The sequence below is a fragment of the Neolamprologus multifasciatus genome, chromosome 7, assembly GCF_963576455.1.
Source record: "Neolamprologus multifasciatus chromosome 7, fNeoMul1.2, whole genome shotgun sequence".
NCBI classification, from domain to species: domain Eukaryota; kingdom Metazoa; phylum Chordata; class Actinopteri; order Cichliformes; family Cichlidae; genus Neolamprologus; species Neolamprologus multifasciatus.
The window spans coordinates 51,774,104-51,876,777 of record NC_140445.1 but is presented as its reverse complement, the minus strand read 5'-3'; the positions used below and the strand labels follow the sequence as shown (position 1 = coordinate 51,876,777).

Below are 102,674 nucleotides of genomic sequence, written 5' to 3'. Positions count from 1 at the left end.
CAAGGACTCTACGTATAATTTAATCTGCTATAAATCTGAGCCCACTGTGGGAGCCTCTATGCTGAACCTTTACCAGAAATAATGTTACAGATTCAAGAGAACTTCAAGAGAAAGTGCAAAGACAAAAGAGGATGTGCGCATTAGAGAACAAAGCTGGAGAGAGAGAGAAATGGGGAAGCGGGGCGCCGAGTGTGAAATCCAGGCGGCACAGAAGCCAATAAAATATAGATCTTATGCACATTGAAGTGACAGGGTGACCTTGTAGCCAGGGAATGCAATTTATCAACACAGAATGAAAAGGCAAATACAGTAAGATTAGACTGTGTTCATTTAAAGTAAGCCTTTTTTACTCTTCCTGCTTTTCAGCTCTGTTTCCACATGGCCAGAGAACAAGATCTATATTTTAAATTTAAGAGTAGTGTGAGCAACATTTATCAGTTTTCAGTGTAAAAAAAAGAAAAGAAAAACACATGGGTATTGTTGTTCTTTTATTGACCTTTATTTATTACCTATTTTTGCAATCAATGAGAAGACTGATGCCATATAGTCTGCACCTTAAACAAGTTCCAGCAACCAGTTTGCTTAGCTTAGCGTAAATTCTCAAAGCCGTGGAAAAAAAGTTAGCCTGGTCCTGTCAGATACATCTGCCAATAAATGCCTCTAAATGTACAACACATCACATTTTGTTTATTTGAAGTGTAAGAGCAACATAACGATTTACACCACGAGACTTCAGAGACTTTTGTTGTCAGGCTAGCTGTATCTGCAGTCCTAATGCTAAGCTAGGCTAACCATCTTGATGCTCTAGATCCATGTTCATTGGACATTAGAGTGGATCCAACCTTTTCTTTACATGTTGTACTGTTGCTCAAAAAATATGAGAGAAAGCTTGGTCACAGTCCTAGCAGATTAACCAATCCCATGGCTACCCATCTGAAACCCATACATGCATCCAACTGCCAGATGGATTGGCAAATACAAGCAACAATTGCTCCACATTTGCAAGCCACCTCAACCCCAGCTCCAACCAGTGCCCTGTCTGTTGTCACATATGCCCGCTGTTTAGCAGAGGAGGTGTTGCTGTGTGTCTCCATGACTGCAGCTTTCCACCAATGCACGTGGAAGGTTGTGGAGGTCTGACAACAAAACTAAATTTTCAAATGCTTTTTTTTTTTTTATCTCACTTTAATAAACCCTAAAAACCTGCTTAAAGATAGTCAGTATTTATTCAAATATTTAGTATTTTTTCATGCATGTTTTTCTCAGTTTATATTGATAAAAACTCTTGGTTTATATTTACGTGTAGACGGTAGACAGGACTATCAGAATCAGCATACTTTATTAATCCCTAAGGAAATTAGGGATGTTTACTCTCACCCAGTGTGCATTGTGGTTAACTGGCTGTTAGTCATTGTCATCTGTATGTTTTTCAGTTCCTCCAGAGAGTATGAAGGATATAAGTAAGTTGTGAATGCAAGTGACCCAAACCCTAGCACTGCTTGGTGCAGATAGCGCCCGTCTGTGTGAATCCACTTAGAAGTAGAGAAATTAGGCTTACTTGTTACATTTGGGATGCATAATTCATGCTTTGTGAATTTATCTGGGTTAGCTAAGCATTTGCTCAATACAGGCGCTAATGTGCAGGTAGACTGTGTGGTGATAAATCAGCAACATTTTTTTCTTGCATGAATTCATTTTATACAACAAACTGAAACCGCTTCTGTTTCTTGATTTTGTGAGGGGTCTCTTGGGGAGATGCTGCTCACATGACCCATTCACTGCATGTAAGTATGCAGGTGGAACATGAATTAAGACGGCAAAGTGTGTTTGTGAGTTCATATATTCTGTTGGGCTGGATTGGAGTCTTTGCCGGGTTGATTCAGTCTCCCTGGCCTTATATTTAACACCCCTGATGTAGGTTAACGCAAACAGACAAACCTACACCTTCGTGAGATTATTATTAGTTAGTTAAAGTTCAACACCATCTTTATTATGTCCCACACTGATCATACCCCCTGCCCAGCCCATTGCTTAACCTGATATAAAACAGAAGAAACAACAGAGAGTCTGGATTCTGTAACTTGTCAGTATTCTGTTGTATAAATTGCCAAATCAATTAACTAACTGCTGTTTTTTTTTCTTTGCTCACTGCAGTCAAAGAATACTGTGAACGCTTCATTACCACGGCTCTGCAGCAGAGATTAACTGTTCAAATACAGAGCACGACTGAAGATATTCAAATGTATGTTAAGCACAATGAGTGCTTAATTTGCATGTTATAAAACCCAGCATCATTATTCTTATACAGTATGGTGCTGAGCAATGCACTTGCGACTCCACACATGGGCACACCGACACAAATGTCTGACACGGACCACCTCATCAGCTCATGTCTTTGCTCGCCACAGGCCACTGGCTCTCCTCCACCGTGAAAATATCTTCCAAACCGTATAAATATTTATGTCCATTAATAGTAAAGAGGCAGTACGCGTAGATGCATAATGCTGTGTGCTGGTCTTATTTTCGAAGGAGATGCACTCCAACTGCCACGACGTCTCCGTCGCCATGACAACAGAGTTTAGTGTTGCGAGCCGAGCAGGACGTGGCCCCGTCAGTCTGCTCGCACAGAAGCAGCACGACTGTCATGGAGAGGTGAAACAATGTGCGCGTTAAGTGTTCTCCGGCGACAAAATGCATGTTAATGTTCACTTGAAGCTACTTAAACTGAAGACATTCATCTCAGAAGTAGAGTTTGAACAGCACACTTCAGTGCCGCCTCTAAACAGGCTGCGCCGCTCCGTCAGCATGTGGACATGGACGTGATTAGATGATCTCAGGCCATTTCTAAATGTTGTTACTGAGTAGCAGGAGCCACACGGAATAGTTTGACCATATAAAGATGTGGATACTCATGAGAAAAGCAGATGTGAGAAATTACAAGCTCTCACATTTAAATTCCACAGACCATAGTGCACCAGAGTCCGAGTCCAAAACATTATCTTAGGAAGGAGACAAAGATTTATTGTCCTCTTGCAGTCAGAAGGGTCGATTGGAGGGATTTAAAGTAGTCACATCAGACTGCACGTATGAACGCACTCGGTCTCATTAACAAACAAATAATTTCCCCATTGCTTTACTTTTGCTCTCTCCCACACACATATACATGTGATTGCTGTTGCCTTGGACTTTTATCATGTCAGTGTTGACGTTTTGTGAACGTGGAGACCGTTTCTCTTTGCACTGATATCTGTCTTGGGAACAACAACATTACTGGGATGTGAGGCAGAGGAGAACGAAGCGGGATTCTTTCCAGGTCTAGCCAGTGGATGAGGCACAAATGAAAGACAGGAAGCACCAACAAAGCTGAGGCGCGCGTGAGAAAAACAGGAGCAGAGGGTTATTAGAGTGCACGTTGAACACAGCACACTCCACGAGAGATTAGAAGGCCGAGCAGCAGGAGCGCTTTGCCCCAGAGAGTAGAGCGTACAGACTTTCAAGGTAACACGTCTTTCACTTCCAGACTCAGCAAGCACGCACGCATCAGCTCAAAGTGCCTCTTGCAAGATTAACAAGAAAGTTTGCTCGTTGTGTGAAGAAAAGACATGTCTTTCATCAGAAGGAAAGTTGTGTTTCTTAACTGTCTGGCTCTTGCTGTACTCAAAGATCTGACCCTGAGAGAGAAGCCCAATTGAATCAAGTTTATTCTTTGTTTAGCACCATTACCGATGATGTTGCATAACAGCCACGTTTTTTCCTGCTTCAAACTTGAAGTTGAATAGCTGGATACTTCCAGGAGACAGTAAATGACATGCAAATACACGGGGTCAAGTATCTAACTGAGCAGATTTATAAAGAGACATATAAATCAGTAGCAACACTTAATAAACAACTGTAAATATTTAGAGCAGGGCTTGTCAATCTTTTTAGAGCTAGGACCAACGTTTTTAAGTCAGCAGAAGGTAGTCTATGTCTTTAGTAGTAGTCGTTTATAGTCAAATGCTTGTTATGCTTGCATAGATTTATACACCAAGAACACATGGGTCAGGTTTAGGAAAAGATTAATATTTGGGTTAATGTAGGTTAGGAATTTTCACTATGTTTTTCTGAATTCATTTCCATCAATTTTGAGAAGATTCCCAACATCATTGGTTGAAATCCAGTCCCAAACCATGACAGAGCCTCACACTCACTGTTGCACCTCACTCCTGACCCCCACCAAAATGTTCACATTAGGATTCAACACTCCATAAGACCTGTTAGCACTGATTTTCAGTCCAGTTCTTGTGTAATTTGGCAAACTTCAGCCTTTTCTACCCTGTTTTCCTTCCTAAAAAAAGGCTTCTCGACAGCAACCCTTCCACAGAGACTATTTCTGATGAGGCTTCAATGAACAGTAGACGGATCATCTAAAAGCAAAAGTGCATCTTTCAGGTTCAGATTGTGCTTGATTTCTTTTTCTATTTATTAAAGACATGACCTTCAGATACTGTTCATCTGCTGCCAATTCTTCATTTGTCCTCCACTTGTGCAGTTCCCTCAAATTTTTTAGTGACGCACTGCAGACTGTGCTGAGATATACAAGGTTGTCTGTTAATAGCTCCTTGGGAATCACCTTGATGACATAAAAATACTATTTTATGTCGGTTAAACTGTTTTACCTTTGGCATTTTTTATAGACTGTTCTGAAGAAAATGTAACAAATGATGTGTTTCAGCAACAAGCTGCTGGTAACAAAGTGCTAAAAGATACAATTAAAATTCATTCTTTGCTTTATATACCAGAGTGATTCATAAGTAGGTTTTAAGCTTTTTAGCAAACAAAGAAGAAAAACATTCCTCTGAAGATGATCCGGTACATTGACTGGATTGAAAAAAAAAATGTAGAAAGTCAGGCTCCTTGGAAACAAAATATAAAGAAAAGAGCGGTTTCACTATTGTCATAACTCAGTGTGTCAGCCAAAGACCCCAAAGGACAATAAATAAGAATGAGCTACCTTTGTCTTTGCCAAAAAAACAAACAAAAAAACTATGGAAGGGGGCAGTGGAGACATCATGTAAGTTTGTTGGCGTAAATGGTCTCTATCTGCCAATGTACACTTTTTAATATCGCAACTTTATAATCCTCTAGGAGTTCCCCACATCCACTGATTTAGGTTTGATTATAGCAAGATTGCACCGAACAGATTAGCTAATCGTGGGATGTGATGACTTCACTTAAAACGGTCAGACTGGAAAACAATCAGTCTGAAATGATTTGTAAATATAGAAAAATGTGAACAGTAACATCGTCTCACACCCTGTAAATCTTTGTCACAGCTCATAGACTGACATCGTGCTACAGCTATGGGTTGGCTCCCATATAAACTGTTCACAAGGGTTTCATTCAGGTTCTAGGTATTACTGAAAAAATTAATGCATTCCACATTACTCTGGAAAATTGCTTATCTACTTCCTTCCTTTTTACATGTTACATTGCTGTTGTACAATCCCACAGCATATATTCCCACCTAATTACCAGAAACGTGTATACACTAATGCTGCTGGCTGCTTATTGTTACTTTTCTTACCTGCTGAATATTGAGCTCGGGCTGCTTAGCTTAAATCCACATACACACAGCTTGAACATCACTCTGACTCTCAGGTTCCACACTAGTAGCTTTGTGTTAGCATGCTGTATTTCCAAACAGGACACGGTTTGTGCTTTAGTCTGCCATTCTTGTCCTTGTGCAAAACATAAGAAAAAGAAAAAAAAGTGCTGTGCTAAACAAATAAAGACCACTGCCATTTTTTTCTTCCTGCACAGGAATTGGTCAGATGATTCCAGGAAAAGGGCTCTCTCTCTCTCTCTCTTTGCGTATCCTGCAGCTAATCAAAGAAATGATGCAAGTAACAACACAGTTGTTACCAACTTGTTACCAAATGCACTGTGATTACAGTTACACAAAGGGTTTAATGTGAGATTTGGCAGGTAGGTAAATCCTATGATCAGGTGCAGCATGGGGCAAAGAATCACTTAGATATAAGTCACATCGATTATAAAGCAGATTTCATTCTGTGTGCAGGCTGTCATCGTGTGACCTGCTCTGCTGCTCTTTGGGGATGTGTTTCTGCTTTTATCTTCTTGGATTCCCACCCTTAGACAATATGGCGCAAGTACAAAAGGTAAAATCATGAATCATGAATGAATCTAACCAGGATCCTTACTTTAAATCTAAATTAGCTAATTTAGCCTAGCATTTACCATGAACACTACAACCTATTCTGCACCAGTGTTGTTGTAATTATTATTGTAAACTTCACTACAGAGCTGCAGACTACCAAAGTGGTTAGTACAGTATACTTGTGCAAAATTTGGATAACACAAGAAGAGCACACTTAAGTTTGTTTTGCAAGAAATTCAGAAGAACAAAATTTAGCAACACATTATGTACAAAGACAAAAAAATCTGATAGTCTTTAACTAATTCCTTTTCCTCACCCCCTTGTTTCGCTCTTATTTTTGCCCACAAGTGACAGTATCAAACATTGATGTGTTTTTAAAAAGTTTTCAGCAAACATGAAGCATTTCATGTTTGTTGATTGAAAAGTTGCACCTTAAATTGCCAGCCGCTTCATAAAGCTGTCCCTTTTATGCTTACTCCTCTACGGTTGTGCTAACTAGATGCTGAAGCACCACAAACGTAACTTTGACATCTGCACCATGAACCCATCACAGGGACGAGAAGGAAAAAGTGATGAGCTGAAGGTGTAAGCAGATGGTGGGACGCCATTATTTTATTACTGAGCAAGTATCTCAATGCCGTCAGCTGGAAACAACACCAGGAAAAATGAACTCTCTAACTGTATTATGTATTAGCCTTCATACAAGATTCAATTGCTCGTTTATTGAAGGTGGCCGAACGCTGTTCCAGATTGTTCCAGCCCACTTAAACCCCTGGTTACACATTAATGTGGAGCATATCAGATCCAACACTGACCCCCAAATAAAATAGTTTAGATCAGATGGTTTAGGGTTCTCAAACTGGCAGCGCTTTGGTGCAGATCAGTAACATTTGATGCTGAATGAAAGCACAGTGAAGAAAGAATGTCGAGCGATTTGAGAAAGAAATGGTAATTTGTCTCGTTACTTTCAACTGCAGCCAACATAAAGAGTAAACCTTCCTAACACTGACAAGTATACTTCTGTCAATGGGGTTTAAAAAAATGTATACACATGAAGGAGCCCTGACATTTTGATTATAGCACAAGCCAGACACATTACCGGCAGTAAAACTGTTTGATGTGTGCATTTCTTCAGCGCCGGCCTCAATTATACGCTCACTCACTAAGTTGGCTTTGAGTCGTTAAAAGTTTGAGAACTCTTGTTTTAGTTTTAGATAATTGGGCGTAACTTTTGGCTTGCTTAAAACTGTTTGACTGAGTAACCCCACCCACCCTTTTTAAAAATTATTCAAGGAGACATTTGTATTGTAGCAATGCTCATATTCACTCTTCAGTCTCTACACATGATCACAGCAGTATGATAAGGTGGCCGATTAAGCATTTGAGATTAAAATTCTTGCACCTGCATCTGTTTCACATGGATGGGAGAAATCAAGATTTAGTGCAAATGTCTTGGCATCAAAGCAGTGACCCTGTTGTTATATTTCCCTCACCTTTAGGACAGGCTTGTGGTGAACGTAAAAACTAACAGCTAGTTGAAATAATGACTGCACCTACACAACAGCAGCCAGTATATTCGCATTTCCCTGGTTCTTGTTAGAACACTGCTTTGTACTCTCTGCTCATTAGAGGGGATGCTGTTTGTTCAGACTGCAACCCCTCCCAACATCCCCCACGGCAGCTCGGGAGGGAAACCGACCCCATGTAGAGACAAAATAAGTAAGAGCGTGAACGAAGGCTGGCCAGTCTGGAGTGACAGCGTGATACACCCCACACTCTCTCTCTCACACACACACACCAACCCTCTGTGTCATCCCTGGTAGCCCAAAAATTAGCAGGAACCCCAGGGAACAAGAAAGGGTGGAGGATCAGAGGGTGGTGTTCTGTGATCGGCTGTATCTTTGTATGGGTAGAGCTCTAGACTGCGCCTGAGGACAGTGAGACAGCAAAAACCAGGACAGTAATGCACACATAAATACACACACACACACGCATGCACATGCACATGCTGCTCACTGTTATTAATACAGGTTGTCAATTAGGAATGACCCAGAAAGCCTGTCTGCACGCAGGGTGCACAACAAGCTGAGACAGACTGACGGGCTCAAAACACTCAAAATCCCTCCACTCAGCTCGCTGTCTAGGAGACTGGATTAACTGACAACAACAAAAAAAAAGGGTACAAGCATTTACGACACAAAATCCATACAGACAGAAAAGGCCAGTTAACTTAAAATAAATCTCTTGAGCCACAAAGCAGATTTGCAGATGCACCTACTGCAAGACAAGAAACAGATATGGGTGGAGCTGACGTAATTAAGGCATTGTGAAACGGTGCTGTTGTCAGCAGAAGAAATAATTAGTTCCAGCATGTGTATGACTTGTTTCGGAGACTCTGCAGGTGCACAACAGCAACAACACAAAGCTGCTGAACCATGTACTCTAACCTGCACTGAGTGATATGGATGCCCTGCCTACTATTTTTTTTGTTCCTGTGTTTTGCTTTTTTCTTCTGGAGTGTAGGGAGCGACTGTCAGCTAAGTGAGAGTATTAGCAAAGGCGGGGGACGGATGTGGAGGCAGAAGGATGTTCTGAAGGTGAAAAGGGTGAAAGTTGCCCTCCCGTAATGGGGGTGCGCTCTTTAGTTAGCGCGCAAGGACATGCCAGGGGCAACCAGTGGTGTTTGGCTCTGTTCCTTGCCTCTCAGTTTTCATTCACGGCCTGGTCTTAAAAGCTTTCCCCCTCCTTCATTGTTTCACAAGGCCTATCTAAAGGGTTTATGCCTCTGACTTGAGCTAAGCACTTTGGGTGACACTGCTCATCACAAATCCTAAAAACCTCTGCAAATGCTTTTTTTTCACCCCTCCTTCCTCCCTGCTCTCTATATTATTGTTTTCACTCCCTCCCACCGCCCAGACCCGTCCCTTAGTCCCCTCCCTCCTCACTCTGTGCTCTCTTCATCTCTTAATGCCTCTATCTCCCTTCCACTCTCACTATGACAGTGGAGTGCAGGCGTGCTCTAATCTAAGCCAGATGAACTAGAAAAACACAGGCTTCCAACGCCAGTTGCTTTCGCCATCAACCAAGAGGCCCATCATTTCTCTCTCCAATCACAAAGTAGACTTCTGGGGTTTACCAGCACAACTACATATGCACAAAACCAGACAAGCCAGTAAAACTCATCTATAAGTGATTTATAATGACACTTGGACGGCTTTGCTGCTGCCATCGTCTGTCTCGCCATCACAGACGATTTGGCTGTGGCTTTGAGCCAGTCTCGTAGCACCTGTTGAGACGACTGTGCTGTCAAAGCCGTTTTACATGATTCTCTCTTTTTATGGATGGATTTCCAACATATTTCAGATCCCAAAGGTATTTTTTTCAGATCATATGGGTGCAGTGTTGCATGTAAACGTGTGGCCTCTGACCACAGCGAGAGTCCAGTCACCTTCAGGGTTGAGCTGAGGCGCTGTCCTCTCTGTCACGATGAGTTTGGGCTGAGCATTTCATTTAGGATTCGCTGAGTCTCGCTCACTGCTGAGGCAGAAGGACGTCAGGTCCCTCTGGGGACATTGCTGTCCCACCCTGTCACTTCCACTCTTGTATCCACAGACCACAAAGCACATGGTGCACAAGTCCAGACTGCAGCAAAGCAGAGGAGGAAGGAAGAAACCAACTGGACTCCTGGCACAGGGACAGAGAATTGAAGGAATAACTTGCATGAATTTTTATATGGCATTTATCTGACTTACAAAAATAGTTTTGCTTTTCCACTTTCCTGTGCGTGTCAGAAAGACTGATTCTACTCTTGTGTCGTATGGTAAATGTGAATCACCAGCAGCTGATTAGCATGATTCAGCACCCAGACCTGAACCAGTATTAACCCAGTAAATATAAGCCTCTTTAAGTAACACACTATATGTTGTTATTTAAACTATAGAAAAACAAAAGTGCCAAAACGTCAAAGACCATGTCTGGAACTGGCCAATCACGTTTTTGTAATGTGACAACATTACAAAAGTCATGGAAAAAAGACTACACCAGAAGGCCTTCAGTGCACTCTCAACAAGCAAGCACCAAGACCTTTTCAATAGATAATTAATGTTGTGAAGCATCCATTTTAATTGAAACCATTATCTTTTCCTTAAGATAACTGAGGGTTTTTTTTTCTGTTACACATAACCAATGTGCGACTGAAAACTGCTTTAAGTAGTGCCATGTTTACTTTTGGTTTCAGACAAAGCCCTGCTTTTGATCCTTTTTTTTGGGGGGGGGGGGGGGGTAGTAGTAGTATTTTATCCATCACAACCTTAAAGAGAAGTAGTAGGCCTAAGAAAATAAGCCAATCTGGAATTGCCAAAAACTGCAGTTTCCCTAATGGTTACTTGGAGCTGATCAATTGAATGAGTCCTAAAGACTGATCTAGTCATAAGGGGAAAAAAATTGTATTCCTTGACCAGTTGGTGAGCGGTTGCTGGAGCTTGATGGCAGTTGCAGGAAAAATGATGCTAAAGCCTCAGTCATGCAGGCAAGAGTACAGACGGGTTCAGTGCCCCCCTGTTAACCACTGGTCACTTGGGAAAAATCTGTATTCCCCAAACCTGTTGGTAAAGACTTGTGATTGCTTTGCTAGCTAGCATATTGCTGCAGTTGCAGACTGAAGAAAGGTGGTAGAGCTGTCTGCAAACACTGTCCAGCCACTCTCCAAGCTTTAGTGAAACTGTGGAAAGCGTGAAACAAGGAAATGGAAACTGTTTACTGTTGAATTAAAAGTGGCACCTTTTGAAACATGTTACCTGCAGAGCTAAAACACAACTTTTACTTTGAAGGTGAACCTTCTCCATTTCCAGTTTGTATCACATTTTTTTCACTGGTTGGCCACTAGTTTGCAAGTGTTTAAAGACAAACTGATGGCTACCAATGCTGACCCCAAGACTCCTAGTAGATCTATGGTGTCTATTTCTATGGTGTCTTTGTCATCTTGTTCTCAAGTTATTGCATACACAAATTTGGGCGTTCACGCCACCCACGGTAGGTGGGTGACCTGGACAACAATACGCCATGACCCTTTTATGACTGAGGGGTAAAAAATACCGTGGCAATCTGTTTGCAAGCAAAAAAAATGCTGTTTTTTTTTTGCTGCAGCACCTTCTTTCAACCAATTTTGCCCAGCAACCTCCAGGAACCACTGCCAACCAATCAGTGAATAAACATTTTTCCCAATCAACTGGTGACTGTATCACAGCCAGTATGACAGACCACTACTGAGCAATGTGCACATGATGTCACATGATTAAAATGCCCAATTTCAGCTGTGAAAACATGTTTCTTTTGGTACATAAACACTTTCGTCTGGATGATGGTTCTCCTTTTATAACATAATATGCATGACAATTTGTAGAAGTTCATTTGGATACTGTAGAGGTCTGACAGGAAGGGACTTGGCAGCTTTGATTAGCAGATGTCTCGACACTAGCCGCTGTAGCCAGTAGCTGTCTCCAAGGCCTCATCTCCGCTAATTGGTGACACTGAACTGGACCTTTTTACCATGTTGGAGCCTTTTCATGGAATTATCTGAACTATTATGTCAAATGTAGTAGAACCCACCTGCACCCATACATTTTATGAATGTTGCTTTGTATCAAGGCTTGATAGCATTAGCTGATAACACGTCAACCTCAGGCCACAGTGGCTACATCCATCTTTATAGAATTTCTATGGCCATGTGCCAGTCTCTTTTCTTTAAGTTAGAACTATGGATTCCCAACCAGCATGACTGGCCAGCTGCAATGATGGTCCAGGATCAAAGTGCTTATATTGAAGGGACAACACTAACAGTAATTCCTGAAAAGAAAGCAAATATACTAATTTTACCACAATGTCAAAGCAATCTGCACATGAAACAGGCTCAGAATGCTGTCATGGGATGCCAGTGGTTCTGTCATGTGAAAAAAATACCACTGGTAATCCAACAGAATCAAGAATTATTCATCAGATCTTTTGTGAACAGTTTGTTTCAGTTTCCCATGTGGGTGACAGAGATCTTATGGCTGCAGAAAAAGGGAGAGGTAAAAAAAAAAAAGAGGCTGTTACATCATGCACTGTTAACTGCTTTGTCTCCTGTACCTTCTCCTCCACACTCTTTCTTCTTCCCCTTGTGTCTCTCTTGTCATCCACCTACCTTCAGCTCACAGCAGAGGGTACAATATGTAAAGACTTCAAGGCTTCAATCAGCAGCAAGTTTCAGGGAGTAGAAAAAAGAAAAAATTCTCTATCAATTTATCATTTTCCAAGTCTTCCCGTGGCTACTCGTCTCTTACAGAACACATCTAAGATGCTAAGTTAATAAAACCAGACGACAGCATGGTGAGCCAGGAGAATAGGCTCAGGATTGCACAATAACACACTCGGCAGTGAGCCCCACATGAATCAAAATGACAAAGCCAATCTGGCGACAAATTCTCTCTTGCTGGCTGTAAACTGCTCAGCTCTCGGGAAGACCGGATACAGGAGTACAAGCTGGGGAAATTTAAAAAGTGAAATTCAGTTAGATGTACCGTCTATATTACCCCCCCCCCCCCCCCCACCCCACCAATTCCCTGTGGAGGAGTTAATCAAATCCTGGTTTACTAGACTAGTCTTCTTCCCAGTCCTTTCACTTTATGTGAGGGCACACATGTATCGTAAAGACCAAGAAACAGAGACGAGGAAGATCTCTAAAACTCGAGTGTGTTCGTTTATCGCTGCAGATGCCTGAAGAGTTCAATCTAATGAGAACCTCAAGTGTACACAGCATGCTCTATGCAGAGCTATTTCTCAATTTTACTGTTTGTGCTGCAACTAGAAAAAAACAACAAAATAAAACTATGCATGTGGTCCATAGGTCATCTGACAAGATGAACTGATTGTGTCTCGCTTCAGATACACCACATAGTTACTGGTGTTTTCTCAGGTTACTTCAGCTACGTTAAGGTTCATGCTCTGAGGAGGGAAATCCCAGAGTTTAAAACACATTGTTTTTCACTGTGTGTGGGTTTTTTTTCCACAATGTATGCTATTTCCTCAGTGGCACTGTGTTTGAGATCATTGAGATGCTGTTGTCAATCAGACGCTTTCCAGATGGTGTTGCATGATGTATGAAAATCAGATGGTGCTTTCCTGCATTCATAATCCATCAGTTTTACAAAGATCCCCAACACCACTGACGTATATGCAGCCCCAAAACAGGACTAAGCCTCCATCATGTTTTAGAGATGGCTGCAGACACGCACCGTTGTACCTCTCTCCTAACCAACTCCATATATACAACCAAAAATTTCTAATTAGGATTCATCACACCACAAGACCCACTGACACAGATTTTCAGTGCAGTTCTTGTGTAATGTGGCATACCTCTGCCTTTTCTACCGTTTCCCTTTGTAAATATGGCTTCTTGACAGCCACCCTTCCAATGAGCCCATTTCTGATGAGGCTTCAGTGAACAGTCGATGGATCAGCTGAAGGGTCAGATTAATTTCTTAGGTTCTTTGTCAAGCCTTTGGTGGATTGTTTCCTATTTCTTAAGAACATGACTGTGTGAATAGAAAGTGCAAAAAGAAAGTATATTGATGATGTCCAGCCAATAGCTTATCCGTATAAATCGTTTTTTTTGTTTTTACTTTTTTGAATATCCTTTACTAAATTGATGTAAACATACCTTTAGTAGTTTCTATTTGCAGTGTACTTGTGAATGTAATCTCTGAATTACAATAATTTTAAGAAATACATGTCAAGCTATGAGTCTTATCTCTGATTTCTGAGCAAATACTTTGCACAAAGGTAATTAGATATAAAGGTATTTAGATATAACTATGAAGACTTGTTTCTCATGTCTCTATGTTCAGTTTAGACTGAGTTATGACTGAGATGGAGAATTGATTCTGACACAGTTGCAAACTGGGAAAACAATCTATAAGGGCTGAAATGAAAACATGAAGCATCAGGACAACCAGAGCAAGGAGACCAGGGGTTAAGCTTCTTTCTCTAGCTGAGCCCAGGTGCAGCGGGCTTCACCCACAGGTTGTGAGAGAGTGCGCATGCCGAGCTCTTTAATAACCTTGAGATGGAAGCGCACTATCCCCCAGTAGCCCTTAAAAGACAGCGTTTCTCCATCCCATTCCCCCCGCCTGTCTGGTAGGGCCTCGTAAAAGAGTTAACTGGTCTCACATGACCCCCCCTGTCCACTGGTGCAGTGATTGGCTGAAACCTTAAAAACAAGGGGTGTGATTTGTTGGTTTTTGAAGTGGTTCACAGCCTCACAGATGAGCTCATCCTGTCCTCCTTCCTGGTCATCAGAGATCAAAGAAAAAACATTAGGGAAATATTGTTCACGGTCTCAAAGAATTGTGATGCCACAAGAAAGTTGCAAAAGAGCCAGTCATACCCAATCAAACTGCAGCCAAGTCTTTTTGTAGCATTTTCCATGTGTTTAGTTTTTTTCCCATGTGTTTAGTTTAGTGTTTAGTTTTTGGTATTCTTGCAGTTTTTATATTTGGAGCATATTTTCCTTGGTGTTTGTATGGGTTTTTTTTTTTTGACATTCTCTTGCATTTCCACTTTGGTCAATTGTGTCTACTTTACAGCTTGTCCTTGACCAAAGAGGGATATTTAGCTTACAGGACAGCAAAACAGGCATATCTAAATAGACATCAAGCACTGGGCACAATAAAATCGATCATAACTTACAAAAAAGTTCACACATAGACTGTCCTGATGATAATGTATGTGTGTGGTTTGCTGAAAAAAGGTGAATTGAGGAGAACTCTAGTGAGAGATCAAAGTGAATCAGCTGTGTATGACCAAGCATTCCCCCACCCCCACCCCCCAGAGCTGAACAGTGTGTCAAAAACTGCAGTTCCTGTCGTGCCAGTGAGGCAGACTCAAGAAGCAAGTCAGTTCCCATGAAGTTCCACGTTAGAGTGCCTAACTTAACTTCGTTTAAAAAGGATGCCAAGGCTTGTGGATGGATTTTGCTGTCATATCCGAAACTGTTATGGCCTCTTGTTTGGTACAGCTCAGTCAGGTTTGTGCTCCAGATTTGATGAATGAAACTTACACCCTCTTGTGTAAATATGGTCGTTTGTGGCTCCTAAAAAAAGAAAAAAGACAACATAACGGGGGCCAAAAATGCTAATGCTGAGGGGTCAAAATTCAGAGACTATAGTCATTGTGACTGTGTCCGTCTTTTATATACAGGCATTGAGGTTGACCACAGACTCTGCAGCAGTACAGTGTGTGTGTGTGTGTGTGTGTGTGTGTGTGTGTGTGTGGTGGGGGGGTCTTTGGGTGTTTGCTTGTGGTTTAGAGAATTTGTTTTTCCTCAGCTGGGGGAAGGTAAGCGATGCGACCAGAGGGCACTCGCACCCTGCGAGCCATCCCTCCATCTGACCTCTGCTAAATTCTCTCCCTGTTTGTCACAACACTGAGGCTGCAGCTGCTGGGTCAACAGAAAAGGGGGATCGTGAGATGCGAGGAAGGCCATTAACTCCAGCTTGACTTTTTTTGTAGTGAAAGCTGTTAGCCCGCGCACACAGACACGCTTCTGCTTAATAGGGAACACTTTTGTCTGGCACAATCGCACTCTCAACTATTTCCTTAAGACCCCGTTTCACCCTCTCTATCGGACTCTCTCACACACAGCCACAGGCATTACCAACGCATTTGTGTCTGTTTCCACATCTGGCTTATTATTTTTGTTTTGAAGTATCGTTATGGCAAAATGGCAATTAGATCACAGTTTATTGGACCCAAAGCACCTGAACAATAGTTTCAACTTCAGTGTTCACTGTACACATATGCACACAAAATGTCTGGATTAAGACTTTCTTCGGAGGTCAACAGAGCTGAAAGCCTCAGATGTTCTCCCCATGAACTCATCTTTCAGCTTACTGAGCTAAAACAGCTGGCTCTCCCTCCTCCTCTGCACAGTTTTCCACTGAGCCCTGAGATGGACCTCTTAGCATGTGGCTGCATATGAAGTGCACACAAGCACATACATCTAAAAGACACATACTGGGTTACTCCTTTGAGTGACAGTACCTGAGAGCTTCGGTTTACTGCTTATATATGAGAAAACCAACAGCAATCGCCCGTTTGTCATTACTCCTGCTAATGTGACCCAGCTGCCTTCTGCCTGCCTTTCATATGGCTCCACCCGTACCCATCCCAAGGTGCTTTGTGCGTAAGTGTGCATGTGTGTGTGTGGTGGGCTGCTAAGAACAGTCTTCCTGTCTCTCCTTCCTAAAGAAGACAGGAGGACTGTGAGAATCGTGTGCTGTTAAAGGTAGAACTCCTCAACTGGGATCATTAAAGAACTTGGTGGTAAACAGACGGATCCCCTGCTGTCCCAGTCCAGTGAAAACACGATTCCCTCTGTGAGGACGTGACAAGCAAAGAGGAAGAAACTGAGAAAAAGAGCAAAATACGAGCCGAAGATTGGGACTGAGAGAAAGGGACGACACAGACAGCCGCAGTAGGGGGCATGCTGTTCTCCGTATTAGTCTGTCAGTGAATCTCATTAACAGGGCTTCTTTAATCAGCAGCCGAGAATATTCCACTGAAGGCCATCCGCTCTGCTCCCCACCTCCTTCCTCTCATTTTGATTACTCTGATGCATAAATTTACCATTACCTTTTTCTTCTTTTTTAAAAAAAAATAAAGGGTTCTAATTTAAACTCCTCGAGAAAGCGGCGTCTGTTCTCAGCTTCAATTATGTCCAGCGTGGGCTCCGTCTTTTTTACATGTTAAACACAGCGGGCTGCCGTGTTAAAGATATCCACTTTGCCCTCGTCACATTAAGAGAGGCTTGCTTTCCAGTACTTTTTGCTCCACTCGGGAAGCAGTGGAAATAAATGAGCACTTGTGCTGAAAATGTGTATTTTCCAAATGACAGCTTGCCGGGCAAATACAGCCAAATAACTTCAAAAAGGTACTCGTGTCACTGCTGACAATTTGAAACGTGTGAATTCATTTGTAAGTGATTGTGGGTTCTGTTACATCTCGATGATCCGCTTATAGATGAAAAGCAAAAGAACGGCAGGATATTTATGCCAGTTTAACTGCGGGGAGTCAAAGGACAAAAAGAACACACACACACAAAAAAACCAAGACAGGGACCCCAACAGGAAGCTGAATGGTTGTTAAACAGGAAGGTCCGAGTCAAAGCAGGGGTGTTCCTCTTTTTTTATTATCCCTGTGCTTTTCCTTAATGAGCGCAGCTGGTATCCAACGCAAACAAACTCAGGCTATTGTCCAGAGACATTAACAGTTCAAGCAATGTTTGATTGTCCTTGGAGAAATGAGCGTGGCATAAGATGAAACAGAGGAGATTAGAGGTTGGAAGCAAAGAGTCATGCCAGAGACATTCCCAGCACCACACATGCTCATTCTTTAATCATGATCAAGTCCTGCCAATATTGGGAAATCTGAATTCCAAAGGACGCTCGGCATCAAAAGGCACCAGTGCAGCCTCCGCTGTCTCTCTAGCCTATGACTGTGCCTTATGGGAGCCGCTGAAGCTCCTCTTTGCCGAAAAGACCCAAACCTAAACATTCTCAACAAATTCACAGACTGAGAATCTCCATTTATGTCCTTGTGAAACAGCCGCGACTCAACACGCAACGGTTCTGACACACGTCTTTACTGATTTACAGCCTGTCCTCTGAAGTCCTTCCTTTCTCGACACTCCCCAGCAGCTCGAGAGAGTGTGTTCACGCAGCCCTGCGAGCTCTCTGGGCGTGTTCCTGGCTCTAACTAAATGTGCAGATATGATAAATAAATCACACACAGGCCCTCTGGAGAAAAGAGAAACCGAGTGGAACGGGCTACAGGGAATAAAGAAGACATCTGGTGGAGGAACTGGAGCCTGTCTGCTGAGGAGAAAATGACTTATAGAGACACATTATTATAAGACACTGACTACTGGAGAGGATTGTGCCAGCTCGCCTTGAGTTCGGACGTAATGGAAGTGCTAATTAAAACAATATTTACACATCACAAAATTAACACAAGCCGCATCGTGGGTAGAGATGTTGTTTACCAAGTGTCAGGTGCACATAGCTAACTTGTGTGTGAAAATGATAATATACGGTAAGCACATCTGACCCAATATAAAACTGTATATGTTTAACATTTTGGCATTTTTATGAATTTTTGAAAGTTGTACAAGATTTCTGATGTTCACCCCTCAAAGGAGCAACCTTTGCAGGCCTGTGTTGACTTCATGTTGATTGCTACATGTGTATACATATGTCTCTGTGTACCCTATCGCCTCCTTAACAGGTGGGACAATCTGAACAAAACTTTGCATGAACATCACACATACAGTGATTCTTAACATTGATATGTTTTTGAAGAAGACTTATTATAAATCACAACTCTTTTAATTTTCATACCTATTTTATGTTCATTTCATCATCCCTTTAATGTAACGTTCTCATTTTTCATTTACTTCAGTTCAGCGTGTCATCCGTATGTGGTTTAGTGGTCACAAAAATCTGTATGTGTGAAAGAACTTTATTCAAGTCACCACTAAATACAAAATGAAGACTTTAAACAAACCACGTGTGGGGTGGGTTTTTTGCTAGCCTACGTAAAAGATATACTTTGCCACTGATTCATCACCTTCCAGTTCATCAAGTGCCGTCTTTAGGACTTTGAATTTTGCCTTATCGCTGTTGCTATCATATTCCAGAGTCTGTCTTTTGATGAGACAGGTGGACCACTATCAGGTAAGGGTAGCAAACATGAATGCTAGCAAATGACTTGAAATCAAACCATATTATTTATCAGGTTTGTTTCTTAAGTGGTCGCCACAGTGAATGGGGGCACATACTTGATCAGACAGATTTTACACTACATGCTCTTTCTGATGCACCCCTCCTGTTTATCCATGTTTAGGGCCAGCACTATGAGTACATTAGCTTGTGACCCTGTTATGCTAGATTTGTGTCTCAGGGTATTTTTGTGTGTAAGCTGAATGTGTTGACCACTGCACCTTAAGCTACTTTTATTTGGCAGGTAATTGCGTCAGAAATGCTTAAATATCCCAACACCACAGATGCACTTGATAGGTTCAGTTCAGTGACCTGAATTAGCTGAGGAGGAGCCTAGCTAGGGCAGCTAGCAGCCTAGCTGGGACCTACCTTTTCTTAAAACACCTGATTTTAAACCTTTAAAAAATGTAAATAAGTCAGTTATATATACAGTGCTTGACACATTTATTAAATCACCTGTCATAAAAACTAGTAAACAAAAATATTTCAGAAATTAGAGGTGTGTCGATCAATCAATAGTATCGATAGCAATCCTGGTATTGGTATCAGCTTAATACTAGCGTGATAGGACTGATAGTTTGATTCTATCTTCCAAGCTCAGTACATAGACTATTGAAATGTGTTAAATGAATTATTATTATTATTTATTTTTTTAATGAAAAAGTATATCTCAAGCAAAACCTTAACCCTATCATGACACAATAAATTAGGTACAGAGACTTCTTTTTTGTTGTTAGTTTCTTGCCTTTGTAGTCAGAACTGTAGTTATTTGTTACTCCAAACTTACCACTTATTTGTAGACTTTAGATACAAATTTGGATTAAAATGTACATCGCTGACATAACCAAATGTGTTTGAATTGAAAGAAAAGTTGTCTCATTCAGAGTTCAAATTCACCAGAAGGAGAGATCACGTCTCTACCAGCCAGAAAATAAGTCAACTCGGATGGCTTATGTTGTGTGAAAGCACATACTGCTGCACATACTTGCTGCCACATTTGTAGTCCATACACAAGCGCAGTCTCGAAAGCTGGAACGGTTGATCTCGTATCAGCCCCTGTCCCGATAGGTTAGTGAGCACAGATCCTATTAAATACTGTAGCTGCTGCTCTATTCAGTAGAGAAGGGGAGGGTGCTAACCTCCATCTGCTGTGGTCAATTTTGGCAAGGAGTCAACAAGGCTCTCCAAAGGCAGAGCTTACTTTGTGTGTGTGTTAACATGAATGTAGAAGAAAGTGAGAAAGAAAGGACAGGCACAAGGAGATGGATGAAGCAGGGAGGGAAACCGGGCAAAGAAACAAAAAAAAAAAAAGGGGGGGGGGGGCTGAAGAAGAAGAAGCGAGAACAGTCATGCTGCAAGGCTTTTGTATCAGGGTGACAGGTGCATTATCATAGGTTAATGAGAAGTCTAGTGCTGCCTGTAGCTGCAATCAGGGGGAGTGCTGCCTCAACTGCAGCCTCCATCAATCAGATCAGACGTGAACTCCCACTCAAGCGCCAAATACTCACGCACACAGACACACACTCACAAATACATAGATGTTTAAAGTATACCAACACATCAGGCACGTACACAAACACCCTCAAACATTCAATTCAGAGTTATCTCATTACAGCTGGAGGGAAACAGTGATGAAGAATGCAATCTGATGCAGAAGATTGCAGTGTTATTATGAGGTATTTATGGACACAATGAACAATAATTAGTACCTCAAGCACAACTGTCAGGTGTGATCATGAAGATGTGTTAGCTACAGGTGCTACCACGGTCTGCAGTTTCTTTGTAGATGATAGATTCAACATTCAGATCCTCCAATTACATTTTCTTGCACAATCAAATTTTGATAATGAGTTAGAGCGATTGCATTAATGTAGTGTAATATTCTCTTTCAGTTTTTGCACTGGCCCTCCAGGGTATCGCACAGACAACTATGCAGTCTATTTAGAATCACCATTTAACCTAACATGTGTGTCTTTGGACTGTCGGAGGAAGCCAGAGTCCCCAGAGAGAAACTGGACAGAAAGGCCTGAGGATTTAAACTTTCGCTGAGGATTTGTACCTTCTTGCTGGGACAGTGACAGTGTTAACCACCATACTTCCTAATCCTAAGTGCCAGAGCTGATGTTGCATGAGACATGGCACTCCGAGTGAAAATACATAAACAGTATGTAAAAGATGGTTGTTTCAGGGCATGGGGAGAGACAAGCGAACACCTCATCTGTGACATCTGGTTTCCAAAACCAAACTCAAGATTTCACAATGGGACATCGCAAACCCAACAAGCGATGTCACTGTGGCTACATCTAGCTTTTATATAAAGTTACTGTCAACCACATGTGCACGGTTAGCACATTTATACTAGCTTTCAAATAGGAAGATGCAAGCTATCTTGATTATTTCTCTAGAACCCTACAAAATCGTGTTTCAAAGCAGTCAAAGCTTTGCATGAAACCTAATTAATAAGGAGTGTGTTGGTGGTCTCAGACGAAAATAAGTCACCATCTGATTCTAAATTATTGCTGACTCAGGTTGGATGAGAGCATATTTTTTAAACCAGCGCCTCTAGCTAATGCTGTAGCCATGGTAAAAAAAGAAAATGGACCCTCTATTAGTTCCAAAGTTTGTATTTATTGTACATGTATCATGTGTAATAAATATAACACGGTCATTAATAGGCCTTAAAATCAGGCAAATACAACCTCAAATTAACAACCACACATGACTGAATACACCGTGTAATTATTGTTATTTTTTTAACAAAACTAAGAAAAAATGCAGAGGAAGTGTACAGAAAAACTAAGTACAGTGTTACTGCTTCTATAGGAAGAAAGAGGGTAGAAAGAGGGTAGTGGTGGGGTATCCCCCAACTACCCTCGGCCTCTGGGCCTGGGGCTCGGTCACTCTGGCACAGCTGGCTGCCAGCGGAGCTTATGGGCACATCACTGCAACCCCCCCTGGCTTCTGCTCCACAGCTGCTGAGTGACCCCTCATCTGGGACTCTCCTCAGCTCTTTCCGGGAGAGTGGCATAGTTGCCCCTCCGTTGGTCTTCCTTGGTCTCTTCTGCTCTGAGGGTCTCTGGATGTCTGGAGCCTGGATCTCCTCTATACCTGCTTCATGCCCTGGAGGACGGGGCTGTGGCTCCCCACACCCTCTAACAGATCATTACATGAAGGAACCTTTTAAATACAAGCGCGCTCACGATCACAGGTGTACACACGGGTGCTCACACACACAAACTGCACCCTTTTTGGCTCCTACCTCAAAGCACACTGTGCGCTGACGTGCTGCACAATAATATTAAATATATATTAAAAAAATAGGGTAACAAGGAACCAGGAGCTACTGGTCAAACGCATCAGCACTGACGAGTGGGAGAACTTTCAAAGTAGTTTTGCAGTTTTCTGGTCTGAAACATTCAGATGGGTTAATGAAGATGAAAGGCATCAGCACTGATCTTCCCATCAGTCTGGAAAGGGTTTTAAAGACATTTCCAAACAATTTGAAAACCATCCTTCTACGGTGAGAAGGATGATAAAAACCATCTTTCTACAGGTGAAACACTTTCAAGAGAGTTACCAATCTTCCCAGGAGTGGACGTCCCAGCAAACTGACTCAAGGTCAGACCATGCAAAAAAACAAACACGGCATATGAGTAAAAACACCTCATACCAGCCATAAAACACAATGACTGAGGGCCACAGGACCTGGGTATCTTGCAATCATTGAGTCGATGACTCAGTGACTCTGTATACGAAAGCAGCCTTAAGTCAAATGTGAGGCCATCTGCCTGACGGCTAATGCTTGGCCCAAATTAGGTCATGCAAAAGAACAAATATCCCAAGCACAGCATTAAATCTACATCAGAGTGAAAATAATCAAAGTGTTGCAATGGTCCAAAGTCCGGACCTCAACACCAGTGAAGTTCTGTGGTGAAGAGTGGGCCAAAATTCCTCCACAGCGATGTAAAAGACTGATAAAGTCATACAGAAAACAATTACTCCAAGTTAATTCTGATACACGTGGTTCTACAATCTGCTAAATCACAGGGTTTATTTAATGTTTCACACTTTTAGGTAAGATTTAGGTTTTGGGTGAGGTCATTTCAGCATGTGATCTCACCAGCAAGCTAGTTTTGATTTAAAGGACAAAATCTCAAAGTCATCAAGACAAAATGCTACACCCAGTGGATATGAAGCAATTTGCCAGCTGTCATAGGGTCCTCCCTGGACAATTTGCCAGTCTATCATAGACTAACACAGAGAGACAGACAGTCACTGACACCTGCTGCCAATTAAGAATCACCACTTAACCTAAAGTCCATTTTCTAGACTGTCAGAGGCAGAATAACCCAGCCTGTGAGGATTTTCTTGCAGGATTTTGTTGCAGTGAACTGATAATCTTTCAAAAATTGGGGACAAAAACAAAATGCATTCACAGTGGCATAATTCTTAATATATATATATAAATTTCACATTTATTATATTATCCAGGCGTATGCTCAATATATAAAGTAACAGATCTAACATAGCATCAACTCCCAACATCTGTTTAATCTCTTTTTGAACATCTTATCAGTAAATGAGGCTAATCGCAAATTCCTGATATAGCCACAACCTCTCCAACAAAGTTCAGATGAGTTATTATATTTTGAAGTAATAATTGGTATGTCTCTTTTTGATTTTGATTTTCCATCTTGGGCTATTTGGTAATTTACGTCCACCTTTAGATGTTTCCTCCCATTTTTCATCTGCTATAATTGGCTTAAATCAGGTTTCCATTTAACTTTAACCCTTTTTTTTGTTCACATCAACATGAAATGTAGAGAATAAGATTTTTTTTAAGTACTTATGGACAGGCTGCTGCTTCACAGCTAAACAATTCTGGGCTCGAGCCATCTGGTCAGCTGAGGCCTTTCTCTGTGGTTTTTATATCTGCTTGTTTCTGCATGGGGGATTTTTCCCCTCCAAAGTCCAAAGAAATGCTTGTTAGGCTCAGTGGTTGTGAGAGTGTGCTGTTATCTGTCTCTGGTTGTTTGCCCTGTGATGGGCTGGCAACCTGTCCGCTGTACACCCTCTATCTCACCCTGTGTCAGCTGGTAATCCCCTCAAATGTAGTGGTTTAAAATATAAAGTGTCAGGTAAAAATAAGTGCTTAAGAGTTGTACTTTTTCAAATATTTCACCAGCGGAAGTAAAGTTTATGTGGCGCTTTTCTGGAAAATATTAGACAGGGCAGCTGACCACAGAGTCCAGCTGTAGTTTCTTATTTCTCTCTCTTCCTCCACACTTGGTGCCAAGATTTTTCCCTCCGTGCCAGTTTCCCTTTCCTCTATCTCACTGGACTTTAATAAGTTTTCACAGGCTCCCGATGGTTAGCGGAGTGCCAGAGTGATTTCAGCAGTTTTAACTCTCCACAGGCCAAAGAGGCCACATGAAGAGGAGAGCTTGCCCTTATCATGCTGGATTTGCCCGCAGAGGTGGGGGAGAGACAGAGGTATAAAGAGCTGAGGAGAGAGGAAGGAAGGTGGCTCAGAGTGTGAGTCAGAGTATCATTCTTCTGGTTTCTGCCAAGCTGCTGGGCAGGAAATGAGGCAGAGGACACCCGCTGACCTGCCGCCACTTGCCGCCTATCAGCCTATCACAGAAACAATTTAAACAGCTAATGGAACCGGGCCGAACCTCTTTCGATCTCATACAGGGGGCACCGTGACTCATGCTCCTCATTTCTGATTAGAGCTCCTCGGGCTTCAAGCGCTCTGCACCAGACAGGGGATGGACCCAGCTAGTTATTTTATTAAACATATCTTTCAGGCGGACGTGTGCAACAGACTGAGTGCACACAGTTTGTTTACGTATGATCGCTTAAAGAGATTAAAAACAGGAAGGACAGTCACGGCCTGTGCAGGAGGAAGGGAGTTGGCGAGGGGGGTCAGTGTGCAGGTGGAGGTGGGGTCCGGCGACGGGTGACTAAGGGGCGATTAGGGATTTTTGCCTGAGCATGTCCCTGACCCAGTCAGAACAGGATGAGGGGGAAACAGGCAGAGGGGCGGCTGCAGAGAGACCCCAGCAATTGTTCCCTTTTCAGACCTTGTGTGTGTTGACTGCAGAGAACACACATTTGATATGACAAATATATTGAATCATCTTTTTATATGTAAATATATTTAACATCATGTGGAATGAATGAAGTTGCAAGATTTTACAAAAGTGGGTATTCACTAAAATGCCTCCTAATCAAACATTCTCAACAAAGAGATGGATTTAAAGTCCTTCATCAGTCTCTTCATCAATCATTCTTTCATTTCATGCAGTCTCAGTGGGATCATCAGCTTTCCTACTTCCTTTGACCTCCGCTTGCTGATTGACAGCTATGTGGAAAAAAACAGAGGAACGCTTCCTTCCTCGTTGTGTTCGACCAGAACAATGCGAGTGTGGGTGTGTGATCTGATGAACCAGCAGCAGCAGTAGCGCACCACCCTGCTCTACAGGGGTCTGTAGACCTGTTTTTCACAGCCTATAGCAGAGAAAATGAAATGTATGTAACTGTACATGTGAATAACATGTAGGGCTTCTGTCAGTAGTTGTTTACTTTATAGAATTGTGTGGGAATAGATGTGCCTGGAATAATCAGTTTGTTATTTGGTGTATTAGATAACGGTGAAAAGCACCTTCATGTTAAAGAGTTTAAATGACTTGTGAAATAATTATGAAATAGTTACTAAATATTTGTCGCAGCACTATAATCAACAAAAAAACGATTTAAGAAGAATGGGATCATCACCTCGTCAGATTGTACCAGCGATCCAGTCTGCTAGGTAAACCCAGTTCCTCATAACTTTTATCATTTTATGCCGACATAAAACAGCAAAATGATGAAATTCCTCAGCCTCTGAAAGCTGCAAACATTTAAATATATGATAAACGTGCTGGATAGATTGCTTTCTGATTTATGATCTTCTGCGATGCAAAACTGTTAATGTTAGAACAAATGTAATTATATGACTTTCAAGCAAAAAAAAGTAGTATTTTGTTTCAAGCTGAACGACTCAGTCGGTGTGACTAATTGTCAGCATGGTTATCGTTTTGTTCCTTTGTGATTTCTCTGCCTTTCTTGTAACTACACTCATATCTGAACACACCTGACGGGCTCATATTATATATGTTTTTTTTACCGTGATTTAATAGTGTTGCCCAAATGATGTAATCAGCTTTACACCTACACCTATTAACCCCTTCAACGGTTACACCTTGCTTAAACTCCTTTTTTGCCTTCAGAACTGCCATAATTCTTCATAGTACAGCTTCAACAAGGAGCTGGAAACATCCGCCACATCACAAAGGATCTTTACTGGATTGAGATCTGGTGACTGTGGATGCCATTTGAGTACAGTGAATAGTGTTGAGTAAATGTTTAAGAAAGCAGTTTGAAATTATTTGAGCTTTGTAACATGATGTGAAATCCTGCTGGAAGCAGCAATCAGAAGATGGGTACACTGATGGTTATAGATGGATGGACATGGCTGTGGGGTTTCATCAAGCCTAATTACACTTAATTATCGTATTATACCACCACCAGCAGCACGAAGGATTAATAGAAGGCAGGACAGATCCATGCTTTCTTGCCTCAATCTCAAATCCTACCATTGGGATGCTGAGGCAGAAATCAAGACTTAACAGACCAGGCAACATTTTTCCAGTCTTCCGTTTGAATTGTGGTCTCAGATTCCTGTTTTCAGCTGACAGGAGTGGCACCCGGTGTGATCAGCAGTTTCTGAAATACTCAGACCAACCATGCCACATTCAAAGTCCCTTTTCTTCTCAGTTCTGATGCTCAGTTTGCACTTCAGCAGGTCATCTTGTCCATGTCTTTATGTCTAAATGCATGGAGTTGTTGCCATGACATTCGCTGATTAGATATTTGCAGTTGAACAGGCGTACCTAACAAACTAGGTTGAGTGTGAGTTTTTGCCAGCATGAAAATCTTAGAAAAGTTTTGCAAGTTTTAATTCTCGCTCCTTTTGGACTGCCCTCTCAGCAGCCACAGTTGTTTAAGTTCAGTGTTGTGCTTTAAATGATAAGTTGATGTTTGCCTCTTGAAGCTCACTGATGAGATGTAAAAGCAGCCTCCTGAGAGGACACTAAGCTGTACTCATTACACAGAGGTTAAGTGCCTTAGACAATAGTGGATTAGAGCAGCAAGGTCTGTGCTGTAATTGTCTTGTTTCCTTTAAAAGCAGCAAAGGTATTGGTGAGGTATTAGCTTGTGGTATGACATTACATCATGGGGCTCGCTTTCCTTGATAAGAGTCACTGCATTTAGATCTCATAAGACAATCTTACAGGGGAAAAATCCTGTTGAAGCAGCGAAATTTCTGCGTGTGGAGCTTTTTGTTGTATTGAGCCACGGGGTAGTGAGACTAAATTAACATAAAAAAAACTAAGAAAAGAAACGATAATACAAAAAAAAAGAAATTATTTAGCTTAGAGGTGCAAAACTGGAAAGGTAGTGAAATAACCAATTTCATAAGAATCTGGATGAATCCCATTAATTAAACCTGTAGCTTTTATAAATCAGAGTTTTAGAGCATAATTAATCCAGTGATGAGAAGTCTTTCACTTTACACATAAAAGGCCATAACAGGGAAATTTACTCATTTTAGCCAAGTGCTAATGTTAGGTGTACACTGCCATCTTCTGGTTGCTTTGAGTAAAACACAAAACAAACACGTGACATCTGAACACACAAATAACAAGCAGCCTGAGAAAGATTGACTCCAGTCTGTGCGTGAAGTCGTACCAACTTCTAACTGGATTTTTAAATAAAATGAAATCAGCAGTCAACAGTTTCTAGTGGGTTCATGTTTATTAATAATTCTCAGTAATAAAAAGAAACAATTAATTACTAGCATGGCTTAAAAGTTCCACAAAGGTAAAAGTGTACAAAATATTCTAAACATTAAGGAAACCTTCATTTTTCTTCAACTTAAATTAATGTTTTCAATTTGGCAGCTCATGCAGTAGAAGCTGACTGTAACAGCTTTTAATCCTCTGTAATTACAGCGTGTTGAACACGCTTTCGAAGGCTCATGAAAGTGCTCATTAACCATAAATTGAGCTATAATAGTGTATTGAAGTGAAAAGATGGGATTTTATGGAGAAGACAGCTAAAAAAAAAACATAAATGAGGAAGAGAAAAGGTTTTGTAAAAAGTATTTTTAGAGAAGAAAGTATAAGTGGGAGAAGAGTCAGTTTCTGAATATGTAATAACTTACAACTTTTTTTGTCTTTCCTTTTTCTCACAGACTGATACTATAAACTAACTTCTTGAAAAACAGTCACGCTATGACAGAAATCCACTGTGGTCACACAGCTGCTAAAAGACACGAAAAAATGACTTTTCAAAATAAAAGCCAAGACCTGTGTGTAAGTTCAAAAACAACCATGCCATGTTAAGGAAATGAAAATATAGCTTTAAGACTGATGACAATTTACCAAGGGATCCAATTTCTCAGATTCAGACCAAAATAGTGCTGACGGGGCAGCCGTGCTCTGCTCTTCATCAAGAACAGAAGGAACCGAAGAACAATAGGACGTCTTAAAACAGGAACATGTGGGTGAAAGCTTTCCCATATAAAACGCTGACCGAGCTCTCAACATGCCAAGATCACTATCTAAAGTCATATATACAGCTGTTTAAAAACAACAAAAAAGAACAGATAACATGAAAATACTAAAAAAGAACATAAAGAAATAAAATATTCACTCAACACGTCATACGCATACGTACTTCAAACAGAAAAGTTCATTTTGAAGAGCCGCTCATTACGAATCATGCGTACCCGAAAGGAAGACAGACATTATTTAGAGATGATGGGTAGGCATGAGGTGGAGCCGGTGGTGGGTGTCAACAGAGGGCTACTGGGTATGAGGAGTTGATGACAGAAGCCAAAACCTCCACCGCAGCAGCCATGCCCTGCATCCATCCTCCACCCACTGCACCAAAAATACCTTGAGAGGGTAGCATGCGCCGTCCCATTTTCCTCTCATCTCCGTGCCTTGAAGTCAGAATAACTGGCTCTCAGCTAACTCAATATCACTAAAGTGCTCTCTTTCTCTCACCAGTTAACCCTGTAGCGGCAGGTGTACATTTCATACATGAGTTTTTGAGACTTCTACATCATCAATGAATTGCACTTTTTTTTAAAGCAACAGAACATTTTTAAACATGTTGGCTGTGGCAAATATGATACCAATTTAAATGCTTACACGCAAATTAATACTTCCTTTTTAAAAAATGCGTCTGAAGGTTCAATTAAGACACAATAAATTAAGAATTTTCTGGCAGTTTTCTTATGACTTTACAGGGTTAAACGCATCACTGAGGTCAGCCAAGGGAACACAAAAAAAAAAGACGACAACATACAAATGAACACTTGCATAGTATCAAACGCCAGAAGCTTCCATCAAAAATAAAAACAAATAAAATGAGGAAAATTAAGTAACTTTTCAACTTAGGGTCCACAAATATATCGCACTTGAGAAGTGTGTGTGTGTGTGTGTTTGTGTACATGTGGGCGTGAGAAATCTGTACAGCTGTGCAGACATGAGAAGCTCAAATGGTGGAGACAGCTGTCATTTGTCTGTGTGTGTGTGTGTGTGTGTGTGTGTGTGTGTGTGTGTGTGTGTGTGTGTGTGTGTCTGTGTGTATAAGACTGGGCTGTGAGGAGAGAGAGGGAGAGTCCGTCCATCTGTGTCTGTGATGTGACGCTGGATCCAGCATCAGCTCAGTACTTCGGCACTTTGCTGTAATCTTCCCGGCCAACGTTCTTGCAGAGACACATGGAGAGGATCATCCCGAGGAGCTGGAGGAAAGAGGAGTTGTCGGCTTAGATATTGCATTTGAAACTGATGAGCAGAGTGTGCACTCAAACATGCAGGTGATAAAACCAAAGAATTTCTGTGTATTTGCAACAGGCTACAATTACTGAACCACAGGCTTGGTTTTTTCTCCAAGTCTGTCTTGAAACAATATTCACATACTTTAGTTATGTCCACTGCAGAGCTTCAACCGCACATGTCCATTTACGCTGGCATGAGAAACATGTTTCCCCAAATTCTGCTTTAATGTAATGTGCCCTTAACCCTCAGCTTAGCTTCAAAAAAGGGTATTTTTTGGAAATATTTTACACTGTCTTTTAATTTTACATTTTTTAGTCTGCTGTTCGCTTTATCTTCTTTTTAACATTTTGCATTGTGTCAGCACTTTGTGATTCCTGTCTGTGAGACGTTTTGGAACACTACATATCCAGTCTTAGTTTGAAAACAACAGCACCGTGTTTTAGTCCAAAAAGGCAGAAACTGAGACTACTGGAAACATTATTATATAGAAAAAGCAGGGATAGATACTACATAAATAAACACGGCTTGCTTTCTGTTCCGAGGACCTCAGGCCTCTCGCTTTTGAGCCATGATTCACAACCTCAGAGATGTCAGGATCATACTTCAATACCTCCCAGTTTTTTTTAACATAAAGAGCCAGATTCTAATTTCACCTTCAATTTTACTGCAAATTCTAAATTTATATATTATTCAAAAAAGGTAAGCTATATAAATACGTTTTTGCTTCATTTGTTTACCTTGGTTTTCCTAAAACTTTGGAGGTTTTGTTTTCTAAAGGCTTCTTCACTTTCCTTTTAGTGCCTCTGACATTCAGTTAAAGAGGAAGGAGAAGCTTTTCTTTTTAACCAAACTAGATTCTGCCTACAAGAGTTATGTACAGATGCTGGCCAGCTGTTTCACTCTGCTTCCAGCTAAGCTAACTGGCTGAAGCCAGAGGTATGGTAATGAAGACCAAACTTTTAAAGGAACAGTACATGTGGCACCTGGGTGTAGGATTAAGCTGCTGTTGTCAGTGTAGTTACACATTCACCTAACAAAACAAGCAAAAGATCCATAAAGGAAAGACCTCGGGAGAAGGCACAGATCTTTTTGGGATTATGCCACAAAAGTCTTCAACTTGAACTCAAACCCACTTTGGTGACCTTTTGTGAATGAGGGAGGAGTTAAAAGTAGCCTATAGCAGCATATATGGAGGATTACAAAGTCTATCTACTATAATAATCTAAAAACATATGTTTGCTTTCTGCCATCGTTGTGATGAACGAACATAATTTAATGCATTTATTTATCTTGTGTCTGCCTGACCTAACTTGAAACTGTATACCAGCTACGATCCAAGCAAACGCAGACAAGGTGCAGTTAAAAACAAATATACTGGCAGCCTTAAGGCACTCTTGATAAAAATCAGAACAGGAAGAGGCGGATACTGTACCTCCACGACTGCCACGGCAGCACAGATCCCCAGAATAACTCCCAAGTTATCCTTTAGCCATGTTTCTATGGTGGTTTTACAGCCCTACAGGAGAGAACAAGAGAAGGGGGGGGGGGGGGGGGGGGGGGGGGGGCATGCAGAAAGATGAATGATTACAGGATCACAGCCGGACATGAACTGAGCCTTTTGAAAGCACAACTGTTAGCTCTGGGTTGAGCCTGTGAGGGGAAGAATAACAGGTTTAGCTTAGCCGAGGAAGGGAGCGACTGGGGAGTGTAAAGTTTCTCAAACAGGCAGACCAAACAACAGAACGGTGGAGCTGTACTGTTGTTTGGATAAATCAGAGCAGTATGAACAATTTGCCTCGGCTGCCACCGATCACGGCGCTGATTGAGTTTAACCACAGTCGCACACTGAGCTGCCAGTCTTAGTCAAACAGTTATGTAAAGATTAAAGGTGTGACGTCTGTGTCATCTCCCTAACCATGGCCTGGACTTAAAAACAAAACAAAAATCCAAACTGGTGGGTTTTCATTTTTTTGCTTTTTTTGCTTTTTTAACTTTTGCTATGTTTATGTCTACTGTCCATTCTGCTCCACAGTTTTAGGACCCTTAAAACAGAGTTGTGTTTTAAGATCTCCACCCAGTCTTAGTCTGAAAGCTTCAGCAATCTGTTTGCTAAGACTACTGGAAAATTCAACTCCGACATCTACTTTACCTTAATGCTGATTGGGCCTTATCAGATACAAACATTAAATGTTAAAAATCGTTAAATTCCCTAAAACAAAGAATCATAAATTAAAAATCATTCCTATGCTTACGTGCAGCTGCAAAATACTTCAAATAAATCTATACTTCTTGTAGTACACATCCAATCAGTAAGTAAGTGTTACGGCTGTGGCAATGTGTGGGCTGTTCTGTCTGTGTCTCTTTGCTGTGTTTCAGACTCTTTGCAGGTCCCTCCCCCAATGATGAGTAGTGAGCAGCTGATTGGACCGTGGAACACGTGACAGTGTTCAAAAAGCCGCTCTGACAGCTCCCGCCAGAGAGAGAGAGAGAGAGTGTGGAGTGAGCGAGCAGCTTGACAGCCGACGCGGTCCTGACCCTGGTTACCAACCTATACGTTTGTTGTACCTTTGTGTGAGCGTGCTCTGTGAGAGCTGTGTTAACTTAGTGCCTCGGCACCCTTAGGCTGAAGCGGAAGGGGTGAGCCGCCTTTTTCTTTGGGGACAGTTTTCTCCTGTTTTCCGGGTTAGGGAGCGAGGGCTAGTATTGTTATTTGTTTGTTCTGTTTTCTTTCGTAGGGTTTAGTTAGTTTTCTCTGGTGGGACTTAGTTGGTTTTGTTTATTATTTTGGCCTGGGTTCACCCTGGAGCTGTGCTTCATCACCGTCAATAAATCACCTTTTTTTACTCACAACTGGTTTCGGATGTTTGGCTTGGGAACCAGGGCGGGTATTTGTCTCTCTCTCCTCCAACCTTATGTGCGTCTCTACACGCCTAGATTAGGGGCGTAACATAAATGGGGGCTCGTCCCTTTTCGTTCGTGTGGTTGGTTCGTTTTCTTTTTGCGTTTGCGGTGGGGGGACGGCGTTGTGAGTTTCGGTGAGTTTTTGCTTTGTTCGTGATGTCGTTTGACATGGATGGTTTTGCGCAGCAGCCTTCCATTGAAAAGTTGGAGCGGTGCACAAAAGCAGATTTGTTAGTAGTGGCTAATTTGTTCAATGTGGATGTTCCGCTGCATTCTAAAAAGGCAGAAATTAAACAATGTTTGATAGAGACGCTGGTGGCCCGGGGAGTGTTTGGGAGGCACAAGTCCTCGCCGAGTGGGTCTGGGGGTTTTGAGTCGGCAGTGGGGGCGGAAGCTGCTGGGGCCGTCCCGAAACCTTCCAAGGGGCGGGTGGCGTCGGGGGCTGACGCTCCTGTCGCCGTTCAGTCTCCTAAGTTTGACCCGACTGGCCAGGCTGCGGCGGGTTTGGTGACGGAGGATCTCAGGCTTGCCCTTCGCTTGAAGGAGGTGGAGCTGGAAGCTAAGGCTAAGGAAGTCGAGCTCATGCATCTCCGTATACGAGCTATGGAGCTGGATTCCTCTCGAGCGACAGACGCTGTTCCCGTCCGTGTGAGTACACTCCCCGACACTTCCATTGTAGACCAGTTTAACGCTAGCAAGCAGATTGTTTTGGTACCTCCTTTTAGAGAGGGGGAGGTTGATTCCTATTTCACTGCTTTTGAGCGCATCGCAACCACTTTGAAATGGCCAAAGGATGTCTGGAGTTTGTTATTGCAATGTAAATTAGTAGGGAGAGCGCAGGAGGTTTGTGCGAGTCTTTCCATTGCGGACAGCCTGGATTATGAGATTGTCAAATCCACTATTTTGCGGGCTTATGAATTAGTCCCGGAGGCGTATCGGCAGAAGTTTCGTGCCTGTAGCAAGTCTGACAGTCAAACGTTTGTGGAGTTTGCACGTGAGAAAGCTGTCTTATTTGACAAGTGGTTGGCTGCCAGTAAAGCAGAGGACTTTACTCAGCTGAAAGAGTTGATCCTGCTGGAGGAGTTTAAGACATGTCTCCCTGAAAATATTGTGGTGTACCTTAACGAACAGAAGGTGGGGTTATTGTCTAAAGCGGCTGTCCTTGCCGATGAATTTGTATTAACTCATCGTGCCGCACTTTCAACGGCGCGCCGTGAGTACACTTCCGCATCTCATCCTGCCAAAAGTTATAGGGTTTCCCCTAAGCGCCAGACACGTTCTGCTGCTATTCCTGTGTCAGATCGCAAGTGTTTTTATTGTCATGAAATCGGGCACCTTGTCGCTGTTTGCCCATCACTACAGCGCAGGGAGCAGGCCCACACGGTAAGGAAGCCGAAAAGTGTGGGTTTCGTTCGTTCTGTGTCTGCTTCCACTTCACCTCGCATTGAAGTGGGAGGTGAAAGCTTTGATGATAGCTACCGTCCCTTTGTGTCGGAAGGATTTGTTTCTTTAATCGGAAAGGAGGAGGATCGGGTGCCGATCACGATTTTGCGTGACACTGGAGCCGCGCAGACACTCATTTTGAGGGGTATTTTACCTTTTTCTGATGATTCTTTTTGTGGTTCGGATGCCCTTGTCTGGGGAGTAAAAATGGATGTGCTGCGAGTACCCCTACACAATGTGTTTCTGCAATCGCCGCTTGTTTCGGGTTCGGTACCGGTTGGGGTGCGCGATCAGTTGCCAGTGCCCGGAGTTGCGATGATTCTGGGGAATGATTTAGCGAACGGGAAGGTGTTTTTTACCCCGAGAGTGGTTGAGAATCCTGTGCCTGATACTTTGTTACCTGACCCTGCTGCTGAGCGCTCTCCCTCTGTTTTTCCTGCCTGCGCTGTAACTCGCGCACACAAGCGCAGGTATGGTGATGTTGATTTGTCTGATTCTTTTCTCTGCGCTGGTGATGAGCCGGAGTCTGAATCTAAAACCTGTGACCCGCAGACGGGCGACTCTGAGGCGATGCTGTCTATTAGCCCATCAGTGACATCTCAACTGCCTTTGGGAGTTAACAGAAGAGATTTTGTTTTGGCACAACACAGTGACCCGACTCTTGTGGGTTGTTTTTCAGCTGCCAACTCTAGTGACCAGTATCCTCGTGTTTACAGTGTTGAGGATGATGTGCTGATGCGCACCTGGTATCCGCCTACTGCTGGTGATCTGGGCTGGAATGTGTTTAAGCAGGTTCTGGTGCCTCAACAGTACCGACACAAAGTTCTTAGTCTTGCCCATGACAGTTTCTCTGGACATTTAGGTATTAGAAAAACCTACCACCGCATTCTGCGTCATTTCTTTTGGCCAGGATTGAAGAATGACGTTGTTAAGTATTGTCGTTCTTGTCACACCTGTCAGATTAGCGGTAAGCCTAACCAAGTCATTCCACCCGCTCCATTACACCCTATTCCAGTTTTAGGGGAACCTTTTGAACACATACTCATCGACTGCGTTGGTCCACTTCCTAAAACAAAGTCGGGCCACCAGTACCTCCTGACTTTGATGTGCATTGCTACACGTTTTCCCGAGGCAATCCCATTGCGCACCCTTAGGGTTAAACCAGTTGTTAAGGCGTTGGTGAACTTCTTTTCTACTTTCGGGTTACCAAAGGCTGTCCAAACCGACCAGGGCTCTAATTTCACGTCTAAGATTTTTGCTCAAGTTTTGCAATCACTTGGCATTAAACACCAGAAATCTAGTGCCTATCATCCGGAGTCGCAAGGTGCACTCGAGCGGTTTCATCAGACCTTGAAATCTATGATGCGGAAATTTTGCCTTGAGTCTGAGAAGGAGTGGGATGAGGGGTTGCCGCTGCTCCTTTTAGCAGTGAGAGAAAGCGTGCAGGAGTCGCTAGGATTTAGCCCTGCTGAGCTGGTGTTCGGTCACACAGTGCGTGGCCCGTTGCGACTGCTCAAAGAGAGCTTCCTGTCCAACACCGAAGCTCCTAAGGAAAATGTGTTGGATTATGTGAGTTCATTTAGAGAGCGCTTGCATAAGGCATGTGCAATCGCACGCGATGCTCTCGTTGCAGCGCAAGGTAAGATGAAGAGGAAATTCGATGAAAAAGCTGTGCAAAGGCAATTTGAGGTTGGTGATAGAGTTTTAACACTCCTACCGGTCCCTGGATCTTCTCTCCAGGCTAGGTTCAGTGGTCCGTACACAGTGCAGGCGAAATTGAGTGACACGGATTATGTCATCGACACCCCAGAGCGGAGGAAAAAGAGTCGTGTGTGTCATATTAATATGATGAAGCCCTACTTTGCTGGTGGTGTGTCAACAGTTGCGACTGTGGGGGTGCCAGGTTCCGAAACCCGGTATGACCCAGTAGGTGATGATTTGGTTTTTGGTGGTGCTGTGGGCTGTGCACGATTTAGGAATTCTGAAATCCTACGTGATTTGAGGTCACATTTAACTGAGATAGATGAGGATGTTCGAAACGACGTGTGTCGGTTGATTGAGAATCATCCTAATCTTTTCTCGGACACACCATCCTGTACCACCGTGCTGGAGCATGATATTGATGTGGGGAACCATCCTCCAATCAAACAGCATGCCTACCGGGTGAATCCCACTAAACGTGCTCTTTTCCAGACAGAGGTCTCTTATCTGTTGGAAAACTGTCTTGCTGTTCCTAGCTCTAGTGCGTGGAGTTCCCCGTGTCTCCTAGTGCCTAAAGCGGATAAGACCCCGCGGTTTTGTACGGATTTTCGGAAGGTGAACAGCGTGACCAAACCTGACTCCTATCCTCTTCCCAGGATGGAAGATTGTGTCGATAGGGTCGGTTCTGCGAAGTTTGTTACCAAGCTGGACTTGTTAAAGGGCTATTGGCAAGTTCCTCTAACATCACGTGCGGCCGAAATCTCTGCCTTTGTCACACCTGACCACTTTCTTCAGTACACTGTCATGCCTTTCGGGTTGCGCAACGCTCCCGCCACATTCCAACGGCTCATGAATATCGTGCTGGGAGGCGTCCGCAAGTGTGAGGTGTATCTAGATGATATTGTTGTCTATTCAGACACCTGGCCAGAGCATTTGGAGACACTCACTGATGTGTTCCATCGCCTGGATAAGGCATCCCTCACCCTCAACCTCGCCAAGTGTGATTTCGGTAAGGCCATGGTGATGTACTTAGGAAAACAAGTGGGTCAGGGACAAGTGCGCCCTATCTTGGCCAAGGTCCAGGCCATACTGGATTTTCCCGCCCCCCGGACTAGGCGTGAGCTCCGTCGTTTTCTCGGCATGGTGGGCTACTACCGGGGTTTCTGTAAGAATTTCGCAGAAGTGGTCGCACCCCTCACTAGCCTCACTAGTGTGTTGAAACCTTTTGTGTGGTCCTCTGTGTGTCAGGGTGCGTTCCAGGCTGTTAAGACTCTCCTGTGCAGTGCGCCAGTGCTGGCTGCCCCTGATTTTGCGCGCCCTTTTAAATTAGAGGTAGACGCTAGTGCAAACGGAGCAGGTGCCGTATTGCTGCAAGAAGACCGTCATGGTGTGGATCACCCAATCGGCTATTTCTCAAAGAAATTTAATGTCCATCAGCGAGGGTACAGCACGATTGAGAAAGAGGCCCTCTCTCTGCTGTTCGCATTGCAGCATTTCGAGGTGTACGTCGGTTCCAGCCCCTCGCCTGTGATCGTTTATACCGACCACAATCCCTTGGTGTTCCTGATGCGCATGCAGAACTCGAACCAACGGCTGATGAGATGGTCTCTCCTGGTGCAGGACTTCAATTTGGAAATCCGCCATAAGAAGGGCACCGAGAATGTGTTGGCGGATGCCCTATCCCGTGTCTTCCTCTAAACGAAACTGTTCGAAGCAACTACAAAGGAGATGTCTTTGATTTTGGGAAGGGGGGTGTTACGGCTGTGGCAATGTGTGGGCTGTTCTGTCTGTGTCTCTTTGCTGTGTTTCAGACTCTTTGCAGGTCCCTCCCCCAATGATGAGTAGTGAGCAGCTGATTGGACCGTGGAACACGTGACAGTGTTCAAAAAGCCGCTCTGACAGCTCCCGCCAGAGAGGGGGAGAGAGGGTGTGGAGTGAGCGAGCAGCTTGACAGCCGACGCGGTCCTGACCCTGGTTACCAACCTATACGTTTGTTGTACCTTTGTGTGAGCGTGCTCTGTGAGAGCTGTGTTAACTTAGTGCCTCGGCACCCTTAGGCTGAAGCGGAAGGGGTGAGCCGCCTTTTTCTTTGGGGACAGTTTTCTCCTGTTTTCCGGGTTAGGGAGCGAGGGCTAGTATTGTTATTTGTTTGTTCTGTTTTCTTTCGTAGGGTTTAGTTAGTTTTCTCTGGTGGGACTTAGTTGGTTTTGTTTATTATTTTGGCCTGGGTTCACCCTGGAGCTGTGCTTCATCACCGTCAATAAATCACCTTTTTTTACTCACAACTGGTTTCGGATGTTTGGCTTGGGAACCAGGGCGGGTATTTGTCTCTCTCTCCTCCAACCTTATGTGCGTCTCTACACGCCTAGATTAGGGGCGTAACAGTAAGATACCTTTTTATTGCAGTGATAATAACTGTAATAATACTCTGATGACAGCAGATCATCTGCCTCCATTTCATCCCATCCCTAACATTCGCCTAAGTCACAGCAACCGTCTACACGTCCTCCTTCACTACATCCATGAATCTTCTTTGTGGCCTTCTTCTTTTCCTTTGTCCAGTGTATCCACTAACCCTCCTCTGCACGTGTCCAAACCATCTCGGCCCTGCCTCTCTAACGTAGAAAGGCCGAATCAAATGCAGATCATCAGTTACTTTTTTGTTTTAATACTGTGATATTATTAATTTTACTACAATATTTTGGGGCTGTCCCACTGCCTGGAGAAAACATTAAAGAAAATACCAATAATAATAATGATAATAATAATAATAATAATTTGTATAAGCAGCGATATCATGGTATGGAAATAAAACAATTTCAGTCTTGGTTGTATAATTTAACAGTTGCTCGCCTAATTTTCAACTCTTAGCGCACAGACAGGAGGCTGCAGACTTTACATTGTGTTATTTACCGTTTCATAAACAGGTGGATCCGAGGACAAGGTTGAACACAGGCCTGCTAGCACCTTTTCCACTCCAGGCAAGGAATCATTACGACAGGAGCAGGAATACTGCACCTGGGTGCTGTTCTTGATCACAGGGTTCTCAGACCAGTTGCCCGGCCCAGTAAAACCACAGCATTTCATCTGGTAATATGGGAGAAAGCAAGGATGTGAGACAAATTAGAAACACAAAAAACCCCACAGAGGATGAATTGAAAAGGTTTTGCTGCATTTTATTTCTTTAAAAGAGACAAAAATGAATTGGAAATGAAACTGGATCCAAAATTAGCAAATCCCTTGGCTCTGTGAATGAGTACTTGTATTATGATATTTGAGAACAATATATTCTTGGCTGCTGCTTTCAGAAAGACCAGGAGGAAAGAGGCTTGGCAAGAAAGAGGGAAAGGTGGAAGAAGAGAGGGAAGAAACTGGGTACAGGCTGATTAGTTTAATGAGTTAGTTCATCCAAAGTGCAAAGCATACGTATATTTTCACGTATCCCTCAGATCAGTTTTATTTGCAGAGTTCTGAAAAGGCTGTCTCCAGAAAACGGTGGATGTGATGGAACTTAGGGAGCCCATCGGATTGGATGAAAGTTAAGTTAGACGAAGGCTGCAGGTTACAGACCTACAACTATTCAGCACAATTAGTCTCTCCTGATGTATGGAAAGCTGCAATCACACTGTTAGCTGCTTGCATGATAATTGTTGACTGACTGAGTTACGCATTAAAAAGGATAGAAAAGCTGCTTATAATGTATTGTAATGTGATTCTTGAAGAATTATTTAGAGTAATCACGCCTGCCACCAAAACAATCCAAACTGAAATCTAAACAAATGGCTGATTACGTTTACTTTGTGTGATTTGAAATAACTTCCACTGTGGAAAAACAAAGGGGTTTTTTAGGGGGGGTCGACAAGGCGTGGAAACACACTGAAGCGTCAACTCACCGTCCTCTGAATGTAGTCCAAGGGGTGCTCTGTGGTCCTGTTATTGGGGTAGGTGATGATCACAGTCTTAATAATGCTGTCCATCTCATATGCCAACTGGAATTGAATACGAGTATATTATTATCAGTGTCTAAGAATCAGAAAACACACCATGGCTGTACGTAAATAAAAGTGATTTTTATTTTAGGCATTAAAAAAAAGGTTGAACACCAGCCAGAGAGGGGAAGTGAAACAGTGGTGATGAAGGAAAACAAATAAACAAGCAACAAACCCCCCAGAAATCCCACAGATGATCATTCTTTTCCAAATTTTAAATTTATGTTTCTTCGAGCACCGCCGCAGTCGTCTCTTGCTGGGCTCAAACATTGTTCAAATACAGCTTAGCAAGAGAACGACTCCGTGTTTATGTGTGTACGACCACAGAGCGGTTGCAGAGATGCAGCTTCTGAGGCTCTACAGCGAGAGCCTCACCCTATTCTGGGAATGGGCACCACCCTGCCCTGTGGTGAGCCTTAAACACAGGGAGGGTGTCTTGGGCTACAAGATACGCAGATACACATGTACGTACACATACATGCATATAAATGCTGGAGGGCTGAAACAGCCACCACCTATCCTGAGCGCAGTGGTGAGGTTTATCAAGGGAAAGGCTTTTTATGTCTTGGAAAAGAAAGGCCATGTTTAGAGAACAAAACCGGTTTTAGATGTTTATGTGCTCCAACTTAACACTCCCTTTAGAACAACACAAAGGTGGTGCTATTACTGGTTTGACCTGTATAAGAAAGGTTTTAAGGAGGGAAAACATTAAAACATCAGGAGTTCAGAAAAACACATTTACAGCTACGCAACAGCTTTTTAAAATTTAATCCAATACGTTTTGAAAATCTTAAGCTGTTTTTTGGTGTTGTTTGTCATGGTTTTTATTTTAGCCAGCTTGTTTTCTAATTCAAGCCCCCCCCCCCCCCCCCCCCCCCCCCCCCCCCCGCCGAGCTAATAACATCTATCAAAGGATTAAACTTTGCCACAGTTTGGTTGTTGTTGTTTAAAAAATTAAAAAAAAAAAGAGCAGAAATGGGTGACATGACACTTAATATGATGACAATTTCTGCCTCTGGGGTGAAAAGTACTAAAGTATAGAAGATGAAGACAGACTTATTTCATATGATCAAAGCTTTAAAAACATCATTTAATGTGATTCTCCAGCACACTCGCTCCACCTCACTAATATGATGACGAAAGCCTTCGATTACAGCAACCTACAAACTACTTCCGGTACTGTTATCACATATCTCCTGTCCTCCTTCTTTATCTCACTTTTCACAATCCAATCACATGACACAAACTCACATACTGAAACTTTCCATTTGTTGTACTTTGGATTACAGGTTAAGGTACACACAGTCAGCGAAAGCTGTGAAGGGGAAACAAGTACCCAGTGGGGCCAAACTGTACTAGAGGGTGGAGGAGTAGTGGGTGGTAGAATGCACGAGAAACGGGGGCAACAGGTTAAATTAGGAAATATGGTAAAAATAAAAAAGGAAACAAATATAACACAAAAAGAAAGAAGATGTGAAATTAAAAATATAAGGGAAGAGAGTAAAGCAGGATAAACTAAACTAGCTTCTTACCCGATCTCTCTGGAAGTAAATGAGAACTCCAGCAGTGATCTGGGCAACGAGGATGAGGAGGAGGCAGGTGAAGTACTGTGAGGGGACACAGACGTATGTCAGTTTTACATAACCACTAATAAGAGATGAAAAACACTGATGCAAATCTTAAAGCAGATAAAAGAATTATTTTTTTAACAGGAGTGAATGAAGTAAGAAAGCTTGTATTGGTGAAGATATATCTGTAGTTCCCATCAGCTTTGTACAGTTTCAGGTAATTATAGGCTGCTGGTTTAGTTTAGGTTTTTTATTTAGTAGCAGCAGGAAGACTTTCAACAAGCTGATAGATAGAAAATAGATTATTAAGTCCTGAATATCATGAAGCTCGGTTATTTTTGGGCAGCCAAAACACCAAAACAAGTGTTGACACTTTTTCTGAATGAAACCCTCTAAAAACAGATTCAGAAGAATTTAATGAGGCTAATCTCACGTTAAAACTTATCTTCTCAGACATGTCTGCTTTGGTCCCGACAAGTTCCAGCATGAATGCTGTTTTTAGATCTTATTCCGTGCTCTATGATTTAACCACAGACCTCAAACTTGCACAGAGGTCAAACTTTAACTTGTCTTTTCAAATCAACTTGAAGTTTGTGTCAGACTCCACAGTTTCCAAGCCCTAAGGCAAGTGTGTGGGGAGAGGTGCGAGACCGGGGGCATACTAGTCACTTTAGTTTCCAACATGGTGCACAGTGAATTCATTCCCCGCGGTGAAACTGTCAACATGGAGCTCTATTCGAACTTTCTGGGGCTTCTGAAGAAGAACATTCGGCAGAAGTGATGTGAATTATGGTGCATGTCAGCCAGCCATCTCCTGTCAGCTCAGAGCACAGTCAAAACGCAGGAGTTTCTGGACCGCTCACCAGTTTTGCTTCCCTATATTTTCATCCTTTTCACAAAAATGACAATCAAGTTGCAGGTCCGCCGTTATGACACACAGGAGGACATCCAATGAATATTGCAGAAGCATAAATGTAAAGAGTCATAACAGGACTTCGACTAAGATAGCAGCCGTGCTGAAAACAGTGCAGGAGACGACTGTGAGATCAGCCAACGGTAAAGCTTTTAATGTTTATAATCCTGTTCTCTTAACTTTTTTTTTATTGCATTTCACCCTCACACAGTTAATGTACTGAATAGATAGAAAGTAAACAAATTATCAACTCTAATAGATGGAAATTTATTCACATGTAACAAATAGAAACAAAACAGAATAAGAGAAAAACACTTTTTGGGCAGACACATCCAGCTTTTCCAGGCTTCCCTCAGTGTGTGTGTGTGTGTGTGTGTGTGTGTGTGTGTGTGTGTGTGTGTGTGTGTGTGTGAGTGTGTGAGAGAGAGACAGAGATAGAGGCTCTACTGCCAGCTGGTCACTGTCACTGGAAGAAGTAGGTCACAGCAGTTATTCAGTTAACCCCTTGCAGGTTTAACGCTGTAGGTCACGCACCCATCCCCACTCTTGTTGTATCCCCTACATTTTACTGGCTTTATCCCCCCCCCCCACCCCACCACCTGTAAATCCACACATGCTGTGATAGCCTGGCAGCACACATTTAGCAGAAATGCTGAAGGGTTTTAATGTCAGCAGGAATATATCACATGTTCTTAGCCTTGAGAGCTCAAGCAGGTAGGTGAATGTTTCATTAAATAAAATTAAGCTTCTGTGTGTTTAAAATGATAAGACAATAAATATAAATAAGTAGGAAACAATACCTCGAACAGTATTTAGTGTTTTAATTATGCACTCGATTGCAGATAGAGGCAAAAGAGATTAAAAAGAGTTTAAAGTCAGTGTAGCTTCTCACCAGACCCAGAAGACAACGGACTTCGTAGATGGATCCAATGCAGCCGAAGAAGCCCATGGCCATCGTCAGGGAACCCACTCCGATGAGGATGTATGAGGCCACTTTCACAGTATCTGAGGATTCCTCTGGAGAAGATGGAAACAGGCAGGGGCACACGGAAAGAGATCAACATATAGAATTCCTGAAATCTAAAAGGGTGGCACAAACATGATTTTTATGGTGACAGGCCCCTGACTTCTGTTCTTTTTCTGCACTAACTGTAATACAAATGCAACTGTGTCTAGCAGGCCAAATGAGACCGACTTTTGCACCACATACGTGGGGGCCTTTTTACTTCTGCAAACCCATTTTTACACACACAGGTTACGGTTAGCCAAACCTCGTTCACCGAGCAAAGTTTCTATGTTGAAATCATGCAAGCTTTTGTGTGAGAACACATTCTTTTCTCACACAAAAGGTTTTTCTATCAGAGTAGACTGAGACAAGTCAGTGTGTGGCGAGATAAATTGATTTCCCTTTCTGGTATGTAGAGTGGGAGGGATTCTGCAGGAGGAGGGGGCCGGCACTGGGAAGGTTGGAGAGGAGATAAATTGGAGCCATTATGTGACTCTGTGTGTTATCTGCTTTGGAAGAGCTCCAAAGACTCCAAGCTCAATCCACAGATGAGGCTAGATTTTGAGCTCTGTCAAATGGCTCCATCTTATCAAGGATTCCTGAGCCAAGCAAACAAAACAGCAAATCAGATAACTCACTCGCGACAGTTTGGTAAAAGAGCTGACAGACAGAAAGGCTCAGACACCTCACCTCTAATATCTGTGAATATATTGCTGTGTTGCTTTTCTTTATATGTGCTCTGTCAGATGCACAGTCAATATTAATATCTCTGAAGAGTGTTAAAATCAAGCTGAACTTTATTACTCTACTTTATGACTGCAAAGAAGGAATATTAGCTCTTCTTGAACTAGCACCATGCTACTTTGAAAACCTCCATGATACACTTTATCATCTGCACTTATCGGAACAGGATGCATCATTAAACAAAGATAAATAGAAAATCTTTATGGCTGCAGCACATTTTTATATCCTGTCTTAACTATAAATAATATTTTATAGCTCACGCAACTTGTCAGAACACTAAATGGAAGCCTTTACAGCATTTACAGTAATTTCTTGTTAGTACTGAAACACCTTTAAATATGTGATATAAACTTACCAAAACTATGAACAAGATGTGACTGAATGCATGTACACTGCTGATTCAACATGAGCTACCATAACAGTGCATGCTGTGGTGGTTTAAGAATAATTTCTGAAAGTGATGAGGTCACCATGTATCGAGTGTTTATGAGGTAACATTAAAAGGGAGGCAGACAACCATGTTGTATGTTCTATATCCGGTATTCAGCTGAGGCATGTTATTTCTGTCTTTCTCATAACCGCACGCCCACCCCTCCCCTCACACGCAACCAACTAGTAGCTGCAAAAGCAACAGATGTCCACGGGTTTCAGTAATTAACCTGAGGGATTTAGGGGACATGCATAAAGTATACAGTAGGTACAGTTAGGAGCGGCGCGAGAACTTTTAGCAACACTAAATATATTAATGCATGTAAGAGATTTCTAAGGCTCTAGTTAGACAGCAAATCAACATTTACATAGTCAGATGAGAGAGAAAAGCAAAGAAAAAGTTACATGACACAGCAAGATATGTGCCGACATTTTGCTTCCTATATTGTCATCATTACATTTGTTAGTGTAATTCAACGCACTGAAGTAGAGGTTCACTTGAAGAGTATGCAGCTACAGTGGACTGCAAACATGTATTTTCCATGTAGATGGTAAACCGGTGTGCTATGAATATTAACTACAGAGTTTAAATTAGATGTTGTGTGTGGTTTTCATGCAGCCCGGTGTTTACGCAAACTAAAAACATACACCCAGAAGTTTGAGGAACTGCAGTGCAACTCTAATGCAATAACATGGGTATTTGTAAGGAGCAACATTTTAGTTCACAAACAGAATTATACAATCATGTAGACATCCAAGCCTCTGTATGAAAAATGTCACCAAACAGAATTAAAGCTGTATATTTTAATTCGCCTGCATAGTATAAAATGCAGGCTAATTTCAGTTAACGGAAATGTTTCAACACACTTAGTTTTAGATTGTTAACATAACTCACTACAAAAACCTTAGCAGCAGCTATCTGAAAAACACAATCGGGGGGTACTGAGTCTGCTTAGTTCTTCTTTCCATCTTTTCATCACACATTTAGAAAAAGGAAGCCTTTTTAAATAAAAAACAAAACAACAGTTTCCTTGTACTCCTAAGACCAGTTGCAGGTGTTTCAAAGGTTGCAGCAGCAGAACAGAAACTGTTCTTTACAAGCTTCCTGCATCTGTGTGCTTCTGGAGTAATACCAAAAACATAGCATCCTCCTGCAGTCAGCATGTATTAGCCTGGTTACTGTGCTATTCTGTCACCTACTCTGGCAAGTTTCTATCTAGGTCTCTGTTAGATATTCTAAAATAGTTACTTCAGTGGTTTCCATGGAACTTTCCATTTAAAGAAGGAAAACTCATGGTGCCCTTCAAGACGGCTGGCAAGGGAGAGCAGGAGTTAGGATTGTTTGGTGCTGCAGGTCCTTCTGTAAACATGACCGAAGCCACACACTGAGCTTCCATACAGATGGCGAAAAGTCATACTTGACTATACGCACAGATTTCTTTTTTTTTTTTCCTTTACTTTGCTGAATTCTAAGTTGAAAGAGTCCAAAGAAAATCATTTTCCAGCATGTTCTCTTTTTCTCTCCCTGTGCCTCTGTAAAACTTTCTGAATTAATACGAAGCACATTTCCAAACTGTGCTTTGGCGCGCTCTCCGTCTCACATACCTCTTCTCCCTGACTCCCAGGCTGACTTGTCTAAATAATATGCAAGCTGTATTTTAGCAAACGCCAGCAAGATAAACTGAAGGCATCATGTTACAGTAAACTATTAACATCAGTGCTCTGATATAGACGAGTATATAGTGAGGGGAAGATGTCTTTTTTAACTTTAAAAAAGGGGGGTAGGGGCGCCTGAAACCACAACATCCTCATAGTTTCCCTGCCTGAAGTCACTGGGACAGCTGCAAAGGCCTTTGCTAATTTAACTCATAAAGAATGGAAACTAAAAACACAAAGATCCTGTTTATAGGCAGACCAGGCTTCTGAGGGGAATGCACAAGAGTCAATAAACAGAGCTGGCTGGAGCTTTTGTTCTTCTGCAGAGTGATAAGATATTTTCTGTGAGGTTAAACATCCAAGGCGGAGCAGAGTTTGACCAGTCCTTTGTATAGGGAACATAAATACAAGTAGGGGGGAAGGTCATTAGACTCCTCCTAGCACGAATAAGGTATGAATGAATCATGCTATCTCTTGGGGAACAGCTGGATTATCACAACAACAGGCCTGAGGCTGAAAAGGATGATGCACACTCTACTGCCTTTATTTCCTGAAGGCCTAATTTGAGATAACCAAACTCAGCTGAACAACAACCTTGGACTCAATAAGTTTTAGGACATTAAAGGTCAATTCTAGAGATTGTTTTAATCAAACTCTAGTCTTTTCACAAACAATCGATCAAGATAGCAAAAAATGAAAAAATAACCCCAAACTTCCAACCGAAATATAGATGACTTCTGCTCTACTTGACCTAGAATTTTCTTAACTCATTATCAAAGAACTCAACTTTTATTTTTGATCATTCAGACTTCTATTTAGTCCATTAATCGTACTTGTTAAAAATCACTGGAAAGTTCAACCGATGCCATAAAACCAAACAATGCAAGGCGCCGAAAGAATTAACAAAACAGTAATTAAGCTAATTTGACTGATTCAAACTGAGTCTGTCTAAGAGCAGTAAATCTCACAGCCCTTCTAGCCTGGCACAGTGAATCAGGTCTCAACCACTCATCTGAGGTTGAGTTAAAGGGAACATTAGACCCTGCTTCGGCAAACACGACATATGCAGATCTCCTATAGGAAAGAGGTATCAGAGTCACGTAGAAGAAAGTCTACATCTGACTTCCAACATATACCAAGTTGCCAGACAATAAAAAGAAGGAATTTCTCTTTACAAACTGAGAAAAAAACTTGACTGCTGCTCTTGGAAATGCTCCACTTGGGATGAATACACTGAAAGCATTTATAAAAGAGATTTATGGCAACTAAGAGTTTCCATCCGTGGTTCTCTGCTTTTTCAGGCAAATCTGGACATGGGCTTCATTATGCTTTCTCCAGTCTTCTTCACAGTAGTTGGAGACATTTCTATCTTTGAGAAAGCTGATAACTGCAATAATAACGTATTTCTTACTATACAGTGTCTACAAGTAGATATGTGAGAACATCTGTACAAGTGGGACATTTTATCTAGCACCTCTGCCATCTGTAGGACTAAGAAAACGGGCAAGTTCAAAGTGTGGAAAGTGGAGTACAACTGCCATTTTCCACCCTAAGATAAAACCTTTTAAGATGCCCTAGTAATCAAGAGCCCGTCATCCCCCCTGAGTAACCCACTTCTCACAGATGTGCCTGTCAGTGTGTGTCTGTATCTCTACAGGGTGCACAGGAAGTCATCAACGTTCATATGTGAGTCACATTTTTAGTAAGGTGTGAGCAGACCCTCGTGACTTTTAAGGAATGCGTCTCAGGGGATAAAATCTGCATTAGTTGTAGAGAGGAGGTACTTACGTAGAACAGCAATGAAGCTCTTGTTATCAAGCAGAACCCACAGTCCAAAGCCCAGGATAAGGGCTCCAAACACCTGTGGAGGTGACAGAGAAAAATCAGGCACAATATGTGCTCTAATGTCTTACACACGGTTTGTAGTTGCTTTGTTTTTTTCTTTTTTGTTTTCTTGGTCTGTCACATGTGGGATAAATCTGATTGCATCTTGTTCCTTGTGTTTCTGTCTGCCTTTCTCTTTCTCTCATAAGAACATTTGGAAAGAAACAGGATGTGGAGGCAGTCATTCCACAGGCTTTTCTCACAATTAACATCAGCATTCATAACAGAACTGGAAACTGGAACATAGTGTAATTGGTTCCTTAAAGCCTCCAAAAAATTATCAGATTTACTTTATATACCCTTGTAATGAGGCTATGAAGCTGAGACTATCAATGTAATTAAGCGGGGCCTTGTTTGGAAATTGTGGGGCACTGTAGAGGGGGCAAATTCTCAAATAAGAGGCTCTGTTGATTCCCCAGCTATCCACTTGTATCGTTGTCCCTCCCCAACCTCCCAGCAGTAATTAAAGCCTTCGTTAAGAGCCGTTCATTTAGAGAGACTTGTGCTCCCGGCTGCCATCATTAGCCCACCACTTCCTGGCTTCCCCTAACCTCCCCTAGACTAATCTGTCCACACGTACAAACACTGACACAGACACACACGCTTCCTATTAGACACCAGTGGCGCATTCACATCAAAAGGTCTGCATCAGGTTTACAGCCACAGACCAACTAGAAAGGTCTGGACATCCTCGCAGAGTCAGTTTTAGGAGTCTGGGGTTGTATGAACCTCTGAACTTTATGTTGTGACCAGCCCAAGCGACTAGGAAACAAACAGAAACCATCTGTTGTAATTTAGACCTGACCGAACTTCATATCTCCTATCACAGAGAGAGTCACAGCGACATTTCCCTGTGTATCTCTACCATCCCCTGGCACCATCTGACAGTTATTCAAATATAACCCTGAAAGACATCAGGCAACTCTAAGTGCGTCATAAGTGTAGGATGCAGCATACTCATCTGTCTAGCTTAGCTAAACAAAACTGCTGACAAGGTGAAAGTTGGTTTACTCTAACAGTGTGTGCAATGCATGTGCAGATACTTACAAAGAAGAGGAGGTTGAAGAGAAATAGAAAGTATTTGGTGACTGCAACGCATCCATTCCCCATGGCTGTGTTTCTGGAAGACAAAAGAGAATTTATTGGCTATTAACGTCAGAGAGTTATATCACAGTACAGCGTGGGCAAGAGATTAAAAAAAGAGAGAGAGAGATCACAAACCGACTCAAGATGAAGAAAAGACACAACAAGGAAAGTTAGCTTTGAGTCAAGGACGTCGAGAAATCTGCACAGCTGGATTCCCGATTAAACACAGCTTCAAATCTTCAAAGCAGCGTTAGCCTAGTTCATTTTTAAACAGTCACATTTCTCCAGGCTTAAATAACTCAACCGACCAACATATTCCCTCTTGTGTGACAACTGCTGCCCTGTTGTTGGAAAATATCGTGTTTTTGCAGTAACACTTGTTAACGAATGCAGTTGCGTTCTTGACAAACAAGAAGAACCACCTGGGTTGGAAAGAGCGGCAGGAGGACCACCACAAAGTGACGAGTGGTGAAGTCACGACGGCTATGCGGAGAGGATGACGGCTCGTGTGGTTACGTGTACTACTATCTCAAATCGAGAGAGACTAGGCCAATCTACCAACTGCTATAACACAACACGGAAACAACGAGTTCGGTTAGCAACAGTTTTTTTGCAGTGAATTTTATGAAGGAGCCTATATGGTATAAAACTACAACCAATAAACACACGACAGAACACTGCTGTGATCACACCCTCGAGGAAAGACTTTCACTGCCTGAGATTCTTGGTTTTAGAATGGAATATCATCAGCTGCACTGTTTTACAGTAGTTTACCTCATGCTCACATACAGCCTGTTTGGGTTTCATACATACACAGAGTGCACTTGATGACTTTTCTCCAAGTAATTTTTTCCCTTTTAAAAAAAAAGAAAGAAAGAAAGAAAAAGTAAGAAAGAAAAGAAAAGAAAAAAAGTAGGCCAGGCCAGCACCACACACTCAGTACACTTCATGAAGCCTCGCTGGTAACATGATTCAGCCTGAGCAGAACCAGTCCAACGACAATATTCACCACAGCTTTCTCATACTAAGGAAAAACTGGAAATATAACTAGCTATTGTGGTTATTCGAGGAGTCTGAAATACAACATGGAGGCACTTGTATATCTCATGACAAGCTCTCTCTTCCTGTGTCACTTATTTCATCTAAACCTTCTTCCAGTATCTGTAACAGGTAATTATGTATTTAGTTCTTTTTTCTTTTGCCTATGTTAACCAACAGTTCAAATTAACAACATGTATCTTGGAAATCCACTCAAATGACTTGCAAATGAAGACAATTTACTTTGCTGACATCTCTTAATCACATCTCGTTTCCTCTTCGCTTGATAAGGAGTCTGTCTACAGATTATGCATAAAGGAAGCTGCCGTGTTTTTCCAGACAGTGTGTATGTCAAAGAAGAGAACATGAAAATTAATTATAGCCTAAAGATAATAAGAAAAATAGGTTCTGCTCAACAACACTTGTTGTTAGTTAAACTTAGCCGGGTCAGATCTGATACGTGTCACTGCCTCGCTCTCTCCTCCTCCCCCATTTCCTGTCTATCTCCTTCACTGTACAAATAAAGCCAAAAGCTACAAAACAGACAAAAACAGCAAAAAAACCCCAAACAAACCCCAAAGCTTCGATGCTGTTCAGTGTAGTTCAAACTGGTTTTACCATAAAATTTCATTTGAACTGCTGGTAACTATCACATGAGTGTGAGTTACTTAGACTACACAAACATAAACACAGACAAACAAATACTTCAGATTGCTTTCTGAAGAATACTTTCAGATTCAACATGCTTTCGTGCTTTTAAGTTGTTTGTCAGATACACAGTCTGTAGAGCAGCTCTATCAAAAGCCTTTCAATATTATTACTTATTAAATGTAGCATAAAAATACTGATAGAAATACCAACACAATTTCATATTTACAAAGCTACACACAATGCAAAGCCCAAACCACACAGCAGATACCCTTGCAAAGTAGATAATCCTTAAAGGAGATTGTTGGTCTTTATGTCTAGATGGTGAGCAGCAGCGGGGATTAAAAAAGGCTTAGTTATGACAACCATTGTTTGCTGACTGAGCCCCCAGTCCATCTGAAAACAGTTCCCAACAATGCCTCAATGCTACTTATTATATTTCTGTAACAACAAACATAAATAGGATAACGTGCTAGCCCAATTTATTACGAGGCAGTAACTGAGGTTATACTCTTTTGGGAGTATAGCTTTCATAGAAGCTCGCACACTGACAAGATCAAGTTGAAAATGCATTTAGAGAATTCTTTTTGCGTAGCTTACACAGTCAAAGCCAATCACAGTTAACTTCCTGGAAGCATGTGAAAATAAAGGCTCGGCAGTGGAATGGGAAGTGGAGCTAAACAGCCACCCAGGAGTGGCATTTTAACCATTCATTACAAGTAGAAAATATATGTATGCTGCTGCTGATGTCAAAAGGCAGTTTACTTGAAAGGTTATTTTTCATCTCTACAATTTGAACTAAGTGAAGGCTCAGCTTGGTGTAAAAACAATGTGCAGGATAGAAAAAAAAATTCCCCTGAATAAAACCGTGACAGAATTACCTGAACTTTCCGGCCCCGTGATCTCACACATTTCCCCCCCCCCCCCCCCCCCTCTTTACAGCCTCCATCTCCCTCCCTGTGGTTTGGCGTAAGGTGCGAACACCTACTAACAGTATTTTGGGTGCAATAAAAGGTTAAACGCGTTACGCTGAAATAAGTGTTTGTACAAAGGGTCAGTTCACAAGCATGGGTTACAGAGACGAGACAGCACGAATGGCAGATGGCAGCAACTGTGTCTGAAATGAACCCAGCATTGATCAGCTATGGTCGTGTTGAACACAAAACGTCAGGCAGTGTGCCAAGCTCCCTCTACTACCTCCTTCTAACATATTTAATATGACCCACTTACGCATCTGTGAGGGCACAGTGTTGGAACGAATGCACCAGACACCATCCTGGTACTACTAAAGCTCTTAATATCGGGCCAGAATCCTGCTTTAACATTTGAAAAAGTGTTGATCACCATGCACGAACAGGTTGTAGGTTGTTTACTTCTGCATTTCAGTGACAAAACAAAAGAAAACATCTTCAAAATGCATGCATTCCTAGAAACAGCCCCTGGAGTAAAATCCACCTCTGCGGTCTCCTGGTGAGAGAACCAGGACTGCTAGTATTGATAGCTTTCGTCAACATGTTATTTTTTATGTCTATGAACGTTTTTAATTCGCCTGAGTCATGGGGTGTCGGTAATATAGACGATGTTTTATCAGTTCAGTTGCTTTATTAGTTGATAAACCTCAGTGGGTTTTCAGGGATGGAGGGGATTTCCCATTTTGCATGTAATGACAAGCTGTATGGCAACAAAAATCAGTAAACTCCCCATCTGTGGTTGGGTGCCTGGTACCAACCCACGTAAATGAAAATGATGACACATCTGTGGCAACAAGACTAAACACAGATTTGGTCTACAGTCACTATATCATGTAATTGACAACATTTTTATCCACCCATCCAACCATATCCATTCCCATCATTGCCAATAAATCAGAGAGAGATTTGCTCCCGTTTCTCGGTTTCTAAGAACAGCCAAGGGGTTGAGGTTATCAGGTGTGTGATCACAGAATTACGTCTTTGTTTTCTGGGGTGGGGTTCTACTGTTTCTGGTTTTCTATTAAAAGCTGAGTGTGAAGTGGTGTGGGTGAGATGTGCACCTCTAATTGTGATGTCATGGTTTTTGGCCAGAAAAGTGGTCAAATCCCTGCTCCGGTTTGAAAATAAACTCCTCTACTTGAGGTAGCAACTTTTAAGTATTTCAGAGAGTTGTTTTTTTTTTTTTTACAAGTGGTGAAACAGTGGAGTCCAGCATTGTCAAATAAATGTCGATATACTGGTCAAGATTCCTACAATCTATGGGCTGTGAGCTATGAGAGAAAGGGCAAAATCATAGATACAAGCAGTAGAAAGGACTTGAAAAGTGTCTGAGCTCCCCCTTAGAAATAGGGTAAGGACTCCAGTCACTCGGGAGAGGACAGAGTATAACCACCATTCCTCTACATCAGAAAAGACAAAATGGGGGGGTTCAGACATCTGACTAGGATGCCTCCTTGTCCCATCCTAGTCGTGGCGTTTGAGAGATTTTCTGGGGCAGATACAGGACATTCAGCAGAGATGTCGTCTCTCAGCTAGCTTGGGTACACCAAGAAGAGCTGAAGACAGTGAGGATGGACAGGAAGAGCTATATTTACACTGCTGTCCTCATGACACGGACCCTTACAGGTCATAGAAAATGGATGAATGGAATTTTGTGAGATGACAGATTTCAAATTTCCACTTATGTGACATTTAAACTGTCAGAAACCAAAAAAAAAAAAATCCCCCACTATTCAGTAGAAAAGATGAGGCATTTATGGCAACGAGACAATCATTTTGTTTTTTGTTTTGTTTATACACAGAGTAGCAAAAAACCCCACCAAACTCTAAATTGAATGATACATAACAGCAGCAGGATGAAAAATAATGAATGGAAAGAAAGGAATCTAATTTTAACAGAATTAAATATCAAAGTTTAATGACAGCAGAAATTCTTTTGACAACCTTAGACCAAGAAGAGTAAAAGAAAAAAAAAAGAAAACTGTAATTACTCATCTATTAACACAAAGATTTGTGGCGCAACAGCAGTGGGAGAGGGGTTTTTTGCTTAGTTTTTTTTAAAGAGACTTCTGTCTGGAAGGTATTTTGCCAGAAAGTTCTCTTTTCTAATACATCATTTTTTAGTTTTCATTGGTAGTTTGGTCCACTTTTTAGAGAGCCCTGCTGATATATATTCTTAGTTGCTGATGACCTATACAGCGAGTCATCAATACCTGTTATGGTGCTTCCAAAATGAGATTTTATTCTGTATAGGCTCTATAGGTCCAACAAAACCACCGAGTAACTTGATTACATCAATCTACTATTGTTCTCCAAACCCTGAAATACAGTTTTACAAATTTAACAATTTGTCCAATCACAAATACTTCCAGAATAACCAAACAATCAAATAGTCCCTTAGTCTACTCTACATTAAACTTTAGAGAGAGGCATTTGAGCCCAGGCAGTCACTGAGAATTCATTTGCCTACTCAGACTTGAACTTCTTCTCGTACACCACAAAATTGCTTAAAGGCATACCACAAATGCAGAAAGACTGCAAGACTGTATTAACTGGATGTTACCTGGAATTTCAGTAGCTTACTCATTGCTTCCCCTTCAAACTATCTCAGCTTACAATTAGGGCTGTTGCACTGAGAGAAATAAAACAGTTACTAGGCCCCTAACATGTGGAAAGACCACCCAAACCCTGGAATTACAGCACCATTTTTTGGATGTTTTTTTTTGACCCAGTGCTCCCACAGAGCCTCCATGGTGAAAAGTGCAAAAGGTTTAGGCCACTCCTGCTGGAGAATGGCCAAAAATGTTTCTGGTTCTTCTTGTTCTTCTTGTTCCATAGATAAGTATCAGAGCACTTAACTAGCTGGATTAATGAAGAGAAATGTATAAAATTTGAAAAACAGCCCCATCTTCTCAGATTACAGACAATATCAGACAGACTCAATAAGTGGGTAATTAAAAGTTATTTTATATCCACCACGAATACTGGCTACTATGTAAATAATACGTTTTAGTGTCAAGTGCGTCACCTGTTTTTTTTTACTTTGAATATTCAGACCACAAGTTTATTGGGATTTATTAAGATCAACATGGGAGAAGATTTTGATAGGAATTGTTGGAAACTAATTTACTTTAATTACAATTCATTTTATTTACGGATTTATTTTCCGTAATCTTTCTGTGTATGTTTTGTGCTCACAGTATAACAAAGACGAGAAAACTTTGAACTCTTTTACCCTGAAACTTCACACTGTAATTACTGCATTAAAGGGATGAACTATGCTGAAATTTCATATTTAGAAAGACTTTGATGCTGATAATCTTGATAACTCTAATAACCACTTCACATCAGTTATTACAATATTCTGATTAGTATGTGTTTTATGTGCACTTTGATTTCAATTCAGTTTAGTTTCAGTTTAATTCTTGTTTTTGGAAATTCTTTAATTTTCGTTTCAGTACTAGCTTTTCTCAATTTTTAAACTGTATTAATGGAAAATGTCAGAGGCAGGATTTAGACACTACTGATCTATTAATATTTAGGGGTGGCTGTAGTTCAGAATGTAGAGCAGGTCATCTACTAATTGGAAGACTGGTGGTTCGATCTCTGGCTGCTCCAGTCCGTATGCCAAATATCCTTAGGCAAGATACTAACCCAAAGCTGATCTCCTTTTTAAACGCAGTTGAGCCTCAATAAACACATCTATCAATGTCTTTGCCAAATTTAAATAAAAACTAAACTAAAAATATTTCCCTGTAATTCTATTTTAGTTCATTTTTGTTTGTGTTATATTTCAGTTAACTAAAACTAGATGTGAAAATATATTTAAGTGAACTATAATAGCCTTACTTCACATGCTTTCACATGTTTATTATACCGATCCGGCATGTGAGACCACATACGTTTGGGCCCCAGATTTCATAGGTACGCCACTGGTCTTAAACACTTGAAACTTTGCATTACCTTGCCTCGTTAAAAAAAAAAAGGGGGGGGGGGGGGAGTTGTTTTATTAGTTTTTTTAAAACTTGCTCAAGTGTAAAGTCTAAAAAATAATCACAGAATACCAATCATAACAATTATCCACACTCAGCCATTTTTTCAATGTCCAGGAAGGTCGAAATAATGTAATTACACCATGTCGAAAGCAGAACCTTGAACATCTGTTTTAACGTTTGCCCTACAAACACGTATAGCTCTCACACAACATGTTAAAGTCAATACACCAGCATTAAACGTGCACGACAAAAAGCGAGGACTTGAATCTGGCTGAAAAAGTATTTTTACATCTGAATGACTCCTGGGACTGAAACTCTGGCTCTGCCTGACACTGAACATAGCATCTCGTGTCTTTCACGGCTAGCTGACCGTCCACTGACCAGCTCCTCAAATTTCCCCGACAAAATTAAGTACTCACTCTATTAACAAGTTTCCAGCAACTTTAACAGAAAATAAACGACCCATAAAGACCGTTGTAAACTAAACAAAGGGTCTCCAAACAAAGTACAAAAAAGGGGGCATTCCAACGGCGTGCTTTCACAAGCTAGCGCGGGTAACTCTGAGGTTATTACTAGCTAGATACACAAAAACATCGCAAACACTTACTTTGCGTCTCTGGAGGTGCTCAGAGCTGACAGAGGAGTCTACCGTTGAAACAGTCTGGTCTCGGAGTGTGAGAGAAACAAATGATGGTGTCTGTCTGACTGGTTTGTGTGTGGTTTATGTGCGTGAGGGGGCAAATTCGTTACACCCACATTTAACCCTCTCCTGCCTTCCTGGTGCAACACAACTGCAGGCTACAGGTGTGTTTTCTAGTTCTTTTATTACAATTTCACAACCTCAACCTTGTGAGTTTTTTCTCTTTTTTTTCTTTTGTGGGTGTCTGATTTACACAACGGGCACATTGTTTTCTTTTCTTCATCAGGAGAAAACAAAAAACAAACAAACAAACAGCATTCAACTTCCTGTCAGACATTGCATTTGCGCAGTTTACAACGGCATCTATGAAAACAGTGTAACACCTGTAACACCTTAGAAATCAGTAAAGGATTTTCGTGGCTTTTTCTGCGGTTGCAGCTGCAGTTTTATTCGCAGCGGATGTCAAATGTGGGGCCCAGCATTAGACGAAGCACCGTCTTCTGATAGATTATCATCAATATTATTACCCTGATCGCGTCGAGACCGTGAGTTTTGCAGACATTTTGCAACTTCTTTTAAACTCTCATGAGAGAACAAGACTTAAGCCCCAACAGAAAATATCAGTCTAGATATTTTCTCGTTTAGAGTCTTTGTAAAGTAATGCAGATTATACCAGCACACGTGCTGATGGTTAAACTTGACGAAACATTTCACACAGCTTCTAAATGAGTCATTGTATGTCACCCCCAAGCAGTAAACCAGGGTTCAATAAATTAAATGGGAAAATGTGGGGAGAATGCATACAAAACCGGGGCACATGGGAGCCTTTTGCCTATAAACAACCCTAACTACGCACACGTTTCCACAGCCACACAATCCCTCTTTTCACCCTTTGCACGCTGTGCGTGTGTAAAGAGGTAAGAAGAGCCCGGGGAAAAGGTGAGACCTGGAATAGTATGTAGTCGAGCTGGAATTCACCGAATTATATTTGTACAGATGATCGTGTTGTGACACGCTCAACAGAAACAGAAAACACCAAACAAAGCACGGGCTTGCGCACCTCCTCTTAAGTTTCTTGGTTAAACACGTTAAAACAAACGCGTGGAGTTCATCTTTTGCTGGGTGATGCATTTGGCCAAGTTGAACGGGATGTTTTGCTGAAGGGTCTAAAACGTTTTAGGCGGTGTCAGACAAGTGAAAGGGATGTGTAGAGACTGCACCCTAGCATTACCTGTGCGCAGAAGTTGCTCCCTATCTGCTGGGCGTTAGGTAGGCTAGTATATTTGAAGTTGATCTGCCATTAGATTTAATAACAGGAAATGTGAGGATATTTTAGTTAAATAACTGCAATAGTCCATTGCTAAGAAAAAACAAACAAACCTTTCCCTTTGTGATTTAAGACATGACGGTATATTTACAGCCCTATACATTTATTGCAAGGACAGCAAGGAAACAAGGTGACTAGATACATTGTCATGTCTTCAAAATAAACAATGGTGTTCTTTATTTCAAACTTTGTAATGCAAAATCAATAGCAATGCATTTTTGAGGTACAATATACCACATAAATACATATAAAACAATGCTACAACTTGAAACAGAGTAAGGAATGCTATCCACAACAGTATAACGCATGATGGATGAAGGAGGGAATAAATAGCTCAACTTGCCATGTCTTCAAACTCAAAGAACACTGGCTGCTTGTGAATGTTTTGGCTAATTTATGTCAGAGAACCAGAAGATGAAAGAGCCATGTCTTTGCCGTCCTCCTCCTGCCTGCCCATCACTTCAAAAATAACCTGCTTTGTAGAGCTTTGAACATTTTCGTAAGGCTGATGATTTGAGGCCTCGCAGTATTGAGGGAAATGGAATGGCATTTCTCTTACACGCCATAATTATCGTGCTAGCCAGGACAGAGCAGTTCAGGTTGAGGAACAGAACGTCACGCGGGAGAGCTACATCTAATTAAACCCTGGCAAAAAGGATAATTACTACTTTTCAGGGGTACAGGAGACCTCACCCATGTTTCGCGTTCCCTATCTGAACTGAAAGTTCGCCCCAAGTAACGAGCACATCTGCCTTCAGCACCGGACTGCAAACCCACAATCACGCGTCACTCCCTTCTAGGGCAGGACTCAGTGTGGTCTTTTGTAACAATACGGACCACCTTTGAAGACCTACAGTATGTTCCCTTTTTTTAAAAATTCAAGCTTACAAATGAGTCGCCTGTGTTTGGGAGTGTCTCTCTCTATCAGGTTTTAGGTGCTGCTGAGTCAACAAACTGGATTGCTGGCACCGCTCCAAAACCAAGCTGAGTTATGATGTACCTGAGGGCATTGCTGAGGATTTGGAGGTAGAAATGTACTCAGCAACAGGTGAAAACTGTCAAATATATGATATTTGTTTTAAAGCACATACAGTATAACTGTCTTATCAATCAGCTTTTCATTTTTAGGTTGTTTTTTTTTTTTGCCATTTTGGTTAATTCAGCCATTTACTGCTTTGCTGTCTTCTGTTTGTGGCAACTTGCTACAAAGTTTTATGGATTACAGATCTTTTGGTGGATTACATCGCATGCATGATGTCAAAACACAAATGTCACTTAAATAGGTACAAAATAAGACACACAATAATTAGGTGGAGGATTAGAATTGAAAATCATTTTACCCAATACTGAAAAAGTTCCCTGTTTGGTTCACAAGAACAGCACAGAATAGTAAATAATTTTATTTACATATGTACAGGAAGCAGGATGCAGTGTAGATGACTGTTCATTTAAGTAGTTTTAAGGCAAGACTAACGATATGGTGTATATAAAAAAACAAAACTGTGCTACATCACCAAAGTACAGCCAGCTCAGATTTGTTTACCTGCACACTGACGTGGTTGTCTTGTAACACTAGCTTTAAGGTAGTCTGAATGTTACTTGGGATAAAGAGTCCCATCTTGTAGTGCACACACAGCAAAGAGAGAACTACTCTGCTCCTCTTGTATGAGTAACTTCATGTGTTCATCAGCATTGCATGTATTAATGTCAGTAGTACATGAAAATATAGTCCAAAATAGTCCACTCAAGGAATAATAATAAGTCCCTGAAAAGTATTTAGATCTGAATATTATTAATGGCCATGACAGAGTAAACACTGAACTTTAACAGTTTGGTTTTTTTCAGTGTGAAAGCTATCAGTTTAGAACAGTTTTCATCGTCACTCATTTGGCTTTTTCCGAATCTTAAACCTTGGATTGTGTATTTTGAGTGTTCACTGGAAAGCCGTCAGAAAGCATGCACTAGCTCAGTTATTAGAGTACATAGTGTGATTTAACATCAACAGCATCAAAACAACAAACAAATGACAGCACAAACTTTTGGTCCTCGAGTGTGATTCAGAAACGGCGTCGATGCAACTTCTTATCAGACACAAAATACTGAGTCGGGAAATCATGAGCTGTACATGAACAATAGATTCAGGTGTTTAAAACTACTCTGTAATGTTAATTAATATTACAAATCAAATCAAATAACTCCGTTTTAATAATAACTGCACATAGGAGGAATACAGGGTTGGACCTCACAGCCCCAGTGAAAGTAGTTCACTTTCACTATGAGGTTTCTTGTTCTTGTTGCAGAGTCTGGAATATGAGACTGTGCCCATCTTTTAAATACTGGGGGTTACATTAGGCTAGGTCCTGTAGAAGGGGGCAGGGGGCATTGACTGGCAAAGTAATGCTCCGAGCCCCAATCAAATCATAATCCAAACCTTCTGGCCCCGCATTTGTGATCTGTGCTTAACTGTCCCCACCCTGGAAGTTATCACACAGTCAGCTCAGATCTTCTTTGGCTTACGGCCCAGGTGGTAGTAGTAAGCCATGGTGACCAGCAAGAAGAGTACTCGACTGAGGAGAAGCAGCATGGCGGCGTTGGGAAGGATGCCGATCTCCACTAAAGTGATGGACGTCACTGAAACCACAAATAGAAATTTACTTAAATTAGATATTAAATGATAATAAACAACAACAGCCTCTGAAAAAAAGCATGAATCAGCACAATTATCAGTATATTTTTGATAAAGACAGTGCGTATATGCAAACTCCCTGCTTGTTTTTCATAAAGTATCAATTACCTGAGCAGCTATGGAAAGAGAGCAACATGAAAATTGACACTTATGCCAACTATGAAAAAAAAAAAAAACCACACACACAAAAACAGCACCATTTATACCCATACACACAATGCTTCATTGTACATAAGAGCTTAAAAGTACCGTTTTAAGATTTAAATAAAAATGTGTCTAAATCTGAAATAGAAGGATGTGACACCTCACACTGAACACAAGAGGGCACTACCTGCACATTTTTCTTTCTGCAAACACTCCCACATGGACAAAAGTAGCCATCCTTTTTCTGCATGAGGCAGAAAAGGATGAAACAAAACAAGATGAAGATAACTTGTAATCTGTGTTGGAAAACTCACCTAAAAACTGCACAGCAAAGTAGCAAGCCTCACTGAGTAGAGTCCACTGGATGATGACCTTTTCTGCTGTGTAGAGTCCGTTCCACATGATGAGGGACAGGCCTGGAAAAGAATGCAAAAATAGGGAATTTATAGGTTCAGGGGCATGGGAATGAAAACAAAAAATAAGAGCAAGCTCGGGAAGGAAGACTCCTACATGTCCGAGAGAATTTCCACTAACAAAACTACAAGAATCTTGACACCATGTGCACATGTTTATAACGGGGCCTGTTGATTCAGCTCTGACTCTGTCTGTGATGACGGGCTTGCGTGCAATCATTTCAGTGCCTGCTCTTCTTCCTGTTCATTTTCCTGAATTTCACTCCCACCTGCAGAGAACAGTGAGGCTATGGAAACAAGAAGGGGTAGGCTGAAAGGTGGGAGGGCTGATGGACTGCATCCTCTCCCTGCCTGGTTCCATCTGTGCAGCAGATGAGACCCCATCATCCGCCCCCTTACTGCACCTAGTCTGATAGGCCATCACCTTCTTTTGCTAATCCCCACAGTGTGAATGACATTTATAATGAAGAAGCCAGTTTTTTCAAGGTCAAGCTGGTTCATTCATGTGTTCTTGTAGTGGTTTAGCTTGGATTTGTTCAGATTTTACATTTTATATGCATAAAACATAGTATTAAGTCTTTCCCTTAGTATTCATGTTATTGAATGCCTATATGAAGTTTAGGTGCTAGCATTTTGACTGATTTAGTAAACTAAATTAAAGTGACAACCTCACAAATTGTACTTAAACATTAAGCCTTCTCACTCGCTCTGTCTCTCCTTTGCATATTCTCCCATTACAAACCCTGCGATCACCTGACTGACAGCACTGTCTCAAGTCAAAACCCATTAAAATAATTGCTCGCATCTCAGACATGTTGTACGCTATGCGTGAGGTGGGAGCTGAGCAAAAATGGCACTTTGTCTTATTGATGAAGTGACATTAAAAAACAAACATTTTTATGCCACTGCAAAAGAGAAAACTGCAAAATATGAATGTAAAGTAATACACTGCCTCCTCTTTTAGTTCCAGGGCACCTCATTCGCACACACAAACTTACTGTTCTGCCACCGTGTACCAACTAGATCCAAATCTTATATATACAGCTGCAAAAAGGAGGTGACTGTGGCCGTTCTGGAGAACTAGTCTTTTACCTCATAGAGAAACAGAACTTGAATTATAGAGCCACCATTTGCAGCCTGAAGGAAGGATTTTGGAGGAAGAAGAGATCCCTTTATACAGTATCTGAATGCAAGAAGAGAGCTCTTTCTACAGTATCTGAATGAGTGCTTGAAGTGTTTGACTCAAAATGAATACATTAGAAGCTGTAAACACAAGAGGCAGTGCAGTGCAGTGAGGCAGTGTATATTTTTAGCATGTAAATAAATATTAAAGCATCGTGTCTGCATCGGTGCTGCACGGTGAATGCACTTGTTCATGCAAGTATATTCACACTCAGTAGCATAAATACCTTTATGAATGAATTAGCTGCACATCTTTCATAAAACTTTGGACTTACTGAGCAATGCTCCTCCGTAAAGGCGAACAGAGATGTTAGTAGTGGAGAGCTCCTCCTCAAAAACGACCTCATATAGTTGGTTGGGAAACACCAGAGCCTGTGTAGGGTAAAAAAAAAAAAAAGGAAAAAGCTCAACATAGCTTTGTCATATCAGCAAAACAGCACTGTGTGCTTCCCAAAGTCTCCCTATTTTTGAGCTAGTATCACAGTGAATGCCCTGGAGGATAATGTGAATGTAGATGGTGAGGTTAACAAAGGCGGAGCTGTTTCCCCAGATGTCCCTCACTGATATCTTGGAACAGAACCTACAGTAACTCAGCGCTGCGTTTGCATAACGTGGTTTTCACACTTCTAAAAAGATACATTTCTTTCTGCCTTACATTTGAAAATGAAAAGACTTTGAAATTTATCAGTGCAAAACATCTTACCATCAGAGCCATAGCTGTGAAACCCACTGCAGAGATGAGTATCCACACCCTGAAAAGAGAGAAATATGAAATGCTACACCCATCCTGTGAAAATTACAGATTGTAGACTTTGCAAGACTGGCAATGATGCACGGATGACCTTACACAATCTGCTGTGCTAACTGTGACTGTTGTGATGTTGAGTAACTGAGCAGCTGAAATCTCACCTCAGCCCGAAAGGCTCTCGCACTGCAAACTTCATCTCATTTCCGAGCATCTGACTGATCTATCAGCAAACGAGGCAAGACAAAAGAAACAGGAAATGAGTTATGAGAAGGTAAATGCAATCACAATCATGTCATCATAACAAATACATGTTATGACAACCTTCAGCAAAACGCCACATAACCAGGAAGAAAGAGTACTCTGGAGGTGTATTTAAAATAGTTAATGGAGAGAAGCACACAAAACAGAGTGTTCAAGAGAAAGGAACAGAGCGGCTGAGTGTCAGAGAAGCATCTCTTAATGTTAATTAGAAACTGTAAATGTTCTCGCCTTTTTAATCGCCTCCTTAAGACTCACTGTATGTCATAATATCTTTTAGTGAATTATAGACGAATAACTGACTACCATGTCAATGCCACAAGAAAAGCATCATCTGCAACAAATGACTGCTGGCAACAGTAGCAGCACATAATAATCAATTTATAATCCTGGAAGCCTGAAATCGTTAGTGGGAAAAATGTCTGACAAACTGAAAACTAAGTGTGACGTGCCATTTCTTAATGACCAAGTGTTCATTCAAGCTGACTACAAGGACAGATAGCAGTAAATATTTCATGAAATGCCATGCAAGCTGATCTTATCACACAGCAATATTCAGAAGATATACAATATCTGATAGGATAAGCATCTCTTATTACAGATGAGAGTAGACCCTGGAATCCTAATAAGCAGCAGCTATATTTTCAAACTCAAAGGACCCAAGAGTTATTGGAATTTAAAACTAATTCATTAGCATGCTACACACATCTGACAATCAATTAATCACTTAAAAGGGACCCATTATGCTCATGTCTTCATTTATTTATTTTAAATTGCTGTAATGCTGTTTTAAGAAGGCCTATTCGTCTATACTGCAACATCTCAGTTCACCCAGCCCTTCTTCTTCTGATAGGGTGTTGTATGTGCCTCACAAGATCATTTTTATCATAAAGAGATCACAAAAATCTTAGAGCATAAAAAACATCTGAAAGCATTTACAGCAGGCTGAAGCCTCATCTCATGGCTCAGAGGGATTACTCGCACATATGCTGACCTTATTATCTGAAGGCCTGACCACATTTAATATTAGCATACACCTCTGGAACAGTAACTATATGAAAAAATATGAAAGGAAGCTAATAGTTCAAATTTAATCAAAGAAAAAGTGAAAACATGTATTTCTTTCAGGATTCATTGTAATTCTATACTGCATTGTTCAGACTGTTGGTTAGATTGAAACAAATAATTTGTGCTTTTACAACACAAGGTAATTGCTTTTCAATGCACTACATTAGTGTTATGTGTTTACAGAATGTGGATTCGTAGTAATTTATTTCCTGTAAGAATAAACAGGAGAAACAAGCCCAGAAATGTTGTTAACAGATTCAGGGTCAGGCTCATGAGCAGTAAGGAAAACAAACTGTCCCAAATAACCACAGAGAGTGAAAATAAATAAATAAATAAAGTTTTCTGCCTGAACAGACAGGAACCCACAGAGAAATTACAAGTGTTGGCTGGCTGTGAAGTTGAATTCCTTCATCTAAAACCCTTCAGGTTCCATCATATCCTTAACATGAATGATTTCCCTTCATCATAAAACATTCTCTTCCCTCAAAGGGTTCCGGTGCTGGAGCCAGACGTAGCATCACACAGAACTAAAAATACACAGAAGCAAAAGAGCTCTAAAGAAGAGGAGATGAATCATTTTCTGGCTACGAGTGTTTACAGGGAACACGGAATAGTTTTTTGTTTGATAAGCCTGTGAAAACTTAATGTGAATGAAACAATGATCGATGTCACATCAAAACATGGGTTTTCACTGGCTTTTACCTTCTGCCATCTCCCACAAGGTGCATGGTAATAAGTGCAATATCTGGACCATTTTCAAAAGAAAGTGTATTTCAAAGAGTTGATGCATTACATCATACTTATTATGTAATATAACAATATCAGCAAGACCTAATTTTACTGCAGCTGGAGAGAGCTTTTTCCAGGATATCATTAAACATGACTTTTCCTTTTTGCCCTCGGGGCCGAGATGCAACTATACTCGTGTCTGTTGACTTTCAGTGAAATTCACATCATGACGTGAATTTCAAATGTCACAATTTTGAGCACTTCTGTCAAAAAACTACACCTGTTGTGTTTGTTTGAAGAGTTTCCTAAGTTAAATATGTAATTTGCAACCAGACATTTATTTGTAATGCACAGTAATTTGGCATATAAAAATAACCTCATCATGGCAATAACTTTAAATGCAGATAAAAAACACACCATGTTTAAACAAAATATATAAGGGTAGTGATTCATGTGTGTGCATTTGCATCAATCTTTGATGTATACACAAACAGAAGGACTGATGGCCTTGAACTTGTTAAGTAGCTTTAGAGAACCCGTGTTCAAAAGCAGCAGAAAGGAAAACAAAGACTTCATGTGCTTGAAGTAAGATGGGGGAAGGGGATTTTTCTTTTTAAGATTGTTAAATTCACAATGTCTGCTGCAGTCTTTAATTTAGGGGTAGACATGTACATCCCTCATTGCAGTGCAACTGAAGCACCTGTACACGAATCCATCTGTGCCAGCTGTGGTCACATAACCAGGTGAATCACCCTTCCTGTGCCTTTGGTTTTAGGGGCCGTTTTTGACAAGAACACATAAATATTCATGACTGGCATGAGAAATGTTCATACTCTGAAAACTGAGCATCAATTGATGGTACCATGGTGGCTTAGGGCAGAATATTGCAGAAGGCGGTTGAGTGGAAAGAGGGAGAAACAGGAAAAGAAATACACAATGTTGTTTGTGCAGAGAGAAACTATAGCGCAGCTGTTGTGGCCTTGAGTTGTCATCAATCACTCCTTCAGCTATTTAGTAAACAATGAGCAGCTTTTCAGCCATAGAGGATGAAAAATATTCAGCTAATACCAACTAGAGTAGCAGTACTCTGGAATATCAGTATCTGTCAGTTGCAACATCCCATTACCACTTAAATACAGGATCACTGAATTAAACAAGCTGTCAGCAATGGTGCAGCCAGGTGAGGCATTATCTTTTTGCACAGTAGCACCTAGATAAAGCATTGCAGTAATGCACTACTGTCTTTCTGTCCCTTAAAGAGGAAAAGTATTCCTATCTCTAAGTAGTAGAAGAAGCAGGAAGGCACAGTGAACAGAGTGCAGGAGCACTTCCTTCCATTGTTTACTGAAACCACTGGGATGGAGTCAACTGTTTCCTCTATAAAAAAATTTAAAAAAAAAAACAACTATGTATGGCAAGGATAAATGGAACAACAAGAGTAAGCACAATGGAGTAGAATAAGTGAACAATTATACTGTCACAGTAACAATTAAATTCTAATTTAGTTCAATGTCGAAGTTAAACAGGGAAACACATTTTTTCAAAACAGCACGTACAGTAGAGCCCATTAACCAAACTGTTGCTTTACTGTGGTTTGTATACCCTGTTGTTGGTTCAGCCAATACAGTGAATATGCAACCACAAGACTCAAGAGAGAGGAGCAACTGCCACATTCGTTTCTGTCTTTATCATACCGTCCTGGAAAGGTTTCTGAGTGGCAGATGTAGGGTTAGGCTCCGTGCTAAAACATTGAGAGAGAAAACAAACACTCAGGAGAGCTGAGAAAAAGGGGGCTGACATCACATCACGAACTATCAGCCACCACCGTATGCCTGCTCCATTCTGTTCTGTCCCTTTTTCACACTTGCATGTTAATGAATATTTCAGTGAGGAACAATCTGCTATGCCTATGCTCACTGTAATGCAGTCTGATAATGACAAAAAAATGTATAATAATAATCTGAAATCTTGAAATCTGAGCTCAGTGAAATGGAATAAATTACTGTCAGTGTGCAACTGTGGAACTTGATATTAAAATATGATACTCTGTCTCCTAACATATACCTGCATGTGTGCTGTTGTGTTTTGGTATGCACCGTCCATACTGATGTGCTAATGCATGGGAGGCAGAAAGAGAATACATATGAGATGCAAGAGGCAGGAAGTCTCTCAAGGGACCAAGCCACATCTCAGTGGAGCTGCCAGAGCTTGTTGGATTACGTGATCTAGATTTACTGATCCATAAAGAGCAAATGCAGACAATGGGACATGAAGACAGTGATGAGCCAATTAGCAGCCCACTGTGGCTTTTAAAAAGAATCCATAGCTCTTCTCAGGGCTAGTAAACACATTTGTGGTGGAAAGTCATTTTGCTTTTCCAGTAGTTTAACTGGTGATAGTTAACAAATGCACTCATTTCTAACCAAGCTGCTTGTTGCACTAATGCACAAGCCATTTGACTGTACATTAGCGCTTAGATTGAGTCAAACCCGCTGGAATATGTTTATATGATGTAATCTGACCTTTGAGCGGTGCACTTCGCCATCGTCGTCCTCGCCACCGACTCCAAGGATCTTCCGGCTCTTCAGACGGCTTATCAAGTCCGTCTGACTGTGCTTCTTCATTAGAGGAGCAGGAGGTTTAGATGCCATGGTGCACACCTGACACGAAAATAAAAAAGGAGACACATGGATGGTGTCGTTAAAGGAGATAAAATAATATGAATTATTACTTAATAAGAAGGACTGAAAGAGGAATGAAGGAGGATCGATTTAATTTTGTTTTTCCCTAGACCATTTATATAATAAACATCAGTGGAGTTCTCCCATCATCATTTTACGCCTCTGTCTGAAGACGACATCGCTATCACATGGGGCAGGAATAGGTATCAACCAATCTACAAATAATTCCCTTGAGGATGTGACTTATGCAACACAATTACGTAATCCGGGTGTAACAAATACAGGCAAGCCATAAAACCTTCCTCTTAAGTCAGACTGGAAGCAGGAGCCAGCTGTCCCCTGTATCTGCTGAGAGCCCAACAGACGCAGGTGGCTGCTTAGAGAATCACAGCATCTAATAGTGACACACATATAGACTCACACACGCACACACAGGGGCGTAGCACAGAACTCTGGGCCCTGCACATAAGCAGTCTATGTGAACCCCCTTTTTATATTTTAATTAATTAAGCCAACTACTGTATGCAGTAATCTGCAGTGGTCATTAGGGTAGCTCCCAATGAACTGTTCATATACCACATTTAATAAAAACCTATGATGCGTCCTTAGAATTCAACCTTAATATCTGGATATACTGTAGTCTTTATCACATCGTCACTGCATGTATGCTTCATCACAGAGTAAAGCATACAGGATTGATACAGGTTAATATATTAACCTGCTTTATAGCCTAATACCGTTTTCAATGTTTTTGGCACTAAAGCATGTCACAGGCCACAGGTCAAGGCAATCGACCTATAATTAATAAATGTGAAAGTTCAATTAAATCTCCAAACATATATGTTTATGAAGCTATAACAGTAAAATTACAGCTCTTGGTGGGAGTAGGCAGAATAACAGTATTTTAAAAAGCACTGGATTCAATTAGTTTTATAAATAGGACAAAATGGAGATATCTTGTTAGTGTTCCTTTGAGCTCATAAAACACAAAAGATGTCATATGTGTCGGTCTGATATTCTTGCAGATACTAGATGATTAAGTATTACATAAAATTATGGTATTAAGTTGTGCTGGTCCATTTTGAGAGCTATATTGTTACATCTGGCAGTGGCGCAATGTTTAAGACATGCTTTTAATAAAAAATAAATAAAAAAAAATGTTAACAGCTTTCTTCCCGTCTCCTCTCTTTAGTTTCTTTTTGGACACGGTGTGCATTAGCAGTCACCTAGATGGAATAAATTAGCTATGGTGTAAAGGAGAGTCAAGTGGGGGTCAATCTGTAATTTGTAACAGGTGAAAGTGGAATGAAAGCTTTTTTTTGGTCTCAATTTATTCAGGCAGTTTAGTTATTGCTAATTGTGTAGAAATAACAAAAAAAAAAAAATCAAACACAATCAAACTCTTCATTGCAAGTTCTACTTCAGCTGAAATTAACCCTTGTAAGTTAAAGTCACCACTTCCCCCACGATGCCCCTGCACACATGCATGTGTTAATTATCTTGCAGACGTCACTTACTGTCCACAAGAGTGGATGTAAATGCCAGTGGCAAAAAACAAACAAACGTGTAATTCATTTCTTGCCCTTGCTGGCTATGGACTGTGACAGGAGGTTACACTGCAGCAGTCCTATTGATCAGCATTAATGAGAAGTGGCTGCAGACTCGATGGGCAACCAGTAGGCAAATCAAAAGTCATCATCACGGACTCAATAACATAACCTCCACAGTGATTAAACTGGAAGCAAAGAGATATGCACAAACATGCACACGATGGAACGGCCCGTCCAAAAATTGATGGCTTCTCTACAGGGCAGCTCTCTGGAGAAGTCCGACGAGAGCAATTACAAAGACAGAATCTTTAACAGAGAGCCTTGTCCGCAGGAAAGGAAAACAATTTGTACCAACAGGAGACAGCTCAAAGTATTCAGCTTTCCACCCACTGGGAAGTATATCATCACAGTTAAGCTGACAAAGTCAAATCTGAGTTATAAAACTACTACAGTTGGTTTTATCAAGGTCACACTGGCAAGCTAAGCTGCACAGAACCACTTACAACGCACAAACACACTGTTAACACTCACACATGCCAAAGCACTTCAACACACCTCAGCAATAAAATATGGAACAACTGTATGACACAGGAAGCATACCAACCTTTTAATTTATGAAGCTTTGTAGTTTTGTAAACAACTTGTTGTACAGGTTAATCACAACTCTCCCACATATAAAATCAGTGTAGTCAATAATCTTGTGTAAATTTTCTCATTTGGTACTCTGATTATTTGCTGATTTTATGCTATCAGGTGAGAGACATAGATCTCTGAATACTTACTACTGCTGACAAAAGTAGCTACACATTTTAGTAATTTTCAGCTTTTTCTCAAATGAAAAGTAATAATTCTTTTTCCTCCACTCCAATTATTGCATTTTTACTTTTTATATCTTCTTAGCATTTGCATGTTTCAGCTTTGTGTGTAGTTACCATGGTTATGCAGATCTGAACTCCCCCCTCCCCTTGTTTGACATGAATGAAGTTTCTAAAAAGTCATATTTCTTGTTTAATGATGCCCCAAGTGTTTTCAGTAGGTGACAAGTATAGAATGCACACAGTCCAAATTTATACCAGAACTACAGAGCCATCATTTTGCATTATGTGTAGAAAGTGGTCTGCAGCTGTCTTAATAAAAAAAAAAGGAAGCAAAGCCTTCCCTGAAAATGGCACCATCCTCATAGAAGAACATCTCTTAGACAGACACATAATAGCAACAAATGTATCTAATATATATTTTTGGGCAAAGGAGAAAACTTTAATTTACAGTAGCTGCAGTGTGTGACTAAAGAATCAGTTTTTCCACATTTCTACCATGAGAAGGTTTTGTTCCGCTTCTCAAATTGTCATCTTAAAAATACTACTTTTTATTCAGTTTTACTTTCCTTTCCATCATCTCAAAAATGGAAAAAAAAAAAAAAAAAAAAAAAAGCAACACGGCAAATCACACATGTAATCACTTTAACTTGTCTTGATTCATTACATGCCATTAGTATTCATTTGTATTTTGTCAATACATATAATTCTGATATTGTTTAGTTTTGTGTGGCATACCCAGAACAGTTATATGCTAAGGTGTTGGTCTAAGTGCATTCCTGTGTCGGATATGTGTAGTAGGGCATGGCAGCAATCCCTTGTATTGGTATGCACACACAGAATAGGATTGCAAAGGTCAGTAAAGGTTACACAGCATGTTTACAGGCTTCTGTTGTCCATTTTGTCCCCCACACAGTGAGCGAAGTACAAGACTTTTCCCTTTTTCTGTAACAATCAACAGGAGGAGGCGCAAGAAAGAAAGAATGGGGAATGGAAAGTAATCCGTGCAGGTAAATCTATTTTCACAATGGAGAGGGGTAATCTTTCTGATAAAAGGGCCTCCCCAAACCCTGTATACAATGGCTGGAACTTGAAGCAAAAGAAGTATGCAGGCTTTAATTCCAGCCGTTCCACACACCAATAATCACAACGCTTCACAAGAACAGAGGAATATTTTTTCCTCAGTAACATCTTTCCTTTTTGCCAGTTGTAAAGTCCGATGCAAAAATCCATTAGTGCTTTCACACATTTGCTTTTTATGCTTAAAGGAACTGGTGCCCACTCAGAATAATTGCAGTGAGACATTTGCCTCAGGCTTAATTATATTTTCTAGGGAAATACACAATTAGATTACTACACCCCCCCTGAAAAAACAAAACAACTTTTCTACTTTCCAAGCAGCAAAGTTAAACTGTTGGTGTATGATGATGGTCCCAGTGTGCCAAATTACAGTGCAGCTACTGTAACATGATTACTAGATTACTGCACAGCCACAAGTTGTTAAATTATAGTTTAGTTAATATATTGTTCAGGCTATTCTACCCTTATACCCTATTCTCATTCAGTACAGAAATACGACCACTTCTATTGTGTACTTCTCACTCACAGAAAAAGTAACCGGGCAAATTATTTGCTCCACTTTCATGTGGACTCAACTGAGCCACAAAGAGAAAGCAGACCTTGCATCATGTCCCTGTAAATGATGGAAAACCCAAGCAATGGCTCTAAAGCCCCTCGACTCTTGATTTGCTCCACTATCGTGACCCTATCAATATCTGTAATAAAGCAGTAAATGAAGGGCATTTCAATGCATACATTAGTAAATCCCACATTTCTCCCACATGCAATAATGTCCCTGCATGTCTCTCCCTTTGGATCTCCCTACAGGCGCTCCTTGACTTACAAGAGTAATGCCGATGCAGTTGCTTAGCAACTGCCAATGGACCAATTGCTTCTTCATTATTGAAAGCACCTTTCATGACTGAAGACACCTTTGATGACAACGTCTCTGCAGTCATTCTCCTTGATGTAGGAAGTGACATTTTAGGAATTTTTAGAGAGACTTTGATCCGAATCCCATTAACTGCAGTGGAGGCATGATGTCCTGATGAGTGGCTTCTTGTGACAACCAAAAACCTTAAAGCGGAAATACTTGCTCTTTAAATCTCAAAAGTTGAAACAAGACTGAATAAATTAGGTACTTTGTAACAGCTAAAATTAAATATAATATTTAACAGTTCACATGTAATCTCAGTTACTCAACAGGACACCAAGATAAGAGAAGTATGAAAAGTAAAGACGAAGGATGAGTCATGTAAAAATAATCAATTATTAAGCAAGCTGGGAAGCACAAATAAAGAAAACAGATACAAGTTTATTATTTTGGCACCTAACAGTGAAACAATGGACCCAAACACAAGAAGAGCTCATGAAACTGTGATATTATATTTTTACAATACTTACAGGCATGTGAATTTAATACACAACAGGTGTGTGTCAGGAGAAAGACCAGATTAGTCTACCAGAAGTCAAGAATGAACCAAATCTCCCATAGTCTGGTACTAGCAATATGAGAAACAAACAAAACCCTCTCAGTTCATTTGCAGGCTTTGTGACAGAACATGTGCCGTAGAAACAAAAAGCTGCTAAACACACGGAGGAAGATATTATGGAAAAGGTGTGAACTCCGGACAAATCTCTGGTTAGCAACTAAAAAGATGCTCTGTAAAATATAATTGTATCATAGGAACAAAGCAATGTGTGGGTGTGAAGGAGCAACTGTGAACAAATGTGCTACTCAAAATAAGAAAGCAGATCTTACAGCCTGCTCTTCTTCTCTTTTTCCACAAATAACAGAAGACACAGTTGCTCAGTAGCCTCCAAATCCCCTCACCACCACATTTTGAATATCGACAGCACCATATAGTGCCAACAGCAGACAGCACACAAATTAAAGCCTCCACTAAACAGACTCTAGAAACAAGAGTGAGTAGTTTTTCCACTCAATGAAATGTCCATCTCTTATAACCACCAATAATCATTTACTGATCTTCATAAACATATTACTCCATGGATTTCTCATTGCTCTGATGAAAACTGCAGCTTCCACAAAGGTAAGGACAGTCTTTTTCTCGCCAACTAAGATAAAGCTTCCTAAACCCTTATTGGACTTCAAATCTTCTAAGCCTAGAGTTACTTGTCTTTTTTTTAATTTGGAGCCGCAAAGTGGTGACTAAAATCAGAAGTGGGGGTTGTAACAGTGGAACGCAAAGATTTGAAAGTAGGATACTGCTTCCGCCCTAATCTGTGTATGTCAGTCGCATGGCTCACACTTTAGGACGACTGCTATTAGTTACCAGAAGATGAATAACAGATATTCAGAATTTTTTTCCAGACTAATAATGTCACAGTGACAACTTTTTTTTGTGCTATTTTTCTTTTGTTAGTGAAATATCATGACGACTCCTGAATGAACTGGCAGATAATTTGTCAGAGATATTCAAACCTGGAATGTGTTAATTCTGAGACTCCAGACCATTTATGGAGAATTAGATCCAAAACAAAGCATAGTTCATTTTAGGGCTGTTCGATATCGGATGATGATATAAAAACGTCTATCGTTTCATTTTACGCTATCGTTTGTTTCGTGGTGTCGCAAAATAAACTGTTTACAGCAATATCTTTTCATTGTTTTGATGGTCACTGTAGTGGCTATATTAATTTTTTTAAAGTTCTTTCTTTCTCTTATATTTAATATAACCACACTACGGACGGACAAGCGCCTGTTTTTATGCGTTGTCGTTAGCGACAAAGACGGTGAAAGGGCAGATTATTTACGGATGAGAAGCAAAAACAGAGTCGTCAGGTGCTAAAAAATAAACCTTAGACTCAAAGGTTAGAACAGGCTTTTCCCCGCAGCACGCCGTGTAAAAAATAACAAAGAAACGGTGGCCGTTACAACTTGTGTCTAAAAATGTATCGTTTCATGCATCGGTTAAAACACTTGACTCCAGGTACACGACGCCCAGCTGGAAACACTTCACGCAAGTCGAGCTGCCCGAGATTCACAGAATTTACAGAAAATGTTAAATTTTTGTGATTTATATTGTTATCGGGACAATAGATGTCTTATATCGGGATATGAGATTTTGGTCATATCGCACAGCCCTAGTTCATTTTACATACTTAGTCACAGGTGGAAATCCTCTGGTTTAGGCTATAGGAGTGACATTAGGAAGCAGAAGACATAACTCCCGCTCACTCACTAGACCTTTTACTATAGCACTGACCATTTTATCACTCGGTTCTCACATACAGCTCTGTCAAGAAAGAGCTGACACTGAAAATAACGGCACTGACTTTCTCTGGTAGCATCGGCAGGTCAAAGTTGTCATGTAATCGGCACCATTACACCATTACAAAACTTTATACAAATTCAGGTATCAGGTATGCCCTAGTGACTTGCCATTCACTGACATTTGTGCAGACGTTAATGTTTTTGAACTTTAGAGCCTGATCCAGAGTCCTAGTTTTATTTATTCTACTTCCTTGCAAAAAAGACTCAAAAGGCCAACTCAAAAGCCACAGGCAACACACAATATGCTTTAATATGGGAATAACTCATATTTTGAGGCAGATTCAGAATCCATTTATATTACTTACATAAGAAGAGAGACTGTGTCAGGAATCAAAGAAAGCCTCTCTCTTCTCACTTGTGTACATCACACAGAAGAGAAGGCCCTGAGGGATTCAAAGCTATTCCACTATCTGACCCTCATTTCTGTCAGAGTATAGTGGCTCCTTTCTTCTTACATTTTTTTATATTTTACAGTGAGCATTATAACCTCACAGAGCCTCACTCTTCATCTTGCCCACTCATTGATGAAATAGTTTACATCAAAATGACATCTGGCGCTTTCATGTCTTACTATTAACATGCATTATCACCTCTTAGTGACTAAAAAGACTAATTAAAAATGTGCTGATTTGCTTGTTGAAGGACAAAGTAAGTGGAAAATTATTCTGACAACAATTTGTAACTGCATTACCGCATCATGGTATCTCTGATTATGTGTGACCACATCCAATTTCTGGGGAAGACAAAGGGCAAAAAGGTTTTCCTTCATGCAGACTAGTGCTCCAGTCTCTCATCTTTAAGTGTTCAGTATTTCCCAAACACTCTCAGATAGTTACTTAATGGTAATGAGATAATTCACTTCAGCAAACTCCCAGAAACATTCACAAGATCTGTGGACAGATCTGCTTATGGTTTGACTACAAGTTGGATATTCAAGGTTTATTCCAGGGAGACTAGCTCTACTGGTTTTTGTGTTTTGACATAACCCATAGCTGAACTGCAAACTGCCTTCAGAGTACATTAATCCAGGGTTCAGTAAACGCCTGCAGTTCGGTTCCAACTATTCATACAAAGCAGATAAAAGCCTTACTGTTTTCTGATCTGCTCCCTTTTTAGCTGATCTCTATCAGAGAAGCTATTTAGTCAATTTCTCCCTTGTAAAGATTTATTTTTGGGGAAAAAATAACTAAGGAATATAATACACTTACTTTTAAGTACTAAGCTGGCTTTCTGTGATATAAAACAAAAAAAGTGGTGAAAAACTCTTCTGAGTTTTAACTGCTTTAAAAACAGTCCATTTAATTTTGTTGATAAATCAACACAATCCTGACACATTCAGAACTAAAATGGATCTAGTTGGATTTACTAATACTACTACTACTATTTACACATTATCAGTACTCTTACCTGTATCCATTTTCTTAGGATGGTAGCTTCCTGTTAGCTGTCACTCAGTTTTATAGCTAGCTACTTTAGCATTTTTAACTGCTCAATAAAACTATACCTGACTACAATTAATTACAGCACACTAATGATTCCATCATCAGTGGTAGAGCCAAGTGATATAGCCTCAAAATTATATCAAGATATTTCAAGAAAATTTGCGATTACAATATTTCTGTTGATACTGAGGAAAAAACTACAGACTCACCATTTCATTGACGCGTGCAGCCAACAGCATTTATAAGTTCAAAGAAAATAAGGGAATTTTCTATCACCCCCCATCCAATGAGCTATCATCACTGATGACACTACCAGATAAACTCTTAGGTTGATAAGTGGAGGGTGTGGATCCCAACTATCTATGTCTATAATATCCAGCGGTAAGGGTTGGAAAATAAGGACCAGTTCCAGTTAACAGCCGCCACCAAATTGCCCAATTCCTTGAATCCGTGCTGGCATGTTTTCCTGAAAGTTAAGCACTGCTAAACAATGACGTCAAACTCACATGAGTGGAGCCACTGCGCACGCACACGCACGCACACGCACGCACGCGCACACACACACACGGGCCTGTCTCCTCTTTTTCCTACAACATGTTCGCACAGTTGAGTTAAACGGGAAATCTTTGAGGGACTACTCCCCAATATCCACCAAACACAAGCCGGTAACCAGAATCTATATTGCCAAAGGTATGAAGAAAATCTTCAACATCCAAGTACATTAAAACTCAGACTTCTTCAAAGTAATTATTCCCTTTCTTGACCAATGCTGGCTCTGATGTAGATGAAATTGCAAATGAAATTCAGTTGTGTGGCAAAAGGGCAGAGAAAAGAAGATGGGCAAGGAAGCAACAAAACTGATAGCTGGTGATACACAAAGGACAATCGAGAAGGCCACAAATATCTGTCTTGAGTCAAAACAGACCACCAACACAGGCCCTGGATACTTTACTCTTTACAGCTAGGGATGGGTATCGAAAACCGGTTCTTGTTGAGAACCGGTTCCCAGTGTTTCAATTCCTTGGAATTGTTTGCCATTTTTGCAAACGATTCCCTTATCGATTCCAGTCGCCCCGAATGACGTCACCACGTTGCGGAGCGTCATTTACCTGGCAGGAAACACGGCGCCTAAGCAGCTCAAACGCTCAAAAGTTTGGTTTTTCTTTACAAGAATGGATGACAACAGGGCAACTTGCAATACTTGCAAAGTAGATATTTCATTTAAGGGAGGAAACACTACAAATATACAAAAGCATTTGCTCACAAAACACGCGATGACCTTAAATGAATGTCGTGTTTTTAATTCCGCTCCGGACTCGTGAATCTCAACCCAGCAGCAGCGGTAACGTTTGCACGTCCTCTCCCGTTAATGCGCAGGTAAATAATCAACTAACAGTGCATATTATGTTAGCGCGATCTGCCTTATTACAAAACCTGCCATTACTGTGCATTTAGATGACCATGATGAGAGAGACAGAATCTGGCTCAGATGCTGGCAGTTCTCACTGCAGTCTACCGTTAGCGTCTCCTTTCAGGCCAGGATAGACGAATGTCACCGAGCAGTGACTAAGTTTGTGGTCAAAGGTTTGCACCCATTTGCCACAGCAGATGATTTTCGGTAAGTGAATGTGTTTAATTGTAGGCAGGGACATTACTGGATATTCTTGTGTAATTGCTACAGAATAATTGATGTTATACTTTGTTATTGCTACAGAAGAATATTTATTTTATTATTTTACATTTACATTTTTTTTTCCTGGGGACCCTGTGACACCCCATTGAAGAGCCGTAGGCTGTGGATCTCTTAAGATCTCACTGTTGGGTTTGTAAGGCCATGTTACTCCTAAATTTCTATCTTGTTCAAAGAGAAGATATAAAACAAAGTTCTAAGCTATCAGACCTTAGTGTTCCCTTTTTTTAAAAAGAATCGAAAAGAGAATCGATAAAGAATCGAATCGTTAAACAGAATCGAAAATGGAATCGGAATCGTGAAAATCTTATCAATACCCATCCCTATTTACAGCACAGGCAAGATCTGCACACAGTTTGTCTGAGAACAGAAAAGCTCCTCGGTTACTATCAATGGATTATTGTGCTGACTCAAACAGATGATTACTGTCAGATCATCTGAGGACAGTTACCATGGAATGAACTTGCCCTAATGATTTCTGGGATTTGGAGTTTCCCTGTCCAATATTCAGTTATTACATAACTTAGCGGAGGGGGAGTATATTCTTTTATAGGATGACCTACTCCTTCCCAATTACGTAAGGGAAGCTTATTGTCCCAGTCATCATTGTTATTGTAAGATGTTACCACAAAATCTTTTTTTAAACAGTATAAATCTGTTGTAAAACCTGGTCTCACATATTGTGATATATCAAAGAGTGCATCAATAAATTTTGGCTTCCAGTGGTTATGAAACCAAAATATTTGGGACAAAAAGAATTATTGTTCAAACTCACTCTCTGTTTTCAGTTTGAGCTAATATGACCCCCCTGGTCATAAAAAAAAAGAAAAGTCTTTGATCAAGAAGATCCATCTAAAGGAAATAAAACTAAACATTGTAACAATGAACCATTAGAAAGTTCATTAAGAGTTCCCTGTAGCTGCCTTTGTCTCTGGAGCATTCAATCTCTCAGTCCATTTTTGGTGGCACAAAACACTCGGTTGTGATCTTTGTCTCTTATGTGGCTACTGTGCAGGTCTGATGGTGCCCGAGGCTCTCTTCGCTCCCATCTGCATCCATGGATATCCCGCAGTGAAGGCAGGGACTGGACTTGGCCTTGATGGGTTGGTTATATTTTAAGAAACACCCCTTAGACAAAGCCTATTTTTTTAAACCCCCAAATGTATGTATTTGCATGTCATTCACATGATCTCTAAAGTTAAAGAAAATCCCCTATAAAAATATGTTTTACATTTAACATTAATGAATACCTGATTTAAACCAATAACATTTGTTGTTACATTTGCTGTTTGATTCAATTGGTCTTGCTGTTACTCTCCCCACCACTGGCTCATGCCCATGTATAAGGCAGATAATGCATGCATATTATTTAATAAATGTAGCAATCAATTTTGAACATTCTGCCTCATCAGCCCTGGACTTGAGAGCACAGGCTGTAAACACTAAGCAATATCAAATGTGATCGCTCAACACCAGCAGCTTCATTACTGGGAGAAGAACATCAGCTATGTTAGAATAAATTTACTTTGCATTAATTCTAATTGCGGCACCGTTTGCCAAGGCCCTTATTTATACTCCAGTACTGAACAGTCTGGAACCAGTACCAAATTAATGCCTGCTCTCAAATGATAGGAGATGCACTGACTCCAATTTGTGTTTTGTTTTGTTTTTTTAATAAAGGCTAACCTGCAACTTTCACCATGATTTTCTAAGAACCATTACTGTCAGCGTGCACTCAAAATTTTTTAACTTCTTCTCTAATTTGATTCTCTAATTAGAATAACACATTGCTCAGTTAATGTTTTCTATACAGTGACTTAGAGTAACCTCTACCTCTTTTACTCAAACAAGTTGCAATGTTACATAGTTAAACACTTTTTTAACAAATAAAATCCAACTGAGAATGCACTATTTTACATTTAAGGTTTGTGAAGCAGCTCAGCGCCTACAGCCCTAGCATGAAGTGGAGCTTATACTTAGAGACATCATCAGTCCATACTTCTTTGAAGTTTGATTGAAGTCCACCTAAAGGGTTCATGTATAGCTTGTGTACTATAATGTTTTCTCTCCATGTATGACAAATAAACGCAGACATCATAAAAGTGAGGATTCACATCACTCAGAGCCAAGCAGACTCATCAATCTGTAACATATGCATTTGCATTATGAGTAAAATAGATATATTTATCATATTATGTATTCTATTTAGCCGCCCCACCCCCCACCCCCACCCTTAGACAGGGACACAGGTAAACACAGTTAGCCAAAGTTACACTACCATGAACAATGCCATGAAGCTATTCTTCCTTTTCTCTCCGTCTTATGACTAGGGCTGCCACAAACGATTATTTTGATAGTCGACTAGTCACCGATTATTTTTGCGATTAGTCGACTAATCAGATCATGCGTCCATTGGACGTAAAACGTACAGCTTATTGCACCAGCACCACTCGAGCATCTCACACTTCTGATAATCAGTTGTCTGCTTGAAGTTATCTAAGTGACTTATATATGTTTAACCTGAGTAGCAAAAGGCGGCGGTGGGTTTGAAAATGATTTGCCGGGAGTCCGGTGTTCTCATCGGCTCTAATGAGCCTTGAATCCCGGCTCGCTATCGAGCTGGTGGGTAACAGACGTCTCCGAAAACGTTGGAGCGCTTTTGGGAATATGTGGTGTCTTGATAAACTGAGCAGATATTTGAAGTTTACACAGCTACATTCTTGCCTGAAAATATGTTAAACGTTTATTTTGTGACCCAGAAAGAATAATAAGAGTAATATTAAAACTAACTAGCTGCCGCCATTGTTGGAAACTGAGCAGGGCCGCGCTATGAATTCTGGGATAGGTTGGGCCACGAAGCGACCCATCCTTCAAATCTGGGGAAATGAAGGGCGCGTTTGTCGGCCCCATTTGTTGGAGTCTTCGAATTTGGACAGTCTTCGTCGTGTCGCTGTAAAGTAATCGGCCTACAAATGCGGGCACAGGAGGATGCGGTTCCTGAATTTGGACACAGTTACGATACCGGACACAGCTTCTTCTTCTTCGAGGTTTAACAGCAGCTGGCATCCTCGTACATGCAGTGCTGCCATCTTCTGTTTCAGTCCGTTATTACACTCTTAAATCCTACTACTTATTCCTGCGATTTTGGGATCTTACAAAGCTTCAGACGACGCTTCGACTATTAAATTAGTCATCGACGATTTTAATAGTCGACGTAATCGTGACTAGTCGACTAATCGTGGCAGCCCTACTTATGACGCACATGAATCTGTGTTTACATTCACGCACAGAGTTGCTGTAGTTTGCTTTTGCAACATTCATATGCATAAATAGATAGATGCATAATATATGAATGTATCACAGTTGAATATTACACACCTCCTCTTTTTTCCAAAATAATTTCTGCCAGACATTTTCATCTAATCAGCCCAATTTACTAGTTGCATGCCACGAAAAAAAAAAAAAAAAAAAAAAAAAAAAAAAAAAAAAAAAAAAAAAAGAACAGTGAGGGACAGCAGTACAAGTGACAAAGCTTTGTTATTTATCAAATAATGTGCAACACAGAGGTGTGCAAGTAAGGTAGGTGGCTTATGTTTACCATCTGTTACACTGGGACAATGTGGGGGATGGAATTGAGAGGGAGAGACTCTTCTAATATGAAGCCACAGAGGGCTGCCAGGCATTGTTGGGGTTTCTATCTCTGGAATCACTCTTTACACAGCAGGCTAACTGTGAAGCTATCGCAGAAGCTGCAGAATAGAGTGCCTGCACTTGGCGCACACGCACACCTGGGAGATGAATGATCTCCCAGGAACAAAACCATTGGAGATCAGTGTGTGTGTTGGGGGGGGGGGGGGGGGGGGGGAGTCCCGTACACACGACAAAAATAACACAATGCTCTATGACGCCGTCTCTGCTGTAAGACACCAGCCGGTAATTATCACTACTTACACATAATTATTATTTTTGCTGTTTAATTTGCTCATCTGTGCAGCAGCAGCATATTATTACACTGACACTATGATTTTTGGACTGTACTACGTTAGTTTTAAACAGGCATACCAAATAAACGGGCAACTCTGAAATCTGGAGAGTTTATTCAGGAGAACTGAAGGCCCTGGTGGTGCAGCACAACCACAGGTAGCTTGAAATACCAGACATCAAATGCTCGTTGTCCAGAGTAACTGTTAGCCAACCATAATTAAACGAGCTAATGAGGCAAGCTTTAATAACGCACCTCAAATGGTTATTAGTAGCTAAAACGCTGCATGCCCAATTTTCCCCAGGAGACTACTGCCACATTACAGGAGAATTTTGAGTATTTCATGGGAAACTCCAAATGATTCAGCATTAAAGCACTAAAGTAAAAAAAAAAAAGGGTTGAGTTAAATCACTTCATCCATAATGATAACAGTTTACTAACTACAATCCTGTATGCTTTACTTTTTTCTCTCGCTTGTTTGAAGACAGCTTGGGGAGGGAGCAGGCCAAATAGGGTATTAAAGACTCTCCCCCTCCCCCCCTCAAAACAACATGTTATAGTTCCTCCTGGAGGATTTTAAAACACTCTCACGCCAGACAAGATATCTAATCTCTACAGTGAGTTCTGGGTCATCCACTGGGTCTCCTGTGAGCTGGGTGTGGCAGGAAACTACCAAAGGGTCAAATACCTGAACCAGCTCAGCTGGCTGCTTTCAATGCCGTGTCCTACATTGGTGTCCCTGTGGCACAACGGAATATTTCAGCCCCTTCTTTTAGCCACTACTCAGAGGTCATGACCTCTGAGTGGTAAGTGGTGGAGAGTTAAGCAGAAACATCGCCTTCTAGCGCAGTTCTCTCGTCTCCACAGAGTTAAAGGAAGCACCAATCAGATGGCCAATCTCTAGCTCCATCTTGCATCACTTGAGAAAAAGATCCTAGGATACTTTATTGAACTCCTTTATTAAAACTTTGTGCTACCAGTGAAACATAAGCAGTAAGTAAACTGGAAGTTCTTTCATTTTATTCTCCACCACTGAGAGAAACAAACTAAAGAAAACAAACCACACAAGTCCAGGGGACACAGCGGATATTTTAGTAGTCTGATGTGCAACAATGTATGATCTACATTGATACTCCAATATTATACTTGCACAGCATATTTAGGAAACCTAAGGAAAACCCACACAGGCCGTCTAACAATTTAATCTTAAATAAGTCCTGCTAGTCCAACTTTCCTGTTGACATTTTTCTGTGTTTCTTTAATCTTGATTTTGTGCAGAGAAGCTAAAAATGGAGTATGATAATCTGCAGTTTCTAGAAGTGAAGCAGAAAAGGGAAAACACAGGGCTGAGAACATTTACTTTGTCCAGATGAGAACAAGGTCCAAAATCAACACCTGGTAAATGCCAAATGTAGGTAGAATTTTCATTTGGTATGTAAATGTGCCACACTGGCTGGTAAAAGTTAACAAAATGAATATTCAAGGTTTAAAGCACAATGCACAAAAATCTATCACATTTTGGCATCCTCCTTTTCTCCGTCATCCTCAAGTTCAACAAACAACGAGCAAATACTCACCAATCAGACGCAGAGTAAACTAAGAGGTTGATTTCTATAGACGAAGAGTTTTGCCGATTAAAACTTCTAAAAATTTAAAACCTTACCATTCCTTTTTGCACTGACCACTGATAAATAAACTGTATGTCAAAGTTTTAGTTTTAAAGTATTTCAGTTAATCAATTGTTCTGAGGACAGATCCCTCAGCCGGCACAGTACTACTATTTCAAGACTTCGACTTGATCCTTGCTTTCTCAGCACGTCTTGCTTTCTGAAGCGTTACCTGGTTGCTAAGCAGCACTGCTGGATGACGAAGTGTACTCATTTGAGGTTTCAACTTGCGTCACTAAAACCATGTCCACGTGGAATTAATGGCTCAATAAAGATAAAAATAGAAATTCTTTAAGTACCCAATACGTTGGTGTTATTTCAACATCTATTAATATGTATTTTAGTACATCAAAGGTGTGCATTTATGTTCTCTGTGTCTCATTTAGCGTCCTGAGCGAAAGCAGTAGTTCTAGTAATGACTGTAAACACACATAAGCTGGTTTCCACAGAAATGTGTCCACTTTTATCGGCTATAAAGCTAAATCAGGATTTACGGAGCTATTAAGGTTCCCATGATAATTTTGTTATGATGATAGTAATTCTATCACACTTAATACACTGCAAGGCAATTATCAGTAATACTCAACAAGCACTGCATTTATATGTATTACATTCGTGCATCATTATTATTCCATTTTGATAACAGTTTGATAAGAGTTTCCTCTTCACAACAACAAGGTGGACACCTTTCATTTAGTTTAGCTTCATTTATCTGACATGCATGAGTGATGCAGGGTGCCATAAAACAGCAGCTCTAAGCCAAGTGGCTGCAAAAATCTATTCAGTGTACAGACAGTCATACTGATAGAGGAAGTCAGAATGTATTGTCATATCAATATTTTGTTCCATCTCTAAGTACTACCCTGCAACACATTCGAGTATGTATAGGTGAGTGAAACCAAGCACAACTTCCTTGTTGTGCCATAAACTGGGAAGCAGTCTTTTGAAGCACAAGATGATGTTGACGTTACCATTATTACCTGGCAGCATGACAATCACCATGTTCTGGGGCTCACACTAAACAAGCAATGATGAAAATGTCAAACAAAACAAGTGAAATGGTCTGCAGTTATACAGCACATTTAAATCTTAGGAGTTATCCAAACTATTCAAGCAAGAAAGCATTACTTTGGCTGGCTCACAAAAAAATACAAATCGATAAATAAAATCACACAGTATTTAAAAACGTCTTTAGAGACATAAGAGTTCAGAACACAGAGAAACAACCCTGAAACTGAAAAGCTGACTACCATTTTGTTCCATATGGGAGAGCAGCGTCACACACTGCTACCTTTCTCACGTTCACATCTTTTGTTAATCCTGGTTCTAACGTCATATACTGGGCTTAAAGGGCACATCAACCAGGTAGGTCCATTAATTGGTGGGATGGACTGGGATCCTTGCCAATCTCAGCAAGTGCAACCAGAAAGCAGAGTGACTGGCACTATTGTCACAGATGAGGGACTGTACAGCATGCCCACATGTGCTTAATTACATCAAGTTAAGTGCATGTGGACAACAATGGTCACGGCTGTAACAAACCATTTCATTATTTTGAGCTGCCTGTCTTATTCTTTTATGTATGCTGACAATCTTCTGCAGCTTTCTTTAGTCTGAAGAACTGCTATGATTATTACTTCTACAGTGATCATCAAAATTAACCGTTTCACACTATAAACCACTGTGTATTATTAGCAAACCTAAAATGTCAAAAGTAAAAGTATTTTGCAGTATTTTGCACTCTGGGGCCTCTGGATGTCTGGGGCCTGGATCTCCTCCATGCCTGCTTCATGCCCTGGGGGACAGGGCTATGGCTCTCTACATCCTCTTGCAGACCATTACATGGGGAAACCATTTGAATACAAGCACGCCGATCCACACAGGTGTGCACACGGGTGTTCACTGTTCGTAGACTTAAATCACACCTTTCTTGGCTGCTACTTCAAAGCACATTGTGCGCTGTCTGTCCTGCGTGCTGCACAACAACATTCAATATTTAGTATTTACTGCTGTTTACACTTAGCTAGATTAATGCGATGGTGTTGTGTTTAGTATGTTGCTTTGTTTGGTTTTTTTGCTTGTTTTCTATTCTTTTTCTCTCAACAGGTGATCCCGGAGATATTTTTTCCCCCCCTTTCTCACTGTCCCTCTCCCCTTCTGTTTTTCTTTTCCTTCCTCTTTCTTTCTCCCTTTCCTATCCCTCACGCATGTCTGTCCCGTCTGTAACAACTGAAAATAAAATAAATAAATAATAAAAACAAAGGTCGATCAAATGGACCAATACGGCAATGCCATGATGATCCATTTGGCAAAATAAATCCATTGGGTATCCTTGTTGGTCTTCAGACAACAATTCTGACGGCTAAAGAACCAAATGGGACAGGCAAAAAAAAAAAAAAAAAAAGTAAAAGTATGTCCTGCAGAGAAGTGATCCATGGCAGTTTTATAAAGATTCATGTTGCTGATAAAAATCTTTGAGGTTAATTTTAAATACACTGCTGTTTAATCTACAGTAAGGCCAGTGACCGTAACGATGCTCATTAAAACAGGGTTTAATGAGCACAGAAAGAGGCCTACACCCTGATTATTAAAATACACCGACATAAACAACCAGAATGTCATTGATGCAGTTGTTCATCCACCTAAAGATCCATGTCACAAGTTACTTCCCATTAATTAACAAACATGACCTTGGATTAACACAATTTGGATGAATCCCCTAAGGTAATCACTGTGTCCAACTTTCACTCAAATCTGACCATTATTCTAAGAGGAGGAGAGATTCTTCTGAAAACGGGGAAAAACGTGCCCATGAAGCAACACATATGACCCTGAGCACAATTTGGATGAAGTAAATAGACTAAATTCCATTCATTATGTGATAATTTTGTATACGTTTGCTTAAATTCTGCACTGCTGAAAACTGCTTGTCCCACAAGCATGGCTAATGTATTAGGGGTGGGGGAAAAAATCGATACTGTGTAGTATCGTGATATTTTGTTTGGTAATAATGTATCGATACAGGGACAGCAGAAATCGATATTTTGTTACAAAAAAGGTTTTTGTGCTCTGACTTCAGAGCATGTTGATCCTTTTTCTGAGCAAGAATCCTGACATTCCTTCACTGTCCAAATGTGTTTAACTTTTTTTTTGGCAGCAATAAACATGACAGTTTACTTATTGTTTTATTTTAATTAAGTGTAAAACTTTTTTATTTAATGTAAAATTATATTTTGTTTTAATTTACTTTCAAATTCTTCAGTTGCTGAAGGGGCTGCATAGTTTTCATAAACTGCATAGTTCAGAATAGCTATAATTGTACCAGATGGTTGCGTTCAGTTAAGTTGGACTAGACTGTAATACAAACCGTTCAGTTTGTCAACAATAAAACTGAAATGAGAGAAAGACTGAGTGTGAGACTTTGATATTAGATAAAATGAATATTGATAAAGTTTACCTTTATGTATAGAATCTGAATATCACAAAATATTTTAAAAAATTGCAATAATATCATATCGTGTGTTAAGTATTGTGATAATATCGTATCGTGGGATGTATGGTGATTCCCACCTCTGTAATGTATACTACTGTTGTTTTTGTATGGGCTATATGAATAAATTACTTTTTACTAAACCTGCTTGATAAATCTGACAGAAATAATACTTGTGGAATGTCTGTTTTTACGCTGATAATGAAAATTTTTCCAAACCCAAATTTCACCATTACATGGATGTTTCTTTACTTACAGTGTGCTTTTCAGTACTCTTGTGCTTTCACAAGCAGGTTTTCAGCTCCTTTCTCTTACTGTTCCTGCCCACAGCTCCTCTTCAGCCCTGGCAGCTTCTAAAACAGGGAAGGCATGATTAGTAATGCTTTCCAGCTGTGATGACCAGCCTCCCTTGACTGCTGCTCCTCCCCTCCCCTGCAGCTGAGCCACCAACCACACCTCACCGCATTAATAACAACAATACATTAATAACAACAATAATAATAATTTAAACATTTCATCAAATTATGAATGGTTCTACATAACCAAGCTCTGACTCATTGTCAGAAATACTTGAATCAATTTCCCCTGTCAGTAAGAAAGTCATCTTCCAATGATAGAACAATACACATTAGCGGTCCATGCCAACAGACTCACACACCACTCTTGTTAATATTCAGACTCTGCGAGTGGTTTGTCGATCTTGCTCCCACACAGCAGACTCAGTGCAAATGATAAAGGTTCTCTGTGGCAGAAAATCAATACTTGGAACAATGCATTTTACAAACGGCCTTCAACTTTCCTCTCAATTCTATGCAGAAAATACAAACCAGTCTTTACAAATGCAGCGATAAGGCGAACATTACTCTAACTTCTTAATTACACAGACAACTATATAAATAAACTTTGTTAGCAGACTGCAATAAATTGGACATAATTATGAGATGACAGATCAGAGATTATAATTTTGAAAAATCTAAAGCAGCCTACAGTCAAAATGACTATATGCTGCCCATTTAGCAAATGGCACTAACAGGAATTAACTTTTTTCTCAAAGGCCACTGGTTTCATCTGACTGAAGCTTTGCTCTAAGTCGTCAGAAAGTCCCCAAACTCAGTGTGTATGAGGCCTTTGATGTGCGGATATCACCCTTTTATCCCAGATGCTTTTAAGCCTTATTAAAGTGCCAGAAAAATCACAGCCACTTACTTAAATCGTGTTCAATAAACTTCACCAGTAGCAGTAATCTGTGTAGACCAACAGCTAATTAAGTTGATTTTTACTTTCAGGTTGGGGGGAAAATATAAACAGTAAAACCAATGGACAATGAACAACGCTGTCACTGTCTATGCTCAGGTATATGATGTTGGCACTTAATGACAAAACCATGCAGCCAAATGTTTAGCACATGTGGACGCAACAAGTGGCTCTATACCCTTTGCCATAACCTACACTGTAGCTTAAGGTACACTTTCCCAGAGAAGTAAACAATGTATAGTGACTAGCAAGCAATTTAGCTTCAAAAGGGATTTCAGTAAAAGCAACTGTTGTTTAACATTTATAAGCTCCAAATCCAAGATGAACATTTCACTGCAGAGTAGGTATGTCACTAGAAGAGATGCTTACGATACTTTTCCATACAAAAATAATATTAAAGAAAAAAGTGACTGTACTTGTTTTTTTTCCTTCTTCCAGAACAGAGAGGGGCACTGTAAGCCTATGACTTTCGTTTCTTTACATGCTGAAGATGGACAACCACAACAAGAGGAAATACTACACACAGAGATAGAAAGTAATGCAACTGCCACCCTGACTCACTGATAAAGAAGGCAGTAAGTAGAACATAAAAGTACTTTCTGTTGTTATTCCTTACTTGTCAGTGTAATATCAATTACGCTCCATAAGAATTTATATAATGCTAATGTATTATAAATGCTTAAGCTAATGTAATGCAATGTTGTAACTCGTAGTAACATTAGTAGGCTACCTAGCAACAATCCTAATATTTCAGTCTTTATTCCATTAGGCCTAAAACGTTACATTTTAACTTTCTTCTCCATGTCAGTAAATTCCTACACATAAAACTTCTGATCCAATTTCTGTATAGTAAGCCATTTATACAGTTTTCCAGTTTTTGGCCCCATTCCTATCTCTACATTGCAATCTTTGTATACACCAAAACCACTTCCTAATAAATGTAAGCACATCTGAGCAGCTCGCCAATCAGGTTTTTACTGAACACCACAAAGACCATGTGGGCTCAGCTGAGTTTACACAGAAACAAATGAGGAAATCAACCTTAGTCAGTGGCAAATCAATGCTTGCATAAGATGGTTGATGTCCAAGCACAATGAGGTAGACATCTAATCATGAAGAAGGTTGCATTTATCTCCTAGTCCTTACTTCAATTATTCCCCTGACAAAAGTCTAGTTGTGACTGCACTGCCTTAAACCATTTAGAAGAAAATTAAACCTTTCAATAGAAAGAAGAGTCTTGTCATTCTGCCTCACCAATGTCAGCAAACCACGTCGGGTGTAGTGCAGATAGAAGTATAAGGCAAGGCAAGGCAAGGCAAGTTTATTTGTATAGCACAATTCAACAACAAGGTGATTCAAAGTGCTTTACAGAGACATTAGAAACAAAAACAAATAAAAAGCATGATTTAAAATTGATTAAAACAAGCAAACAAACTAACTAATTAACAAACAAACAAACAAACAAACAAAACAGTATATAAAATCAAAACAGATAAAATCAGAACAGTAGATAAAATCAGTAGTTAAAATGTACGTTTTGAGTGCGGATTTGGTGCTTTATTCAAATGCAGCTGAGAACAGGTGAGTCTTCAACCTGGATTTAAATAAACTGAGTGTTTCAGCTGATCGGAGGCTTTCTGGGAGTTTGTTCCAGATATAAGGAGCATAAAAGCTGAATGCAGCTTCTCCGTGTCTGGTTCTGACTCTGGGAACTGATAAAAGACCGGATCCAGATGACCTGAGGGATCTGGAAGGTTCATACTGGGTCAGGAGGTCACTGATGTATTTTGGTCCTAAACCATTCAGAGCTTTATAGACCAGCATCAGAACTTTAAAGTCTATCCTCTGACGGACAGGCAGCCAGTGTAAAGACCTCAGAGCTGGACTGATGTGGTCCACTTTTTTGGTCTTAGTGAGGACTCGAGCAGCAGAGTTCTGAATGAGCTGTAGTTGTCTGACTGATTTTTTAGGTAGACCTGTAAAGATGCTGTTACAGTAATCAAGCCTACTAAAGATGAATGCATGGACTAGTTTTTCCAGGTCCTGTTGGGACATCAGATCTTTTATCCTTGATATATTCTTGAGGTGATAGTAAGCTGATTTTGTTATTGTCTTAATGTGTTTTTCTAAGTTTAGGTCTGCATCCATCACTACACCCAAATTTCTCGCCTGGTTTGTGTTTTTTAGGTGTATAGACTGAAGTTCTCTGGTGACCTGTAATCGTTTTTCTTTGGCGCCAAAGACTATTACCTCAGTTTTGTTTTTGTTTAGCTGGAGAAAATTGTGGCACAACCAGTCATTAATTTCCTCAATGCATTTACCAAGAGCCTGTACAGGGCCTCGGTCTCCTGGTGACATTGTGATATATATTTGTGTGTCATCTGCATAGCTATGGTAGTTTATTTTGTTGTTCTTTATAATCTGTGCCAGTGGGAGCATGTAAATGTTAAACAGAAGAGGTCCCAAGATGGAACCTTGGGGAACTCCACATGTGATACTTGTCTGCTCAGATGTGAAGTTACCTATTGATACAAAGTATTTCCTGTTTTCTAAGTATGTTTTGAACCAGTTTAGTACAGTTCCTGAAAGACCTGTCCAGTTCTCCAGTCGTTTGAGTAATATGTTGTGGTCAACTGTATCAAATGCTGCACTGAGATCCAGTAAAACTAAGACTGACATTTTTCCACTGTCTGTATTCAGACATATGTCATTAAACACTTTGGTCAGAGCGGTTTCAGTATAACACCATTATAGCTGGAAAACATGATTAAGAAATGTTTATGATACCCTTTAGATTTAATCACAGCAGGTCAAATAGTGAAAGAAATTCAAAATGTTGAATGTACATTTTGGTAATACAAAAATAATATCTGATGGCCCATACAATCACCCAAAAAAAAAAAAAAAAAAAAAAGGGACTCTTCCCCATCACATCATGTCACGCTGCACTGATTGCATAATTTGTAATGTAATCAACCAATAACTATCCTGTAGAGCTTAATCACACAAATTGGAGACATATCTCACTCAATTTGGATTCTCATTTTCAACTGTGTTTCTACTTTAACATACAGAAGAATTATTCCTGGTAATTTCACCTCTAAACAAACTTACGAAGTGCTATTCAAAGTAAGCACTTTGAATTGGGTGATTTTATGCAACTTCATGCACACATCAGGGTTTTAATGGCTGCTATCAAAACGATGGATGATATCTAAATGAAATCAACATGAACTCAAAAATATCTGAGAATTAGTGAAAAGAAAACTGCATGTGTGGTTGTTTGGGCTGTACCCAGCTGTTTTGAATATTCAGATATTCATCTGTTGGGTTTGGTATTCAGTTTTTGGATAGTTTTCTTGTATAGAAATACAACACATCTTAGATTGACCATCACAAACCAACTCTGAGATGGTCTAAATGTAAATCTCTGGTGTCCTACTGCTTTGCAACAGTGCCTTGCTCTCCTTCTTTCTCTACTGTGTTTATTGGGTGAGGATTCAGAGAGAAAAGAAATGAGAGGTCTTCTAACTTCAATCACAAGTAGGGATTGGTATTGTTTAGGTTTTATCCGATACCGGTGCCAAACCGGTACTTTTGAAACAGTGCCGGTGCTTAAACGGTGCTCAAACCGGTGCTTAAAGAATGGAGAACACAAAATTGGTCCAAAAACCTCTCATGTTCAGCTGTTTTTTGTAAAAAGATAACAATGTTAGCCTTTTCTACAGCTATGGGGCATATATGGTATCACTCTTGGCTGGAAGCAGTGCTTAATCAATGGAAAAAACACAAACTTTGTCCAAAAACCTCTCATGTTTAACTGTTTTCCACTTTTTTTTGGTCATTTTAGCCTTTTTGGCCAGGGTGAAGGGAATATCTGCCATCAAACAAGAAGACAGCCGCATGTAGCTATGATGATGTTTGCTAGTTTACCTTATATGCATTAATGTAATAACGTGGTTAGCCTACTCAATGTAAATTACACACGAACGCAGAGAAGAACAGCTGCTGCTGCCATCATCATCCGTCATCATTTCTGCTACACTGGCAGGGGTAGGGGCCAGGACTCTACTCTTCGGGTTTTTGGGGGATGTTGCTAACTCCGGGTCCGATAACAGGCACCACACCCACAGTAGATGTGCACGGTGTGAGGTCTCACAGCAAGATATCAAATACGGCGCATTTCTCGGCTTTTAAAAAAACGCTATGCGTCGCCAGGTGTTTCATCAGATTTGAGGTGTTACCTCCTTTGACAGTATCACAGTATCAGCTTAAAGCACTTGCTGCAGGCTGCTGAGTTTGCATATTTTGCTGTGAAGTACAGCCAGACTTTTGATCGCTTCGCCTTGGGCATTTTTAATCTGTAGCTCTGCTCTAAAAGAACGTACGTACCTGGACCCGCCTACTATCCTCGGAAACGTAAAGTGATTGGCTAGAATCTAAAGTGTATCACAGCTCAGGCAAAAAAAAGCACCGAAATGTGCGCTGCTTTTCAGTCTGGTTACTACCGTTTATGTCGGATACCGGTACCCATCCCTAATCACAAGCAATTTACAAGTAAATACAGCCAAAATCACAGCACAGTCATTGTCTGAACTGTCACACTCAGACCCTAACAGAATGGAGTTATTTGCCTATTTTAGACAAAATAGGGGAACGACATCAATAAGCAGGGTGACAAGTAGAGCAGGGCGATATGACCAAAAATATTTATCACGATATACATTTGAAAATTTGCGATAACTATATAACTGACAATATAATTGACACTAGACAAAATACTTTACAACTCCACAACTTTATTAGTGCAAAAAACCCCATCAATGTATTTTCACTTAAACAAGCAGCTGTTTTTTTATGTGCATTAAAGTTATATAAAAATGTAACAGTGCAAATGCATATTCCTTGCTGACAGTTTAACCAAAAGGCATTTCCAGTGGAAACTGGCCGACATATCCTCAGCATAACCATGTATAATATCCACAAAACTTAAAAGAGGTTATACACACACACAATACGGTAATATTATGTTGAAGCACAGTACGTATCACTCCGCAAGGCTCCTGCCTACGATAGCCGTAATGCTCCGACAAGCCATCAAGCGGTGCAGCTTCGTAGCTTAGCAAAGTCGTTTTGAGCGCCGTGTACATAAAACCGTTTCAAGGTCAGTAAACACAACCAGAATTCATACATAAGGCACACGGGATTATAAGGGGCACTGTCGATTTTCAGAAAAATCAAAGGATTGATTTTAAGTGTGCCGTATTTTCCAAACAACACGGTAATAACGACGGCCCACTAGCATGCTCTACCAAAAATAGTGCTTTGTTGTGTATCTGACGGACGAAAGCTAAACCAGTTCCACACCACTGAAGTTGCAGCATTTTTACAAACCAATTCTGGTTCATCTGTTTCATTTAACGATCCGCTTTCGCTCTTCTCATTCTGCGTCGCAGCCATGTGCGTATGTAAACATAGGCACTGCGCATGCACGTTTTACCCATATTCTATTGCGATATTTAATTTTCCTATCGTTGCCCAAAATTAAACCGGTATTACAGTGAACGGTATGATATAGCCCAGCCCTAGTGACAAGCTTGAGCTTTTATATGCAGGATGACAAAGACTACCCTCAGCCTGACATTTTATCAGCAGTCATCTGAGAGGAATTCTCAATAGAGCCACTAGCCAGACCAAATCAGCAATGTTGATCTGAGGAGCGAGACACAACAGCCGGTAGAAAAAGAAACTGGAACAAGGTGGTAAGGATGAATTGGGAACATGGTACTAAAACTAGCCATGCATGACCTGACATAGAACACCCCCAAGCCATGAGCAGGGCCAGCCATCCAAGAAGCACGTGGTAAAGACACCTTTGGCAGGGACAGCTCAGTAGGTAGAGTGGTTGCCCCATGATCGGAAGGTCGGGGATTTGACTCCACTGTACGGCTACCCTGCAGTACCCCAAGTACCGACCCTACACACTGCTCCCCGGGTGCTGCATTGGTGGCTGCCCACTGCTTCACTGGGTGGATGGGTTAATTGCAGAGTAGCACACGGGGTATGTTAGTCAACTACAGGGACTAACACATTTACATTATTATTATTTTTATTATTATTTAGCAGACACCAAGAAAAAAGATCTTCCTTGGAGCCAGCTAGAGGCAAAGGCACAAAGGCCTCTTGTTGATGGCGCCTAATTCCACAGGTACAAATGGCTAAAGAAGAAGAAAATGAGCCTTCATCTTTAACCAATTAAAATAGTGACCTGCTGTGACCACTGTGATATGAGCTGCATGTGCATTATACAGTCGAAAAACAAAGTGGTCAATGCTCACTTGATACTTGTCTTTATGCTTCTGCTCTGATCTGATTAATAAAAATAACAATAATCTAAATATGATATGCTAGCTCATTACACATTTAAAGTTTAAGGCAGAATTAATAATCAAGTAACTAATAAATGTATTTAGACTGGTCAAGAGAGCACTGGTTGTAGCCTGGACAGTTATATAAACACACAATTTGCCTTTGAAAGAGTCTGTGTGATTACACCAACTTGCAAACTCAAAGTTTGTGAATCGCGTCATAGGAAATGAGACTCCCATCCTTATCTAAACCATCACAGCAGGAAAAGTCACTCACTGCTGAACAAAGGTTGGCCAACTTGGACCAGGGACATCTTTTCTGCTGACAAACACAGTCGCTACCAGATGCATTTGCCTAAAAGTAATAGGCAGCTTAGGAAAACTGGATGATAAACATTTTTATAAGCAATAATTCCAGCCTTTTAGGCTTACTTTGTCCCTTTTAATTAACAACTGCTTAATTATTTGTCCTGCTGAGTAGTCATATGAAACAATATAAACATAACAACTTTGAAAAAAGGTATAAAGACGTGTTTTACTCTTTGGCTACTGTCCAGAAAAATCAAGTAAACAAGAAAAAAATCAATTGATTAATGAAAACTTTATCTTAAATGTTGCTCAACAATACTTAAATTAATCATGCAAGTTTGCTATTGGAATAGAAATCTAGTGACTTTGGTAGAAGACCTGTTTCAGTGAAAAGACCTTTAGATTAACCTGGAATGTGAAAGTAATGCATAATGAAGTAAAATGTTCAGTGGTGAACTTCTGATGAGGAATCTGTGAGTGAATAAAGAAACCAAACTATACCATCGGGATTACTGAACCTCCACAGGGGTGGCATGGATGTGACACTGTGATCCTACAGGGAGGTGAAGCTGCTGCCTTAATTCTCAACATTTAGCAGAGGAGATCCTTTATTTTCTTTCATCACACTGTAGGTTTGAATCCTCCCAGTAAAAGGGTGCCAGGAAGTCAGCTAACCAGACATACGAGGGTGTTGAAAACGTCAGACGTAATGTCTGTGTGCTCCTGAGGATAAATGAATGGAGACTTTGTTCAAATGGCAAAGGGGAAAGGTGAAACCATGGGGGGGAATGTCTCAATGCAGGAGCACATACGAGCAGCCAAAACAATCACAATGTTCCACTGTGAGCACGAATACGTACAGACTCAATTAACCCAACTCCACAGCATAGCTCTGTGAGCAGCTAACCAGCACAGCATGAATTATTTCTTATTGTGGAAGGCAGCAGGTCTTTTACCAGACATACCCATTTCTATTTCATTTCACTGCTGACTTCTTTCACTCCTGTGCTATTGTACAGGAGTGAAACAAACCAGCTGTAGTGCTAAACACAGATTTAGATTCTATTGGTTATTTATTCTATGAGCATATGCACACCCATGTGTCCATACTGTTCTGTTACAGCTGTGCATGCTAGCACATGTACACTTGCTCACTGTTTATCACAGCTTCAACCAAGATGACTAAAAGAGAAATCTCAGTCAACAAGCTATTTCTAAAGGAAGTAAAACTCACAAGGTTTCCATTATTAACCGTTGTCCCCAGATCGCTCAGGGTCTCTCACATGGTCTGCTTTCCGTACTCTGTCGCTCACCCCTGCGCTGCTATGCAAGCCAGTCTGCTGCTGCAGGGGGCCCTTTATAACCACATTTGTACCCTAGGGATCCCACAGTGGAGGCTGTGGACCGACAGGCACCACTGGTTGGGGCGAAGGGGCTTTAGAGTCAGAAGTCCCAGTCAGACAACCCTGTGTCCCCTGGAGCCCACATATGTTTTGTTTTTTCTGGGGGGGTTTTCACATACAGTGAATAAATAGTAAAGTTTTAATCTTCAGTAAGTGCAAAACTTTCAAGTTTATGAATAATCAAGATGACTGACCAAAATAGTTGTTTATGATTTTTGCTGTAATCAAACAGGCTTAATACAGTTTAAAGCTTTAAAAAAAAAACAAAAAAAAAACAGAGCAATATAATCAAGGGTCTCTTCTGTAAGCCTCTAATCTTGCTGATGAATTCAATCTTCACCGTCTTTGACTGCAGTTGCCGATGGCAGTCTTTGTTCTGCTCAGCAGCCTTGCTAAGCTTGGCATAGCAGCACACGAACCAGCTCTCCACCTGCTGCCAGTTCTGATTAGAGTGGCCTTCTAGCTCCCTGTGGAGCTCCGAGCAGAACAAGGACTACCATCACCAGCTGCAGTCCAAGATAATAGATAGATGAGATCCTCTCTTAAAACACCTGAAGGATAACTGGAGGTGTTTGAACCAAACTGTCCAGTAAGCCACTCCGTAGGCATAACAACATAATCAAAGGGCAGAGGAGAGCAGGTTAGCAGCAAAAATTAGACAGGAGTTGTCGACAATTAAACTGATAATGAATGGCATCACCGTTTGAGAGAAAAAAAAGAAAAAAAAAACGTAGCCTGTGTGTAAGAGGCTTTACTCTACTTCCTGATTATAAATACTATTAGCTGTGGTCACACCTTGAGCATAAGGATGCAAGTGAGTCTGACAAAAGATTACAGTAATATTGCAGAAGGAATTACAGTGCGCATCAAGGAAATGGACACAGGATGAGATTTTGTAGAGTCTGTCTGGAATTCTCAAAATGAAAGGCCTTGCCAAATATTCACTAAAATTGTCCAGGCTTTTGCCAACATTCAACCACAGAACCACTTTTCTGCCTTTCCTAGATCAATAAGTCTACAACCTCCATAAAACGACAAAATCTGAAAAGCAACATGGAGTCTTAGCTTCTCTAATCTTGTCCACTAGGAATAAACAGGGACTCATCTGCTGAAAGGTCCTTATTAAAGCCTATAGCTAACCCAGAGTCACAGCAGACAGAAGGAAATTAAAAGCAGAGACACCAAGAAAGCCATCTTCACTGGCATGACAATATTGCTGGTGCACAGTAAGCCCTGGAGACAGACCAGAAGTCAGTAGAAAAAGATTAAACTAAATATAGCTTACTACAGGTTCGCTCAAGTAAATCATATTTGTTGCTATTTTGAGGATAGCCTACATCTAAAGAGACGGTTATGAAAGGAGCACAGTAGAAGATGCCCTCATTCAGGGATGTGGTTTGAACAAAATTCTTACTCTAACCATTTACATAACACTTAAAAACAAGGCTTGAGGCAAAACTCTGATTTTTCCCCTACAGCAACAACGTGTGCTACATTTTCATTTTTAAAGGATAACGCAATAGAAACAAATGTTCTCTGTGTTAAAAATGAAATAGCTAGTTTGGGTCCATGCTGGTGCACAGTGTTGTGAACTGAAATGTTTTTCAATTCACTGAGAGGTTAATACAAAAAAATATTACCATATTACCTTTCCTTACCCATCAGGCAGCAAAACAAGAATGTTTATGTGCCTGTGGGACTGCCCAGAGCTGTACTCTGTGCTGCTGCTTGTCTCAGTGCGCTCTGATATAAGACTACACAGACACATAAACACATCTACATATGCTTCTGCTTAACTCTCACAGGATGATGTTGGCCTCGCAGCCCAACTCCACTGAGACCAGCCCAACTCCCTATCCAGCCTGGTGGAGTGCACGGGGACACACTCAAAATCTGCAGTTCTGCACTGCAGGCACCCCTCTCAGGATTTCATTGGTCAGACAGATAATAAGCACAGTTGCATGACAGTGTGTGCTACTTCTGTGTGACACAGTGAACCGTGATATTGTTCTGCATGAGAGCCATTAGTGAGAAGGGCTTGCAACAAAAGCCAAAACAGTCTTTGAGGGTTAGCTAAGGTGACGGTATCCTGCAGGCAGAAGCGTTCACGGGAAAGGCAAATTGCCCAAAAGGTCAACATCGAGCCACATCTGACCTCTTTACTAGAGCCACTACTTCATTCAGAGTGCTACTATGTTAACAGTAAAAATACCTGATGGTTAGATTATCCTCACTTAGCTTAAAAGATTGGCTAATTCTGAGCAAGTACCTCAGCTGGAAAACATGTCTACATCAATACAGCCACAGTATCACAAAAAGGCATCCAGTGCTGCCCACTCAACATCAGGTTTTTGTTGTTGTTTTTTTTCGTTGTTTGTTTTTTTATATTTCACAAAGCTGGCAACTTTGTCGCCATGACCACTAAGAATAAAGATCGAAGCGCAGTTTACCATTTCCTTGACCAATAAGAAACCACTGCCCACACAGAGAGCCTGGATGAGATGTCCAAGTGCAAGATGATTAGGGGGAAAACAGTGCGACTCAAATGCATGCAAAAAGGGATGGGGGGGGGAGCTCCATTCATGAGAACAGCAATCCAGCGATGCAATTTTAAAGGCTTCAAGCTGAGGGGAAAAGCCCTCATTTGTTTCCTTGTGTGACATTTTGAAATATTAGATTTTTTTTCAAAAGCTTCTGAGGCGCTTTCGTCATGCTGCTTTTTGTCTGACTCATACCAGCATCACGAGTTAGGTGTTCAATCGCTTGTTGCCTTGCAAACAAGGGCGTGTCAATGAGCACGCATGAACCGAGTAGCGGTATCATCAGGGAGGGGAAGGGGGGGAAAAAATAAACAAACAAAAGAAACCACACACACACACACAACTCTTCACCATCTACCCTTCCAGCTCAACATGTTCAGCAAATTCAGCAGGCAGAAAGTGAAAAACGCACTTTTAGTTTAGATTTCAATCAGCAACTCTCAGGAGAAAAAGAAGCGAGACTTTCCCCTCAGACAACTAAACACTCACAGCATGACTGTTTATTCAGCGTCTACTCAGGGATTGCTGAACTCCGCTTGGGACAAGTCTTGACACACCAATCACTAACGTGACCTGCAGGCGTTAAGCAGGCTCCCACACACTGAGAGATTTTTAATTTCCTACAATGAGGGGCAGCTCTTTAAACACACGTCAAATCAGTAGCCATGCTTCATCTTAATTCATCTTAATTACAATTTCAAGAGAAAGCATAAATGTGGACAGTGTACACTTGCAGAAATTCCTTTCATTTTTATATTACAAACACTGCAGCACACTGAGGTATGCATGCATGTGTCCTCTCTTCTCTTTATAATAAACACAGCTGCTTCTGAGGCATTTCTCAAGAAACACATTAAGATGTCATTCTAATCTGCCAGTATAAGAAGATATTAGTTTGTTGTGGCTTTCAATGCCCAACCACTCTAGTTAAAATGAGTTTCCACCTCTGTCATTAAGCCAATGCCTTAACTCGTTTAAAAATAATAATAAATGTATAACGAAATCCATAAACTTGGAAGACTGCTATTTAAAACCAAGCCAACAAATTGCAGTATAGACTGTGTCGTGTTGAATAACGACAGTAAAATGCTTTTAAGCCGGATAACCAAACAATTATTAGCTGCTCCCAAACATGTACTGGGTGGGGTGCAGCAGCTCAGACGTTCACACAGATAGTTAGGAAGCTAATGTATAGCTAAAAATTAAATACTAACACAGCCTTTTATCCCTATAGCTACAACGCTACGCTAGGAATAGCGTTAAACTTACTGAGGTGGGGTTTGACAGAACTGTTCACCACTTTCAACTTCATTGTCCTCCGGCTGGGGTAGCATACTATTAAAGCTTTTAAGAAAATTGAAATAAACTACTCATACAACAGGAAAAAAAAACTAACGGGTGCGAACAAAAATTTAAAAAAAAAAAACTCAGGAAGAAAAAAAGGCTTTCCGAGTCATGCAGCGCGTAATGACTTCTATTTTATCTGGCAGTTAACAATTTACTCTCCGAGACGAAAACAAAGCGTGAAGCATCTTAAAGTAAAACTGTAGTTCGTTAAAAAGGAAGAGGAAAAACGGAAAATGTGCCAAAAACACGAGGACGTGTGTGTAACTTACAGCTGGGAGCGGAGCGGTATCCAAAGTTTGCCTCAGAGGGAGACGTTAGTTGCGGTTACAGCGGGAGAGCAGAGCGGGCTTTGTGGAGGTTCATCGCAGCGCTCGGCGCTTTCACAGACCCCGGAGCAGCAAACAATCATCAACCGCGCTACCGTAATAACCGGCGCTCACACCAGGGCGCACACGCACATTCTTCTACCGTAATACACAGAGTAGCAAAAGCCCGTCAGAGTGATCTACAGGCCAAAATTTTAAAAGCAAAATAAAGAATGGTTTAATGAGTGTGCTGATCTGTTATTCGCGGTAAGTAAAAACATAAAAAAAAATTAAAAGTATTTTACTTCATTTGTTAGTGTTTTTTTTCCTAAGTTAGTCTTTAACTTAGAAAAGTTAAGTCTAGTAGATGACCAGTGGCTCCCTGTGACTTTGGGAAAAAAAGAGAAACGTGGCATTAACTTAGTTAAAGTACAAAAAAATCATATAAACCCACTGCAGAGTAGTCATATGTGATTAAAGATTATAAGTGCCACCTATAAGTAATTCTGTAAGGCTAAATGTGCTAATAAGACTAAGGAGCTTGAAACGAAAGCTGCTGGCCTTAGTTTTTTGAAGACATTTCCACCTCCCATCAAAGAAACTTCTAAAGTTCAAGGTCATTGAACTACCACGGCAAGTACACAAACACATGCTTAATAGACTGCTTCAACTTCATTATAAGGCTCATATATTTTGAAGCTCCATAAAAATCTTGGGGATGGAGGGAAAAAAATACTCAATCAGCAATCTCCCAAAAGGCCTATTATATATAGAAATTAAAAAAAATAAAATTAAAGTAATTACAGGCATTACATCTTTCACAGTAAGAGGTAAAGTGTCAGGTAAACGCACGTCAGAGCTGTTGCCATTTTAATATTACTGTTTTTCAGAATCACAGAGCAATAGCAAATGCTATAAACTAACTATGCAGCCCTTCGCTTTCATGCTGTTTACTGGAATTATGCTAAACTTCCTCATCGCCAAAATAGATACCCAAGTAGAGAAAATTGAGTAAAAATGAATGTATGCTCCAGAATAAAGTACGCACAAAAACTAGGCACACAGCAGTGAGAGAAAGCATATATGAAGATAAACTATTACTCTCGTCTGAATAAACAGTTTGCACAACTATTTGATCAGAGAACCTTCCTCTCAAAGAAAGGCTCACATTTATTAGCCTGCCAAAAGAATATGTTAGATAAATGGGGTTTTTCCAGTTGCTGAAGACTTTGTGTAAACTCCAAATGTTATTTAAGTGAAAAAAAATCAACACTAAGAAACATAAATAGGCTATACTGTATAGAGCCTATGATAAGAAAGAAATCAGAGAGAAAGTGAGTTGCTTCCTTTGCCTCAAAGTGTTCCCCCATATTTATGTTGTGATTCACAGCTTTTCCCCTAGGTTGGGAAATAAAGTAAACACCCCAATCCCAAAAAACACCCTGCGCACTCACTGATGGCATGCTTCTGCAGAACTATGAACACTTTCATTTTGGTAATAACATTTCTCTGCTCGTACTTTACTCATACTTTACAAGCTATATGTGTATACATATGTACAATTTTGCAACCTCCCATTTCCTCATGCTATTTTCACAGCTTACAAGGAAAAAGGCAGGTTTATTTGTTTTTATCTTCTGCCTTTGTAACAGCTTCAACAATACTCATCCAGGTGCTAATAAAACACGCTGCGAGCTTTGAACAGAGGTGCTGAATTAGTGTTGGAGGAAGTGTCTCTGAGGATTTGCCTGATGTAGCTGCCAGAAGTGAAGTAGCACACATTAATCAGAGCGGCTTCATGTTGCAACGTAGCCCACACAGATTTCTCTGACAAACAGCACCAGAAACACAGGTTTCTGTACATTTTATTGCAGCACCACAGAAAGACGAAATTAACTGGATGTGTCACTTTTGATGCATATCCCCCCCCCCCCTTTGTTTTAAAGGCTGTGGCTTATCTTTCCATAAAAAATGCCAAGCATCACATTTCTGATTTGTGACTGCTCGCCTAAACTCCAGTTAAATACTGAAAACAGACTCAAAGCCGACATGAGACAGATATCGTCTTCCATTAATAGCAAAAAATTTTCGCTTAAACACAGCAGGGTGTTTGCGTAAACTAGTAATCGCAGTCATGGAAAACATCTCTGCAGATCTGATTTATTTCTGTGGCATTTTTGCTCGCCTGATTATTGCACACACACACACACGCAGTTCCACGGTTCAGCCGGATATTGGTTACAGTCACATTTGACACTGAGCAGTGACAGGACTGGTTGTTACAGGTAAATGGAAGAAGATGGTAGGTGTTGGAGTGAGCAGATTGGTGTGAGAGGACTGAAGATATGGGCACATAATGAGGGAGAAGACACTGATGGAAAGCCACAATGGGTTGAAATAGAGATTTTTCTCTTTTATCCTGTCCATTTTTCAGTGC

General features: G+C 40.7%; 2 protein-coding genes across 4 annotated transcripts; both read right to left on the bottom strand.

The window, feature by feature from the left end:
* Positions 1–27,815: 27,815 nt before the first annotated feature.
* cd82b (CD82 molecule b) lies at positions 27,816–56,572 on the bottom strand. Its single transcript, XM_085167748.1, has 9 exons — positions 56,450–56,572; positions 49,152–49,224; positions 48,009–48,081; positions 43,278–43,402; positions 41,437–41,511; positions 39,809–39,904; positions 38,829–39,002; positions 31,303–31,386; positions 27,816–29,833 (listed from the first exon to the last, which is right to left on the bottom strand). The coding sequence occupies exons 2-9, from the start codon at positions 49,212–49,214 to the stop codon at positions 29,756–29,758; spliced, it is 768 nt and encodes a 255-aa protein (XP_085023874.1). The 5' UTR covers positions 49,215–49,224; positions 56,450–56,572; the 3' UTR covers positions 27,816–29,755.
* tp53i11b (tumor protein p53 inducible protein 11b) lies at positions 51,804–100,335 on the bottom strand. Of its 3 annotated transcripts, none has more exons than XM_085167750.1 (8): positions 100,202–100,334; positions 86,968–87,064; positions 67,560–67,697; positions 63,144–63,202; positions 62,938–62,986; positions 62,510–62,606; positions 60,954–61,055; positions 51,804–60,440 (listed from the first exon to the last, which is right to left on the bottom strand). In XM_085167750.1, the coding sequence occupies exons 3-8, from the start codon at positions 67,686–67,688 to the stop codon at positions 60,307–60,309; spliced, it is 570 nt and encodes a 189-aa protein (XP_085023876.1). In that variant the 5' UTR covers positions 67,689–67,697; positions 86,968–87,064; positions 100,202–100,334; the 3' UTR covers positions 51,804–60,306. The 3 variants fall into 3 exon arrangements, with proteins under 3 accessions (XP_085023876.1, XP_085023879.1, XP_085023878.1); XM_085167753.1 differs by having other exon boundaries at positions 86,968–87,044; XM_085167752.1 differs by lacking the exon at positions 86,968–87,064 and having other exon boundaries at positions 100,202–100,335.
* Between the last annotated feature and the right edge of the window lie 2,339 nt (positions 100,336–102,674).

Excerpts from the sequence above, each read along its gene's own strand:
- cd82b (XM_085167748.1), bottom strand. The coding sequence starts at position 49,214 with ATGGGGAATGGATGCGTTGCAGTCACCAAATACTTTCTATTTCTCTTC. Across the intron at positions 43,403-48,008 it reads GAGCTTCATTGCTGTTCTAC|AGGAATCCTCAGATACTGTG; the intron begins GTAAGTACCTCC and ends CATCTTCTCCAG. Across the intron at positions 29,834-31,302 it reads CTGCCGTGGCAGTCGTGGAG|CTCCTCGGGATGATCCTCTC; the intron begins GTACAGTATCCG and ends TCTTTCCTCCAG.
- tp53i11b (XM_085167752.1), bottom strand. The coding sequence starts at position 67,688 with ATGGCATCTAAACCTCCTGCTCCTCTAATGAAGAAGCACAGTCAGACG. Across the intron at positions 63,203-67,559 it reads GCGAAGTGCACCGCTCAAAG|ATCAGTCAGATGCTCGGAAA; the intron begins GTCAGATTACAT and ends GTTTGCTGATAG. Across the intron at positions 61,056-62,509 it reads TTACGGAGGAGCATTGCTCA|GCCTGTCCCTCATCATGTGG; the intron begins GTAAGTCCAAAG and ends ATTCTTTTCCAG.